Below are 121,183 nucleotides of genomic sequence, written 5' to 3'. Positions count from 1 at the left end.
ATGGTGAAACTTTATTATAATTCCCATGTATTTCTTGCTCTCTGGAGACTAAATTTTTTTATCCTTTCTTTTTCCTAGGCGAGGTTTTATTCTGCTGTGGGGTGTTTGGCTTTGTATCCGTGTACGAAATGCTCCCTCGGCGTTACAACGAGCAAGTACATCCTTACAATTGTATATAACACTCTGTTTGTTAAGATCGTAGTTGATTCTTCTGAGGTAAGGCAAAATGTTTGCATCGATTGTTACTGTCATTTTTTTCATGAAGGTTGAATTGTTGGAATGTTGATTAAACAAAAGAATGATAGCATATAATGCTGGCCAACAACTAAAAACAATAACGACCTTATCTAACAACATTTGAGAAATTAACCTTCCACTCCTCTTCCTTGTAAACAGAACAAGTCTACTCAAAAGCAGAAGGGCATAAAGGCTCTCTGCCTTTGAGTAGACTTGTCTTAAGAAAAGAATGGAAGGTTAGTTATCAAATGTTGTTAGCTAAGGTCGTTATTGTTTGTAGTTGTTGGTTATAGCATTAAAGGTTGAATTGTTTTGACAACATTCTCTTTTATTTAGAATTGTTCTAGATAACTTTCACAATCCTGATGTGGCGTATGTCGTAAACAGTTTGTCAACGCATGTCATTGCCACCGTTATGTTGGTTTTGCTCTTTGCTTTCAAGGTAATGGTTGTACTGTTAACTTAGTATTAATTACTGCCGATGAAGAGGATCTTAAAACCTCTCAAAAGCAGAAATTTGTAATCTAGAGAGCTTCGGGTTTTGTCAATACGTCTATCTACTGGACCTTTTCTTCGTTGAGTTTGGCTTTCCATCAATGAACGAGTAAGCGTTTTACGATTGATTATGAAGTGTGTTATGATGCGATTGGCAATGAGCCCGAAAAGAAAAATAGAACAAAAGCTTTTAATAGAACGGCCAAGCCCAACTTGAAGAGCTCTCGAAGATAAACGTCAGATTATCCTCGATGCCTTATATTTTCTTCATTAAATTTTATTTTTCAAAACTTTAAATTGAATATTGTCGTTGAAACACCATATGGTGAACAAATTAGCGTAAACAAATGGCCAAATATGTCTTGGACGTTCGTTTCAAATATCAAAAGAGATTAATAAGGTTACATTCTCTCATCGAAAGGAATCATGCAGCAGCGAAGATACTTATCTCTTTGTTATGCTTTAGGTCACGCGAAGTCGTTTTTCATTAAATTACGAAATGTTTTAGGATACATTACGACACATATTGACTAATGTGGAAGTATGAATGTTATAAAACTGCACGACGCGTTTTTTCAAAGGACATTTCATACGCTTTTTACATGTTAACTTTTACAAGGTAACTATCTCATAACTCTCTCCTGATGAACGAGAGCCTCCTTATACAATATAACTCTCATATCATGAACATAAGTATCCATGAGCTTCATGGAAAAAATGGATTATCTAATTCTTATAATAGATTTTACAAAGTTAGCATTTAATAAGCCAAGCCATTTGTATCGTTTAAATTATACCCTTATGTCATAAATTCATTGTGAATAATAACTTTCTTTTTTACCTTATTTTCACGGTTCAATCTAGAAAGTAACTTTACATTTCGAGTGATTTTACGGTTAAACAGTTAACTTTTCGGATTCATATGACTTCTTTTGATCGCATAGAGACAGCCATCAATTTATTACGTACATGCATGTGTACTTTGCACTTCATTAAGAAACAACCCTACCAACAAATATCCAAATCCGATTTTAGCAGCATCATTACCCCGAGAAAAGCCTATCGCAGGGGTCTGATGGGCAGAAGCTTGCTATTGACATCCCAAAGTAATAGGGATTTTGCCACCTTTCAATTAATAGGATATCGAAATGGACCGAAAACGGGATTTTTTGTTTTCAAAATTTTCTCTTCTCTTAAAGAGTAAACAAAATTACAAAATTAAAAATTCTTGCAAGCTTCAACGGAAAAGACTCACAGCTTATAAGGCTTTGGGGCAATGCGTGGGCTACAACAGGAGAGGCATTCTTCATTAAAATTAAACTAACATTGAGAAGAGGCTTCCTCCCAAACAAATGCTAGCGACAAATCCACTTTACTGCTGAGGATATTTTGTTTCTTTTTCAATGTGCGCAGAAAAAAATCCAGTTAAGAGCAACTGTTGCATCAAATTTCTCGTTGTTAACCGCGAAAACGAAGAAGTCAGTACGTACGTAATGTAGCATAAAAACACCTACTGTAAAGTCGATACATGAACGTTCCAGCCCCATCCACGCATCTAGCATCAGGAATTGATTCCTCGACTTCGGGAAAGACGGCGAACTCGTTGTTAATCCGTCTTATCTAGGAAAAAAGAGTAGGTTTGGGTTAGTATTCACCATAGATTTGTAACTGTAGCCAACAAAATATAAAATTCTAAATCAAATTATTTAACATTGAATTGGAAAACCCTTTATATACGTTCTAGTAGATTAGTAATACTTGCAACATCGATTAAGTAACCAATTCTTTATTAATATGCCATAATTTGCCAACCCAAATTTTTACTCCTGAAGCCAAACAGACACTTTATGCAACAGGTTTCAGACTTTGTTCAGAAGGTCCCGAAAGTTCAATGCAACAGTGTCCGTTGAGCAGTTCTTAATGGCTACAAATAACTAACTAATACTCACATCAAAGTCCCATCCGATAGATCCACTGTGAAAATATCTCAAATTTTCTTCATTTGGTCGTTTGTAAGCAATTACTTCATTTTCGTAGTCTAAACATCAATATGACAAACATATAAACACGTTTGATCATGCACTCGTTCCAGCCTCTATGACGGTAAAATCTCCATGAGAGATAGCAACACATATTTCCATCAAGACTGTCTGATCTTCGCTACAAATACATACAGCAATGATAAATTCGCAGCAGTGGCTGATTAATAATTACGGAGCATGTAGGCTAAGGCAAAATTACGAGGCCTGGTGATATTTAATCCCTCCACTAAGCTCAGTCTCTTGACAACGTTTGCGTTCTTTACGTTCCTTTGCCTTTGCATTTCCTAGCTTGCGTTTGTAACACATAGTGTGAACGATACAAAAGAAATTAATAGTTCAAAATAAACTTTAAAATTATCAAAACAGTCTGCAGAAATAGGAAATCCTCGTCAGTTCTTAGCCTCGCGCATTTAAACACTAGATGGTACGAAAGTCTTTTTCGTCGATATTCAATCGCACGTACGGTTTTCAACATCATAAATGGTCTAAAACGGCACTTTTAGCAAGTTCAAGCAGCAAAAGTAAAACTAACAATGTCTTGGTTTACTTTTCGTAATGAGTAATCCGCAACTGATTAACTTTAAATATCACATGTATAGTAGGTTATGTTCGACGTTTGTAAATATGTGCCTCGTTAGTTTATCGCCTGCATCGAGATTCCAACGTCATATTGTTTTATATCGGCTTTTCCAGGCGCCAAACCTCTGGCGAAAACCACAGCAAAAGGGATATTTTAGGCAAGTGTACCGTGAACCGTTATTTCTTGTGAATATTCGAGTTTAGCCTCAATACAATGACGTTAGTCAACTCAGTTAAATTTATCATATGACAAAGAATGCAGTTTGCATGAGTTGTTCTTGTGTAGAACAAAACTGATAAACGAAACTAAAGACCTTGCTGTTGGTATATTCAATAGGCCATCATAGAAACGCACAACGCTACACTACTTAAAGAATGGCGGTCAGCTAAAAATGTCCAATTCGATTCTACGTAGATCTGACAATTGCTAAAACGTTACTCATATCGGTAATCAGATTAGTTTACCAAACATTTCACTGGTATTGAAGACATACGTTGTAAACGTTCTCTGGTATTGAAGAAATACGTTGTAAACGTTCTCTGGTATTGAAGACATACGTTGTAAACGTTCTCTGGTATTGAAGAAATACGTTGTAAACGTTCTCTGGTATTGAAGAAATACGTTGTAAACGTTCTCTGGTATTGAAGAAATACGTTGTAAACGTTCTCTGGTATTGAAGAAATACGTTGTAAACGTTCTCTGGTATTGAAGAAATACGTTGTAAACGTTCTCTGGTATTGAAAAATACGTTGTAAACGTTCTCTGGTATTGAAGAAATACGTTGTAAACGTTCTCTGGTATTGAAGACATACGTTGTAAACGTTCTCTGGTATTGAAGAAATACGTTGTAAACGTTCTCTGGTATGAAAGAAATACGTTGTAAACGTTCTCTGGTATTGAAGAAATACGTTGTAAACGTTCTCTGGTATTGAAGAAATACGTTGTAAACGTTCTCTGGTATTGAAGAAATACGTTGTAAACGTTCTCTGGTATTGAAGAAATACGTTGTAAACGTTCTCTGGTATTGAAAAAATACGTTGTAAACGTTCTCTGGTATTGAAGAAATACGTTGTAAACGTTCTCTGGTATTGAAGAAATACGTTGTAAACGTTCTCTGGTATTGAAGAAATACGTTGTAAACGTTCTCTGGTATTGAAGAAATACGTTGTAAACGTTCTCTGGTATTGAAGAAATACGTTGTAAACGTTCTCTGGTATTGAAGAAATACGTTGTAAACGTTCTCTGGTATTGAAGAAATACGTTGTAAACGTTCTCTGGTATTGAAGAAATACGTTGTAAACGTTCTCTGGTATTGAAGAAATACGTTGTAAACGTTCTCTGGTATTGAAGAAATACGTTGTAAACGTTCTCTGGTATTGAAGAAATACGTTGTAAACGTTCTCTGGTATTGAAGAAATACGTTGTAAACGTTCTCTGGTATTGAAAAATACGTTGTAAACGTTCTCTGATATTGAAGAAATACGTTGTAAACGTTCTCTGGTATTGAAGAAATACGTTGTAAACGTTCTCTGGTATTGAAGAAATACGTTGTAAACGTTCTCTGGTATTGAAGAAATACGTTGTAAACGTTCTCTGGTATTGAAAAATACGTTGTAAACGTTCTCTGGTATTGAAGAAATACGTTGTAAACGTTCTCTGGTATTGAAGAAATACGTTGTAAACGTTCTCTGGTATAGAAGAAATACGTTGTAAACGTTCTCTGGTATTGAAGAAATACGTTGTAAACGTTCTCTGGTATTGAAGAAATACGTTGTAAACGTTCTCTGGTATTGAAGACATACTTTGTAAACGTTCTCTGGTATTGAAAAATACGTTGTAAACGTTCTCTGATATTGAAGACATACGTTGTAAACGTTCTCTGGTATTGAAGACATACTTTGTAAACGTTCTCTGGTATAGAAGAAATACGTTGTAAACGTTCTCTGGTATTGAAGACATACTTTGTAAACGTTCTCTGGTATTGAATAAATACGTTGTAAACGTTCTCTGATATTGAAGACATACGTTGTAAACGTTCTCTGGTATTGAAGAAATACGTTGTAAACGTTCTCTGGTATTGAAGAAATACTTTGTAAACGTTCTCTGGTATTGAAGAAATACGTTGTAAACGTTCTCTGGTATTGAAGAAATACTTTGTAAACGTTCTCTGGTATTGAAGAAATACGTTGTAAACGTTCTCTGGTATTAAAGAAATTCGTTGTAAACGCGACAGGCCAATTTGAAACACTGTTCTACACTTTACCTTCACAAATATTGTGTTTGCTGTAACGTTTCACACGCTAAGTAGCTCTAATTGAATACAAAAAACACTACAGCTACCCTCAAGAAAATTCAGTGTTTTCCCTGTGCTTACCTTTTATTTAGAGATGAATGTCGTCTTGCATAGCCAACCCATGATTCACGTAAACTTTGCCTCAAATCAAAGTTGCCGCGCGATGAAAGTATTCCAACGACCAAATCATAATGAGAATAATTCTCTGCTGTCAAGAACATTATTTTAAAACATTAAAGAAAACAAGTGGAAACACAAATACAAAATGGACTATGTAGGATAAAGTTTTAGATAACATGGTTAAATAACACTAGCGAAAGTTTCAATAAAAGATCACTCTTGATGAAAACATAAGACTGGAGTATATAAGGACTCAAGATTCAACATCAGATCACTCCTGATGAAAACATAAGACTGGAGTATATAAGGACTCAAGATTCAACATCAGATCACTCTGATGAAGACACTAGACTGGAGTATATAAGGACTCAAGATTCAACATCAGATCACTCCAGATGAAGACATTAGTCTGGAGTATATAAGGACTCAAGATTCAACATCAGATCACTCCTGATGAAGACACTAGACTGGAGTATATAACGACTCAAGATTCAACATCAGATCACTCCTGATGAAAACATAAGACTGGAGTATATAAGGACTCAAGTTTCAACATCAGATCACTCCTGATGAAGACACTAGACTGGAGTATATAAGGACTCAAGTTTCAACATCAGATCACTCCTGATGAAGACACTAGACTGGAGTATATAAGGACTCAAGATTCAACATCAGATCACTCCTGATGAAAACATAAGACTGGAGTATATAAGGACTCAAGATTCAACATCAGATCACTCCTGATGAAGACACTAGACTGGAGTATATAAGGACTCAAGATTCAACATCAGATCACTCCTGATGAAAACATAAGACTGGAGTATATAAGGACTCAAGTTTCAACATCAGATCACTCCTGATGAAGACACTAGACTGGAGTATATAAGGACTCAAGTTTCAACATCAGATCACTCCTGATGAAGACACTAGACTGGAGTATATAAGGACTCAAGATTCAACATCAGATCACTCCTGATGAAAACATAAGACTGGAGTATATAAGGACTCAAGTTTCAACATCAGATCACTCCTGATGAAGACACTAGACTGGAGTATATAAGGACTCAAGTTTCAACATCAGATCACTCCTGATGAAGACACTAGACTGGAGTATATAAGGACTCAAGATTCAACATCAGATCACTCCTGATGAAAACATAAGACTGGAGTATATAAGGACTCAAGTTTCAACATCAGATCACTCCTGATGAAGACACTAGACTGGAGTATATAAGGACTCAAGATTCAACATCAGATCACTCCTGATGAAAACATAAGACTGGAGTATATAAGGACTCAAGATTCAACATCAGATCACTCCTGATGAAGACACTAGACTGGAGTATATAAGGACTCAAGATTCAACATCAGATCACTCCTGATGAAGACACTAGACTGGAGTATATAAGGACTCAAGTTTCAACATCAGATCACTCCTGATGAAGACACTAGACTGGAGTATATAAGGACTCAAGTTTCAACATCAGATCACTCCTGATGAAAACATAGACTGGAGTATATAAGGACTCAAGATTCAACATCAGATCACTCCTGATGAAGACACTAGACTGGAGTATATAAGGACTCAAGATTCAACATCAGATCACTCCTGATGAAACATAGACTGGAGTATATAAGGACTCAAGTTTCAACATCAGATCACTCCTGATGAAGACACTAGACTGGAGTATATAAGGACTCAAGTTTCAACATCAGATCACTCCTGATGAAGACACTAGACTGGAGTATATAAGGACTCAAGATTCAACATCAGATCACTCCTGATGAAAACATAAGACTGGAGTATATAAGGACTCAAGATTCAACATCAGATCACTCCTGATGAAGACACTAGACTGGAGTATATAAGGACTCAAGTTTCAACATCAGATCACTCCTGATGAAGACACTAGACTGGAGTATATAAAGACTCAAGTTTCAACATCAGATCACTCCTGATGAAGACACTACGCTAGAGTATATGTAAACTCATCTTTCAAAAACATATCGTTTATACTCAAGATATTAGATAGACGTACGACAATCTATAATGTCATATAAATCACGATAAAAAATCTGGTCCCCGGAGTCGACATGCTATCAGGCAGGCAACAAACAAAGATGAGATAGCTGTACAAACCTGTATTATCGCAGCAAAGCTTCAAATCTTTAACAACAAGATGATTATAGATGTATAACACGAAAATAGCGATCAATATTAGTAAAGTTGGCTTAAGGATGTCATTTAATGTAAACATAAGTTGAAATTAAACAGTTCCATTAACTATAGCGTATAAATATCTTTCCCTATGTAAAATAATCTATACATTATCCTCAATAACGAACTATACACATTGTTGCATTTTAATATATACGAACTTTGACCTCGGGTGTGTTGGGAAACGTCATGTAAGGAGTCTTAAAGCATCAATATAAATTAGCAAACTTTGTGATCTATGTTACTTATTGAACTTAAATTGAGCAATACAAAATCTTAATCTTCAACAAAACATATCCAAAATATTACTATGAATGTATAAAAGTATACAATCGCTAAAAGATCACGTTTGCACGCTTTTTCTTCACCAACTGAGCAAAGATTCTCTTTTCTTTGAACTGCTTGTCGACAACCATTGAAAGATTATTCAAAACTCTTCTAAGGTTATCGTTTGCGCCTATTACGTAGGTTTGAGGGACAATATAAGTACATGCATGTACAACAAAGAACACGGGTGAAGGCTTTAATTCGTATTACTTACTTTCGAATACAGCGCATGTGCAAGGAATGGTAGTTTACGAAGAGTTCGACCACTTAGTTGATAACTTTTCTAAACAAGAAAATGAGAGAAAGAATACTTCGTAGGTTTATCACAGTGAGACGCTTGACTGCTCCTTGCAAGTTCAAAGGAGAAGGGCCTCCCAAAGAAACCTAACCAAAAGTCAACCAATATTCGTGATTATTTGAGAGTGGTCCATTACTTGATAACTACTGACTACGATAACAAAGAAAAAACATCTTTACGCCTTAAATGTAGATGTAATACAAAGTTAAATTTTATTTATGTTGCAAGTATTAAGACGGTATATTTTAAACCTCAGTCCTAAATTATTTGAGAACTCATCTGAACATGCACAAACAACTCAACAAACTGTTCGAGTTTACAATCATGGCAATGACAAACAGAACAAGCTTGCATCCTTCTGTGGTTCACTTGGTCACATATTGGGAAATCATAAATTTCAATTATAATGAGGAATTTAGTCATTTAACAAATTTTTCATATTCATAGTGATGGCAACAACAAGCTGGACCTATTTTCATCACTTACTGAGTAATTAATCGCTTGGTCACAAAAATATAAGAAGATCATCTGAGCATGCGCAGTACGCTTGGCATGCGCAGCTCAAGCATGCAAAGTCCACTTGACCAATTGTCCGAGTTGATAGTCATGGAAACGACCAACTACATTTACTAGCATCAATTAGGAGTATATAACTTGCTTATTAACAAACTATTAAAGATCTCAACTGAGCATGCGCAGTTAAATTGATTGGCTGCCAATGTTCATGGTCATGGCAACGACCAATTGCATCTACTAGCCCCGATTTTGAAGTAAATAGCATGTTTAGTAACAATTTAATGGAGAAATCATCTGCGCATGCGCTCGAGCATGCGCAGCCCACTCGACTAATTGTTTATAGTCATGGCAACGACTAACTAGATGTACTTGCACTACATCTGGGGCAATTATCCCACTTAATCGCAAATTATCAAAGAAATTATCTGGGCATGCGCAGTTGTGACTTTAATAATACCACAAATTTCGTAAGCCTCTAAATTTTTGTATATATAAATATAAATCTATAGCTTCATATAGTAGATGTCAACTAGCAGTGGAAGCTGGGTGCGATATAGTATGCAGTGGCTTAGGGTCCACACTTCGGTGGCGACCGCACTCTCCCTGCGTACCCCGAGCAAAGCCTATCGCAGGTGATCTCGGGGTCTGATGGGCGGAAGCTTGCTATTGCATCTCCCAAGTAGGATAGCGTGGAGGGGCCGAAATCTGCTACCGAAACGTTAACATGCCGCGTTTTAGTGCCTTACGCTTAAGAAGGTATCGGGAAGCATGGACCGAAAACGGGTTTTTCCTTTCAAAATTTGTCTTTTTTCTTTACAAGAATTCTTCTCATAAAAGAAACTAGAACATACTGCCAGGGTTCAGACAACTTCTGAAAATCCCCCGGGCGTAGTTTCGTTTTCTTTGTAAAACGAGAAGAATACTAACTTGAAAACATGAAGACTGGGTGACATAATATTTACCATAAACTAAGACAAGAAATGTTTATTTTACTCTGTGACATCACTTTACTTTAAAGTGAAAGGTTTGAACATGGGAGTATCGTTACATGTTTGTAGATGTAGATCGTCCAGGTTAGTAAAGTCCTGAAAAGAACTGTTGTTGTTGATGCTGACTCTAAAGATGACTACCGCTAAGGTTGTTAAGAAGTCAGTCAACATCAACATCAACAGTCCTTCGCAGGACACCACTAACCTCGACGATCTACATCTACAAACATCTACTACTCGGCTATCTTCTTTAATTCAAGACTACAGTGTGTTACATCGTTGTCGACAAAGCTACAATGGAAAATAGGGAAAAAAAGTTGTACATCGGAAAAGAAAACCATGTCATCAACATAGAAGTGAACAAAAAAATTTCTAACAAACACCGTCAATTTTCGTCAAAATAAAATTTCGTGTATTTTTCAGTTGTACCTTAAATCCAAAATTTGAGTGGCTGGTGATATGATACTGGTCTGTGATGAAACGGTGAACATTAATTTTGATTATTAAAAAATTATCTACAATGCAATCGTTTGCAATCAATTTCTATATAGCTGCACACCTCTCTATTTAAGCAAGATGTTTGTATAACTTGCACAAACGACTATATTGTGGTATGGAAATAAAGCAGTAGACGTAAAGGTACAAAGTACTGAGAAGAGGGGATATACTTCACGAGGCAAATTGTTGTTTTATATTGTATATGATGACAGGTTGCGGTAAGCCATTTCGGCGTTCCTTTTGGCCAGAAAACATAATTGACCGGCAGCCATTTCGTTGATCACGTGCACAAGAAGACATAAGTTACATACAAACAAATGGTAAATTTTGTAAATAGCTTTGGCTGATGGCGGACCAATATACTGTTTGATGTCGGCTCTGTGGGCGAACAAATAGCGAAGTTAGATGAGAAAGTGAATTAAAAAACTTTCGAGTCACAAACATATTTTCAACCTGTCCACGAACGCAACGTCTATGGCTCTAGTTATGTTCGATGTTGTCAATATAATTACATTAGGATGTCTGAAATAAGAAGAAAACAACATTGGGGAAGACTAGGTTTAGCAAATAAACGCATAAATGTAGTTCAAATCAAGACTTCTGTAAATACGTAATTGATAGATAATAAGTATTTGACTGAGCAAAGTTGTCATCAAGCAAGTTTGTTCATGTCATATAAATATTTTCGTGCTTTTACTCCCTGTAAAAGCGACAACATTGTAGAGAAAGAAATAATACATAGTTCTAAAGATAGCAAATACCATAGTGAATGGTAAATGTAATATAATAAGTTGATAAAGACTGTTGTCTTGGCATTATAAATATCGGTAGATTGTAAATTTTCATTCAGCAGACGTTGACACCTGAGGAGTAGTCTGCCGAAATGCATCGTGTCGTTTAATTTAGAACTATTGGGTTAGTGCTCTTTACTTACAACAGTTCTTGTAAGAACTATCAACTTATTATATTACTTTTACCATTTACTATGGTATTTGCTATCTTTAGAACTATTTTCTACAAAGTCTCTATTTTATTAAATAATACATAACGCAACAACCCTGCCGGCTGGCCTCGCCGTTCATATAACCGAATACAATCTCTTAGTTCACTAAAAAATCCATGAGAACGCAATGTTCGCCGAAATGCATATTCTGCTTATATTTTGCATTTACAGTTTTATATGGTCAATTTGAGTGAAATGCATTCACAACACGAATGGCATCTGAAGGTTCTTGTCCGTTCAACGCAGATTTTCTTGCCGATGTTAAACTTTCAACCTTCAGAAGTAAAAGATATGGATAGCAAAGGTATTTTCCTTAAACATTACCGACAAGCGTACATGTGCTTCGGGTATTTTGTGAAACAAGAAACACAAATAGTAAATGATTTCTCATCTATCTGACCATGAGCATTAAGAAAGAAATGTTTAAGCAAAGTTTACCTCGTCGATAAGAACGCAAACTAAAGCTTATTTGTCGTCAATAAACTCTTGAATTTTCTGAAACATTTTCATCATTAACTTTCCACTCTGTTTGTAAGGAAAGATAATGTCAATGTACATTTTAAATTACAGATGCTTTTTAATTGGATATGATCATTTTGTGATACGGAACTAGATTTATTAACTTCAACGACATCTCAATCCCAGGTATATAAATGTCAGTTTTCTGAACTGATATTTTGATGTGAGCCGTGCATTTTATATTGACAGGGGGTGACGACAAAGGTTTCACGGAAAATTTATGGCAATGTAATTTTTGGTTCCAGAGGATTTTCGCACTCGGTGATGTTGCTTTGAGCTATTCAAAATGATGCCTACCTCGGAAAATAAACTGTGAATGTTTATTTCAATAAGCTGGCCATAGTTAAATCTAAGGATTCAAAAGTAGAAACACACTTTAATTTATAGTTCATAATCCTTAGGTAGACGACAATTTCATTAAAACAAAGTAAAAGATAATGCCAAAAGAACATCTTGTAAACTTAAATAAAAGTTACAAAGCAAAACAATTGAAAGTGTAATATTTACATTTTTAATCGTCTTGTTTTCTAAATTTGATGTTGAGTTTACAACATTTTTCGGATATAACCTTTTTCGGATTATACTTTGTATTTATAATTCACGACATAACAATAAAATTACGTGGCAATATTAGTTGCATTACACACATGGATAGTAATGGATTGCGATTTACGTAACATCAAAATAAAATGTAGTGTTTTTACCTTTTAGAAAGTCGTATGGATAATTTTTGAGCAAGCGCCTTGCATAAGGATGTTTCACCAGTACCGGTTGGCTCTGTGAAAGTTTTAAAGAAAAGCTCAACTCATTCTTCTGGATATTTGCAGTAGATCACGTGAAGACAAACATGATGTACTATGAGTGGTAAATGCTGGTGTTTGATTGGCTTCGTTGTTTGTTTTCGAGTGACGTCACAGCGGTACACAAACATGGTAGCCTTGACGTCATTTAATAGTTGGCTCGTTAAAACACCATCACGTCTCTCGCGTTTCATTCTATATGATTGTAGCTAACTTATTCTTATCAATACTTTGATATGTGATTTTCAATCTTGAATGTTATGAGTGATAAGAGATTTACTCCGTTAAGATGAGAGTTGTTACAAAGTCAACACACGCAAAATAGAATCTAATTTGATTCGCAAAAGATACACGTGACGGACGATGACGCAAGGACTCACGTCTGGTTACCAAGGAAACTAACTTACCATGCAATAAGGTAACTTTATTTCACGAGATGATGTTGAAATCCACGCCTCTAAAATATGATTCAAACACGTGACTAATATATACTTTGAAAATGTCATTGTTTGGGAGTGATTTTAAAAGATGGAAAAACGAATGATTTTGCAATTTGGCTTCTCTAAAAGTCTTCAGTTCAATAGTTTCATTTCACACGACAAACCTGTCGGAGAAGAGAAGTGTCGTTGCCGCATATTTTAGCAACTAAAAATAAGATAAAAATGAGATACATGAAATATCATAGTCATGGCACGACATATACTTTCGTAAATAAATTAGAACAACAAAATTTTTAACATTTTTTAATCGATATAACTCGCTAGAATTGCTGAGATGTGTATTTTTAATGTTTACTAAGTAAGCTTTGTCACCACTACGGTGCACAATGTCATCGCTTGCGTAAACCTTTTGAAAATATTAGAGATTAATAAGTTAGCAGATCAGTAACTCCGTTGATCAGTAACTCCGAGTACATAATGTACATTGGAAAATAGGAGAAATTAGGAAAATCCTTAAAAAATCTATTTGACGTTTTGACAGCTAACTGTTTAAACGTTAACTTATTTCGGCGCTAAAGACGTCCTTAACAAGCTACAATTTAAACTTCGCTTACGAGAGAAATCATTAAATGTTCATTATGAAGAACAACCTGATTTTTCACATCCGAGTCAAAGAGCAAGCTTTTCCACAAGCCCTGAAAATCCTCTAAAATGATGAATTAATTGTATTAGTTGCTAATACTTATAACTCGTGAAAGCGAAAAGACCTGGGACTGAAGTGAGTTGACCACCTGCAGGCAAAATTTACCCACCTGTAGGCAAAAGCCAGTTGTCTGGAGCAGATATATCATCCTCAAGTTCTTCATATCCATGCCCCCCATCATGAAGTTGATAGACATGATACTTTAGCATAACTTTTTTCAAATCAATTATCTGTTAAAAGAATTATGAAGGTTTGACAGAAATATGTACTTCATGTAAATCTTCATTATCAAACTACCGTAAATGCTCGAATAAGCGCCCAGCTTCCAATAAGCGCCCCGCTTCGAATTAGCGCCCCCCCTAGGACTCAAATTTTGAAATAAGCGCCCCCCCCCTCGAGAAAAGACGGGTTTTGCTAAGCGTCCTCTCAAATAAGCGCCCCCCACCCCCCCACCCTTCCCCCGATAAAAGATGAACTTCGGTACTCAGTTCGATACACAGTATTTTTAATTTTTTACATCGGTAACGGACATTCGTTAGAACTCAAAATCAATGTTCTTCAGAGGTTTGCTTCTCATTTGCTTGATTTCAATATCCATGTGGGCACATAGGAGCTTTACTTTATCAAGTTCCTCGTTAAACTTTGCTCCCAGTCGCCGGCTTCGTGTTACTGCTTTAAAAGTTCCTGGAACAACTAGGCCGTTTTCAAGTTTTCTTTTCCAGTTACTTTTACCTCCACCGCATTATCCTCATGAGCTCGTAAAAATGTAAACACGAGGAAGGAAAGTTCAATGGGCGCATGTCCAACCAGCTTGCCACTGTCTTGAATAAATGTTCCAATCGCATATTCATCGTGCTCTTTAGCCTCCTTTCGATCGTCTTTCCGACACACTAGCCGTTCTCCAAGCTGTGGTGACCATTCAGCTTTATAAACATGGTGTCCTCTTATCACAGACGCAAATTCTATTTCGTAAACCATTTGCCAAGTAAAGGTATAGCTTGAACGCGCCATGTTGTAAACAGCAGATGAATGTCACACACGTGTTTGGTAGCACGTGATACAATGTGATCTTCTCATGGGAGGTCTTTTCCGGCCTTCTCGCATTACAGCATGCTTACCTTTGACATCATGGACGAAAGTATAACTCTAGCATCTACATCGCACGCAGGATTGAAGAACTCTTCTTATTCTAACGAATTTAAACTTAAGGCTGTTCAATTTGCCGAAGAGTGTAACAGTAACCGAAAAGCCGCAGCAAAGTTTGGTGTCGACCGCAAGAGAGTAAGAGAATGGCGACAAAAGAAAAGCAAATTGGAAGATACTAGCAGCAAGAGAAAGCGGCTTGAAGGAGGCGGACGAAAGCCATTCGATGAAGACCTAGAAGAAGCATTATTACAGTGGGTACATGAGCGCCGTTCCAATGGCCTTCGTGTTTCCAGAAAAATGATCGCAAGCAAAGCAAAATTTTTCGATAACGAGAAATGCAAAGAGAAGGAAATGCCACCATCGTTTCTTGCCAGTTCCGGTTGGTTACAGCGGTTCATGTCAAGACATGGTTTGGCAATCAGACGCAAAACCACTGAATCACAAAAGGACCCGAGAAAGTGATAGACAAACTCATAGCGTATGTTTTGCAGATTCGCCGGCAACGTAAAAATCGCTTACCAAGACAGGGATATCATTGCAATGGATGAGACAGCAGTATGGCAAGATATGGTATCCAATACCACGGTCGACAACATTGGCGAAAGCACAATTCGATTGAAAACAACTGGCCATGAAAAACGAAGGTTTCAGTGTGTTTGACTGCAAGGGAGACGGTACCAAACTAAAGCCGTTCATCGTTTTCCAGGTGCCAAGAGAGAGTCGAAAGCACTGAATGAGGAATTCAGAACAAAGTGTGTCGTAGCGTCCTCGATTAATGGATGGATGAATGAAGAACTAACCGTTTCTTGGGTTAAAAGTGTCTTGGGCCAGTTTTCGTTCACCAGACGGATGCTGGCTTGGGATTCTTTAGATGCCACGTCTTAGACAGCGTTAAACAAGAGCTCAATCGCGCAAAGATAGATCCTGTAATTATACCTGGGGTGTACGAAATATATCCAAGCGCCTGATGTATCGTGGAACAAACCATTCAAAGCCAAAGTGACTGAGAGATATGACGAGTGGATGGCAAATGGTCAACACACGTTTACTGCAGCAGGGAACATGCGAGCTCCTCCTAGGCGAGAGATTGTCCAGTGGATCATTGAAGCATGGAATGATCTGGATAAGGACATTATTGTTAACTCCTTCAAGTGCTGTGCGCTGACACTTGCTGTCGACGGTTCTCAAGATGAGCTGATACACTGCTTAAAGCCGAGTCAACCTTGTCATTCTGGCCTGGCACAACTGAAGGCAGTTCAGCAGCAACTTCAGCAAACACTGGAGAATGATCCTTTTCAGGATATCACGCTATCAGATGTTGAAGATGCTGCTCCTGTGTCAACATTGCTTGATGACAGCGATACAGAAATTGAGATTGATTAAGGATCAAATGGTTAGCGAAAGACGCGATATAGCATAAACAATGTCAGTACTATTTTCATTGTGTGTTAAATTGAAGACAACCGCTGAACATTAACGGCAGGCTTTCTTTATATATACAAAACATTTCACGATGTTAAACGCATTGTACAATACACATGCCCTTTTAACGGGCACCAGGAAATCGCTTGGAGAACATTTCAAGTTTCACAAAATGTTAATGTTGCTTTCTAGAATGTTAACGTTTTCAAAATTTTCATACTTATGTTACAGTTAAGGTCACAAGAAATAAAAATACCAGTGTCATTTTCACGTCAAAAAAATGAAATAAGCGCCCCCTTCCAATAAGCGCCCCTTCGAATTAGCGCCCCTCTCGCCTCCAAAATTAAATAAGCCCCGGGCGCTTATTCGAGCATTACGGTAAGTCAATCCTCTAAGAGTTCTTGCATTTTCTTTTCCGTGGGGGTTCAACAAAAAGGGATGTGTGACATACCAGGGGGGTGTGAACAACCTACTCTCACACATGCGAAAGTAAATATTGTCTGATCATAGGGTCAATAACCCTGCCATATGTTGAAAAATTATCTGTGTCATACACAATAGTTATGCTCTTGACATGTTCCATTAAAAAAGGATCAACAAATTCTACGAAACATGAGTCGCCATGAATTGTTTTCATGTTGATAAGAAAGTCTTTGACAAGCTTTATAATTCTATACTCTGGGATAGTGCTAAAATAAAGTGGTAAATACTATTAAGATGTTAATGCTTATTATCAAATTGAATAAATGGTTTTGTTCACGTTTTGACAGCACAGTGGTATTTGAAGAAGTGAGTCTGTTGAAGCACAACATATGACCAGTGACGTCAATCTAGTAACATATTAAAATTATTCAAGTTTCTTTACAAAACAAAAACATGATTTGTTCATTACCTAGTTTCACCTGTAGCATGGTTTCACTAACACAGACTCACTCAACTAGATTATTACATGAAATGCAATTCAATATCCTTCTGCATACAGTCCTTTGTTCATATTATGAACTAACCTTTCTTTGCATTCATTTACTTCGACGTTTAAGAATGGCTGACTTGGTAAAGGCAGTGCTTCAGAAAGTTCTTGAACTTTATCCATTTTAACGATATTGCTTTAGTTAGAGATGTTATACAAAAGATTATTCACAATATTGGCTGTGTAGGAAAAAAAACTTAAATATCTTTGCTATGTAGAAATAAAAAATAAATATCGTTTCAATTTCCCGCTATGAAACTCAAAGTCAGACTCAGGCATAACAATAACATATATATCTATTACCTTGTTTCAGCTTTCAAAAAAAACTTTATATGTTCTTTAAAATATTATTTGTCTTTCACTCTTTTACAACAGATATGTGGAGAGAAATATTCTTGCGGAGAACGAATGCTTGTGAGGTTTAAAATTAAAAATTGTTATGTTGTTTTCTTGGAAGACGATATATAACTTTTACATGAAGTAGTTAACATGATAACGATGGTCAAATGTGGTCTTATTTCTAAGGAAATTTCTCAGAAAAGAATGGCCTATTTGAAGGAAATTTCTGGAAATTTCTCAAAAAATTAATTGTTTGGACAAATTCTTGGGCAATTCTTAAATTTTACAAATTTATATACACGCTTTTAATCGTGCTTGTTTTACAATATTTACAGTTGAGTCATTTTGGAAAACTGTATAAAACAAGATGAAGCATATGAAGTAAGAACAGAAGACTTTGTTACAACGATTCCGTCATTGTAGCAAACATATCCTAGAGCTTAATCTGAGGGGTGATGGCTCACCTGTATCACCATAGGATGCTTCTTGACATACGGTACACTGATAATACGTCAATCATCCCCAAAATAACTGAATAAAACCAACGTAATCCCTTCTCGTATAGAACGTCCTGTTCAAATCCAGCCAATCCAACTGTCTGAACAAAGCAATAATTTTTTTCATGAACTGTTTGAATAGAATATATCTATTTTTGAATGTTGTGTCAAGTGTCAATAAAGTGTTAAAGAAAAACAATAAGCAAAAGTTGGAACATTAACGTCTACGTAATCACAAGCATAAGCAACGAGCGTGCTTATGACTCTCTCGAGGGTTTACAGAAAAAAACATCAAAAATCATATTCTTCTTTTCAATATTTTATACTTCTTTCAGCTTAGGAAACAACATAAAAATAACACCACGCTTTTATGGGCAAATTTATTCCTAAAGCTCCTCCCACCCACTCAAAAGAGCGAAGTTACACCATTACACAGGCTTAAGGAAATGTGTTAGGCATTAGCTGAAAGAAGAACACAAAAAGAACAAGAGAAAAACGAAAGAAGATTTCCATGTCTTTCTGTGTAAACTCTGAAGAGAAAAAGAAATAAAGTTTTATCGTTTATGCTTATTCTATTCGTATGTACCATGCATTCAATTTTGTTTTCTCATGAGACCTAAAAGACCAGGAAAACGGAAATTCTTTTGAATATTGTTTTGTTTATGCTCATGTTGATTCTAATCCTTCATTTATTCTGTCTTGTTTCACAATTAATAATCACTTTTGCTTGTGCTGTAAGACTAGTATGACCAAAGACAGCACCAAAAGCACCTTCTCGTTGTGTAACTTTGCCATTGGAAGTTGAAAAGAAGAAAATCATTTTTCTATGACAGCCACAGGCTAAGTAACTCAATTTTAAAACAAATAATTTAAAAGTGTACACGGTTAAGAATCACTGACGATAATAAGAAAAGATGGCAATGAAGTGAACGCAAGAGCCAGGGTGTCACAATAATTTATGATGCTGAACATACTAAATTATTTGATCAGAGAGCCATGTTAAAGTACTAAGAAGTAACCAAAGTGATTAGTGATTTATTAACGAACATAATAAGTTCATGGTGCGATGATTTCCGATACTGAAAAATCAATTCATTTCTCTCGTATTCTATATTTCTAGACAACAAAGTTGACTTCAAGATGTTGCTAACGGAAGAAACAGATCATCCTTCGACCCAAAAACATCCTTCTTCATTGTCCATATCAATAATTCGACCGACCAACAGAGAGCTAGCTTATGTTTGATTATTGCCTAGTTCTGACACGTGCTTGATTTGGTAATAACTGGGGGATTTGGTAGTAAAGAGATGTGCTGTACTTGTGCAACAACTGACTGGCGCTTCTATATACCATGGAGTAATTTTGTAGATGTTAGCACAAATCAGTTAACATGCTTTAGAGCATGTTAATATAAGAGTGCTTCTTGCGCTCATATCTTGTGTAAAATTAAAACAAAATCTAATTTACATTAAATCAATCATCATGGTTGAAAAGAGAAATTGCAATACGCTGGCAGAGTATTGCAAAAATCTTTAAACTCAACATCTATGCGAAATGATTATCACGAGGCAGTCAGACTAGCCGTCTACTTTGAATATTTAATGGTTTATTTGTGCCTATGATTGCACTGTTATAATATTGAGGGATGTTATAACAGTGTCTACAAAGCAATAAAAAATTTAACTTCCGGTGATGTTCTAATGTTTGGTAAATGATTTAGCCAAAATAGCTATTTTGTATGATTGTATAGAACTATTGCAATCATAAAGATAATTCCTCGGGAGAGGAAACTGTTTCCAAATTTTCGAATCCAACTTGAGGGCTCGTCATGAATGCTCGTCTGTCCATTATGTTCAATGGAGATGATTGACTTCGTTTGAAAAATCTGACAGTAACTTTTGTGCCATAAAAGTAAACCTTTCCTGTAAATGTTTGCAGTTTACAGCTGTTTTCTGGAAATCATCGTAAAGTACCAGTTTTGATAGAAATTTCGACAGATCGTCTGCAAACACTGGTTTTTGAAAATTTATATGCTCCTACAGTTCGTCATGATTGTATTTTAACATTATTCTTACAGTTATTCATGGCACTGAACGATGAAGATTGAGACTGCGGTATGTGTTTGTTTGTCAGTTGTTTGCTTGTTTGCTTCATCATACTGCAACTTTTTCCTCAGTATTTTCAGATGCAGAGGTCGATAAGATCAAGAATAGCAGAACAGAGATGTAAGCATGTATTTGTTTGTATCGTTCATCAAATCTTCTTTGCTTCAATTTCTTTCAGAACCACATTGCCGTAACCTGTCATTGTCAAGCAACGCTTCTTGCAGTAAGTTAAACCAATATTTATTACTTATTTTGGAGAAGATATTAAAATTTAAAGAAGGCATGTTTCGAGAAGACAAAATTTTCGACTTCCATTCTTCGGTGTTTGCAGATGATCATAAACATGCACAAAAACACAAAACATGCACATAAAAGATTTTTACAATATTCTAACTAAACTAGAGAGTTCCCTCGCTCTCTAATTTAGTGAAGAATTTCAAAAGAAATTCAAGTATTCCAAAAGAGACTTCTGCCACCTATTTTGAAATAACTTGCACAAAATTTCAAGCAGCGTACACTTGATATTCTCATAGAAATTTTTTGTAATTAAAATAAGATCATACGTATGTAATATAAAATTTGACTAAATCAAAACAATTTTTCAAATGATAGCCAAGTATTCGAAACTTCGATGTAAACTAATAGAATTTGTATGAATACAATTAATAAGAACTTACTGTTTGTTCATTCTTGGAGGAAGATTGGGTGGTTGGAAATGGCATTAATTTTTTGGGAAACGGATGTTTTATATGGACCGTTTACATTCTATATAATAAGTCGTTCATGTTTTGATTGACGTTGTCAGTCAGTGAATTGTAAGTCAAGATGTATCAACTATGAAATACAACCGGAAATCCTTATATATATGTGTCTCTATGTATTGTGTTCAAGAGTAAAACAATCTTCCTTATTATATTACATTTACCATTCACTATGGTATTTGCTATCTTTAGAACTATGTATTATTTCTTTCTCTACAATGTTGTCGCTTTTACAGGAGTAAAAGCACGAAAATATTTATATGACATGAACAAACTTGCTTGATGACAACTTTGCTCAGTCAAATACTTATTATCTATCAATTACGTATTTACAGAAGTCTTGATTTGAACTACATTTATGCGTTTATTTGCTAAACCTAGTCTTCCCCAATGTTGTTTTCTTCTTATTTCAGACATCCTAATGTAATTATATTGACAACATCGAACATAACTAGAGCCATAGACGTTGCGTTCGTGGACAGGTTGAAAATATGTTTGTGACTCGAAAGTTTTTTAATTCACTTTCTCATCTAACTTCGCTATTTGTTCGCCCACAGAGCCGACATCAAACAGTATATTGGTCCGCCATCAGCCAAAGCTATTTACAAAATTTACCATTTGTTTGTATGTAACTTATGTCTTCTTGTGCACGTGATCAACGAAATGGCTGCCGGTCAATTATGTTTTCTGGCCAAAAGGAACGCCGAAATGGCTTACCGCAACCTGTCATCATATACAATATAAAACAACAATTTGCCTCGTGAAGTCAGTACTTTGTACCTTTACGTCTACTGCTTTATTTCCATACCACAATATAGTCGTTTGTGCAAGTTATACAAACATGCTTAAATAGAGAGGTGTGCAGCTATATAGAAATTGATTGCAAACGATTGCATTGTAGATAATTTTTAATAATCAAAATTAATGTTCACCGTTTCATCACAGACCAGTATCATATCACCAGCCACTCAAATTTTGGATTTAAGGTACAACTGAAAAATACACGAAATTTTATTTTGACGAAAATTGACGGTGTTTGTTAGAAATTTTTGTTCACTTCTATGTTGATGACATGGTTTTCTTTTCCGATGTACAACTTTTTTTCCCTATTTTCCATTGTAGCTTTGTCGACAACGATGTAACACACTGTAGTCTTGAATTAAAGAAGATAGCCGAGTAAGTAGATGTTTGTAGATGTAGATCGTCGAGGTTAGTGGTGTCCTGCGAAGGACTGTTGATGTTGATGTTGACTGACTTCTTAACAACCTTAGCGGTAGTCATCTTTAGAGTCAGCATCAACAACAACAGTTCTTTTCAGGACTTTACTAACCTGGACGATCTACATCTACAAACATGTAACGATACTCCCATGTTCAAACCTTTCACTTTAAAGTAAAGTGATGTCACAGAGTAAAATAAACATTTCTTGTCTTAGTTTATGGTAAATATTATGTCACCCAGTCTTCATGTTTTCAAGTTAGTATTCTTCTCGTTTTACAAAGAAAACGAAACTACGCCCGGGGGATTTTCAGAAGTTGTCTGAACCCTGGCAGTATGTTCTAGTTTCTTTTATGAGAAGAATTCTTGTAAAGAAAAAAGACAAATTTTGAAAGGAAAAAACCCCGTTTTCGGTCCATGCTTCCCGATACCTTCTTAAGCGTAAGGCACTAAAACGCGGCATGTTAACGTTTCGGTAGCAGATTTCGGCCCCTCCACGCTATCCTACTTGGGAGATGCAATAGCAAGCTTCCGCCCATCAGACCCGAGATCACCTGCGATAGGCTTTGCTCGGGGTACGCAGGGAGAGTGCGGTCGCCACCGAAGTGTGGACCCCTAAGCCACTGCATACTATATCGCACCCAGCTTCCACTGCTAGTTGACATCTACTATATGAAGCTATAGATTTATATTTATATATACAAAATTTAGAGGCTTACGAAATTTGTGGTATTATTAAAGTCACAACTGCGCATGCCCAGATAATTTCTTTGATAATTTGCGATTAAGTGGGATAATTGCCCCAGATGTAGTGCAAGTACATCTAGTTAGTCGTTGCCATGACTATAAACAATTAGTCGAGTGGGCTGCGCATGCTCGAGCGCATGCGCAGATGATTTCTCCATTAAATTGTTACTAAACATGCTATTTACTTCAAAATCGGGGCTAGTAGATGCAATTGGTCGTTGCCATGACCATGAACATTGGCAGCCAATCAATTTAACTGCGCATGCTCAGTTGAGATCTTTAATAGTTTGTTAATAAGCAAGTTATATACTCCTAATTGATGCTAGTAAATGTAGTTGGTCGTTTCCATGACTATCAACTCGGACAATTGGTCAAGTGGACTTTGCATGCTTGAGCGTGCTGCGCATGCCCAAGCGTACTGCGCATGCTCAGATGATCTTCTTATATTTTTGTGACCAAGCGATTAATTACTCAGTAAGTGATGAAAATAGGTCCAGCTTGTTGTTGCCATCACTATGAATATGAAAAATTTGTTAAATGACTAAATTCCTCATTATAATTGAAATTTATGATTTCCCAATATGTGACCAAGTGAACCACAGAAGGATGCAAGCTTGTTCTGTTTGTCATTGCCATGATTGTAAACTCGAACAGTTTGTTGAGTTGTTTGTGCATGTTCAGATGAGTTCTCAAATAATTTAGGACTGAGGTTTAAAATATACCGTCTTAATACTTGCAACATAAATAAAATTTAACTTTGTATTACATCTACATTTAAGGCGTAAAGATGTTTTTTCTTTGTTATCGTAGTCAGTAGTTATCAAGTAATGGACCACTCTCAAATAATCACGAATATTGGTTGACTTTTGGTTAGGTTTCTTTGGGAGGCCCTTCTCCTTTTGAACTTGCAAGGAGCAGTCAAGCGTCTCACTGTGATAAACCTACGAAGTATTCTTTCTCTCATTTTCTTGTTTAGAAAAGTTATCAACTAAGTGGTCGAACTCTTCGTAAACTACCATTCCTTGCACATGCGCTGTATTCGAAAGTAAGTAATACGAATTAAAGCCTTCACCCGTGTTCTTTGTTGTACATGCATGTACTTATATTGTCCCTCAAACCTACGTAATAGGCGCAAACGATAACCTTAGAAGAGTTTTGAATAATCTTTCAATGGTTGTCGACAAGCAGTTCAAAGAAAAGAGAATCTTTGCTCAGTTGGTGAAGAAAAAGCGTGCAAACGTGATCTTTTAGCGATTGTATACTTTTATACATTCATAGTAATATTTTGGATATGTTTTGTTGAAGATTAAGATTTTGTATTGCTCAATTTAAGTTCAATAAGTAACATAGATCACAAAGTTTGCTAATTTATATTGATGCTTTAAGACTCCTTACATGACGTTTCCGCACACCCGAGGTCAAAGTTCGTATATATTAAAATGCAACAATGTGTATAGTTCGTTATTGAGGATAATGTATAGATTATTTTACATAGGGAAAGATATTTATACGCTATAGTTAATTGTAACTGTTTAATTTCAACTTATGTTTACATTAAATGACATCCTTAAGCCAACTTTACTAATATTGATCGCTATTTTCGTGTTATACATCTATAATCATCTTGTTGTTAAAGATTTGAAGCTTTGCTGCGATAATACAGGTTTGTACAGCTATCTCATCTTTGTTTGTTGCCTGCCTGATAGCATGTCGACTCCGGGGACCAGATTTTTTATCGTGATTTATATGACATTATAGATTGTCGTACGTCTATCTAATATCTTGAGTATAAACGATATGTTTTGAAAGATGAGTTTACATATACTCTAGCGTAGTGTCTTCATCAGGAGTGATCTGATGTTGAAACTTGAGTCCTTATATACTCCAGTCTAGTGTCTTCATCAGGAGTGATCTGATGTTGAAACTTGAGTCCTTATATACTCCAGTCTATGTTTTCATCAGGAGTGATCTGATGTTGAATCTTGAGTCCTTATATACTCCAGTCTTATGTTTTCATCAGGAGTGATCTGATGTTGAATCTTGAGTCCTTATATACTCCAGTCTAGTGTCTTCATCAGGAGTGATCTGATGTTGAAACTTGAGTCCTTATATACTCCAGTCTAGTGTCTTCATCAGGAGTGATCTGATGTTGAAACTTGAGTCCTTATATACTCCAGTCTAGTGTTTTCATCAGGAGTGATCTGATGTTGAATCTTGAGTCCTTATATACTCCAGTCTAGTGTCTTCATCAGGAGTGATCTGATGTTGAAACTTGAGTCCTTATATACTCCAGTCTAGTGTCTTCATCAGGAGTGATCTGATGTTGAAACTTGAGTCCTTATATACTCCAGTCTTATGTTTTCATCAGGAGTGATCTGATGTTGAATCTTGAGTCCTTATATACTCCAGTCTAGTGTCTTCATCAGGAGTGATCTGATGTTGAAACTTGAGTCCTTATATACTCCAGTCTAGTGTCTTCATCAGGAGTGATCTGATGTTGAAACTTGAGTCCTTATATACTCCAGTCTTATGTTTTCATCAGGAGTGATCTGATGTTGAATCTTGAGTCCTTATATACTCCAGTCTAGTGTCTTCATCAGGAGTGATCTGATGTTGAAACTTGAGTCCTTATATACTCCAGTCTAGTGTCTTCATCAGGAGTGATCTGATGTTGAAACTTGAGTCCTTATATACTCCAGTCTATGTTTTCATCAGGAGTGATCTGATGTTGAATCTTGAGTCCTTATATACTCCAGTCTAGTGTCTTCATCAGGAGTGATCTGATGTTGAATCTTGAGTCCTTATATACTCCAGTCTTATGTTTTCATCAGGAGTGATCTGATGTTGAATCTTGAGTCCTTATATACTCCAGTCTAGTGTCTTCATCAGGAGTGATCTGATGTTGAAACTTGAGTCCTTATATACTCCAGTCTAGTGTCTTCATCAGGAGTGATCTGATGTTGAAACTTGAGTCCTTATATACTCCAGTCTTATGTTTTCATCAGGAGTGATCTGATGTTGAATCTTGAGTCGTTATATACTCCAGTCTAGTGTCTTCATCAGGAGTGATCTGATGTTGAATCTTGAGTCCTTATATACTCCAGACTAATGTCTTCATCTGGAGTGATCTGATGTTGAATCTTGAGTCCTTATATACTCCAGTCTAGTGTCTTCATCAGGAGTGATCTGATGTTGAATCTTGAGTCCTTATATACTCCAGTCTTATGTTTTCATCAGGAGTGATCTGATGTTGAATCTTGAGTCTTATATACTCCAGTCTTATGTTTTCATCAAGAGTGATCTTTTATTGAAACTTTCGCTAGTGTTATTTAACCATGTTATCTAAAACTTTATCCTACATAGTCCATTTTGTATTTGTGTTTCCACTTGTTTTCTTTAATGTTTTAAAATAATGTTCTTGACAGCAGAGAATTATTCTCATTATGATTTGGTCGTTGGAATACTTTCATCGCGCGGCAACTTTGATTTGAGGCAAAGTTTACGTGAATCATGGGTTGGCTATGCAAGACGACATTCATCTCTAAATAAAAGGTAAGCACAGGGAAAACACTGAATTTTCTTGAGGGTAGCTGTAGTGTTTTTTGTATTCAATTAGAGCTACTTAGCGTGTGAAACGTTACAGCAAACACAATATTTGTGAAGGTAAAGTGTAGAACAGTGTTTCAAATTGGCCTGTCGCGTTTACAACGAATTTCTTTAATACCAGAGAACGTTTACAACGTATTTCTTCAATACCAGAGAACGTTTACAAAGTATTTCTTCAATACCAGAGAACGTTTACAACGTATTTCTTCAATACCAGAGAACGTTTACAACGTATTTCTTCAATACCAGAGAACGTTTACAACGTATTTCTTCAATACCAGAGAACGTTTACAACGTATTTCTTCAATACCAGAGAACGTTTACAACGTATTTCTTCAATACCAGAGAACGTTTACAACGTATTTCTTCAATACCAGAGAACGTTTACAACGTATTTCTTCAATACCAGAGAACGTTTACAACGTATTTCTTCAATACCAGAGAACGTTTACAACGTATTTCTTCAATACCAGAGAACGTTTACAACGTATTTCTTCAATACCAGAGAACGTTTACAACGTATTTCTTCAATACCAGAGAACGTTTACAACGTATTTCTTCAATACCAGAGAACGTTTACAACGTATTTCTTCAATACCAGAGAACGTTTACAACGTATTTCTTCAATACCAGAGAACGTTTACAACGTATTTCTTCAATACCAGAGAACGTTTACAACGTATTTCTTCAATACCAGAGAACGTTTACAACGTATTTCTTCAATACCAGAGAACGTTTACAACGTATTTCTTCAATACCAGAGAACGTTTACAACGTATTTCTTCAATACCAGAGAACGTTTACAACGTATTTCTTCAATACCAGAGAACGTTTACAACGTATTTCTTCAATACCAGAGAACGTTTACAACGTATTTCTTCAATACCAGAGAACGTTTACAACGTATTTCTTCAATACCAGAGAACGTTTACAACGTATTTCTTCAATACCAGAGAACGTTTACAACGTATTTCTTCAATACCAGAGAACGTTTACAACGTATTTCTTCAATACCAGAGAACGTTTACAACGTATTTCTTCAATACCAGAGAACGTTTACAACGTATTTCTTCAATACCAGAGAACGTTTACAACGTATTTCTTCAATACCAGAGAACGTTTACAACGTATTTCTTCAATACCAGAGAACGTTTACAACGTATTTCTTCAATACCAGAGAACGTTTACAACGTATTTCTTCAATACCAGAGAACGTTTACAACGTATTTCTTCAATACCAGAGAACGTTTACAACGTATTTCTTCAATACCAGAGAACGTTTACAACGTATTTCTTCAATACCAGAGAACGTTTACAACGTATTTCTTCAATACCAGAGAACGTTTACAACGTATTTCTTCAATACCAGAGAACGTTTACAACGTATTTCTTCAATACCAGAGAACGTTTACAACGTATTTCTTCAATACCAGAGAACGTTTACAACGTATTTCTTCAATACCAGAGAACGTTTACAACGTATTTCTTCAATACCAGAGAACGTTTACAACGTATGTCTTCAATACCAGAGAACGTTTACAACGTATTTCTTCAATACCAGAGAACGTTTACAAAGTATTTCTTCAATACCAGAGAACGTTTACAACGTATTTCTTCAATACCAGAGAACGTTTACAACGTATGTCTTCAATACCAGTGAAATGTTTGGTAAACTAATCTGATTACCGATATGAGTAACGTTTTAGCAATTGTCAGATCTACGTAGAATCGAATTGGACATTTTAGCTGACCGCCATTCTTTAAGTAGTGTAGCGTTGTGCGTTTCTATGATGGCCTATTGAATATACCAACAGCAAGGTCTTTAGTTTCGTTTATCAGTTTTGTTCTACACAAGAACAACTCATGCAAACTGCATTCTTTGTCATATGATAAATTTAACTGTGTTGACTAACGTCATTGTATTGAGGCTAAACTCGAATATTCACAAGAAATAACGGTTCACGGTACACTTGCCTAAAATATCCCTTTCTTTGCTGTGGTTTTCTTGGCCAGAGTTCCCAACAACCGTTTCTGTCGCAAAAAATTGTACCAGTGATATAACTAAGTAGAATGACTAAATCTGAAAAATAAAGTGTTGGTTACTATTCCATTGTTGTTTTAGAGTGTTGGTGAAGTTCATCGTTTCAAATAATGCATGTTACGTTCCTCCAGAGTTCAGGATTGATCCTTACAAATGCGAAAGAAAGAAAATCGAATCTCCAAGTTTGAAAATTTACTTTTGATTTGATAGTTGTGAGGTTTGGCGCCTGGAAAAGCCGATATAAAACAATATGACGTTGGAATCTCGATGCAGGCGATAAACTAACGAGGCACATATTTACAAACGTCGAACATAACCTACTATACATGTGATATTTAAAGTTAATCAGTTGCGGATTACTCATTACGAAAAGTAAACCAAGACATTGTTAGTTTTACTTTTGCTGCTTGGAACTTGCTAAAAGTGCCGTTTTAGACCATTTATGATGTTGAAAACCGTACGTGCGATTGAATATCGACGAAAAGACTTTCGTACCATCTAGTGTTTAAATGCGCGAGGCTAAGAACTGACGAGGATTTCCCTATTTCTGCAGACTGTTTTGATAATTTTAAAGTTTATTTTGAACTATTAATTTCTTTTGTATCGTTCACACTATGTGTTACAAACGCAAGCTAGGAAATGCAAAGGCAAAGGAACGTAAAGAACGCAAACGTTGTCAAGAGACTGAGCTTAGTGGAGGGATTAAATATCACCAGGCCTCGTAATTTTGCCTTAGCCTACATGCTCCGTAATTATTAATCAGCCACTGCTGCGAATTTATCATTGCTGTATGTATTTGTAGCGAAGATCAGACAGTCTTGATGGAAATATGTGTTGCTATCTCTCATGGAGATTTTACCGTCATAGAGGCTGGAACGAGTGCATGATCAAACGTGTTTATATGTTTGTCATATTGATGTTTAGACTACGAAAATGAAGTAATTGCTTACAAACGACCAAATGAAGAAAATTTGAGATATTTTCACAGTGGATCTATCGGATGGGACTTTGATGTGAGTATTAGTTAGTTATTTGTAGCCATTAAGAACTGCTCAACGGACACTGTTGCATTGAACTTTGGGACCTTCTGAACAAAGTCTGAAACCTGTTGCATAAAGTGTCTGTTTGGCTTCAGGAGTAAAATTTGGGTTGGCAATACAATACAATTATTTTTATACAGATCATCCGTCCCATTATTTTGACTCGTCTTGGCATCTCTTTATCATCGTTGAATTCAAAAAGAAACTCTTCTGTTCGACTCTACGACAGAACAACTAAGGTTAAACCATGCAGTTTATAAATACCGTTTACAAGTTATTTGATCTAAATTGTTTTATCTCGTTTCAGAGCGAAATTATATCTGTTTATTTCTCTTTCCAAGACCCTGGTACAACAGAAAACGGTTCGTCGTTTAAAGCAATTGAAAACTTTATTTTGCCAAAGGTGAGTAACAAGTCGATAATTTATCAAAATATTCAAGTGAATTGTTTGAGCTCGGGAGTATCGTTATCATGTTTGTACAGGTTAGTAGAGTGCTGAGAAGGGCTGTTGGTGTTGATGTTGACTGATGTTTCGACAACCTTAGTGGTTGTCATCTTCAAAGTCGAGTGAGGAGTAAACGTCTGCAAGCAGATAACAAATATGGCAAACCTGACGTTTACTCCTCACTTGACTCTGAAGATAACTACCACTAAAGTTGTCGAAACGTCAGTCAACATCAACACCAACAGTCCTTCTCAGGACTCTACTGACCTGGACGATCTACATGCACAAACATGTAAGATATTGAAGCTTAGTCACAAAGTTAATTATGACTTTGAACTTTTCTATAGAGTTTGAACATTTGGTACGTTTCAAATGCCATTATAGGACTTCAAGGGCAGCGTCGTGTCTGAAAACGTAAAATGTTCAAGTTCTCGATGCAGAAAATGCGAGTATTTTGCCAACATTGAAAACGGAGAGGATTATTTCAATGTACACAAGGTATAAAACCATAAAGAAGTTTTATGTCATAGCCAATTGGAGGTGAATTGTTATGATTTAGAGCAAGTGAAGCGATTTTCTCCGAAAGAATTATTATCCAGTAATAAATGTTTTTCTTCGGTGCCCTCTTATCGATATTTGGACTAAATTATTGACATTTTACGATATTGCTAAATACAAGTTTTTCAATGGATATTTATTGTTTATTTTACAACAGATTCTTGAGCACGAGGCTTTATTTCGCTTTTGATGTAGCAAATTCATGTGTATTAATAAACAATTGGTTATTTAATCGATGTTGCAAGCATTACTAATCTACTAGAACGTATATAAAGGGTTTTCCAATTCAATGTTAAATAATTTTATATTTTGTTGGCTACAGTTACAAATCTATGGTGAATACTAACCCAAACCTACTCTTTTTTCCTAGATAAGACGGATTAACAACGAGTTCGCCGTCTTTCCCGAAGTCGAGGAATCAATTCCTGATGCTAGATGCGTGGATGGGGCTGGAACGTTCATGTATCGACTTTACAGTAGGTGTTTTTATGCTACATTACGTACGTACTGACTTCTTCGTTTTCGCGGTTAACAACGAGAAATTTGATGCAACAGTTGCTCTTAACTGGATTTTTTTCTGCGCACATTGAAAAAGAAACAAAATATCCTCAGCAGTAAAGTGGATTTGTTGCTAGCATTTGTTTGGGAGTAAGCCTCTTCTCAATTTTAGTTTAATTTTAATGAAGAATGCCTCTCCTGTTGTAGCCCACGCATTGCCCCAAAGCCTTATAAGCTGTGAGTCTTTTCCGTTGGAAGCTTGCGAGAATTTTAATTTTGTTTACTCTTTAAGAGAAAATTTTGAAAACAAAAATCCGTTTTCGGTCCATTTCGATATCCTATTAATTGAAAGGTGGCAAATATCCCTATTACTTTGGGATGTCAATAGCTTCTGCCCATCAGACCCTGCGATAGGCTTTTCTCGGGTACGATGCTGCTAAAATCGGATTTGGATATTTGTTGGTAGGGTGGTTTCTTGCAATGAAGTGCAAAGTACACATGCATGTACGTAATAAATTGGATGGCTGTCTCTATGCGATCAAAAGAAGTCATATGAATCCGAAAAGTTAACTGTTTAACCGTAAAATCACTCGAAATGTAAAGTTACTTTCTAGATTGAACCGTGAAAATAAGGTAAAAGAAAGTTATTATTCACAATGAATTTATGACATAAGGGTATAATTTAAACGATACAAATGGCTTGGCTTATTAAATGCTAACTTTGTAAAATCTATTATAAGAATTAGATAATCCATTTTTCCATGAAGCTCATGGATACTTTTGTTCATGATATGAGAGTTATATTGTATAGGAGGCTCTCGTTCATCACGAGAGTTATGAGATAGTTACCTTGTAAAAGTTAACATGTAAAAGCGTATAAACATATTTACAGTTGGTTTAAATTATAAGTCATTAAGGCGGAATTTTTTAACTTTTGCAATATCCTTGAATGTTCTAGTTTCTTTATACAAAAAAAGATTAAATTCAAAAGCAAAAAACCCCGTTTTCGGTCCATGCTTCCCGATACCTGCTTAAGCCGAGGCACTAGAACGCCGCATGTTAACGTTTCGGTAGGAGATTTCGGCCCCTCCACGCTATCCTACTTGGGAGATGCAATAGCAAGCTTCCGCCCATCAGACCCGAGATCACCTGCGATAGGCTTTGCTCGGGGTACGCAGGAGAGTGCGGTCGCGACCCGAAACGTCTGGACCCTAAGCCACTGCATACATATCGCACCCAGCTTCCACTGCTAGTTGACATCTACTATACCTAATATTGGCTTTATATATATATACAAAATTCAGAGGCTTACGAAAGTTGCGGTATTATTAAAGTCACTACTGCGCATGCCCAGATGATTTCTTTGATAATTTGCGACTAAGTGAGCTAATTGCCACAAATATAGTGCAAGTACATATAGTTAGTCGTTGCCATGACTATAAACAATTGGTCGAATGTACTGCGCATGCTGCTGCGCATGCGCAGATGATTTATCCATTTAATTGTTACTAAGCATGCTATTTACTTCAAATTCGGTGCTTGTAGATGCAGCTGGTCGTTGCCATAACTATGAAGTCAAAAACTGTCAAGTGAACTGCGCATGCTCAGTTGATATCTTTAATAATTTGTTAGTAAGCAAGTTATCTACTCCTAATTGATTCTAATAAATGCAGTTGGTCATTTCCATGATCGTTTACTCAGACAATTGGTCAAATAGACTTTGCTTGTACTGCGCATTTCCAAGCGTACTGCGCATGCTCAGATGATTTTGCGTACATTTATGTGACCAAACGATTTAATCACTCAGAAAGCGATGAAAATAGATCCAGCTTGTCGTTACCATGACTATGAAATTGAAAAATTTGTCAAATGGACTGTGCAGACTCATATGAAGTTTAAAGCCTAGTGCCAAACACTAATATATGGGGCGCCATCTGTGGTTTTATTATTTAACCGCATAACACTGTGATTTTCCCTGATTTATTAAATAACCAATTTCTTATTTTGGTTATTTAATAAATAACCACTATGAAAACATCGAAAATTGGTTATTTATTAAATAACCAGTTTCTACACGCCGAAAATTGGTTATTTATTAAATAACCATTTTCTACACGCCGAAAATTTGTTATTTATTAAATAACCAGTTTCTGCGCACGCGAAAAAATGGTTATTTATAAATAACCAAAATAATTTCGAGACAATGGCGTGCCAAATGACGTCAGCAAGCAATAAAATAATTTTCTCAGTCCCCCCCTGGATAAGCACTCATTTCCGCACTGTCGCGTTATTGAAATTAGATCGCTTGTCGCGAAAAATTTCATTTTGTCTGTAAGTTTCCCGCTCGGCGTGTTTTCTATTTGTCTTTTTTGTCAAATAAATATGTCTCAAACGCACAATCTCCAAAGAGCAATTACCGAGGCCGTAGGAAGAGCAGTACACGAGGCACTGCGAGATCAACATGAAGAGGTAAGATACAAAGCAAATATTCTCCTTTCATACTTGTAAATATTCAATGTGTGATATGCGTCGAATCACGAGGTCGTCGATTTTACGTGATAAAATTCTTACAATTTTAGTCCTCTGATGCAGCTACTGCCCACGAAAATAATAATGAACCACAGGTAACATTCTAGTGTATATGGGTGCATCCAAGTGAAAAACATCGTTAAATTTTGATAAATTTATAACTTTGCCAGAATTCCAACTCAAATGATGAAAATGAGGGGTAAGAACACTTAGCAAATATTATGTCGTATTTCTATAGTACTACATTTGTATTGAACTCATTTCATTTTAATCAGTAACAATTCAGGAAGAGTTGGTCGACCAAAGAAAATAATTCCAAGGGATGTATTGGAAAATTTGCTTCAGTTACGACTTACGATTGTGGAAATTGCCAGACAGTTGAAAGTCGACAGGTCAGTGGTCTACAAAGCAATGTCGGAGTATGGGTTGTATCGAGAAAACTTTTCACAATTGTCACAAGACGAAATAGAGAAAGAGGTGGACGCCATTAAACAAAATCATCCTAAGGCTGGCGAGGTCATGGTTCAAGGGTACCTTGAATCTAGGGGTCTTTACATTCAGCGACAAAAAGTGAGAAAAGCCATTCATATGGTTGATCCATTAGGTGTCGAAGAGAAAAAGTAAACCAATAAAGCGTCGCATTTATACTAATCCTTTTCCCAACTATATTTGGCATATTGATGGGAACCATAAACTTGTTAGATGGAGACTTGTCATACACCATGGTATCGATGGTTTTAGTCGATTAGTGGTATTTGCACATTGTTCTTCAAACAATCGAGCAACTACTGTTCTATATCACTTCTTATGTGCTGTCTCGAAGTATGGGCGTCCTTATAGAATTCGTACCGATCTTGGTGGCGAAAATGTTGACATCTGGCGCAACATGATTTTAACACGAGGCAATGAAACTAAGCCGGTTGTTGTAGGGAATTCATTGCACAATCAGAGAATCGAAAGACATAACAGAGCACTAAATGAACAAGTTCTAACAAGTTTTAGATCTGAATTTTATGCACTTGAAAGTGAAGGTGTATTGAATGTCAATAATGACACTGATATATTTTGCCTCAATTCAGTGTATCTGCCACGAATCAACAAAATCCTTGACGAGTTTGTTGCTGCTCACAACAGCCATAAAATATCTACAGAAGGAAACAAAACACCTGAACAATTGTTTTGGGTTAACATTAGAAATGCATACCATGAAGATGATATGCTACCAAACACAAGCAATCTTGACATTGAAGAACTAGCGTCAAGTGATTTACCTCACGTCAATGTACCAGATATATCATGCCCTTTGCAAGGTGACTTACAGTTGCAAAATTTTAGTACATTCATTCAATCTCTTTCGGCAGTGAGCGGAAAAGCAGCATACCTTGAGGCTGTTCGTTTCTTGGGACAGTCAATGCTTGATGAGCAGAACCCTGAAGATTTGCATGCACAATAGATGACTTGCCTTGTTTACTTTTGCTAGCAGGCAGATTTGGTCTAGGGCTTTTGGAGAACATTAGCAACAATGGTCAACCTCTCTTGGGATTGATCTGCAAGCCAGCAAAACGTAAACAAGACAAGTCATATATGAGTAGTAAAAAAATATAGTCTTCACTAACTATTTTATACAGTAATGACATGCTAGGAGGAATATAGATACGTCAGTTAGAAATACGTTGTTTTACATCATTACCAAATCGTAAATTAAATCAACACAACTATTGCTTAGACTCTAACTTCAGCAGCTTTCTTATACATGCATGTCTATGGAGCACCAAATGTAGGTGAGTTCAGAATCCCATCGTTCATCATTTCTTGAAATTCTTCATAACTAAGATCATCTTTATCATTATGAAGTGGCAAATACAAAATGTGAGCGCAGGTGTTGCTTTGGGACGAACATCTTCCCAGAAACAAATAGTTGGTTTGTCATGAAATCCTAAGGAGGCTCTTCCTCCAACCCAGTTGCAAAAATCATAATCATCGGCAAAGATACAAGAGGCTCTGAAACATTGGCAAAGCAGTTTGCTAGAGAAAAATAAATAAAAGTTGTACTTTTGAAATGGATTGTTCGTCAAAAAGCAATTATTTGATAACACGTTTGATAACAAGCAATTGAATAACGTTTATTATGCAATTAATGCCTGGGGCATTAAATAGACCCTAGAGGTTATAGATACGAGGCGTTTATTTCATTTCTATCACTTCGATCTTTTAAGGTGATGGAAAAGCTTTTAAAGTACCTTCGCACTCTTGTAGATAGTCACGCCAATGCATTATAACGAGCTCCTCCTTTCACGTCTTCGACAACCATCTTCTGAAAATCTGGTGTAAATATTCTGTCAACTTCTATCGCGGTCAGCGGCTTGCTACGATGGCAGAAGTATGGGCGGAAGAGAAGTGGATTTCCTTTTAATAAGCTAAGAACACCCAGTGTTTTTAACCCGTCCTTGAACTGCTCAATTGCACTTCTCGCTTTATCAATTACAAAAAATTGACAAAGCTCTTCCACAAGCTGTTTTCTTGTTTCAAACTTTGGAATGCCGTGAAAGCCAGCTTGTGCAAAACATCAATGGCATCATCAGATCCTACTATAGTTGCAAACGTTGTTTCTTCTGTAGTAGCACTGATCTACAGACGGAAGTATGATTTGTGAAAATGCCAGCTCAATATCGAGATACAACGTCAGACTTTTCACTATTGATAAAAAAGCAAATATTTACCCGTTCTATGATACTTTTTACTTCACAATCTTGTACATCGTCGATACATGGGTGGCAATTTTCTTCACCAAATACAATGAAGTCATACATAGAGGGGGATAGACAATGTCCTGCAGTTCCACCATTACACAAGGAAACGGAAAGAAGTTTTCCACATTGAAAATACAAGTTTTTCCTCTTTGCTGGATGTAAAGGAAACACAATTATGCTGTTCGATACGTGCTTTTGTAGCTATGTAGCTAAATTGATAACGTACATTAATCCCTTCGGCTAAATTTAACAAAATTTATATCTACGTAATTCAGTTTTATCATGAAGACAATCAACGCACGACTACCTTCTTGGTTCATAACCAGCACCTTTTTCGAGGGCAATCCCAGGAACGCGTTCGAAGAAAAGGCTCCTGAAACTGCAAGGCGGAGAAATTCTCGTGTCGGCCCTCCTAGATCCACAGCACCCTCGCTAGACCCGATTTCGTCGGCAAACATGACAGACAACGGACGTGAAGGATCAATTTTTTCTTCCTAGCTTGGCAATACCGTCTTCAAATACATGCTTGCGGCGAACGTTAATAATGTTTTTAGATATGGCTACGTCACAGGATTTTCCAACCATCACTTTATCTATGTGGTCATTCAAAACAGTACTAACCATTTGTTGCGCGCTTGAATCGCTAAAGACAAATAACCAAGTGAAAAAAATTAGCATGGCATCTTGTCTTCCGTTAACGCTTTTTTTAGCTGATTACCATACTTTGCTAAGCCCATGCTATTTTGAATAGCTGTCTGCACCTCATCGTTGTCATCATCGCTAATTTCAATGGGGTCTGGATCAAGCAATCCTAAGAATGACCTAAAAGAATTTAACACAGAAGAAATTTGTTACAGGACACTCTTTCATAACAGCATATACATTGCTAAAGATAAGCTGTATATAATTACTCGTTTTTTATTCTACTATGTCATTGTAATTATCATGCATATTAATAAACTGGAAATAACATAGTCGTTCGTACGTTATCATCCAATATTGTTTTAAAGTCATAGCAATAAATTTGTCATTCCAAAATAGCTGGTGAATATATAAACCAACAATCACAAACAGAAACAGTAAATCCAGACGTTGCACAATAATTTTTAAAACAAAAATCAGTAACATAGTGTGTATCCCAACCTACTAGTGTAAAATGGTATCTGACAGCAATACATACTGACCTATAGTGATTGCTCTCAATGGTGGAAGTTATATGATGGCTAGTTGATCCCTCTGAAAAACTTTGTGCAGCACCTAGTATAGTCATCGATCCCTCTGAATGACTTTGTGCAGCGCCAGGTATAGTCATTGATCCCCCTGACACACTTTGCGCAGCCCGAGGCGTAGACATTGATATATTTAAAAGTTCGTTATCAAAATCATCCTGTTCGGAGTCATCCTGAAATTTTCATTCAAGGCAATGGCAATATACATTGAAATAGAAAAGAAACCAACACTACGATGAAGAACAATTACTGCTACAACAGACATAGCGAAAGTATCACCCTCTATGACTCACTTCAACAATTAAAGCTCCATCAACATCCTCATTTTTCCCATTTGGAAATGATGTATAAACATCCTTGAGAACACAGTGATATGACCTCTGGAGCATTCCATTGGAAGGAAGTTGATGTCTTAGAAATAGAAAGCTTTTTTGTACCTTTGGTTATTCTATAAAGATAAAACAAATTAGCTACTTTATAATTGGACACTTTCTTCTTCAATAAATATCATGGGCGGGAAATAAAAAAATATCATCATTACATCATATCATCAAAAGTATCGTCAATAATGTCTAGCAATGACTCAATCACAAATTTTGTGCATATTGATATTGGTGACAGAATTCAATATAAGTGTAGTAAAACATAAAATACTTGCCCTAAGTAGTCAAATGGCAGCAGTTCACCAGGTAGCAAGTCAAAACTGAGGCAAATATGCTTGTTATTTCACGGGTAACATCCTTTGCTACCCATGCGAGTTTAATGAGATTTTTCCAATTAAACCCATATTAGCTAAGCAACCTCGGCTATTTCCACGAGGAATTGGAATATCTTTGCCATTTTCTGATGGTAAAAGGCAAACAACATCTTTGTGTAAAGCTTTGCAGACTTTGATTGGGATGTTGATGACCTTTTCCGTTTCTACCACCAACATTTGAATATTGAATACAACTGCTTTCAAAAATCGATGGAAGAGGTCTGGTCTGTAAGACATAATTCATTTGATTGATTGCCTGTAGTAAATTGCCATTGAAAAGCCACATTGAATCATAGTTATATAACAATGAGGTGCATTTATAGCAATTTTTTTAAGCAGACAAAACAAGGTGTTAAAAAAATTTTGATAGTGCAGTCATGCATGATAATAATCAGACAAACATTGGCCAACTTACAGCGCTAGAGCTACTTGTTCTACTTTGTGACAACTGTGTGAGCGTTGTCTGACGCTGTGGCTGTCGCTGGGGCTACGGTTGGATTTTGGAAAAAACTTTAATGTTAGATAATAATTTAAACGTTTTCAACGGCACATATTTTACAAGAAACGTGCACCCATATACACTAGAATGTTACCTGTGGTTCATTATTATTTTCGTGGGCAGTAGCTGCATCAGAGGACTAAAATTGTAAGAATTTTGTCACGTAAAATCGACGACCTCGTGATTCGACGCATATCACACATTGAATATTTACAAGTATGAAAGGAGAATATTTTGCTTTGTATCTTACCTCTTCATGTTGATCTCGCAGTGCCTCGTGTACTGCTCTTCCTACGGCCTCGGTAATTGCTCTTTGGAGATTGTGCATTTGAGACATATTTATTTGACAAAAAAGACAAATAGAAAACACGCCGAGCGGGAAACTTACAGACAAAATGAAATTTTTCGCGACAAGCGATCTAATTTCAATAACGCGACAGTGCGGAAATGAGTGCTTATCCAGGGGGGACTGAGAAAATTATTTTATTGCTTGCTGACGTCATTTGGCACGCCAAGTGTCTCGAAATTATTTTGGTTATTTATAAATAACCATTTTTTCGCGTGCGCAGAAACTGGTTATTTAATAAATAACCAATTTTCGGCGTGTGTAGAAAATGGTTATTTAATAAATAACCAATTTTCGGCGTGTGTAGAAACTGGTTATTTAATAAATAACCAATTTTCGATGTTTTCATAAAGTGGTTATTTATTAAATAACCAAAATAAGAAATTGGTTATTTAATAAATCAGGGAAAATCACAGTGTTATGCGGTTAAATAATAAAACCACAGATGGCCCCATATATTAGTGTTTGGCACTAGGCTTTAAACTTCATGAGTCTGCACAGTCCATTTGACAAATTTTTCAGTTTCATAGTCATGGTAACGACAAGCTGGATCTATTTTCATCGCTTTCTGAGTGATTAAATCGTTTGGTCACATAAATGTACGCAAAATCATCTGAGCATGCGCAGTACGCTTGGAAATGCGCAGTACAAGCAAAGTCTATTTGACCAATTGTCTGAGTAAACGATCATGGAAATGACCAACTGCATTTATTAGAATCAATTAGGGAGTAGATAACTTGCTTACTAACAAATTATTAAAGATATCAACTGAGCATGCGCAATTCACTTGACAGTTTTTGACTTCGTAGTTATGGCAACGACCAGCTGCATCTACAAGCACCGAATTTGAAGTAAATAGCATGCTTAGTAACAATTAAATGGATAAATCATTTGCTCATGCGCAGCAGCATGCGCAGTACATTCGACCAATTGTTTATAGTCATGGCAACGACTAACTATATGTACTTGCACTATATTTGTGGCAATTAGCTCACTTAGTCGCAAATTATCAAAGAAATCATCTGGGCATGCGCAGTAGTGACTTTAATAATACCGCAACTTTCGTAAGCCTCTGAATTTTTGTATATATATATAAAGCCAATATTAGGTATAGTAGATGTCAACTAGCAGTGGAAGCTGGGTGCGATATGTATGCAGTGGCTTAGGGTCCAGACGTTTCGGGTCGCGACCGCACTCTCCTGCGTACCCCGAGCAAAGCCTATCGCAGGTGATCTCGGGGTCTGATGGGCGGAAGCTTGCTATTGCATCTCCCAAGTAGGATAGCGTGGAGGGGCCGAAATCTCCTACCGAAACGTTAACATGCGGCGTTCTAGTGCCTCGGCTTAAGCAGGTATCGGGAAGCATGGACCGAAAACGGGGTTTTTTGCTTTTGAATTTAATCTTTTTTTTGTATAAAAAGAAACTAGAACATTCAAGGATATTGCAAAGTTAAAAAATTCCGCCTTAATGACTTATAATTTAAACCAACTGTAAATATGTTTATACGCTTTTACATGTTAACTTTTACAAGGTAACTATCTCATAACTCTCTCGTGATGAACGAGAGCCTCCTTATACAATATAACTCTCATATCATGAACAAAAGTATCCATGAGCTTCATGGAAAAATGGATTATCTAATTCTTATAATAGATTTTACAAAGTTAGCATTTAATAAGCCAAGCCATTTGTATCGTTTAAATTATACCCTTATGTCATAAATTCATTGTGAATAATAACTTTCTTTTTACCTTATTTTCACGGTTCAATCTAGAAAGTAACTTTACATTTCGAGTGATTTTACGGTTAAACAGTTAACTTTTCGGATTCATATGACTTCTTTTGATCGCATAGAGACAGCCATCCAATTTATTACGTACATGCATGTGTACTTTGCACTTCATTGCAAGAAACCACCCTACCAACAAATATCCAAATCCGATTTTAGCAGCATCGTACCCTGAGAAAAGCCTATCGCTGGGGTCTGATGGGCAGAAGCTTGCTATTGACATCCCAAAGTAATAGGGATATTTGCCACCTTTCAATTAATAGGATATCGAAATGGACCAAAAACAGGATTTTATGTTTTCAAAATTTTCTCTTCTCTTAAAGAGTAAACAAAATTAAAAATTCTCGCAAGCTTCCAACGGAAAAGACTCACAGCTTATAAGGCTTTGGGGCAATGCGTGGACTACAACAGGAGAGGCATTCTTCATTAAAATTAATCTAACATTGAGAAGAGGCTTACCCCCACAAATGCTAGCAACAAATCCACTTTACTGCTGAGGATATTATGTTTCTTTTTCAATGTGCGCAGAAAAAAATCCAGTTAAGAGCAACTGTTGCATCAAATTTCTCGTTGTTAACCGCGAAAACGAAGAAGTCAGTACGTACGTAATGTAGCATAAAAACACCTACTGTAAAGTCGATACATGAACGTTCCAGCCCCATCCACGCATCTAGCATCAGGAATTGATTCCTCGACTTCGGGAAAGACGGCGAACTCGTTGTTAATCCGTCTTATCTAGAAAAAAGAGGTTTGGGTTAGTATTCACCATAGATTTGTAACTGTAGCCAACAAAATATAAAATTATTTAACATTGAATTGGAAAACCCTTTATATACGTTCTAGTAGATTAGTAATGCTTGCAACATCGATTAAGTAACCAATTGTTTATTAATACACATGAATTTGCTACATCAAAAGCGAAATAAAGCCTCGTGCTCAAGAATCTGTTGTAAAATAAACAATAAATATCCATTGAAAACTTGTATTTAGCAATATCGTAAAATGTCAATAATTTAGTCCAAATATCGATAAGAGGGCACCGAAGAAAAACATTTATTACTGGATAGTAATTCTTTCGGAGAAAATCGCTTCACTTGCTCTAAATCATAACAATTCACCTCCGATTGGCTATGACATAAAACTTCTTTATGGTTTTATACCTTGTGTACATTGAAATAATCCTCTCCGTTTTCAATGTTGGCAAAATACTCGCATTTTCTGCATCGAGAACTTGAACATTTTACGTTTTCAGACACGACGCTGCCCTTGAAGTCCTATAATGGCATTTGAAACGTACCAAATGTTCAAACTCTATAGAAAAGTTCAAAGTCATAATTAACTTTGTGACTAAGCTTCAATATCTTACATGTTTGTGCATGTAGATCGTCCAGGTCAGTAGAGTCCTGAGAAGGACTGTTGGTGTTGATGTTGACTGACGTTTCGACAACTTTAGTGGTAGTTATCTTCAGAGTCAAGTGAGGAGTAAACGTCAGGTTTGCCATATTTGTTATCTGCTTGCAGACGTTTACTCCTCACTCGACTTTGAAGATGACAACCACTAAGGTTGTCGAAACATCAGTCAACATCAACACCAACTGAGAACGTTTACAACGTATTTCTTCAATACCAGGACGTTTACAACGTATTTCTTCAATACCAGAACGTTTACAACGTATGTCTTCAATACCAGAGAACGTTTACAACGTATTTTTCAATACCAGAGAACGTTTACAAAGTATGTCTTCAATACCAGAGAACGTTTACAACGTATTTCTTCTATACCAGGGAACGTTTACAAAGTATGTCTTCAATAGAGAACGTTTACAACGTATGTCTTCAATACCAGAGAACGTTTACAACGTATTTTTCAATACCAGAGAACGTTTACAAAGTATGTCTTCAATACCAGAGAACGTTTACAACGTATTTCTTCAATACCAGAGAACGTTTACAACGTATTTCTTCAATACCAGAGAACGTTTACAACGTATTTCTTCTATACCAGAGAACGTTTACAACGTTTCAATACCAGAGAACGTTTACAACGTATTTCTTCAATACCAGAGAACGTTTACAACGTATTTCTTTATACCAGAGAACGTTTACAACGTATTTCTTCTATACCAGAGAACGTTTACAACGTATTTCTTCAATACCAGAGAACGTTTACAACGTATTTCTTCAATACCAGAGAACGTTTACAACGTATTTCTTCTATACCAGAGAACGTTTACAACGTATTTCTTCAATACCGAGAACGTTTACAAGTATTTCTTTATACCAGAGAACGTTTACAACGTATTTCTTCAATACCAGAGAACGTTTACAACGTATTTCTTCAATACCAGAGAACGTTTACAACGTATTTCTTCAATACCAGAGAACGTTTACAAAGTATTTCTTCAATACCAGAGAACGTTTACAACGTATTTCTTCAATACCAGAGAACGTTTACAACGTATTTCTTCAATACCAGAGAACGTTTACAACGTATTTCTTCAATACCAGAGAACGTTTACAACGTATTTCTTCAATACCAGAGAACGTTTACAACGTATTTCTTCAATACCAGAGAACGTTTACAACGTATTTCTTCAATACCAGAGAACGTTTACAACGTATTTCTTCAATACCAGAGAACGTTTACAACGTATTTCTTCAATACCAGAGAACGTTTACAACGTATTTCTTCAATACCAGAGAACGTTTACAACGTATTTCTTCAATACCAGAGAACGTTTACAACGTATTTCTTCAATACCAGAGAACGTTTACAACGTATTTCTTCAATACCAGAGAACGTTTACAACGTATTTCTTCAATACCAGAGAACGTTTACAACGTATTCTTCAATACCAGAGAACGTTTACAACGTTTCTTCAATACCAGAGAACGTTTACAACGTATTTCTTCAATACCAGAGAACGTTTACAACGTATTTCTTCAATACCAGAGAACGTTTACAACGTATTTCTTCAATACCAGAGAACGTTTACAACGTATTTCTTCAATACCAGAGAACGTTTACAACGTATTTCTTCAATACCAGAGAACGTTTACAACGTATTTCTTCAATACCAGAGAACGTTTACAACGTATTTCTTCAATACCAGAGAACGTTTACAACGTATTTCTTCAATACCAGAGAACGTTTACAACGTATTTCTTCAATACCAGAGAACGTTTACAACGTATTTCTTCAATACCAGAGAACGTTTACAACGTATTTCTTCAATACCAGAGAACGTTTACAACGTATTTCTTCAATACCAGAGAACGTTTACAACGTATTTCTTCAATACCAGAGAACGTTTACAAATTTCTTCAATACCAGAGAACGTTTACAACGTATTTCTTCAATACCAGAGAACGTTTACAACGTATTTCTTCAATACCAGAGAACGTTTACAACGTATTTCTTCAATACCAGAGAACGTTTACAACGTATTTCTTCAATACCAGAGAACGTTTACAACGTATTTCTTCAATACCAGAGAACGTTTACAACGTATTTCTTCAATACCAGAGAACGTTTACAACGTATTTCTTCAATACCAGAGAACGTTTACAACGTATTTCTTCAATACCAGAGAACGTTTACAACGTATTTCTTCAATACCAGAGAACGTTTACAACGTATTTCTTCAATACCAGAGAACGTTTACAACGTATTTCTTCAATACCAGAGAACGTTTACAACGTATGTCTTCAATACCAGAGAACGTTTACAACGTATTTTTTCAATACCAGAGAACGTTTACAAAGTATTTCTTCAATACCAGAGAACGTTTACAACGTATTTCTTCAATACCAGAGAACGTTTACAACGTATGTCTTCAATACCAGTGAAATGTTTGGTAAACTAATCTGATTACCGATATGAGTAACGTTTTAGCAATTGTCAGATCTACGTAGAATCGAATTGGACATTTTAGCTGACCGCCATTCTTTAAGTAGTGTAGCGTTGTGCGTTTCTATGATGGCCTATTGAATATACCAACAGCAAGGTCTTTAGTTTCGTTTATCAGTTTTGTTCTACACAAGAACAACTCATGCAAACTGCATTCTTTGTCATATGATAAATTTAACTGTGTTGACTAACGTCATTGTATTGAGGCTAAACTCGAATATTCACAAGAAATAACGGTTCACGGTACACTTGCCTAAAATATCCCTTTCTTTGCTGTGGTTTTCTTGGCCAGAGTTCCCAACAACCGTTTCTGTCGAAAAAAAATTGTACCAGTGATATAACTAAGTAGAATGACTAAATCTGAAAAATAAAGTGTTGGTTACTATTCCATTGTTGTTTTAGAGTGTTGGTGAAGTTCATCGTTTCAAATAATGCATGTTACGTTCCTCCAGAGTTCAGGATTGATCCTTACAAATGCGAAAGAAAGAAAATCGAATCTCCAAGTTTGAAAATTTACTTTTGATTTGATAGTTGTGAGGTTTGGCGCCTGGAAAAAGCCGATATAAAACAATATGACGTTGGAATCTCGATGCAGGCGATAAACTAACGAGGCACATATTTACAAACGTCGAACATAACCTACTATACATGTGATATTTAAAGTTAATCAGTTGCGGATTACTCATTACGAAAAGTAAACCAAGACATTGTTAGTTTTACTTTTGCTGCTTGGAACTTGCTAAAAGTGCCGTTTTAGACCATTTATGATGTTGAAAACCGTACGTGCGATTGAATATCGACGAAAAGACTTTCGTACCATCTAGTGTTTAAATGCGCGAGGCTAAGAACTGACGAGGATTTCCCTATTTCTGCAGACTGTTTTGATAATTTTAAAGTTTATTTTGAACTATTAATTTCTTTTGTATCGTTCACACTATGTGTTACAAACGCAAGCTAGGAAATGCAAAGGCAAAGGAACGTAAAGAACGCAAACGTTGTCAAGAGACTGAGCTTAGTGGAGGGATTAAATATCACCAGGCCTCGTAATTTTGCCTTAGCCTACATGCTCCGTAATTATTAATCAGCCACTGCTGCGAATTTATCATTGCTGTATGTATTTGTAGCGAAGATCAGACAGTCTTGATGGAAATATGTGTTGCTATCTCTCATGGAGATTTTACCGTCATAGAGGCTGGAACGAGTGCATGATCAAACGTGTTTATATGTTTGTCATATTGATGTTTAGACTACGAAAATGAAGTAATTGCTTACAAACGACCAAATGAAGAAAATTTGAGATATTTTCACAGTGGATCTATCGGATGGGACTTTGATGTGAGTATTAGTTAGTTATTTGTAGCCATTAAGAACTGCTCAACGGACACTGTTGCATTGAACTTTTGGGACCTTCTGAACAAAGTCTGAAACCTGTTGCATAAAGTGTCTGTTTGGCTTCAGGAGTAAAAATTTGGGTTGGCAATACAATACAATTATTTTTATACAGATCATCCGTCCCATTATTTTGACTCGTCTTGGCATCTCTTTATCATCGTTGAATTCAAAAAGAAACTCTTCTGTTCGACTCTACGACAGAACAACTAAGGTTAAACCATGCAGTTTATAAATACCGTTTACAAGTTATTTGATCTAAATTGTTTTATCTCGTTTCAGAGCGAAATTATATCTGTTTATTTCTCTTTCCAAGACCCTGGTACAACAGAAAACGGTTCGTCGTTTAAAGCAATTGAAAACTTTATTTTGCCAAAGGTGAGTAACAAGTCGATAATTTATCAAAATATTCAAGTGAATTGTTTGAGCTCGGGAGTATCGTTATCATGTTTGTACAGGTTAGTAGAGTGCTGAGAAGGGCTGTTGGTGTTGATGTTGACTGATGTTTCGACAACCTTAGTGGTTTCATCTTCAAAGTCGAGTGAGGAGTAAACGTCTGCAAGCAGATAACAAATATGGCAAACCTGACGTTTACTCCTCACTTGACTCTGAAGATAACTACCACTAAAGTTGTCGAAACGTCAGTCAACATCAACACCAACAGTCCTTCTCAGGACTCTACTGACCTGGACGATCTACATGCACAAACATGTAAGATATTGAAGCTTAGTCACAAAGTTAATTATGACTTTGAACTTTTCTATAGAGTTTGAACATTTGGTACGTTTCAAATGCCATTATAGGACTTCAAGGGCAGCGTCGTGTCTGAAAACGTAAAATGTTCAAGTTCTCGATGCAGAAAATGCGAGTATTTTGCCAACATTGAAAACGGAGAGGATTATTTCAATGTACACAAGGTATAAAACCATAAAGAAGTTTTATGTCATAGCCAATTGGAGGTGAATTGTTATGATTTAGAGCAAGTGAAGCGATTTTCTCCGAAAGAATTACTATCCAGTAATAAATGTTTTCTTCGGTGCCCTCTTATCGATATTTGGACTAAATTATTGACATTTTACGATATTGCTAAATACAAGTTTTCAATGGATATTTATTGTTTATTTTACAACAGATTCTTGAGCACGAGGCTTTATTTCGCTTTTGATGTAGCAAATTCATGTGTATTAATAAACAATTGGTTACTTAATCGATGTTGCAAGCATTACTAATCTACTAGAACGTATATAAAGGGTTTTCCAATTCAATGTTAAATAATTTTATATTTTGTTGGCTACAGTTACAAATCTATGGTGAATACTAACCCAAACCTACTCTTTTTCCTAGATAAGACGGATTAACAACGAGTTCGCCGTCTTTCCCGAAGTCGAGGAATCAATTCCTGATGCTAGATGCGTGGATGGGGCTGGAACGTTCATGTATCGACTTTACAGTAGGTGTTTTTATGCTACATTACGTACGTACTGACTTCTTCGTTTTCGCGGTTAACAACGAGAAATTTGATGCAACAGTTGCTCTTAACTGGATTTTTCTGCGCACATTGAAAAGAAACAAAATATCCTCAGCAGTAAAGTGGATTTGTTGCTAGCATTTGTTTGGGAGGAAGCCTCTTCTCAATGTTAGTTTAATTTTAATGAAGAATGCCTCTCCTGTTGTAGCCCACGCATTGCCCCAAAGCCTTATAAGCTGTGAGTCTTTTCCGTTGGAAGCTTGCGAGAATTTTTAATTTTGTTTACTCTTTAAGAGAGAGAAAATTTTGAAAACAAAAAATCCCGTTTTCGGTCCATTTCGATATCCTATTAATTGAAAGGTGGCAAATATCCCTATTACTTTGGGATGTCAATAGCAAGCTTCTGCCCATCAGACCCCTGCGATAGGCTTTTCTCGGGGTACGATGCTGCTAAAATCGGATTTGGATATTTGTTGGTAGGGTGGTTTCTTGCAATGAAGTGCAAAGTACACATGCATGTACGTAATAAATTGGATGGCTGTCTCTATGCGATCAAAAGAAGTCATATGAATCCGAAAAGTTAACTGTTTAACCGTAAAATCACTCGAAATGTAAAGTTACTTTCTAGATTGAACCGTGAAAATAAGGTAAAAAGAAAGTTATTATTCACAATGAATTTATGACATAAGGGTATAATTTAAACGATACAAATGGCTTGGCTTATTAAATGCTAACTTTGTAAAATCTATTATAAGAATTAGATAATCCATTTTTCCATGAAGCTCATGGATACTTTTGTTCATGATATGAGAGTTATATTGTATAAGGAGGCTCTCGTTCATCACGAGAGAGTTATGAGATAGTTACCTTGTAAAAGTTAACATGTAAAAGCGTATAAACATATTTACAGTTGGTTTAAATTATAAGTCATTAAGGCGGAATTTTTTAACTTTGCAATATCCTTGAATGTTCTAGTTTCTTTTATACAAAAAAGATTAAATTCAAAAGCAAAAAACCCCGTTTTCGGTCCATGCTTCCCGATACCTGCTTAAGCCGAGGCACTAGAACGCCGCATGTTAACGTTTCGGTAGGAGATTTCGGCCCTCCACGCTATCCTACTTGGGAGATGCAATAGCAAGCTTCCGCCCATCAGACCCGAGATCACCTGCGATAGGCTTTGCTCGGGGTACGCAGGGAGAGTGCGGTCGCGACCCGAAACGTCTGGACCCTAAGCCACTGCATACATATCGCACCCAGCTTCCACTGCTAGTTGACATCTACTATACCTAATATTGGCTTTATATATATATACAAAATTCAGAGGCTTACGAAAGTTGCGGTATTATTAAAGTCACTACTGCGCATGCCCAGATGATTTCTTTGATAATTTGCGACTAAGTGAGCTAATTGCCACAAATATAGTGCAAGTACATATAGTTAGTCGTTGCCATGACTATAAACAATTGGTCGAATGTACTGCGCATGCTCCTGCGCATGCGCAGATGATTTATCCATTTAATTGTTACTAAGCATGCTATTTACTTCAAATTCGGTGCTTGTAGATGCAGCTGGTCGTTGCCATAACTATGAAGTCAAAAACTGTCAAGTGAACTGCGCATGCTCAGTTGATATCTTTAATAATTTGCTAGTAAGCAAGTTATCTACTCCTAATTGATTCTAATAAATGCAGTTGGTCATTTCCATGATCGTTTACTCAGACAATTGGTCAAATAGACTTTGCTTGTACTGCGCATTTCCAAGCGTACTGCGCATGCTCAGATGATTTTGCGTACATTTATGTGACCAAACGATTTAATCACTCAGAAAGCGATGAAAATAGATCCAGCTTGTCGTTACCATGACTATGAAATTGAAAAATTTGTCAAATGGACTGTGCAGACTCATATGAAGTTTAAAGCCTAGTGCCAAACACTAATATTCCCTCACCAAATATTAAAAGAAAAGATGGTACAATGCTTTATGAATAAATTTCTTTAAAGTCTGTAGCAACTTGCAATCCTCCGTAGATTCTCCGGGGAAGAGAGTCGTGACAAAGAGGAAGAAGAAACTCGAATGTCGGAGTGGCAGCGATTGAAAGACGATGAGAATGAACGTTTACTTAAAGAAAGCAGAACTATTTCTGATATTCTTTTGTTTCAAATGTCGATGTTTACAGAAATCTTCCATCCCAGTTGCTTCAGTTTTCTCGTGGTAAGAGAGTGTCTGAGACTTTTATATTTTTCATGCCACTGTGAAATTTCTGGCGATAAGTGGACAGTCTCAAATCAACTTTAAACATTATTTTTGCCCAAATAACTTGCATTAGTGTATAATTCATCTCGCCAGTATCTCCTTACCTACGACATCAGTCGTCATATGTCATATTGATCTTGCTTCATGTCGGCTTTTCTTTTTAAATAGGCTCTCGGCGACTTTAAGTTTTTCCTTTGTAATGAAAACTGACGATGATTGTTTTGTTAACCTGGAGACCATCTTACAGGTTTGTGAAAGCTCTTCAATAAATAATAGAAAATACGTGTTGGTATCTTGGGAGTTGGGAGTACGTAGAGGTAACTTGGGAGTTGGGAGTACGTAGAGGTAACTTGGGAGTTGGGAGTACGTAGAGGTAACTTGGGAGTTGGGAGTACGTAGAGGTAACTTGGGAGTTGGGAGTACGTAGAGGTAACTTGGGAGTTGGGAGTACGTAGAGGTAACTTGGGAGTTGGGAGTACGTAGAGGTAACTTGGGAGTTGGGAGTATGTAGAGGTATCTTGGGATTTTGGAGTACGTAGATGTATCTTGGGATTTTGGAGTATATCAATCTGGTGGCTTAAGCGTGGTTTTTAAAATGGTTTAGATGTGGTTTTAGAGGGCTTAAGGGTAGTTTAAGGGTGGTTTAACCGTAGTCTAGGGTGAAGCGTAACTTAAAGCCTTGGACCACCTTTAAACCACGCTGAAGCTACCCTTAAAACTCCCTTAAAACATTTTACGCTACCCTTAAAACATCCTTACTCTACCCTTAAACCACCCTTAAAACACCCTTACGCCACTCTTAAACCATGCTGTGGAGATGATTTTACACCATCCCAGACCTCTCATTGAGAGCTTTGGAATGAGCCTCGTCCCGAGTCTCTACAATAAAAGCACGAGGAAATAGAAATTGCGCATGCTCAGTATAGAGTCGATTTCAACATTAATTACCTCCGGAAGTATACAAGCTGCACAGATGATTTTTGACTCAATCTAAAGATTTTACTCAATCAAGCGATTTGTAAGGGTGTCTTTAATTAAGCTTTATATCTTTAATAGTGTACCGAAGAACTTCACGACTGAAGAAATATTTGATATTTTTAGGAAATGGAAAGTCATAATTTAAAAACACGTCTAAATTGTGGTGGGAAGGTGAGTTTAGCTCAACTCCGTCAGTACACAATATTCTGTGTACGTGTTTGTAGATGTAGATCGTCCAGGTTAGTAGAGTCCTGAGAAGGACTGTTGGTGTTGATGTTGACTGAAGTTTCGACAACCTTAGCGGTAGTCATCTTCAGAGTCAAAATACTACTGCTAAGATTGTCGAAATGTTAGTCAACACCAACAGCAACAACACTTCTCAGGACTCTACTAACTGGACGATGTACATCTACAAACATGTAACGATACTCCGGTTCAAACCATCTACTTTATACTGAGTCCATTCTAAAGATTTTATTGACATAGTGAAAATCCTTTTGAGATATCATGTTTTGGGCATTAGGAATTGCCAAATTTATAATATTTTTCAAGTAAAACAGAAACGAGATTGCAAACATACGAATTAGCGTTTTCCATGCGACTAAACTATAAATAAGGTATGAGAATATGAGTTGTAGTTATTGCTTCTAAATGCAATTGCTTCTTCATATTTACAGCTTTCGTACTGATTGGTTGATCGAGAGACAGGGAAAATGGGCCGAGCCTGATTATCCGGGAGTGGCTTATCCGACATTTGCCTGCGGTGCGGGCAGCATTATATCTTCGGATATTGTTCACTGGCTGGCAAAAAACGAGAAATCTCTAAAACGTTATCAGGTATATGATAGAAAAACCACGACGAGATTACAATGTTGAAAGTGACCTCTTGATGTGTAAAGATGTAGTTCTCAGAGTACTAGATATTGACACATGTTTTTCTTTCTTGTGTAAAGGGGGAGGATGTCTCTATGGGTATTTGGTTATCAGCTATTGCTCCTGAAATTTATAAGGTAAGATCTCCTTTTCTTCTCTGCAAGTTTGTGACGGTTGTTCAACAAGATCCTTTATGGTGATCTTACTCTTACGAGCCCAGGTTCTTATGAACCAGCGGCCGAACATGTGACAGTGTTTCCTTTCTATTTCAAATACTTCAGGATGAGCGATGGTCGTGTTTCGGGGATTGTCAGATGGAAATGTTTACCTTGCCCGAGCAGGATGCCGATTCTCTTCTCTATTTATGGGAAAACTTTATGTCCTGCGGTAATCCTTGCAAATGTTGAGGTACGTTAGTTATGTCGGGGAGAGGGAGATAAGAAAAATTCCAAATCCACACAAAAAGATAGAAAAGTACAGCTTCAATTAAACTTTTTATCTTTTTTTTTCATAATTAAATCTATTTTCTCTATATTACAAATTTAATGTTTTGGCTTTTACGAACGACATTAATTTAAATTAAATAAAATCTATAGCGCTGTGTAATATCGACATTATTCCTGCTATGCAAATATTTTTGTGTTCATTAACTGCAAAACAATCGAAATAATTCCGAATAATTTTGCTAAAAATTTGCCATGCAGGTGTAAAGATTTCGATTAGCCTCGCTTATGTCCCTGCGTACTTCATGTAAAATATTTATTGCAATGCTCATTGTGTAAAGTGTATAAGTACAGACTTGACTGCGATCAAATTACGTCATAGCGTCAAATTACGTCATTAGCGACGAAAACGTCATAAAATCAGAGATAAGCATAAAATGTTTCACATTTTCTTAACGAAATGCATGTCGTTTTTTGCGTTTGAATATTTATTGTGGGAAAGGTTTAGTAAGTCGATTCGATCGTTTATAATTAACTTTCTTCTCGTAGGAGTTAATCTTTATGTGGAAACATCTTCGTGGTAGTCAAGTTGTACCACAGTTCATTGTCAAATCTCATCTTTCCTGAAACAGGATCCATAAATATTCTCTTCAGTAGAACACACGGCCATATTCCTCCAAGAATCTTTTCAATATCACGAGGATTCAACAGAAACGTTTGACATGACCGTTAAAGTTTCTTCATCGGAAACGCTACTACCGTTTGGTAGGGCGATAAAACGATCAGCGTTTTAATATCTTCTATTAAACTTCCACCTCTTTCCTCGCGGGTGAACACGCTACCGTTGCTTGTCAAGCTGTCGGCAACGTTCGACACCTTTGACCAATTTTATCGGGAGATTCCGACTCTCGACCCTGAGCGCTCTCCGTCTCGCTGTTGAATCTGGGTGACGAGTCTCGCTACTCGTGGAAATGTAGCTGTTTTCTTGTGGACTTCCTTGTTGTCGTCTCTGCTCTCGTTGTTGTTTGTATTCACATGCTGCAAGTTTCGCAGTCAAATCACGTATTTCCTCCTGTGAAAAGTGTAAGGATAATGATTTTAATATAGGAATGTCATTAATTGAACATCAAATCGGCTTATTTCATAAGTGTTAACGGATTCTTTGCTACAATTTCAATGGTTTTAATTGAGGATAATTACTCTATATTGAAGATGATAATCTCTGTAAATTGGGGATAATAATCAACTACAAGTGATAATGATCACTTTCGCGTGTTGCGTGAGTTGAGATTTTGGCAGTTGTTTAACAAAGCATATTTCACACGTTGTTTGACGTGCGCCTATAAATGGCTTAATGCATAATGTGCTGTCACAAGGAGCACACATTCAATTTTCAAGTTTTGAGAAACTGAAAGACCGTAATTGGACGTGAATACCATCACAGGGACCAAAGTTCAACTCATTTCCCCCATACCTTCCCGTCAGACCCTGGCGCATCTCACGATCGACTCGTTCTTTAGCAACTCTGCGATGATCTGACAAATCTCCCCTAACCCTCAAACCTAGGTCACCCACTTTGCAAATGGAGAGTCGTTCTTTGTATTTAAGACAATAACCATTGACATTGTTTCTTTGAACATTCTTCGAAAAATCCTCGTTTTAATCTGTACTCAAACAGTATTCCCAAAACATCTTACCCTCAGTTGTATATTCTCAGTTTCCAGACCCTCGCGGCTTTTCTCTTCATCGTTTTCGCACACCAAAGTACCGTCCTCCAAACGGTTGAGATGAAATGGTGATTTACGAAGATCCGTCATCGTTGTGGCTATAGACGAACTACCCCGAGAACGCCTTCTTTGATTTACATTGTATTTTTCAAAGTATACCTTTAAAACAGACAGGAAAAATTTAATATCGAGGAGGGCAGGTGGTATAGGTCAGCAAGTACACAGACTGACTTAAGCATTAAATGTTTGTAAATGATGATCGTCCAGGTTAATAAAGTCCTGAGAAGGACTGTTTTTGTTGTTGTTGACTGACGTTTCGACAACCTTAGCGGTAGTCACCTTCAGAGTCAGTGTCAAAATGACTCTGAAGATGACTACCGCTAAGGTTGTCAACGTCATCAACAACAAAACATCCTTCTCACTTAACCTGGACGATCATCATTAAACAACTCTCCGGGTTCAAACCATTTACTTTATTAAGCATTAAATGTTATGTACTGGAATACTTGAGTATGCTTCGAAACAGAGAAATGTCCTTTGAAAAACGCGTCGTGCAGTTTTATAACATTCATACTTCCACATTAGTCAATATGTGTCGTAATGTATCCTAAAACATTTCGTAATTTAATGAAAACGACTTCGCGTGACCTAAAGCATAACAAAGAGATAAGTATCTTCGCTGCTGCATGATTCCTTTCGATGAGAGAATGTAACCCTTGGCTAATCTCTTTTGATATTTGAAACGAACGTCCAAGACATATTTGGCCATTTGTTTACGCTAATTTGTTCACCATATGGTGTTTCAACGACAATATTCAATTTAAAGTTTTGAAAAATAAAATTTAATGAAGAAAATATAAGGCATCGAGGATAATCTGACGTGTTTATCTTCGAGAGCTCTTCAAGTTGGGCTTGGCCGTTCTATTAAAAAGCTTTTGTTCTATTTTCTTTTCGGGCTCATTGCCAATCGCATCATAACACACTTCATAATCAATCGTAAAACGCTTACTCGTTCATTGATGGAAAGCCAAAACTCAACGAAGAAAAGGTCCAGTAGATAGACGTATTGACAAAAACCCGAAGCTCTCTAGATTACAAATTTCTGCTTTTTGAGAGGTTTTAAGATCCTCTTTCATCGGCAGTAATTAATACTAAGTTAACAGTACAACCATTACCTTGAAAGCAAAGAGCAAAACCAACATAACGGTGGCAATGACATGCGTTGACAAACTGTTTACGACATACGCCACATCAGGATTGTGAAAGTTATCTAGAACAATTCTAAATAAAAGAGAATGTTGTCAAAACAATTCAACCTTTAATGCTATAACCAACAACTACAAACAATAACGACCTTATCTAACAACATTTGAGAAACTAACCTTCCTCCTCTTCCTTGTAAACGAGACAGTCTACTCAAGGCAGATTTTTTTCTCTTTTGACTTGTTTGAAAATGTGTAAGTAAAGTCAAAATTTTAAAGGTTGATGTTATTTCATGAAAGAGTAACACTAACATTCTTTTTTCAATAACATTCTTAATTCAAACTTTCTATATACACCGCCAACATTTTGCCTTACCTCAGAGATAAGAACACGGATATTATATCTACAAGTACAAAATTTGTTTCAAGTTTTAACAATTTCAGAGTAACATACATTATCAAATACCTTTCAGGATAAATTGTAATTAAGGTAGGGATGAAAAATTTTTTGTTCACATGAGAATAATATACATAGATCAAGGAATAACTGGGGATACATGTAAAATACAAATGATTATCTGAAGAAAAATACATGCAGATTATAGTCCAAAAAAACTTTTGAGTAAACTTTAGAACTTACAACAAAATCAGGAAATTAGGAAATAAAATTTGAATCACCATTTGTTCTTTGTTTGTAGTAAAAATGCTTAAAGTGCTAAAACATACATAAAGGAAATATATATCAAATAAAAGGATGTTCACCATTGCAGATTATTTGATACTTGTTTTCATATAAAAACCTTTCTTTCTAAGTGTAGCCAATTAAAATAGTCTCAATTGGTGTAATTCCAAAAAAACTTGTTCAATAGAATCATTTCAATCCTCATCAACGATTTCATGGTTTTAAGGATTATCAAGAAATATGAAAATAGATGAAATTTTAACTCGCTAGAGATTTTTAATACAAAAGTACAAACCCCATGACTACCAAAGATTTTAAGCAATCCCTGAAAATAATCACAAACTAACAATTCCAAAAATATGTAAAATCAATATTTTAAGATTAATTATGTGTATGTGTAACTCGATTACGTGGTGTAAATTGTGTGAACTATTTGTACAATATGTGTGTATGTGTTGTCAACAATTTGTGGTTATGCAGACAATAATTATTTAATTATGACTTCACAAAACCTTAGAAAGTGCTTCATATATACAGGCACTAAAGCAACATGGTTAAATGACTTTAGATTCTTGTCATACATTTAGTTTATACTACAATGTATGACTGTGGTATGTACAAATGTGGATGAGATGAAGTGTATACCTCAATAGTTATAAATAAATCAATATGCTCATTGGTTATCACAAGAATAGTTTATAGAAGCCCTACTTAGGCACAGGATGTATGGTAAACAAATTTGGGGTAATTAGAAGGTTGAGAAACAATACGTGTATTTGTACAAAAAGTTATTTTTCATGTAACAAAATATACTTCTTCAGGTTAAAATTTGGTAGAATGATCACAAACAGACTGCACATGGATTGGATTCTGCATCATAAAAGAAATTCCATGATAAATATATTGTGTAAATAATCATTACAAGTTTTAACAATATTTTGCTTGTAATTGAAGGGTTAACATCCACATGTAATAAAACAATGTAACAAGGGCTTGTAAAACATGAAGGATGACTTCACAAGGGTTTGAAATGTACAATAAACTGATATTTAAGGATGAAGACATTTTCTCCCATACCACATGAAGAACTTTACATTGAAAAATAAGCAAATACAAATTTGACATTCACTACATGCAATGTCAGATTAATATGTAACAAGTTCTCACATCTTTGACAAGGGTCTTGAAACAAATAGTATGTTGTAAGTCAAAATTTGGTGAAGTTGTTCAGACACCTTATATCCTGAAAGAGTAACACACAAACTTACTTTTTCAATAAAATCTTTGGCTTCAATACCAAACTTTCTATCATACACAACCAGATATTTTTCCATTGCTAATATGTGTTGCAACTCGGATATGGTATATCTGACAAGTACAAAATGTTGTTGGCCTGTTTTAATCATTTCTGCAGTAACATCTATTTTACATACCTTTTGAGGATCTAATTATATTATTAGGTAGGGCATCAACAAATTGCTTTCATTTGCATCACATGAGTAGCACAAGTCCAAATATATCAAGCAATAGGTGGGGATATCGATGTACAAATACAAATGAATTATGCTGAAGAAAAAAATACATGCAGATTATAGCACCAAAAAAAGCGTATTGAGTAATATCATTTAGTTGGGTATATACCTAACATTGAAATTATGGAAATAAAATTTGACATCACCATAATTGTTCTTTTGTTTGCATTATAATCATGAACAACAAAGGATTGCTGACATGATACATTTGATGCAAAGTCAAACTGTAACAATAGCCCAGTATAGTGGCCAGTGGGTGACAAATGACTTGAAAGAGCAAGTACACAGTAATTATTAATGTTCACTGTTTCAAAATATCTATTGTAATATATTTTTATGTTTGTTGAGCACATTTCTACCAGATGTTAATAAAGTTTTGCTAGACAGTGTTTCATGCATAAGCAATCAACAAGCATATTGTCAATTTATAACATTAAAACATGACTAGTGGTAAACAGTATAAAGTATAACTGTATATGTGAGAACTACTTGACTATGTTGACATGGTTGTTTGGGTTCCTCTGTAATAATAGAGATAGATTGCTTGGTAAAGATATCTTCAGAGTCCTACAAATAAAGACCATTATTTAATTTAAAATGTGTACAGACTTTTAATAAGTGTTTAAATAATGCATGCCTTCTTTAAATTACTTCAAAATTTTTAGTTATTTCTAGTGAAAGCAGTCCTACATATAACCACTTCCAATGACTTTTCATGAGAAAACAATATCAATATGTACATTAAAACTTGTGTTTTGTGGTTAACTCTTGGTGCTTGTCATAATTTTCAGCAATATCTTCACTTTGTTCATTCTACATATAAATTAAAAACCCATAAACATAGCGTATTTTTATATCTACATAGTTTTACAATATATGTAAACTTACCAAACTCCCAAATTCATTTTCTTGTTCAAAATTTGAGATTCATATGACACACTGCTATTCTATTAACATATATGACATTGTGATTAAAGGATGTAGAGAATCCAGACTTGAAATTGGAAAATGTGTCTGAATAAGTGTTTTTCCTTACACCACATTGTGGGCATAAATAAATTTGTACACATACTTTGTTAATATAACTGTGGTAATAAAAATAAATTAATATGAAATTGTGCAACCAAAAACAATAAAAAGAACACTTTAAAAATTCCTACCGCATCATCTTTTTGTGTGTTTCCTTTCCTCTCCGCGTTATTGTAATTTGACGGGAAATGGTTTTTATTCACTCTTACATCTTCTGCCTTTATAATTAGTCGATCTGTATTTCTAAACTAATATTTACAAATGCCCCAAGAGAATCTTTTATTTTATTGGCTTCTACAAATACAATACCATGTCCGACTATTTGATTGCACGAATTTTGTAATTTGATCACGTTTTATTGACACGTGTGTTTACGATGGGAAAGATGGATTGCTTAAATGTACCTAGTTGTTTAGACTACTTGAATCCATAGTTATCCTGTAATGTATACTCTTGTGAAACACCAATGAGCATACGTAGGTGTCTTCTATAACCTCTATTCTTGTTCTCCACTTCATCATCTATCCATATTTGTTCTTTTTTAGTTCTCAGCTCAACACAACCCTTGTCTGAAGTTCCTAAAACCTTCATCTACCCAAGAAAGATCTCTCGTGGTAACATGTTAGGTATGGCTAGTGGTTGGTCATCGTCATTGAGCCTTGTGACACCAGTTCAGTATACGTTAATTGTCGTGAAGACGTTGAGGAGGTTGCTAGTAAAGCGTCACCTAAACCAGAAGTTAGTTTTCATGGTATGCTAACGGATTACGCAAACGTTGTTTGAAAGAAGTTCACATCAAATGGTTATGGTCTCGTTCAATCGTCTTCTGAGAAGGTTTCATGTTCATCCTGTATCTTTCACCAAAGTTACAAATATTGAGTTTTTTATGCTTTTGAAATTGTCGTTTTATGACTATTATTTTAGAGCATAGATATTGAAGAATCTTGTGGTAGTACAGGTATTTTCAACATTTTTGTTGAAAATTCTCTAGTTTCAATTCTTCGAAATTTCTCATCTTAATTTTCATCTTTACTTTAGAATCCTTTCGATACGAGAAATCGTCGGAATTTGATACTTTATACGATATATTGAATTTAAGTTTTATAGCGTTAATAACTCTCATCTGTCCATCGTAACTTTGCTATGATTCTATGGATAAATTATGTTTTTGTATATAACAGATTATTGATGATCCTACTTCACCTGAAGGTGTTCAGCAAGAACGACGTATGAAGTTACTGTCGTTAATTAACAATATAGCCCTTGATAAAGGGTTGGATGGTCAAAATTATAAATGTCATGGTTGTTCCAGACCAATTGGAATGAGTATGATCAATGAATTCTCGACTTGTTATTTGCTAATAACTCAAATATATTTTATTTTCAAATTTCTTAGCTTAATAAATGTTATCTTTGTAGAAACTATTATAACAAAGTACATAATCCCTTTTTCCGTGAAGCCCATGGATGCGTTCGTTCATGATGAAAGAGTCATATTGTAATGAGGCTCTCGTTCATCACGAGAGAGTTATGAGTGTTACGTTGTAAAGGTAATAAATAAAAACGTATAAACATGCTTAGAATTTTTGTTATAGTTCAAAAGGCAGAAGTTGTTTGAACCTTTGAAATATCCTTGACGTTCTAGTTTTTATGAGAAGAATTCTTGTAAAGAAAAGATAAATTTTGAAAACCAAAGAATCCCGTTTTCGATCCATGCCTCCCGATACCCCGAGATAGTTGAGCACTAGAGCGTCGCATGTTAACTAAGGGAACCACATAATCCTTGTTTGTTTTCCATGAAACATATGTATGGTTTGCTCGTAATACATGAGAAACAGTAAATGGAAGAGTTAAATCAGAAAGATATAAACCGATAAAATTGGTATAAAACATGTTTAAGGTTGTCTTTATTTATAAGTGTCAGAAAAAGACAGGGTCATAAGAAGTTAATTGAAACATTGCTTGGTTTGTTTTATGAGAAGAAAACAAAAGATAAAATCGAAAGCAAAACCCCCTTCGGTCCATGCTTCCCGATACCTTCTTAAGCGCAAGGCACTAGAACGCCGCATGTTAACGTTTCGGTAGGATATTTCGGCCCCTCCATGCTATCCTACTTGGGAGATGCCAATAGCAAGCTTCCGCCCATCAGACCCTGAGATCACCTGCGATAGGCTTTGCTCAGGGTACGCAGGGAGAGTGCGGTCGCCACCGAAGTGTGGGCCCCTAAGGCACTGCATACTATATCGCACCCAGCTTCCACTGCTAGTTGATATCTACTATATGAAGTTTTAGCTTTATATATATATACCAAAATTTAAAGGCGTACGAAAGTTGTGGGATGATTGTTATCGTTACTGCGCATGCCCAGATGATTTCTTTGATAATTTGCGACTAAGTGAGTTAATTGACAAATGTAGTGCAAGTACATATAGTTGGTCGTTGTCATGACTATGAACAATTACTGAGTGGACTGCATGCTCGAGCGCATGCGCAGACGATTTCTCTATTAAATATTTACTAAGCATGCTATTTACATCAAAATTGGTGCTAGTAGATGCAATTTGTCGTTGCCATGACTATGAACTTGGGTAGCTGGTCAAGTTGACTGCGCATGCTCAATGAGACTGCGCATGCGCAGATGATTTGTCTTAAAACGTGTGACTGAGCAAGCTAATTACTCCAAATCGGTACTAGTACCTCCAGTTGGTCGTTACTATCAGCTTGGAGAGATTGTGGAGTTGACAACGCATGCTCAGACTCTCAATTAATTTGTGACAGAGCGAGCTCTGAAATTGGTGCTTGTAGATGCGCTGAGCAAGTTTTCCATCATATATTTTTGGCATGCATGTGAAACTCGTCAACACTTTGTTACGGCACTCGAAATATCCGTGACAACCTTAAAAATGTTTTTTATTTTTCTCTACAACTTTATACTTGCATATTGCATGTCATATCCAAGCTTTCCTTTGATTTGACGGGAAATGGTTTTTATTCACTCTTACATCTTCTGCCTTTATAATTAGTCGATCTGTATTTCTAAACTAATATTTACAAATGCCCCAAGAGAATCTTTTTATTTTATTGGCTCTTCTACAAATACAATGCCATGTCCGACTATTTGATTGCACGAATTTTGTAATTTGATCACGTTTTTTTGACACTTGTGTTTACGATGGGAAAGATGGATTGCTTAAATGTACCTAGTTGTTTATACTACTTGGATCCATAGTTATCCTGTAATGTATACTCTTGTGAAACACCAATGAGCATACGTAGTGTGTCTTCTATAACCTCTATTCTTGTTCTCCACTTCATCATCTATCCATATTTGTTCTTTTTTAGTTCTCAGCTCAACACAACCCTTGTCTGAAGTTCCTAAAACCTTCATCTACCCAAGAAAGATCTCTCGTGGTAACATGTTAGGTATGGCTAGTGGTTGGTCATCGTCATTGAGCCTTGTGACACCAGTTCAGTATACGTTAATTGTCCTGAAGACGTTGAGGAGGTTGCTAGTAAAGCGTCGCCTAAACCAGAAGTTAGTTTTCATGGTATGCTAACGGATTACGCAAACGTTGTTTGAAAGAAGTTCACATCAAATGGTTATGGTCTTGTTCCATCGTCTTCTGAGAAGGTTTCATGTTCATCCTGTATCTTTCGCCAAAGTTACAAATATTGAGTTTTTTATGCTTTTTGAAATTGTCGTTTTTATGACTATTATTTTAGAGCATAGACATTGAAGAATCTTGTGGTAGTACAGGTATTTTCAACATTTTTGTTGAAAAATCTCTAGTTTCAGTTCTTCGAAATTTCATCTTAATTTTCATCTTTACTTTAGAATCCTTTCGATACGAGAAATCGTCGGGATTTGAGGTACTTTATACGATATATTGAATTTAAGTTTTATAGCGTTAATAACTCTCATCTGTCCATCGTAACTTTGCTATGATTCTATGGATAAATTATGTTTTGTATATAACAGATTATTGATGATCCTACTTCACCTGATGATCCTCACGCTCTTATTTCGCTATCTGGACTTTAACACAAGATCACGAATATGAGACGATAAAGACAAATTCCGGTTACAAATACAGGCGCTGCGTCAAACCGTGGTTCACTAATGCCTTTGAAATCGGTAAAGTCCTTTTATTATTTTGCTTGTAAGCTTTTTTTACAACTGTAAGTTTTTACTCTCCTAAGACTATAGGCACGACCACAACTGATAATCGCCAGGTTGGTATAGTTTGAGAAGGACTGTTTTTGTTGAGTTGATTGATTTGGTGTAGTCATCTTCAGAGAGTTTTGACTCTGAAGATGACTACCGCTAAGGTTGTCGAAACGTCAGTAACAACAAAACAGTCCTTCTCAGGACTATACTAACCTGGACGATCTACATTTACAAACATGTAACGATACCTCGGGTTCAAACCATTTACTTTGATAATCCCCAGTTTATCTATGGTGAAACTTGTTATAATTCCCATGTATTTTCTTACTCTCTGAGACTAAATTTTGTATCCCTTTCTTCTTTCCTAGGCGAGGTTTTATTTCTGCTGTGGGTGTTTGGCTTTGTATCCGTGTACGAAATGCCCTCGGCGTACAACGAGAGCAAGTACATCGCCTGGTGTATATATAACACTCTGTTTGTTAAGATCGTAGTTGGTCTTCTGAGGTAAGGCAAAATGTTTGCATCGGTGTTACTGTCATTTTTCATGAAAGGTTGAATTGTTGGAATGTTATTAAACAAAAAGAATGATAGATATAATGTTATAACCAAACATTAACGACTTATCTAACAACATTTGAGACTTTCTCTCTTAAGAGACAAGTCTACTCAAAAGCAGAAGGGCATAAAGGCTCTCTGCCTTTGAGTAGACTTGTCTCGTTTACAAGGAAGAGGAGTGGAAGGTTAGTTTCTCAAATGTTGTTAGATAAGGTCGTTATTGTTTGTAGTTGTTGGTTATAGCATTAAAGGTTGAATTGTTTTGACAACATTCTCTTTTATTTAGAATTTTTTTCTAGATAACTTTCACAATCCTGATGTGGCGTATGTCGTAAACAGTTTGTCAACGCATGTCATTGCCACCGTTATGTTGGTTTTGCTCTTTGCTTTCAAGGTAATGGTTGTACTGTTAACTTAGTATTAATTACTGCCGATGAAAGAGGATCTTAAAACCTCTCAAAAAGCAGAAATTTGTAATCTAGAGAGCTTCGGGTTTTTTGTCAATACGTCTATCTACTGGACCTTTTCTTCGTTGAGTTTTGGCTTTCCATCAATGAACGAGTAAGCGTTTTACGATTGATTATGAAGTGTGTTATGATGCGATTGGCAATGAGCCCGAAAAGAAAATAGAACAAAAGCTTTTTAATAGAACGGCCAAGCCCAACTTGAAGAGCTCTCGAAGATAAACACGTCAGATTATCCTCGATGCCTTATATTTTCTTCATTAAATTTTATTTTTCAAAACTTTAAATTGAATATTGTCGTTGAAACACCATATGGTGAACAAATTAGCGTAAACAAATGGCCAAATATGTCTTGGACGTTCGTTTCAAATATCAAAAGAGATTAGCCAAGGGTTACATTCTCTCATCGAAAGGAATCATGCAGCAGCGAAGATACTTATCTCTTTGTTATGCTTTAGGTCACGCGAAGTCGTTTTCATTAAATTACGAAATGTTTTAGGATACATTACGACACATATTGACTAATGTGGAAGTATGAATGTTATAAAACTGCACGACGCGTTTTTCAAAGGACATTTCTCTGTTTCGAAGCATACTCAAGTATTCCAGTACATAACATTTAATGCTTAATAAAGTAAATGGTTTGAACCCGGGAGTATTAGTTTCGATGATCGTCCAGGTTAATAAATCTGAGAAGGACTGTTGTTGTTGACTGACGTTTCGACAACCTTAGCGGTAGTCATCTTCAGAGTCATTTTGACACTGACTCTGAAGGTGACTACCGCTAAGGTTGTCGAAACGTCAGTCAACAACAACAAAAACAGTCCTTCTCAGGACTTTATTAACCTGGACGATCATCATTTACAAACATTTAATGCTTAAGTCAGTCTGTGTACTTGCTGACCTATACCACCTGCCCTCCTCGATATTAAATTTTTCCTGTCTGTTTTAAAGGTATACTTCTTGAAAAAATACAATGTAAATCAAAGAAGGCGTTCTCGGGGTAGTTCGTCTATAGCCACAACGATGACGGATCTTCGTAAATCACCATTTCATCTCAACCGTTTGGAGGACGGTACTTTGGTGTGCGAAAACGATGAAGAGAAAAGCCGCGAGGGTCTGGAAACTGAGAATATACAACTGAGGGTAAGATGTTTTGGGAATACTGTTTGAGTACAGATTAAAACGAGGATTTTTCGAAGAATGTTCAAAGAAACAATGTCAATGGTTATTGTCTTAAATACAAAGAACGACTCTCCATTTGCAAAGTGGGTGACCTAGGTTTGAGGGTTAGGGGAGATTTGTCAGATCATCGCAGAGTTGCTAAAGAACGAGTCGATCGTGAGATGCGCCAGGGTCTGACAGGAAGGTATGGGGGAAATGAGTTGAACTTTGGTCCCTGTGATGGTATTCACGTCCAATTACGGTCTTTCAGTTTCTCAAAACTTGAAAATTGAATGTGTGCTCCTTGTGACAGCACATTATGCATTAAGCCATTTATAGGCGCACGTCAAACAACGTGTGAAATATGCTTTGTTAAACAACTGCCAAAATCTCAACTCACGCAACACGCGAAAGTGATCATTATCACTTGTAGTTGATTATTATCCCCAATTTACAGAGATTATCATCTTCAATATAGAGTAATTATCCTCAATTAAAACCATTGAAATTGTAGCAAAGAATCCGTTAACACTTATGAAATAAGCCGATTTGATGTTCAATTAATGACATTCCTATATTAAAATCATTATCCTTACACTTTTCACAGGAGGAAATACGTGATTTGACTGCGAAACTTGCAGCATGTGAATACAAACAACAACGAGAGCAGAGACGACAACAAGGAAGTCCACAAGAAAACAGCTACATTTCCACGAGTAGCGAGACTCGTCACTCCAGATTCAACAGCGAGACGGAGAGCGCTCAGGGTCGAGAGTCGGAATCTCCCGATAAAATTGGTCAAAAGGTGTCGAACGTTGCCGACAGCTTGACAAGCAACGGTAGCGTGTTCACCCGCGAGGAAAGAGGTGGAAGTTTAATAGAAGATATTAAAAACGCTGATCGTTTTATCGCCCTACCAAACGGTAGTAGCGTTTCCGATGAAGAAACTTTAACGGTCATGTCAAACGTTTCTGTTGAATCCTCGTGATATTGAAAAGATTCTTGGAGGAATATGGCCGTGTGTTCTACTGAAGAGAATATTTATGGATCCTGTTTCAGGAAAGATGAGATTTGACAATGAACTGTGGTACAACTTGACTACCACGAAGATGTTTCCACATAAAGATTAACTCCTACGAGAAGAAAGTTAATTATAAACGATCGAATCGACTTACTAAACCTTTCCCACAATAAATATTCAAACGCAAAAAACGACATGCATTTCGTTAAGAAAATGTGAAACATTTTATGCTTATCTCTGATTTTATGACGTTTTTCGTCGCTAATGACGTAATTTGACGCTATGACGTAATTTGATCGCAGTCAAGTCTGTACTTATACACTTTACACAATGAGCATTGCAATAAATATTTTACATGAAGTACGCAGGGACATAAGCGAGGCTAATCGAAATCTTTACACCTGCATGGCAAATTTTTTAGCAAAATTATTCGGAATTATTTCGATTGTTTTTGCAGTTAATGAACACAAAAATATTTGCATAGCAGGAATAATGTCGATATTACACAGCGCTATAGATTTTATTTAATTTAAATTAATGTCGTTCGTAAAAAGCCAAAACATTAAATTTGTAATATAGAGAAAATAGATTTAATTAAGTGAAAAAAAAAGATAAAAAGTTTAATTGAAGCTGTACTTTTCTATCTTTTTGTGTGGATTTGGAATTTTTCTTATCTCCCTCTTCCCCCCCCCCCGACATAACTAACGTACCTCAACATTTGCAAGGATTACCGCAGGACATAAAGTTTTCCCATAAATAGAGAAGAGAATCGGCATCCTGCTCGGGCAAGGTAAACATTTCCATCTGACAATCCCCGAAACACGACCATCGCTCATCCTGAAGTATTTGAAATAGAAAGGAAACACTGTCACATGTTCGGCCGCTGGTTCATAAGAACCTGGGCTCGTAAGAGTAAGATCACCATAAAGGATCTTGTTGAACAACCGTCACAAACTTGCAGAGAAGAAAAGGAGATCTTACCTTATAAATTTCAGGAGCAATAGCTGATAACCAAATACCCATAGAGACATCCTCCCCCTTTACACAAGAAAGAAAAAACATGTGTCAATATCTAGTACTCTGAGAACTACATCTTTACACATCAAGAGGTCACTTTCAACATTGTAATCTCGTCGTGGTTTTTCTATCATATACCTGATAACGTTTTAGAGATTTCTCGTTTTTTGCCAGCCAGTGAACAATATCCGAAGATATAATGCTGCCCGCACCGCAGGCAAATGTCGGATAAGCCACTCCCGGATAATCAGGCTCGGCCCATTTTCCCTGTCTCGATCAACCAATCAGTACGAAAGCTGTAAATATGAAGAAGCAATTGCATTTAGAAGCAATAACTACAACTCATATTCTCATACCTTATTTATAGTTTAGTCGCATGGAAAACGCTAATTCGTATGTTTGCAATCTCGTTTCTGTTTTACTTGAAAAATATTATAAATTTGGCAATTCCTAATGCCCAAAACATGATATCTCAAAAGGATTTTCACTATGTCAATAAAATCTTTAGAATGGACTCAGTATAAAGTAGATGGTTTGAACCCGGGAGTATCGTTACATGTTTGTAGATGTACATCGTCCAAGTTAGTAGAGTCCTGAGAAGTGTTGTTGCTGTTGGTGTTGACTAACATTTCGACAATCTTAGCAGTAGTATTTTTGACTCTGAAGATGACTACCGCTAAGGTTGTCGAAACTTCAGTCAACATCAACACCAACAGTCCTTCTCAGAACTCTACTAACCTGGACGATCTACATCTACAAACACGTACACAGAATATTGTGTACTGACGGAGTTGAGCTAAACTAACCTTCCCCACCACAATTTAGACGTGTTTTTTAAATTATGACTTTCCATTTCCTAAAAATATCAAATATTTCTTCAGTCGTGAAGTTCTTCGGTACACTATTAAAGATATAAAGCTTAATTAAAGACACCCTTACAAATCGCTTGATTGAGTAAAATCTTTAGATTGAGTCAAAAATCATCTGTGCAGCTTGTATACTTCCGGAGGTAATTAATGTTGAAATCGACTCTATACTGAGCATGCGCAATTTCTATTTCCTCGTGCTTTTATTGTAGAGACTCGGGACGAGGCTCATTCCAAAGCTCTCAATGAGAGGTCTGGGATGGTGTGTAAAATCATCTCCACAGCATGGTTTAAGAGTGGCGTAAGGGTGTTTTAAGGGTGGTTTAAGGGTAGAGTAAGGATGTTTTAAGGGTAGCGTAAAATGTTTTAAGGAGTTTTAAGGTAGCTTCAGCGTGGTTTAAAGGTGGTCCAAGCTTTAAGTTACGCTTCTACCCTAGACTACGGTTAAACCACCCTTAAACTACCCTTAAACCCTCTAAAACCACATCTAAACCATTTTAAAAACCACGCTTAAGCCACCAGATTGATATACTCCAAAATCCCAAGATACATCTACGTACTCCAAAATCCCAAGATACCTCTACATACTCCCAACTCCCAAGTTACCTCTACGTACTCCCAACTCCCAAGTTACCTCTACGTACTCCCAACTCCCAAGTTCTCTACGTACTCCCAACTCCCAAGTTACCTCTACGTACTCCCAACTCCCAAGTTACCTCTACGTACTCCCAACTCCCAAGTTACCTCTACGTACTCCCAACTCCCAAGTTACCTCTACGTACTCCCAACTCCCAAGTTACCTCTACGTACTCCCAACTCCCAAGATACCAACACGTATTTTCTATTATTTATTGAAGAGCTTTCAAACCTGTAAGATGGTCTCCAGGTTAACAAAACAATCATCGTCAGTTTTCATTACAAAGGAAAAACTTAAAGTCGCCGAGAGCCTATTTAAAAAGAAAAGCCGACATGAAGCAAGATCAATATGACATATGACGACTGATGTCGTAGGTAAGGAGATACTGGCGAGATGAATTATACACTAATGCAAGTTATTTGGGCAAAAATAATGTTTAAAGTTGATTTGAGACTGTCCACTTATCGCCAGAAATTTCACAGTGGCATGAAAAAATATAAAAAGTCTCAGACACTCTCTTACCACGAGAAAAACTGAAGCAACTGGGATGGAAGATTTCTGTAAACATCGACATTTGAAACAAAAAGAATATCAGAAATAGTTCTGCTTTCTTTAAGTAAACGTTCATTCTCATCGTCTTTCAATCGCTGCCACTCCGACATTCGAGTTTCTTCTTCCTCTTTTGTCACGACTCTCTTCCCCGGAGAATCTACGGAGGATTGCAAGTTGCTACAGACTTTAAAGAAATTTATTCATAAAGCATTGTACCATCTTTTCTTTTAATATTTGGTGAGGGAATATTAGTGTTTGGCACTAGGCTTTAAACTTCATATGAGTCTGCACAGTCCATTTGACAAATTTTTCAATTTCATAGTCATGGTAACGACAAGCTGGATCTATTTTCATCGCTTTCTGAGTGATTAAATCGTTTGGTCACATAAATGTACGCAAAATCATCTGAGCATGCGCAGTACGCTTGGAAATGCGCAGTACAAGCAAAGTCTATTTGACCAATTGTCTGAGTAAACGATCATGGAAATGACCAACTGCATTTATTAGAATCAATTAGGAGTAGATAACTTGCTTACTAGCAAATTATTAAAGATATCAACTGAGCATGCGCAGTTCACTTGACAGTTTTTGACTTCATAGTTATGGCAACGACCAGCTGCATCTACAAGCACCGAATTTGAAGTAAATAGCATGCTTAGTAACAATTAAATGGATAAATCATCTGCGCATGCGCAGGAGCATGCGCAGTACATTCGACCAATTGTTTATAGTCATGGCAACGACTAACTATATGTACTTGCACTATATTTGTGGCAATTAGCTCACTTAGTCGCAAATTATCAAAGAAATCATCTGGGCATGCGCAGTAGTGACTTTAATAATACCGCAACTTTCGTAAGCCTCTGAATTTTGTATATATATATAAAGCCAATATTAGGTATAGTAGATGTCAACTAGCAGTGGAAGCTGGGTGCGATATGTATGCAGTGGCTTAGGGTCCAGACGTTTCGGTCGCGACCGCACTCTCCCTGCGTACCCCGAGCAAAGCCTATCGCAGGTGATCTCGGTCTGATGGGCGGAAGCTTGCTATTGCATCTCCCAAGTAGGATAGCGTGGAGGGCCGAAATCTCCTACCGAAACGTTAACATGCGGCGTTCTAGTGCCTCGGCTTAAGCAGGTATCGGGAAGCATGGACCGAAAACGGGGTTTTTTGCTTTTGAATTTAATCTTTTTTTTTGTATAAAAAGAAACTAGAACATTCAAGGATATTGCAAAAGTTAAAAAAAATTACTTTGGGGCAATGCGTGGGCTACAACAGGAGAGGCATTCTTCATTAAAATTAAACTAAAATTGAGAAGAGGCTTACTCCCAAACAAATGCTAGCAACAAATCCACTTTACTGCTGAGGATATTTTGTTTCTTTTTCAATGTGCGCAGAAAAAAATCCAGTTAAGAGCAACTGTTGCATCAAATTTCTCGTTGTTAACCGCGAAAACGAAGAAGTCAGTACGTACGTAATGTAGCATAAAAACACCTACTGTAAAGTCGATACATGAACGTTCCAGCCCCATCCACGCATCTAGCATCAGGAATTGATTCCTCGACTTCGGGAAAGACGGCGAACTCGTTGTTAATCCGTCTTATCTAGGAAAAAAGAGTAGGTTTGGGTTAGTATTCACCATAGATTTGTAACTGTAGCCAACAAAATATAAAATTATTTAACATTGAATTGGAAAACCCTTTATATACGTTCTAGTAGATTAGTAATGCTTGCAACATCGATTAAGTAACCAATTGTTTATTAATACACATGAATTTGCTACATCAAAAGCGAAATAAAGCCTCGTGCTCAAGAATCTGTTGTAAAATAAACAATAAATATCCATTGAAAAACTTGTATTTAGCAATATCGTAAAATGTCAATAATTTAGTCCAAATATCGATAAGAGGGCACCGAAGAAAAACATTTATTACTGGATAGTAATTCTTTCGGAGAAAATCGCTTCACTTGCTCTAAATCATAACATTCACCTCCGATTGGCTATGACATAAAACTTCTTTATGGTTTTATACCTTGTGTACATTGAAATAATCCTTCCGTTTTCAATGTTGGCAAAATACTCGCATTTTCTGCATCGAGAACTTGAACATTTTACGTTTTCAGACACGACGCTGCCCTTGAAGTCCTATAATGGCATTTGAAACGTACCAAATGTTCAAACTCTATAGAAAAGTTCAAAGTCATAATTAACTTTGTGACTAAGCTTCAATATCTTACATGTTTGTGCATGTAGATCGTCCAGGTCAGTAGAGTCCTGAGAAGGACTGTTGGTGTTGATGTTGACTGACGTTTCGACAACTTTAGTGGTAGTTATCTTCAGAGTCAAGTGAGGAGTAAACGTCAGGTTTGCCATATTTGTTATCTGCTTGCAGACGTTTACTCCTCACTCGACTTTGAAGATGACAACCACTAAGGTTGTCGAAACATCAGTCAACATCAACACCAACAGCCCTTCTCAGCACTCTACTAACCTGTACAAACATGATAACGATACCCGAGCTCAAACAATTCACTTGAATATTTTGATAAATTATCGACTTGTTACTCACCTTTGGCAAAATAAAGTTTTCAATTGCTTTAAACGACGAACCGTTTTCTGTTGTACCAGGGTCTTGGAAAGAGAAATAAACAGATATAATTTCGCTCTGAAACGAGATAAAACAATTTAGATCAAATAACTTGTAAACGGTATTTATAAACTGCATGGTTTAACCTTAGTTGTTCTGTCGTAGAGTCGAACAGAAGAGTTTCTTTTTGAATTCAACGATGATAAAGAGATGCCAAGACGAGTCAAAATAATGGGACGGATGATCTGTATAAAAATAATTGTATTGTATTGCCAACCCAAATTTTACTCCTGAAGCCAAACAGACACTTTATGCAACAGGTTTCAGACTTTGTTCAGAAGGTCCCAAAGTTCAATGCAACAGTGTCCGTTGAGCAGTTCTTAATGGCTACAAATAACTAACTAATACTCACATCAAAGTCCCATCCGATAGATCCACTGTGAAAATATCTCAAATTTTCTTCATTTGGTCGTTTGTAAGCAATTACTTCATTTTCGTAGTCTAAACATCAATATGACAAACATATAAACACGTTTGATCATGCACTCGTTCCAGCCTCTATGACGGTAAAATCTCCATGAGAGATAGCAACACATATTTCCATCAAGACTGTCTGATCTTCGCTACAAATACATACAGCAATGATAAATTCGCAGCAGTGGCTGATTAATAATTACGGAGCATGTAGGCTAAGGCAAAATTACGAGGCCTGGTGATATTTAATCCCTCCACTAAGCTCAGTCTCTTGACAACGTTTGCGTTCTTTACGTTCCTTTGCCTTTGCATTTCCTAGCTTGCGTTTGTAACACATAGTGTGAACGATACAAAAGAAATTAATAGTTCAAAATAAACTTTAAAAATTATCAAAACAGTCTGCAGAAATAGGGAAATCCTCGTCAGTTCTTAGCCTCGCGCATTTAAACACTAGATGGTACGAAAGTCTTTTTCGTCGATATTCAATCGCACGTACGGTTTTCAACATCATAAATGGTCTAAAAACGGCACTTTTAGCAAGTTCCAAGCAGCAAAAAGTAAAAACTAACAATGTCTTGGTTTACTTTTCGTAATGAGTAATCCGCAACTGATTAACTTTAAATATCACATGTATAGTAGGTTATGTTCGACGTTTGTAAATATGTGCCTCGTTAGTTTATCGCCTGCATCGAGATTCCAACGTCATATTGTTTTATATCGGCTTTTCCAGGCGCCAAACCTCACAACTATCAAATCAAAAGTAAATTTTCAAACTTGAGATTCGATTTTCTTTCTTTCGCATTTGTAAGGATCAATCCTGAACTCTGGAGGAACGTAACATGCATTATTTGAAACGATGAACTTCACCAACACTCTAAAACAACAATGGAATAGTAACCAACACTTTATTTTTCAGATTTAGTCATTGTACTTAGTTATATCACTGGTACAATTTTTTGCGACAGAAACGGTTGTTGGGAACTCTGGCCAAAAACCACAGCAAAGAAAGGGATATTTTAGGCAAGTGTACCGTGAACCGTTATTTCTTGTGAATATTCGAGTTTAGCCTCAATACAATGACGTTAGTCAACACAGTTAAATTTATCATATGACAAAGAATGCAGTTTGCATGAGTTGTTCTTGTGTAGAACAAAACTGATAAACGAAACTAAAGACCTTGCTGTTGGTATATTCAATAGGCCATCATAGAAACGCAAAACGCTACACTACTTAAAGAATGGCGGTCAGCTAAAAATGTCCAATTCGATTCTACGTAGATCTGACAATTGCTAAAACGTTACTCATATCGGTAATCAGATTAGTTTACCAAACATTTCACTGGTATTGAAGACATACGTTGTAAACGTTCTCTGGTATTGAAGAAATACGTTGTAAACGTTCTCTGGTATTGAAGAAATACGTTGTAAACGTTCTCTGGTATTGAAGAAATACGTTGTAAACGTTCTCTGGTATTGAAGAAATACGTTGTAAACGTTCTCTGGTATTGAAGAAATACGTTGTAAACGTTCTCTGGTATTGAAGAAATACGTTGTAAACGTTCTCTGGTATTGAAGAAATACGTTGTAAACGTTCTCTGGTATTGAAGAAATACGTTGTAAACGTTCTCTGGTATTGAAGAAATACGTTGTAAACGTTCTCTGGTATTGAAGAAATACGTTGTAAACGTTCTCTGGTATTGAAGAAATACGTTGTAAACGTTCTCTGGTATTGAAGAAATACGTTGTAAACGTTCTCTGGTATTGAAGAAATACGTTGTAAACGTTCTCTGGTATTGAAGAAATACGTTGTAAACGTTCTCTGGTATTGAAGAAATACGTTGTAAACGTTCTCTGGTATTGAAGAAATACGTTGTAAACGTTCTCTGGTATTGAAGAAATACGTTGTAAACGTTCTCTGGTATTGAAGAAATACGTTGTAAACGTTCTCTGGTATTGAAGAAATACGTTGTAAACGTTCTCTGGTATTGAAGAAATACGTTGTAAACGTTCTCTGGTATTGAAGAAATACGTTGTAAACGTTCTCTGGTATTGAAGAAATACGTTGTAAACGTTCTCTGGTATTGAAGAAATACGTTGTAAACGTTCTCTGGTATTGAAGAAATACGTTGTAAACGTTCTCTGGTATTGAAGAAATACGTTGTAAACGTTCTCTGGTATTGAAGACATACGTTGTAAACGTTCTCTGGTATTGAAGAAATACGTTGTAAACGTTCTCTGGTATTGAAGAAATACGTTGTAAACGTTCTCTGGTATTGAAGACATACTTTGTAAACGTTCTCTGGTATTGAATAAATACGTTGTAAACGTTCTCTGATATTGAAGACATACGTTGTAAACGTTCTCTGGTATTGAAGAAATACGTTGTAAACGTTCTCTGGTATTGAAGAAATACTTGTAAACGTTCTCTGGTATTGAAGAAATACGTTGTAAACGTTCTCTGGTATTGAAGAAATACTTTGTAAACGTTCTCTGTATTGAAGAAATACTTGTAAACGTTCTCTGGTATTGAAGAAATACGTTGTAAACGTTCTCTGGTATTGAAGAAATACGTTGTAAACGTTCTCTGGTATTAAAGAAATTCGTTGTAAACGCGACAGGCCAATTTGAAACACTGTTCTACACTTTACCTTCACAAATATTGTGTTTGCTGTAACGTTTCACACGCTAAGTAGCTCTAATTGAATACAAAAACACTACAGCTACCCTCAAGAAATTCAGTGTTTTCCTGTGTTTACCTTTTATTTAGAGATGAATGTCGTCTTGCATAGCCAACCCATGATTCACGTAAACTTTGCCTCAAATCAAAGTTGCCGCGCGATGAAAGTATTCCAACGACCAAATCATAATGAGAATAATTCTCTGCTGTCAAGAACATTATTTTAAAACATTAAAGAAAACAAGTGGAAACACAAATACAAAATGGACTATGTAGGATAAAGTTTTTAGATAACATGGTTAAATAACACTAGCGAAAGTTTCAATAAAAGATCACTCTTGATGAAAACATAAGACTGGAGTATATAAGGACTCAAGATTCAACATCAGATCACTCCTGATGAAGACACTAGACTGGAGTATATAAGGACTCAAGATTCAACATCAGATCACCCAGATGAAGACATTAGTCTGGAGTATATAAGGACTCAAGATTCAACATCAGATCACCCTGATGAAAACACTAGACTGGAGTATATAATGACTCAAGATTCAACATCAGATCACTCCTGATGAAAACATAAGACTGGAGTATATAAGGACTCAAGTTTCAACATCAGATCACTCCTGATGAAGACACTAGACTGGAGTATATAAGGACTCAAGTTTCAACATCAGATCACTCCTGATGAAGACACTAGACTGGAGTATATAAGGACTCAAGATTCAACATCAGATCACTCCTGATGAAAACATAAGACTGGAGTATATAAGGACTCAAGATTCAACATCAGATCACTCCTGATGAAGACACTAGACTGGAGTATATAAAGACTCAAGTTTCAACATCAGATCACTCCTGATGAAGACACTAGGCTAGAGTATATGTAAACTCATCTTTCAAAAACATATCGTTTATACTCAAGATATTAGATAGACGTACGACAATCTATAATGTCATATAAATCACGATAAAAAATCTGGTCCACGGAGTCGACATGCTATCAGTCAGGCAACAAACAAAGATGAGATAGCTGTACAAACCTGTATTATCGCAGCAAAGCTTCAAATCTTTAACAACAAGATGATTATGGATGTATAACACGAAAATAGCGATCAATATTAGTAAAGTTGGCTTAAGGATGTCATTTAATGTAAACATAAGTTGAAATTAAACAGTTACAATTAACTATAGCGTATAAATATCTTTCCCTATGTAAAATAATCTATACATTATCCTCAATAACGAACTATACACATTGTTGCATTTTAATATATACGAACTTTGACCTCGGGTGTGTTGCGGAAACGTCATGTAAGGAGTCTTAAAGCATCAATATAAATTAGCAAACTTTGTGATCTATGTTACTTATTGAACTTAAATTGAGCAATACAAAAATCTTAATCTTCAACAAAACATATCCAAAATATTACTATGAATGTATAAAAGTATACAATCGCTAAAAGATCACGTTTGCACGCTTTTTCTTCACCAACTGAGCAAAGATTCTCTTTTCTTTGAACTGCTTGTCGACAACCATTGAAAGATTATTCAAAAACTCTTCTAAGGTTATCGTTTGCGCCTATTACGTAGGTTTGAGGGACAATATAAGTACATGCATGTACAACAAAGAACACGGGTGAAGGCTTTAATTCGTATTACTTACTTTCGAATACAGCGCATGTGCAAGGAATGGTAGTTTACGAAGAGTTCGACCACTTAGTTGATAACTTTTCTAAACAAGAAAATGAGAGAAAGAATACTTCGTAGGTTTATCACAGTGAGACGCTTGACTGCTCCTTGCAAGTTCAAAGGAGAAGGGCCTCCCAAAGAAACCTAACCAAAAGTCAACCAATATTCGTGATTATTTGAGAGTGGTCCATTACTTGATAACTACTGACTACGATAACAAAGAAAAAACATCTTTACGCCTTAAATGTAGATGTAATACAAAGTTAAATTTTATTTATGTTGCAAGTATTAAGACGGTATATTTTAAACCTCAGTCCTAAATTATTTGAGAACTCATCTGAACATGCACAAACAACTCAACAAACTGTTCGAGTTTACAATCATGGCAATGACAAACAGAACAAGCTTGCATCCTTCTGTGGTTCACTTGGTCACATATTGGGAAATCATAAATTTCAATTATAATGAGGAATTTAGTCATTTAACAAATTTTTCATATTCATAGTGATGGCAACAACAAGCTGGACCTATTTTCATCACTTACTGAGTAATTAATCGCTTGGTCACAAAAATATAAGAAGATCATCTGAGCATGCGCAGTACGCTTGGCATGCGCAGCACGCTCAAGCATGCAAAGTCCACTTGACCAATTGTCCGAGTTGATAGTCATGGAAACGACCAACTACATTTACTAGCATCAATTAGGAGTATATAACTTGCTTATTAACAAACTATTAAAGATCTCAACTGAGCATGCGCAGTTAAATTGATTGGCTGCCAATGTTCATGGTCATGGCAACGACCAATTGCATCTACTAGCCCCGATTTTGAAGTAAATAGCATGTTTAGTAACAATTTAATGGAGAAATCATCTGCGCATGCGCTCGAGCATGCGCAGCCCACTCGACTAATTGTTTATAGTCATGGCAACGACTAACTAGATGTACTTGCACTACATCTGGGGCAATTATCCCACTTAATCGCAAATTATCAAAGAAATTATCTGGGCATGCGCAGTTGTGACTTTAATAATACCACAAATTTCGTAAGCCTCTAAATTTTGTATATATAAATATAAATCTATAGCTTCATATAGTAGATGTCAACTAGCAGTGGAAGCTGGGTGCGATATAGTATGCAGTGGCTTAGGGTCCACACTTCGGTGGCGACCGCACTCTCCTGCGTACCCCGAGCAAAGCCTATCGCAGGTGATCTCGGGGTCTGATGGGCGGAAGCTTGCTATTGCATCTCCCAAGTAGGATAGCGTGGAGGGCCGAAATCTGCTACCGAAACGTTAACATGCCGCGTTTTAGTGCCTTACGCTTAAGAAGGTATCGGGAAGCATGGACCGAAAACGGGTTTTTCCTTTCAAAATTTGTCTTTTTTCTTTACAAGAATTCTTCTCATAAAAGAAACTAGAACATACTGCCAGGGTTCAGACAACTTCTGAAAATCCCCCGGGCGTAGTTTCGTTTTCTTTGTAAAACGAGAAGAATACTAACTTGAAAACATGAAGACTGGGTGACATAATATTTACCATAAACTAAGACAAGAAATGTTTATTTTACTCTGTGACATCACTTTACTTTAAAGTGAAAGGTTTGAACATGGGAGTATCGTTACATGTTTAGATGTAGATCGTCCAGGTTAGTAAAGTCCTGAAAAGAACTGTTGTTGTTGATGCTGACTCTAAAGATGACTACCGCTAAGGTTGTTAAGAAGTCAGTCAACATCAACATCAACAGTCCTTCGCAGGACACCACTAACCTCGACGATCTACATCTACAAACATCTACTTACTCGGCTATCTTCTTTAATTCAAGACTACAGTGTGTTACATCGTTGTCGACAAAGCTACAATGGAAAATAGGGAAAAAGTTGTACATCGAAAAGAAAACCATGTCATCAACATAGAAGTGAACAAAAATTTCTAACAAACACCGTCAATTTTCGTCAAAATAAAATTTCGTGTATTTTTCAGTTGTACCTTAAATCCAAAATTTGAGTGGCTGGTGATATGATACTGGTCTGTGATGAAACGGTGAACATTAATTTTGATTATTAAAAAATTATCTACAATGCAATCGTTTGCAATCAATTTCTATATAGCTGCACACCTCTCTATTTAAGCAAGATGTTTGTATAACTTGCACAAACGACTATATTGTGGTATGGAAATAAAGCAGTAGACGTAAAGGTACAAAGTACTGAGAAGAGGGGATATACTTCACGAGGCAAATTGTTGTTTTATATTGTATATGATGACAGGTTGCGGTAAGCCATTTCGGCGTTCCTTTGGCCAGAAAACATAATTGACCGGCAGCCATTTCGTTGATCACGTGCACAAGAAGACATAAGTTACATACAAACAAATGGTAAATTTTGTAAATAGCTTTGGCTGATGGCGGACCAATATACTGTTTGATGTCGGCTCTGTGGGCGAACAAATAGCGAAGTTAGATGAGAAAGTGAATTAAAAAACTTTCGAGTCACAAACATATTTTTCAACCTGTCCACGAACGCAACGTCTATGGCTCTAGTTATGTTCGATGTTGTCAATATAATTACATTAGGATGTCTGAAATAAGAAGAAAACAACATTGGGGAAGACTAGGTTTAGCAAATAAACGCATAAATGTAGTTCAAATCAAGACTTCTGTAAATACGTAATTGATAGATAATAAGTATTTGACTGAGCAAAGTTGTCATCAAGCAAGTTTGTTCATGTCATATAAATATTTTCGTGCTTTTACTCCCTGTAAAAGCGACAACATTGTAGAGAAAGAAATAATACATAGTTCTAAAGATAGCAAATACCATAGTGAATGGTAAATGTAATATAATAAGGAAGATTGTTTTACTCTTGAACACAATACATAGAGACACATATATATAAGGATTTCCGGTTGTATTTCATAGTTGATACATCTTGACTTACAATTCACTGACTGACAACGTCAATCAAAACATGAACGACTTATTATATAGAATGTAAACGGTCCATATAAAACATCCGTTTCCCAAAAAATTAATGCCATTTCCAACCACCCAATCTTCCTCCAAGAATGAACAAACAGTAAGTTCTTATTAATTGTATTCATACAAATTCTATTAGTTTACATCGAAGTTTCGAATACTTGGCTATCATTTGAAAAATTGTTTTGATTTAGTCAAATTTTATATTACATACGTATGATCTTATTTTAATTACAAAAAATTTCTATGAGAATATCAAGTGTACGCTGCTTGAAATTTTGTGCAAGTTATTTCAAAATAGGTGGCAGAAGTCTCTTTGGAATACTTGAATTTCTTTTTGAAATTCTTCACTAAATTAGAGAGCGAGGGAACTCTCTAGTTTAGTTAGAATATTGTAAAAATCTTTTATGTGCATGTTTTGTGTTTTTGTGCATGTTTATGATCATCTGCAAACACCGAAGAATGGAAGTCGAAAATTTTGTCTTCTCGAAACATGCCTTCTTTAAATTTTAATATCTTCCAAAAATAAGTAATAAATATTGGTTTAACTTACTGCAAGAAGCGTTGCTTGACAATGACAGGTTACGGCAATGTGGTTCTGAAAGAAATTGAAGCAAAGAAGATTTGATGAACGATACAAACAAATACATGCTTACATCTCTGTTCTGCTATTCTTGATCTTATCGACCTCTGCATCTGAAAAATACTGAGGAAAAAGTTGCAGTATGATGAAGCAAACAAGCAAACAACTGACAAACAAACACATACCGCAGTCTCAATCTTCATCGTTCAGTGCCATGAATAACTGTAAGAATAATGTTAAAATACAATCATGACGAACTGTAGGAGCATATAAATTTTCAAAAACCAGTGTTTGCAGACGATCTGTCGAAATTTCTATCAAAACTGGTACTTTACGATGATTTCCAGAAAACAGCTGTAAACTGCAAACATTTACAGGAAAGGTTTACTTTTATGGCACAAAAGTTACTGTCAGATTTTTCAAACGAAGTCAATCATCTCCATTGAACATAATGGACAGACGAGCATTCATGACGAGCCCTCAAGTTGGATTCGAAAATTTGAAACAGTTTCCTCTCCCGAGGAATTATCTTTATGATTGCAATAGTTCTATACAATCATACAAAATAGCTATTTTGGCTAAATCATTTACCAAACATTAGAACATCACCGGAAGTTAAATTTTTATTGTTTTGTAGACACTGTTATAACATCCCTCAATATTATAACAGTGCAATCATAGGCACAAATAAACCATTAAATATTCAAAGTAGACGGCTAGTCTGACTGCCTCGTGATAATCATTTCGCATAGATGTTGAGTTTAAAGATTTTGCAATACTCTGCCAGCGTATTGCAATTTCTCTTTCAACCATGATGATTGATTTAATGTAAATTAGATTTTGTTTTAATTTTACACAAGATATGAGCGCAAGAAGCACTCTTATATTAACATGCTCTAAAGCATGTTAACTGATTTGTGCTAACATCTACAAAATTACTCCATGGTATATAGAAGCGCCAGTCAGTTGTTGCACAAGTACAGCACATCTCTTTACTACCAAATCCCCCAGTTATTACCAAATCAAGCACGTGTCAGAACTAGGCAATAATCAAACATAAGCTAGCTCTCTGTTGGTCGGTCGAATTATTGATATGGACAATGAAGAAGGATGTTTTTGGGTCGAAGGATGATCTGTTTCTTCCGTTAGCAACATCTTGAAGTCAACTTTGTTGTCTAGAAATATAGAATACGAGAGAAATGAATTGATTTTTTCAGTATCGGAAATCATCGCACCATGAACTTATTATGTTCGTTAATAAATCACTAATCACTTTGGTTACTTCTTAGTACTTTAACATGGTTTCTGATCAAATAATTTAGTATGTTCAGCATCATAAATTATTGTGACACCCTGGCTCTTGCGTTCACTTCATTGCCATCTTTTCTTATTATCGTCAGTGATTCTTAACCGTGTACACTTTTAAATTATTTGTTTTAAAATTGAGTTACTTAGCCTGTGGCTGTCATAGAAAAATGATTTTCTTCTTTTCAACTTCCAATGGCAAAGTTACACAACGAGAAGGTGCTTTTGGTGCTGTCTTTGGTCATACTAGTCTTACAGCACAAGCAAAAGTGATTATTAATTGTGAAACAAGACAGAATAAATGAAGGATTAGAATCAACATGAGCATAAACAAAACAATATTCAAAAGAATTTCCGTTTTCCTGGTCTTTTAGGTCTCATGAGAAAACAAAATTGAATGCATGGTACATACGAATAGAATAAGCATAAACGATAAAACTTTATTTCTTTTCTCTTCAGAGTTTACACAGAAAGACATGGAAATCTTCTTTCGTTTTTCTCTTGTTCTTTTGTGTTCTTCTTTCAGCTAATGCCTAACACATTTCCTTAAGCCTGTGTAATGGTGTAACTTCGCTCTTTTGAGTGGGTGGGAGGAGCTTTAGGAATAAATTTGCCCATAAAAAGCGTGGTGTTATTTTTTATGTTGTTTCCTAAGCTGAAAGAAGTATAAAATATTGAAAAGAAGAATATGATTTTTGATGTTTTTTTCTGTAAACCCTCGAGAGAGTCATAAGCACGCTCGTTGCTTATGCTTGTGATTACGTAGACGTTAATGTTCCAACTTTTGCTTATTGTTTTTCTTTAACACTTTATTGACACTTGACACAACATTCAAAAATAGATATATTCTATTCAAACAGTTCATGAAAAAAATTATTGCTTTGTTCAGACAGTTGGATTGGCTGGATTTGAACAGGACGTTCTATACGAGAAGGGATTACGTTGGTTTTATTCAGTTATTTTGGGGATGATTGACGTATTATCAGTGTACCGTATGTCAAGAAGCATCCTATGGTGATACAGGTGAGCCATCACCCCTCAGATTAAGCTCTAGGATATGTTTGCTACAATGACGGAATCGTTGTAACAAAGTCTTCTGTTCTTACTTCATATGCTTCATCTTGTTTTATACAGTTTTCCAAAATGACTCAACTGTAAATATTGTAAAACAAGCACGATTAAAAGCGTGTATATAAATTTGTAAAATTTAAGAATTGCCCAAGAATTTGTCCAAACAATTAATTTTTTGAGAAATTTCCAGAAATTTCCTTCAAATAGGCCATTCTTTTCTGAGAAATTTCCTTAGAAATAAGACCACATTTGACCATCGTTATCATGTTAACTACTTCATGTAAAAGTTATATATCGTCTTCCAAGAAAACAACATAACAATTTTTAATTTTAAACCTCACAAGCATTCGTTCTCCGCAAGAATATTTCTCTCCACATATCTGTTGTAAAAGAGTGAAAGACAAATAATATTTTAAAGAACATATAAAGTTTTTTTTGAAAGCTGAAACAAGGTAATAGATATATATGTTATTGTTATGCCTGAGTCTGACTTTGAGTTTCATAGCGGGAAATTGAAACGATATTTATTTTTATTTCTACATAGCAAAGATATTTAAGTTTTTTCCTACACAGCCAATATTGTGAATAATCTTTGTATAACATCTCTAACTAAAGCAATATCGTTAAAATGGATAAAGTTCAAGAACTTTCTGAAGCACTGCCTTTACCAAGTCAGCCATTCTTAAACGTCGAAGTAAATGAATGCAAAGAAAGGTTAGTTCATAATATGAACAAAGGACTGTATGCAGAAGGATATTGAATTGCATTTCATGTAATAATCTAGTTGAGTGAGTCTGTGTTAGTGAAACCATGCTACAGGTGAAACTAGGTAATGAACAAATCATGTTTTTGTTTTGTAAAGAAACTTGAATAATTTTAATATGTTACTAGATTGACGTCACTGGTCATATGTTGTGCTTCAACAGACTCACTTCTTCAAATACCACTGTGCTGTCAAAACGTGAACAAAACCATTTATTCAATTTGATAATAAGCATTAACATCTTAATAGTATTTACCACTTTATTTTAGCACTATCCCAGAGTATAGAATTATAAAGCTTGTCAAAGACTTTCTTATCAACATGAAAACAATTCATGGCGACTCATGTTTCGTAGAATTTGTTGATCCTTTTTTAATGGAACATGTCAAGAGCATAACTATTGTGTATGACACAGATAATTTTTCAACATATGGCAGGGTTATTGACCCTATGATCAGACAATATTTACTTTCGCATGTGTGAGAGTAGGTTGTTCACACCCCCCTGGTATGTCACACATCCCTTTTTGTTGAACCCCCACGGAAAAGAAAATGCAAGAACTCTTAGAGGATTGACTTACCGTAATGTTTGAATAAGCGCCCGGGCGCTTATTTAATTTTTGGAGGCGAGAGGGGGGCGCTAATTCGAAGGGGGGCGCTTATTGGAAGGGGGCGCTTATTTCATTTTCGGACTTTTGACGTGAAAATGACACTGGTATTTTTATTTCTTGTGACCTTAACTGTAACATAAGTATGAAAATTTTGAAAACGTTAACATTCTAGAAAGCAACATTAACATTTTGTGAAACTTGAAATGTTCTCCAAGCGATTTCCTGGTGCCCGTTAAAGGGCATGTGTATTGTACAATGCGTTTAACATCGTGAAATGTTTTGTATATATAAAGAAAGCCTGCCGTTAATGTTCAGCGGTTGTCTTCAATTTAACACACAATGAAAATAGTACTGACATTGTTTATGCTATATCGCGTCTTTCGCTAACCATTTGATCCTTAATCAATCTCAATTTCTGTATCGCTGTCATCAAGCAATGTTGACACAGGAGCAGCATCTTCAACATCTGATAGCGTGATATCCTGAAAAGGATCATTCTCCAGTGTTTGCTGAAGTTGCTGCTGAACTGCCTTCAGTTGTGCCAGGCCAGAATGACAAGGTTGACTCGGCTTTAAGCAGTGTATCAGCTCATCTTGAGAACCGTCGACAGCAAGTGTCAGCGCACAGCACTTGAAGGAGTTAACAATAATGTCCTTATCCAGATCATTCCATGCTTCAATGATCCACTGGACAATCTCTCGCCTAGGAGGAGCTCGCATGTTCCCTGCTGCAGTAAACGTGTGTTGACCATTTGCCATCCACTCGTCATATCTCTCAGTCACTTTGGCTTTGAATGGTTTGTTCCACGATACATCAGGCGCTTGGATATATTTCGTACACCCCCCAGGTATAATTACAGGATCTATCTTTGCGCGATTGAGCTCTTGTTTAACGCTGTCTAAGACGTGGCATCTAAAGAATCCCAAGCCAGCATCCGTCTGGTGAACGAAAACTGGCCCAAGACACTTTTAACCCAAGAAACGGTTAGTTCTTCATTCATCCATCCATTAATCGAGGACGCTACGACACACTTTGTTCTGAATTCCTCATTCAGTGCTTTCGACTCTCTTGGCACCTGGAAAACGATGAACGGCTTTAGTTTGGTACCGTCTCCTTTGCAGTCAAACACACTGAAACCTTCGTTTTTCATGGCCAGTTGTTTTCAATCGAATTGTGCTTTCGCCAATGTTGTCGACCGTGGTATTGATACCATATCTTGCCATACTGCTGTCTCATCCATTGCAATGATATCCCTGTCTTGGTAAGCGATTTTTACGTTGCCGGCGAATCTGCAAAACATACGCTATGAGTTTGTCTATCACTTTCTCGGGTCCTTTTGTGATTCAGTGGTTTTGCGTCTGATTGCCAAACCATGTCTTGACATGAACCGCTGTAACCAACCGGAACTGGCAAGAAACGATGGTGGCATTTCCTTCTCTTTGCATTTCTCGTTATCGAAAAATTTTGCTTTGTTTGCGATCATTTTTCTGGAAACACGAAGGCCATTGGAACGGCGCTCATGTACCCACTGTAATAATGCTTCTTCTAGGTCTTCATCGAATGGCTTTCGTCCGCCTCCTTCAAGCCGCTTTCTCTTGCTGCTAGTATCTTCCAATTTGCTTTTCTTTGTCGCCATTCTCTTACTCTCTTGCGGTCGACACCAAACTTTGCTGCGGCTTTTCGGTTACTGTTACACTCTTCGGCAAATTGAACAGCCTTAAGTTTAAATTCGTTAGAATAAGAAGAGTTCTTCAATCCTGCGTGCGATGTAGATGCTAGAGTTATACTTTCGTCCATGATGTCAAAGGTAAGCATGCTGTAATGCGAGAAGGCCGGAAAAGACCTCCCATGAGAAGATCACATTGTATCACGTGCTACCAAACACGTGTGTGACATTCATCTGCTGTTTACAACATGGCGCGTTCAAGCTATACCTTTACTTGGCAAATGGTTTACGAAATAGAATTTGCGTCTGTGATAAGAGGACACCATGTTTATAAAGCTGAATGGTCACCACAGCTTGGAGAACGGCTAGTGTGTCGGAAAGACGATCGAAAGGAGGCTAAAGAGCACGATGAATATGCGATTGGAACATTTATTCAAGACAGTGGCAAGCTGGTTGGACATGCGCCCATTGAACTTTCCTTCCTCGTGTTTACATTTTTACGAGCTCATGAGGATAATGCGGTGGAGGTAAAAGTAACTGGAAAAAGAAAACTTGAAAACGGCCTAGTTGTTCCAGGAACTTTTAAAGCAGTAACACGAAGCCGGCGACTGGGAGCAAAGTTTAACGAGGAACTTGATAAAGTAAAGCTCCTATGTGCCCACATGGATATTGAAATCAAGCAAATGAGAAGCAAACCTCTGAAGAACATTGATTTTGAGTTCTAACGAATGTCCGTTACCGATGTAAAAATTAAAATACTGTGTATCGAACTGAGTACCGAAGTTCATCTTTTATCGGGGAAGGGTGGGGGTGGGGGCGCTTATTTGAGAGGACGCTTAGCAAAACCCGTCTTTTCTCGAGGGGGCGCTTATTTCAAAATTTGAGTCCTAGGGGGCGCTAATTCGAAGCGGGGCGCTTATTGGAAGCTGGGCGCTTATTCGAGCATTTACGGTAGTTTGATAATGAAGATTTACATGAAGTACATATTTCTGTCAAACCTTCATAATTCTTTTAACAGATAATTGATTTGAAAAGTTATGCTAAAGTATCATGTCTATCAACTTCATGATGGGGGGCATGGATATGAAGAACTTGAGGATGATATATCTGCTCCAGACAACTGGCTTTTGCCTACAGGTGGGTAAATTTTGCCTGCAGGTGGTCAACTCACTTCAGTCCCAGGTCTTTTCGCTTTCACGAGTTATAAGTATTAGCAACTAATACAATTAATTCATCATTTTAGAGGATTTTCAGGGCTTGTGGAAAAGCTTGCTCTTTGACTCGGATGAAAAATCAGGTTGTTCTTCATAATGAACATTTAATGATTTCTCTCGTAAGCGAAGTTTAAATTGTAGCTTGTTAAGGACGTCTTTAGCGCCGAAATAAGTTAACGTTTAAACAGTTAGCTGTCAAAACGTCAAATAGATTTTTTAAGGATTTTCCTAATTTCTCCTATTTTCCAATGTACATTATGTACTCGGAGTTACTGATCAACGGAGTTACTGATCTGCTAACTTATTAATCTCTAATATTTTCAAAAGGTTTACGCAAGCGATGACATTGTGCACCGTAGTGGTGACAAAGCTTACTTAGTAAACATTAAAAATACACATCTCAGCAATTCTAGCGAGTTATATCGATTAAAAAATGTTAAAAATTTTGTTGTTCTAATTTATTTACGAAAGTATATGTCGTGCCATGACTATGATATTTCATGTATCTCATTTTTATCTTATTTTTTTAGTTGCTAAAATATGCGGCAACGACATTCTCTTCTCCGACAGGTTTGTCGTGTGAAATGAAACTATTGAACTGAAGACTTTTAGAGAAGCCAAATTGCAAAATCATTCGTTTTTCCATCTTTTTAAAATCACTCCCAAACAATGACATTTTCAAAGTATATATTAGTCACGTGTTTGAATCATATTTTAGAGGCGTGGATTTCAACATCATCTCGTGAAATAAAGTTACCTTATTGCATGGTAAGTTAGTTTCCTTGGTAACCAGACGTGAGTCCTTGCGTCATCGTCCGTCACGTGTATCTTTTGCGAATCAAATTAGATTCTATTTTGCGTGTGTTGACTTTGTAACAACTCTCATCTTAACGGAGTAAATCTCTTATCACTCATAACATTCAAGATTGAAAATCACATATCAAAGTATTGATAAGAATAAGTTAGCTACAATCATATAGAATGAAACGCGAGAGACGTGATGGTGTTTTAACGAGCCAACTATTAAATGACGTCAAGGCTACCATGTTTGTGTACCGCTGTGACGTCACTCGAAAACAAACAACGAAGCCAATCAAACAACAGCCACTCATAGTACATGATGTTTGTCTTCACGTGATCTACTGCAAATATCCAGAAGAATGAGTTGAGCTTTTCTTTAAAACTTTCACAGAGCCAACCGGTACTGGTGAAACATCCTTATGCAAGGCGCTTGCTCAAAAATTATCCATACGACTTTCTAAAAGGTAAAAACACTACATTTTATTTTGATGTTACGTAAATCGCAATCCATTACTATCCATGTGTGTAATGCAACTAATATTTCCACGTAATTTTATTGTTATGTCGTGAATTATAAATACAAAGTATAATCCGAAAAAGGTTATATCCGAAAAATGTTGTAAACTCAACATCAAATTTAGAAAACAAGACGATTAAAAATGTAAATATTACACTTTCAATTGTTTTGCTTTGTAACTTTTATTTAAGTTTACAAGATGTTCTTTTTTGGCATTATCTTTTACTTTGTTTTTAATGAAATTGTCGTCTACCTAAGGATTATGAACTATAAATTAAAGTGTGTTTCTACTTTTGAATCCTTAGATTTAACTATGGCCAGCTTATTGAAATAAACATTCACAGTTTATTTTCCGAGGTAGGCATCATTTTGAATAGCTCAAAGCAACATCACCGAGTGCGAAAATCCTCTGGAACCAAAAATTACATTGCCATAAATTTTCCGTGAAACCTTTGTCGTCACCCCCCTGTCAATATAAAATGCACGGCTCACATCAAAATATCAGTTCAGAAAACTGACATTTATATACCTGGGATTGAGATGTCGTTGAAGTTAATAAATCTAGTTCCGTATCACAAAATGATCATATCCAATTAAAAAGCATCTGTAATTTAAAATGTACATTGACATTATCTTTCCTTACAAACAGAGTGGAAAGTTAATGATGAAAATGTTTCAGAAAATTCAAGAGTTTATTGACGACAAATAAGCTTTAGTTTGCGTTCTTATCGACGAGGTAAACTTTGCTTAAACATTTCTTTCTTAATGCTCATGGTCAGATAGATGAGAAATCATTTACTATTTGTGTTTCTTGTTTCACAAAATACCCGAAGCACATGTACGCTTGTCGGTAATGTTTAAGGAAAATACCTTTGCTATCCATATCTTTTACTTCTGAAGGTTGAAAGTTTAACATCGGCAAGAAAATCTGCGTTGAACGGACAAGAACCTTCAGATGCCATTCGTGTTGTGAATGCATTTCACTCAAATTGACCATATAAAACTGTAAATGCAAAATATAAGCAGAATATGCATTTCGGCGAACATTGCGTTCTCATGGATTTTTTAGTGAACTAAGAGATTGTATTCGGTTATATGAACGGCGAGGCCAGCCGGCAGGGTTGTTGCGTTATGTATTATTTAATAAAATAGAGACTTTGTAGAAAATAGTTCTAAAGATAGCAAATACCATAGTAAATGGTAAAAGTAATATAATAAGTTGATAGTTCTTACAAGAACTGTTGTAAGTAAAGAGCACTAACCCAATAGTTCTAAATTAAACGACACGATGCATTTCGGCAGACTACTCCTCAGGTGTCAACGTCTGCTGAATGAAAATTTACAATCTACCGATATTTATAATGCCAAGACAACAGTCTTTATCAACTTATTATATTACATTTACCATTCACTATGGTATTTGCTATCTTTAGAACTATGTATTATTTCTTTTCTACAATGTTGTCGCTTTTACAGGAGTAAAAGCACGAAAATATTTATATGACATGAACAAACTTGCTTGATGACAACTTTGCTCAGTCAAATACTTATTATCTATCAATTACGTATTTACAGAAGTCTTGATTTGAACTACATTTATGCGTTTATTTGCTAAACCTAGTCTTCCCAATGTTGTTTTCTTCTTATTTCAGACATCCTAATGTAATTATATTGACAACATCGAACATAACTAGAGCCATAGACGTTGCGTTCGTGGACAGGTTGAAAAATATGTTTGTGACTCGAAAGTTTTTTAATTCACTTTCTCATCTAACTTCGCTATTTGTTCGCCCACAGAGCCGACATCAAACAGTATATTGGTCCGCCATCAGCCAAAGCTATTTACAAAATTTACCATTTGTTTGTATGTAACTTATGTCTTCTTGTGCACGTGATCAACGAAATGGCTGCCGGTCAATTATGTTTTCTGGCCAAAAGGAACGCCGAAATGGCTTACCGCAACCTGTCATCATATACAATATAAAACAACAATTTGCCTCGTGAAGTATATCCCCTCTTCTCAGTACTTTGTACCTTTACGTCTACTGCTTTATTTCCATACCACAATATAGTCGTTTGTGCAAGTTATACAAACATCTTGCTTAAATAGAGAGGTGTGCAGCTATATAGAAATTGATTGCAAACGATTGCATTGTAGATAATTTTTTAATAATCAAAATTAATGTTCACCGTTTCATCACAGACCAGTATCATATCACCAGCCACTCAAATTTTGGATTTAAGGTACAACTGAAAAAATACACGAAATTTTATTTTGACGAAAATTGACGGTGTTTGTTAGAAATTTTTTTGTTCACTTCTATGTTGATGACATGGTTTTCTTTTCCGATGTACAACTTTTTTTCCCTATTTTCCATTGTAGCTTTGTCGACAACGATGTAACACACTGTAGTCTTGAATTAAAGAAGATAGCCGAGTAAGTGAAGTAGATGTTTGTAGATGTAGATCGTCGAGGTTAGTGGTGTCCTGCGAAGGACTGTTGATGTTGATGTTGACTGACTTCTTAACAACCTTAGCGGTAGTCATCTTTAGAGTCAGCATCAACAACAACAGTTCTTTTCAGGACTTTACTAACCTGGACGATCTACATCTACAAACATGTAACGATACTCCCATGTTCAAACCTTTCAAACCTTTCAAAGTAAAGTGATGTCACAGAGTAAAATAAACATTTCTTGTCTTAGTTTATGGTAAATATTATGTCACCCAGTCTTCATGTTTTCAAGTTAGTATTCTTCTCGTTTTACAAAGAAAACGAAACTACGCCCGGGGGATTTTCAGAAGTTGTCTGAACCCTGGCAGTATGTTCTAGTTTCTTTTATGAGAAGAATTCTTGTAAAGAAAAAAGACAAATTTTGAAAGGAAAAAACCCCGTTTTCGGTCCATGCTTCCCGATACCTTCTTAAGCGTAAGGCACTAAAACGCGGCATGTTAACGTTTCGGTAGCAGATTTCGGCCCCTCCACGCTATCCTACTTGGGAGATGCAATAGCAAGCTTCCGCCCATCAGACCCCGAGATCACCTGCGATAGGCTTTGCTCGGGGTACGCAGGGAGAGTGCGGTCGCCACCGAAGTGTGGACCCCTAAGCCACTGCATACTATATCGCACCCAGCTTCCACTGCTAGTTGACATCTACTATATGAAGCTATAGATATATTTATATATACAAAAATTTAGAGGCTTACGAAAGTTGTGGTATTATTAAAGTCACAACTGCGCATGCCCAGATAATTTCTTTGATAATTTGCGATTAAGTGGGATAATTGCCCCAGATGTAGTGCAAGTACATCTAGTTAGTCGTTGCCATGACTATAAACAATTAGTCGAGTGGGCTGCGCATGCTCGAGCGCATGCGCAGATGATTTCTCCATTAAATTGTTACTAAACATGCTATTTACTTCAAAATCGGGGCTAGTAGATGCAATTGGTCGTTGCCATGACCATGAACATTGGCAGCCAATCAATTTAACTGCGCATGCTCAGTTGAGATCTTTAATAGTTTGTTAATAAGCAAGTTATATACTCCCTAATTGATGCTAGTAAATGTAGTTGGTCGTTTCCATGACTATCAACTCGGACAATTGGTCAAGTGGACTTTGCATGCTTGAGCAAAGCTGCATGCCCAAGCGTACGCATGCTCAGATGATCTTCTTATATTTTGTGACCAAGCGATTAATTACTCAGTAAGTGATGAAAATAGGTCCAGCTTGTTGTTGCCATCACTATGAATATGAAAAATTTGTTAAATGACTAAATTCTCATTATAATTGAAATTTATGATTTCCCAATATGTGACCAAGTGAACCACAGAAGGATGCAAGCTTGTTCTGTTTGTCATTGCCATGATTGTAAACTCGAACAGTTTGTTGAGTTGTTTGTGCATGTTCAGATGAGTTCTCAAATAATTTAGGACTGAGGTTTAAAATATACCGTCTTAATACTTGCAACATAAATAAAATTTAACTTTGTATTACATCTACATTTAAGGCTTAAAGATGTTTTTTCTTTGTTATCGTAGTCAGTAGTTATCAAGTAATGGACCACTCTCAAATAATCACGAATATTGGTTGACTTTGGTTAGGTTTCTTTGGGAGGCCTTCTCCTTTGAACTTGCAAGGAGCAGTCAAGCGTCTCACTGTGATAAACCTACGAAGTATTCTTTCTCTCATTTTCCTGTTTAGAAAAAGTTATCAACTAAGTGGTCGAACTCTTCGTAAACTACCATTCCTTGCACATGCGCTGTATTCGAAAGTAAGTAATACGAATTAAAGCCTTCACCCGTGTTCTTTGTTGTACATGCATGTACTTATATTGTCCCTCAAACCTACGTAATAGGCACAAACGATAACCTCAGAAGAGTTTTGAATAATCTTTCAATGATTGTTGACAAGCAGTTCAAAGAAAAAGAGAATCTTTGCTCAGTTGGTGAAGAAAAAAGCGTGCAAGCGTGATCTTTTTAACGATTGTATACTTTTATACATTCATAGAAATCTTTTGATATGCTTTGTTGAAGATTAAGATTTTTTATTGCTCAATTTAAGTCAATTTGGTAAGATAGATCACAAAGTTTGCTAATTTATATTGGTACTTTGAGACTCCTTACATGACGTTTCCCAACACACCCGAGGTCAAATGCAGCAATGTGTATAGTTCGTTATTGAGGAAAATGTAGATTATTTTAAATAGGGAAGGATATTTATACGATATAGTTAATTGCAACTGTTTAATTTCAACGTATGTTTACATTAAATTACATCCTTAAGCCAACTTTACTAATATTGATCGCTATTTTCATGTTATACATCTATAATCATCTTGTTAAAGATTTGAATCTTCCGATACAGGTTTGTACTGCTATCTCATCTTTGTTTGTTTCCTATCTGATAGCATGTCAACTCCGGGGACCAGATTTTTTTATCGAGATTTATATGACATTAGAGATTGTCGTACGTCAGTCTAATATCTTGAGCATGAACGATATGTTGTTGAAAGATAAGTTTACATATACTCTAGCGTAGTGTCTTCATCAGGAGTGATCGAATGTTGAAACTTGAGTCACAATATGCTCCAGTCTTATGATTTGTCAGGAGTGATCTTTTATTGAAAGTTTCGCTAATGTTATTTAACCATGTTATCTAAAAACTTTATCCTCCATATGCATGTGAAACATGTTTTTACAAATGCATGTGAAACTCGTCAACACTTTGTTACGGCATTCGTAATATCCGTGACAACGTTAAAAATTTTTTTTATTTTTCTCTACAACTTTATACCTGCATATTGCATGTCATATACAAGCTTTCCTTTGATTTGACGGGAAATGGTTTTTATTCACTCTTACATCTTCTGCCTTTATAATTAGTCGATCTGTATTTCTAAACTAATATTTACAAATGCCCCAAGAGAATCTTTTTATTTTATTGGCTCTCTTCTACAAATACAATACCATGTCCGACTATTTGATTGCACGAATTTTTTAATTTGATCACGTTTTTTTGACACGTGTGTTTACCATGGGAAAGATGGATTGCTTAAATGTACCTAGTTGTTTAGACTACTTGGATCCATAGTTATCCTGTAATATATACTCTTGTGAAACACCAATGAGCATACGTAGTGTGTCTTCTATAACCTCTATTCTTGTTCTCCACTTCATCATCTATCCATATTTGTTCTTTTTTAGTTCTCAGCTCAACACAACCCTAGTCTGAAGTTCCTAAAACCTTGATCTACCCAAGAAAGATCTATGGTGGTAACATGTTAGGTATGGCTAGTGGTTGGTCATCGTCATTGAGCCTTGTGACTCCAGTTCAGTATACGTTAATTGTCCTGAAGACGTTGAGGAGGTTGCTAGTAAAGCGTCGCCTAAACCAGAAGTTAGTTTTCATGGTATGCTAACGGATTACGCAAACGTTGTTAGGAATAAGTTCACATAAAATGGTTATGGTCTCGTTCCATCGTATTCTGAGAAGGTTTCATGTTCATCCTGTATCTTCACCAATGTTACAAATACTTAGTTTTTATGCTTTTGAAATTGTCGTTTTATGACTATTATTTTAGAGCATAGATATTGAAAATCTTGTGGTAGTACAGGTATTTTCAACATTTTTGTTGAAAAATTCTCTAGTTTCAATTCTTCGAAATTTCTCATCTTAATTTTCACCTTTTCTTTAGAATCCTTTCGATACGAAATCGTCGGGATTTGAGGTACTTAATACGATATATTGAATTTAAGTTTTATAGCGTTAATAACTCTCATCTGTCCATCGTAACTTTGCTATAATTCTATGGATAAATTATGTTTATATATAACAGATTATTGATGATCCTACTTCACCTGAAGTTGTTCAGCAAGAACGACGTATGAAGTTTCTGTCGTCAATTAATAATATAGCCCTTGAAGGGTTGGATGGTCGAAATTATTAATGTCATGGTTGTTTCAGACCAATTGGAATGAGTATGATCAATGAATTCTCGACTTGTTATTTGCTAATAACTCAAATATATTTATTTTCAAATTTCTTAGCATAATAAATGTTATCTTTGTAGAAACTATTATAACAAAGTACATAATCCCTTTTCCGTGAAGCCCATGGATGCGTTCGTTCATGATGAAAGAGTCATATTGTATAGGAGGCTCTCGTTCATCACGTGAGAGTTATGAGAAAAATACGTTGTAAAAGTACTAAGTAAAAACATATAAACATGCTTAGTTTGTTTAAGTTATAGTTCAAAAGGCAGAAGTTGTTTGAAGCTTTGAAGTATCCTTGGACGCTCTAGTTTTTTTTATGTGAAGAGTTCTTGTAAAGAAAGACAAATTTTGAAAACCAAAGAATCCCGTTTTCGGTCCATGCCTCCCTGATACCCGAGATAGTTGATCACTAGAGCGTCGCATGTTAACTAAGGGAACCACATAATCCTTGTTTGTTTTCCATGAAACATATGAATTTGTTGCTCGTGATACATGAGAAACAGTAAATGGGAGAGTTAAATCAGAAAGATATAAACCGATAAAATTCTTGTAAAACATGTTTAAGGTTGTCTTTAATTATAAGTGTCAGAAAAAGACAGGGTCATAAGAAGTTAATTGAAACATTGCTTGGTTTGTTTTATGAGAAGAAAACAAAAAGATAAAATTCGAAAGCAAAAAACCCCGTTTTCGGTCCATGCTTCCCGATACCTTCTTAAGCGCAAGGCACTAGAACGCCGCATGTTAACGTTTCGGTAGGAGATTTCGGCCCCTCCGCGCTATCCTACTTGGGAAATGCCAATAGCAAGCTTCCGCAAATCAGACCCTGAGATCACCTGCGATAGGCTTTGCTCAGGGTACGCAGGGAGAGTGCGGTCGCCACCGAAGTGAGGGCGCCTAAGCCACTGCATACTATATCGCACTAAGCTTCCACTGCTAGTTGACATCTACCATATGAAGTTTTAGCTTTATATATATATACCAAAATTTAAAGGCGTACGAAAGTGTTGGGATGATTGTCATCGTTGCTGCGCATGCCCAGATGATTTCTTTGATTGCAAACCATTCATATGTTTCATGGAAAACAAACAAGGATTATGTGGTTCCCTTAGTTAACATGCGACGCTCTAGTGATCAACTATCTCGGGGTATCGGGAGGCATGGACCGAAAACGGATTCTTTGGTTTTCAAAATTTATCTTTCTTTACAAGAACTCTTCACATAAAAACTAGAGCGTCCAAGGATACTTCAAAGGTTCAAACAACTTCTGTCTTTTGAACTATAACTTAAACAAACACTAAGCATGTTTATATGTTTTTTACTTAGTACTTTTTACAACGTATTTTTCTCATAACTCTCACGTGATGAACGAGAGCCTCCTTATACAATATGACTCTTTCATCATGAACGAACGCATCCATGGGCTTCACGGAAAAAAGGGATTATGTACTTTGTTATAATAGTTTCTACAAAGATAACATTTATTAAGCTAAGAAATTTGAAAATAAATATATTTGAGTTATTAGCAAATAACAAGTCGAGAATTCATTGATCATACTCATTCCAATTGGTCTGAAACAACCATGACATTAATAATATAGACCATCCAACCCTTTATCAATGGCTATATTATTAATTAACGACAGTAACTTCATACGTCGTTCTTGCTGAACACCTTCAGGTGAAGTAGGATCATCAATAATCTGTTATATATAAAAACATAATTTATCCATAGAATTATAGCAAAGTTACGAAGAACAGATGGGAGTTATTAACGCTACAAAACTTAAATTATATATATCGTATAAAGTACCTCAAATCCCGACGATTTCTCGTATCGAAAGGATTCTAAAGTAAAGGTGAAAATTAAGATGAGAAATTTCGAAGAATTGAAACTAGAGAATTTTTCAACAAAAAAATGTTGAAAATATCTGTACTACCACAAGATTTTTCAATGTCTATGCTCTAAAATAATAGTCATAAAAACGATAATTTCAAAAGCATAAAAACTAAGTATTTGTAACATTGGTGAAAGATACAGGATGAACATGAAACCTTCTCAGAATACGATGGAACGAGACCATAACCATTTTATGTGAACTTATTCCTAACAACGTTTGCGTAATCCGTTAGCATACCATGAAAACTAACTTCTGGTTTAGGCGACGCTTTACTAGCAACCTCCTCAACGTCTTCAGGACAATTAACGTATACTGAACTGGTGTCACAAGGCTCAATGACGATGACCAACCACTAGCCATACCTAACATGTTACCACCAGAGATCTTTCTTGGGTAGATGAAGGTTTTAGGAACTTCAGACTAGGGTTGTGTTGAGCTGAGAACTAAAAAAGAACAAATATGGATAGATGATGAAGTGGAGAACAAGAATAGAGGTTATAGAAGACACACTACGTATGCTCATTGGTGTTTCACAAGAGTATACATTACAGGATAACTATGGATCCAAGTAGTCTAAACAACTAGGTACATTTAAGCAATCCATCTTTCCCATGGTAAACACACGTGTCAAAAACGTGATCAAATTAAAAATTCGTGCAATCAAATAGTCGGACATGGTATTGTATTTGTAGAAGAGAGCCAATAAAATAAAAGATTCTCTTGGGGCATTTGTAAATATTAGTTTAGAAATACAGATCGACTAATTATAAAGGCAGAAGATGTAAGAGTGAATAAAACCATTTCCCGTCAAATCAAAGGAAAGCTTGTATATGACATGCAATATGCAGGTATAAAGTTGTAGAGAAAATAAAAAATTTTTAACGTTGTCACGGATATTACGAATGCCGTAACAAAGTGTTGACGAGTTTCACATGCATTTGTAAAACATGTTTCACATGCATATGGAGGATAAAGTTTTAGATAACATGGTTAAATAACATTAGCGAAACTTTCAATAAAAGATCACTCCTGACAAATCATAAGACTGGAGCATATTGTGACTCAAGTTTCAACATTCGATCACTCCTGATGAAGACACTACGCTAGAGTATATGTAAACTTATCTTTCAACAACATATCGTTCATGCTCAAGATATTAGACTCGTACGACAATCTCTAATGTCATATAAATCTCGATAAAAAGGTCCCCTGACATGCTATCAGAAACCAAAGATGAGATACATGTCCATTATCCATAGATATCACAAATAGCGATCAATATTAGTAAAGGATGTAATTTAATGTAAACATACGTTGAAATTAAACAGTTGCAATTAACTATATCGTATAAATATCCTTCCTATTTAAAATAATCTACACATTTTCCTCAATAACGAACTATACACATTGCTGCATTTGACCTCGTGTGTTGGGGAAACGTCATGTAAGGAGTCTCAAAGTACCAATATAAATTAGCAAACTTTGTGATCTATCTTACCAAATTGACTTAAATTGAGCAATAAAAAAATCTTAATCTTCAACAAAGCATATCCAAAAGATTTCTATGAATGTATAAAAAGTATCCCATGTTCAAACCTTAACATAACCCTAACCCTAACCCTAACCCTAACCCTAACCCTAACCTTAACACCTAACCCTAACCCCGAACAAAGCCTATCGCAGGTGATCTCGGGGTCTGATGGGCGGAAGCTTGCTATTGCATCTCCCAAGTAGGATAGCGTGGAGGGGCCGAAATCTGCTACCGAAACGTTAACATGCCGCGTTTTAGTGCCTTACGCTTAAGAAGGTATCGGGAAGCATGGACCGAAAACGGGGTTTTCCTTTCAAAATTTGTCTTTTTCTTACAAGAATTCTTCTCATAAAAGAAACTAGAACATACTGCCAGGGTTCAGACAACTTCTGAAAATCCCCTGGCGTAGTTTCGTTTTCTTTGTAAAACGAGAAGAATACTAACTTGAAAACATGAAGACTGGGTGACATAATATTTACCATAAACTAAGACAAGAAATGTTTATTTTACTCTGTGACATCACTTTACTTTGAAAGGTTTGAAAGGTTTGAACATGGGAGTATCGTTACATGTTTGTAGATGTAGATCGTCCAGGTTAGTAAAGTCCTGAAAAGAACTGTTGTTGTTGATGCTGACTCTAAAGATGACTACCGCTAAGGTTGTTAAGAAGTCAGTCAACATCAACATCAACAGTCCTTCGCAGGACACCACTAACCTCGACGATCTACATCTACAAACATCTACTTACTCGGCTATCTTCTTTAATTCAAGACTACAGTGTGTTACATCGTTGTCGACAAAGCTACAATGGAAAATAGGGAAAAAAAGTTGTACATCGGAAAAGAAAACCATGTCATCAACATAGAAGTGAACAAAAAAATTTCTAACAAACACCGTCAATTTTCGTCAAAATAAAATTTCGTGTATTTTTTCAGTTGTACCTTAAATCCAAAATTTGAGTGGCTGGTGATATGATACTGGTCTGTGATGAAACGGTGAACATTAATTTTGATTATTAAAAAAATTATCTACAATGCAATCGTTTGCAATCAATTTCTATATAGCTGCACACCTCTCTATTTAAGCAAGATGTTTGTATAACTTGCACAAACGACTATATTGTGGTATGGAAATAAAGCAGTAGACGTAAAGGTACAAAGTACTGAGAAGAGGGGATATACTTCACGAGGCAAATTGTTGTTTTATATTGTATATGATGACAGGTTGCGGTAAGCCATTTCGGCGTTCCTTTGGCCAGAAAACATAATTGACCGGCAGCCATTTCGTTGATCACGTGCACAAGAAGACATAAGTTACATACAAACAAATGGTAAATTTTGTAAATAGCTTTGGCTGATGGCGGACCAATATACTGTTTGATGTCGGCTCTGTGGGCGAACAAATAGCGAAGTTAGATGAGAAAGTGAATTAAAAAACTTTCGAGTCACAAACATATTTTTCAACCTGTCCACGAACGCAACGTCTATGGCTCTAGTTATGTTCGATGTTGTCAATATAATTACATTAGGATGTCTGAAATAAGAAGAAAACAACATTGGGGAAGACTAGGTTTAGCAAATAAACGCATAAATGTAGTTCAAATCAAGACTTCTGTAAATACGTAATTGATAGATAATAAGTATTTGACTGAGCAAAGTTGTCATCAAGCAAGTTTGTTCATGTCATACGAATATTTTCGTGCTTTTACTCCCTGTAAAAGCTACAACATTGTAGAGAAAGAAATAATACATAGTTCTAAAGATAGCAAATACCATAGTGAATGGTAAATGTAATATAATAAGTTGATAAAGACTGTTGTCTTGGCATTATAAATATCGGTAGATTGTAAATTTTCATTCAGCAGACGTTGACACCTGAGGAGTAGTCTGCCGAAATGCATCGTGTCGTTTAATTTAGAACTATTGGGTTAGTGCTCTTTACTTACAACAGTTCTTGTAAGAACTATCAACTTATTATATTACTTTTACCATTTACTATGGTATTTGCTATCTTTAGAACTATTTTCTACAAAGTCTCTATTTTATTAAATAATACATAACGCAACAACCCTGCCGGCTGGCCTCGCCGTTCATATAACCGAATACAATCTCTTAGTTCACTAAAAAATCCATGAGAACGCAATGTTCGCCGAAATGCATATTCTGCTTATATTTTGCATTTACAGTTTTATATGGTCAATTTGAGGAGAAATGCATTCACAACACGAATGGCATCTGAAGGTTCTTGTCCGTTCAACGCAGATTTTCTTGCCGATGTTAAACTTTCAACCTTCAGAAGTAAAAGATATGGATAGCAAAGGTATTTTCCTTAAACATTACCGACAAGCGTACATGTGCTTCGGGTATTTTGTGAAACAAGAAACACAAATAGTAAATGATTTCTCATCTATCTGACCATGAGCATTAAGAAAGAAATGTTTAAGCAAAGTTTACCTCGTCGATAAGAACGCAAACTAAAGCTTATTTGTCGTCAATAAACTCTTGAATTTTCTGAAACATTTTCATCATTAACTTTCCACTCTGTTTGTAAGGAAAGATAATGTCAATGTACATTTTAAATTACAGATGCTTTTTAATTGGATATGATCATTTTGTGATACGGAACTAGATTTATTAACTTCAACGACATCTCAATCCCAGGTATATAAATGTCAGTTTTCTGAACTGATATTTTGATGTGAGCCGTGCATTTTATATTGACAGGGGGTGACGACAAAGGTTTCACGGAAAATTTATGGCAATGTAATTTTGGTTCCAGAGGATTTTCGCACTCGGTGATGTTGCTTTGAGCTATTCAAAATGATGCTCACCTCGGAAAATAAACTGTGAATGTTTATTTCAATAAGCTGGCCATAGTTAAATCTAAGGATTCAAAAGTAGAAACACACTTTAATTTATAGTTCATAATCCTTAGGTAGACGACAATTTCATTAAAACAAAGTAAAAGATAATGCCAAAGAACATCTTGTAAACTTAAATAAAGTTACAAAGCAAAACAATTGAAAGTGTAATATTTACATTTTAATCGTCTTGTTTTCTAAATTTGATGTTGAGTTTACAACATTTTTCGGATATAACCTTTTTCGGATTATACTTTGTATTTATAATTCACGACATAACAATAAAATTACGTGGCAATATTAGTTGCATTACACACATGGATAGTAATGGATTGCGATTTACGTAACATCAAAATAAAATGTAGTGTTTTTACCTTTTAGAAAGTCGTATGGATAATTTTTGAGCAAGCGCCTTGCATAAGGATGTTTCACCAGTACCGGTTGGCTCTGTGAAAGTTTTAAAGAAAAGCTCAACTCATTCTTCTGGATATTTGCAGTAGATCACGTGAAGACAAACATGATGTACTATGAGTGGCTGTTGTTTGATTGGCTTCGTTGTTTGTTTTCGAGTGACGTCACAGCGGTACACAAACATGGTAGCCTTGACGTCATTTAATAGTTGGCTCGTTAAAACACCATCACGTCTCGCGTTTCATTCTATATGATTGTAGCTAACTTATTCTTATCAATACTTTGATATGTGATTTTTCAATCTTGAATGTTATGAGTGATAAGAGATTTACTCCGTTAAGATGAGAGTTGTTACAAAGTCAACACACGCAAAAATAGAATCTAATTTGATTCGCAAAAAGATACACGTGACGGACGATGACGCAAGGACTCACGTCTGGTTACCAAGGAAACTAACTTACCATGCAATAAGGTAACTTTATTTCACGAGATGATGTTGAAATCCACGCCTCTAAAATATGATTCAAACACGTGACTAATATATACTTTGAAAATGTCATTGTTTGGGAGTGATTTTAAAAGATGGAAAACGAATGATTTTGCAATTTGGCTTTCTAAAAGTCTTCAGTTCAATAGTTTCATTTCACACGACAAACCTGTCGGAGAAGAGAAGTGTCGTTGCCGCATATTTTAGCAACTAAAAAATAAGATAAAATGAGATACATGAAATATCATAGTCATGGCACGACATATACTTTCGTAAATAAATTAGAACAACAAAATTTTAACATTTTTAATCGATATAACTCGCTAGAATTGCTGAGATGTGTATTTTAATGTTTACTAAGTAAGCTTTGTCACCACTACGGTGCACAATGTCATCGCTTGCGTAAACCTTTTGAAAATATTAGAGATTAATAAGTTAGCAGATCAGTAACTCCGTTGATCAGTAACCCGAGTACATAATGTACATTGGAAAATAGGAGAAATTAGGAAAATCCTTAAAAATCTATTTGACGTTTTGACAGCTAACTGTTTAAACGTTAACTTATTTCGGCGCTAAAGACGTCCTTAACAAGCTACAATTTAAACTTCGCTTACGAGAGAAATCATTAAATGTTCATTATGAAGAACAACCTGATTTTTCACATCCGAGTCAAAGAGCAAGCTTTCCCACAAGCCCTGAAAATCCTCTAAAATGATGAATTAATTGTATTAGTTGCTAATACTTATAACTCGTGAAAGCGAAAAGACCTGGGACTGAAGTGAGTTGACCACCTGCAGGCAAAATTTACCCACCTGTAGGCAAAAGCCAGTTGTCTGGAGCAGATATATCATCCTCAAGTTCTTCATATCCATGCCCCCCATCATGAAGTTGATAGACATGATACTTTAGCATAACTTTTTCAAATCAATTATCTGTTAAAAGAATTATGAAGGTTTGACAGAAATATGTACTTCATGTAAATCTTCATTATCAAACTAAGTCAATCCTCTAAGAGTTCTTGCATTTTCTTTTCCGTGGGGTTCAACAAAAAGGGATGTGTGACATACCAGGGGGGTGTGAACAACCTACTCTCACACATGCGAAAGTAAATATTGTCTGATCATAGGGTCAATAACCTTGCCATATGTTGAAAAATTATCTGTGTCATACACAATAGTTATGCTCTTGACATGTTCCATTAAAAAGGATCAACAAATTCTACGAAACATGAGTCGCCATGAATTGTTTTCATGTTGATAAGAAAGTCTTTGACAAGCTTTATAATTCTATACTCTGGGATAGTGCTAAAATAAAGTGGTAAATACTATTAAGATGTTAATGCTTATTATCAAATTGAATAAATGGTTTTGTTCACGTTTTGACAGCACAGTGGTATTTGAAGAAGTGAGTCTGTTGAAGCACAACATATGACCAGTGACGTCAATCTAGTAACATATTAAAATTATTCAAGTTTCTTTACAAAACAAAACATGATTTGTTCATTACCTAGTTTCACCTGTAGCATGGTTTCACTAACACAGACTCACTCAACTAGATTATTACATGAAATGCAATTCAATATCCTTCTGCATACAGTCCTTTGTTCATATTATGAACTAACCTTTCTTTGCATTCATTTACTTCGACGTTTAAGAATGGCTGACTTGGTAAAGGCAGTGCTTCAGAAAGTTCTTGAACTTTATCCATTTTAACGATATTGCTTTAGTTAGAGATGTTATACAAAAGATTATTCACAATATTGGCTGTGTAGGAAAAAACTTAAATATCTTTGCTATGTAGAAATAAAAAATAAATATCGTTTCAATTTCCCGCTATGAAACTCAAAGTCAGACTCAGGCATAACAATAACATATATATCTATTACCTTGTTTCAGCTTTCAAAAAAAACTTTATATGTTCTTTAAAATATTATTTGTCTTTCACTCTTTTACAACAGATATGTGGAGAGAAATATTCTTGCGGAGAACGAATGCTTGTGAGGTTTAAAAATTAAAAATTGTTATGTTGTTTTCTTGGAAGACGATATATAACTTTTACATGAAGTAGTTAACATGATAACGATGGTCAAATGTGGTCTTATTTCTAAGGAAATTTCAGAAAAGAATGGCCTATTTGAAGGAAATTTCTGGAAATTTCAAAAATTAATTGTTTGGACAAATTCTTGGCAATTCTTAAATTTTACAAATTTATATACACGCTTTTAATCGTGCTTGTTTTACAATATTTACAGTTGAGTCATTTTGGAAAACTGTATAAAACAAGATGAAGCATATGAAGTAAGAACAGAAGACTTTGTTACAACGATTCCGTCATTGTAGCAAACATATCCTAGAGCTTAATCTGAGGGGTGATGGCTCACCTGTATCACCATAGGATGCTTCTTGACATACGGTACACTGATAATACGTCAATCATCCCCAAAATAACTGAATAAAACCAACGTAATCCCTTCTCGTATAGAACGTCCTGTTCAAATCCAGCCAATCCAACTGTCTGAACAAAGCAATAATTTTTTTCATGAACTGTTTGAATAGAATATATCTATTTTTGAATGTTGTGTCAAGTGTCAATAAAGTGTTAAAGAAAACAATAAGCAAAAGTTGGAACATTAACGTCTACGTAATCACAAGCATAAGCAACGAGCGTGCTTATGACTCTCTCGAGGGTTTACAGAAAAACATCAAAAATCATATTCTTCTTTTCAATATTTTATACTTCTTTCAGCTTAGGAAACAACATAAAAATAACACCACGCTTTTATGGGCAAATTTATTCCTAAAGCTCCTCCCACCCACTCAAGAGCGAAGTTACACCATTACACAGGCTTAAGGAAATGTGTTAGGCATTAGCTGAAAGAAGAACAAAAAGAACAAGAGAAAACGAAAGAAGATTTCCATGTCTTTCTGTGTAAACTCTGAAGAGAAAAAGAAATAAAGTTTTATCGTTTATGCTTATTCTATTCGTATGTACCATGCATTCAATTTTGTTTTCTCATGAGACCTAAAAGACCAGGAAAACGGAAATTCTTTTGAATATTGTTTTGTTTATGCTCATGTTGATTCTAATCCTTCATTTATTCTGTCTTGTTTCACAATTAATAATCACTTTTGCTTGTGCTGTAAGACTAGTATGACCAAAGACAGCACCAAAAGCACCTTCTCGTTGTGTAACTTTGCCATTGGAAGTTGAAAAGAAGAAAATCATTTTTCTATGACAGCCACAGGCTAAGAAACTCAATTTTAAAACAAATAATTTAAAAGTGTACACGGTTAAGAATCACTGACGATAATAAGAAAAGATGGCAATGAAGTGAACGCAAGAGCTAGGTGTCACAATAATTTATGATGCTGAACATACTAAATTATTTGATCAGAGAGCCATGTTAAAGTACTAAGAAGTAACCAAAGTGATTAGTGATTTATTAACGAACATAATAAGTTCATGGTGCGATGATTTCCGATACTGAAAAAATCAATTCATTTCTCTCGTATTCTATATTTCTAGACAACAAAGTTGACTTCAAGATGTTGCTAACGGAAGAAACAGATCATCCTTCGACCCAAAAACATCCTTCTTCATTGTCCATATCAATAATTCGACCGACCAACAGAGAGCTAGCTTATGTTTGATTATTGCCTAGTTCTGACACGTGCTTGATTTGGTAATAACTGGGGGATTTGGTAGTAAAGAGATGTGTTGTACTTGTGCAACAACTGACTGGCGCTTCTATATACCATGGAGTAATTTTGTAGATGTTAGCACAATCAGTTAACATGCTTTAGAGCATGTTAATATAAGAGTGCTTCTTGCGCTCATATCTTGTGTAAAATTAAAACAAAATCTAATTTACATTAAATCAATCATCATGGTTGAAGAGAAATTGCAATACGCTGGCAGAGTATTGCAAAATCTTTAAACTCAACATCTATGCGAAATGATTATCACGAGCCAGTCAGACTAGCCGTCTACTTTGAATATTTAATGGTTTATTTGTGCCTATGATTGCACTGTTATAATATTGAGGGATGTTATAACAGTGTCTACAAAGCAATAAAAAATTTAACTTCCGGTGATGTTCTAATGTTTGGTAAATGATTTAGCCAAAATAGCTATTTTGTATGATTGTATAGAACTATTGCAATCATAAAGATAATTCCTCGGGAGAGGAAACTGTTTCCAAATTTTCGAATCCAACTTGAGGGCTCGTCATGAATGCTCGTCTGTCCATTATGTTCAATGGAGATGATTGACTTCGTTTGAAAATCTGACAGTAACTTTTGTGCCAAAAGTAAACCTTTCCTGTAAATGTTTGCAGTTTACAGCTGTTTTCTGAAATCATCGTAAAGTACCAGTTTTGATAGAAATTTCGACAGATCGTCTGCAAACACTGGTTTTTGAAAATTTATATGCTCCTACAGTTCGTCATGATTGTATTTTAACATTATTCTTACAGTTATTCATGGCACTGAACGATGAAGATTGAGACTGCGGTATGTGTTTGTTTGTCAGTTGTTTGCTTGTTTGCTTCATCATACTGCAACTTTTTCCTCAGTATTTTCAGATGCAGAGGTCGATAAGATCAAGAATAGCAGAACAGAGATGTAAGCATGTATTTGTTTGTATCGTTCATCAAATCTTCTTTGCTTCAATTTCTTTCAGAACCACATTGCCGTAACCTGTCATTGTCAAGCAACGCTTCTTGCAGTAAGTTAAACCAATATTTATTACTTATTTTTGAGAAGATATTAAAATTTAAAGAAGGCATGTTTCGAGAAGACAAAATTTTCGACTTCCATTCTTCGGTGTTTGCAGATGATCATAAACATGCACAAAACACAAAACATGCACATAAAAGATTTTTACAATATTCTAACTAAACTAGAGAGTTCCCTCGCTCTCTAATTTAGTGAAGAATTTCAAAAGAAATTCAAGTATTCCAAAAGAGACTTCTGCCACCTATTTTGAAATAACTTGCACAAAATTTCAAGCAGCGTACACTTGATATTCTCATAGAAATTTTTTGTAATTAAAATAAGATCATACGTATGTAATATAAAATTTGACTAAATCAAAACAATTTTTCAAATGATAGCCAAGTATTCGAAACTTCGATGTAAACTAATAGAATTTGTATGAATACAATTAATAAGAACTTACTGTTTGTTCATTCTGGAGGAAGATTGGGTGGTTGGAAATGGCATTAATTTTTGGGAAACGGATGTTTTATATGGACCGTTTACATTCTATATAATAAGTCGTTCATGTTTTGATTGACGTTGTCAGTCAGTGAATTGTAAGTCAAGATGTATCAACTATGAAATACAACCGGAAATCCTTATATATATGTGTCTCTATGTATTGTGTTCAAGAGTAAAACAATCTTCCTTATTATATTACATTTACCATTCACTATGGTATTTGCTATCTTTAGAACTATGTATTATTTCTTTCTCTACATGTTGTCGCTTTTACAGGAGTAAAGCACGAAAATATTTATATGACATGAACAAACTTGCTTGATGACAACTTTGCTCAGTCAAATACTTATTATCTATCAATTACGTATTTACAGAAGTCTTGATTTGAACTACATTTATGCGTTTATTTGCTAAACCTAGTCTTCCCCAATGTTGTTTTCTTCTTATTTCAGACATCCTAATGTAATTATATTGACAACATCGAACATAACTAGAGCCATAGACGTTGCGTTCGTGGACAGGTTGAAAATATGTTTGTGACTCGAAAGTTTTTTAATTCACTTTCTCATCTAACTTCGCTATTTGTTCGCCCACAGAGCCGACATCAAACAGTATATTGGTCCGCCATCAGCCAAAGCTATTTACAAAATTTACCATTTGTTTGTATGTAACTTATGTCTTCTTGTGCACGTGATCAACGAAATGGCTGCCGGTCAATTATGTTTTCTGGCCAAAAGGAACGCCGAAATGGCTTACCGCAACCTGTCATCATATACAATATAAAACAACAATTTGCCTCGTGAAGTATATCCCCTTCTCAGTACTTTGTACCTTTACGTCTACTGCTTTATTTCCATACCACAATATAGTCGTTTGTGCAAGTTATACAAACATCTTGCTTAAATAGAGAGGTGTGCAGCTATATAGAAATTGATTGCAAACGATTGCATTGTAGATAATTTTTTAATAATCAAAATTAATGTTCACCGTTTCATCACAGACCAGTATCATATCACCAGCCACTCAAATTTTGGATTTAAGGTACAACTGAAAAATACACGAAATTTTATTTTGACGAAAATTGACGGTGTTTGTTAGAAATTTTTGTTCACTTCTATGTTGATGACATGGTTTTCTTTTCCGATGTACAACTTTTTTTCCCTATTTTCCATTGTAGCTTTGTCGACAACGATGTAACACACTGTAGTCTTGAATTAAAGAAGATAGCCGAGAGTAGATGTTTGTAGATGTAGATCGTCGAGGTTAGTGGTGTCCTGCGAAGGACTGTTGATGTTGATGTTGACTGACTTCTTAACAACCTTAGCGGTAGTCATCTTTAGAGTCAGCATCAACAACAACAGTTCTTTTCAGGACTTTACTAACCTGGACGATCTACATCTACAAACATGTAACGATACTCCCATGTTCAAACCTTTCACTTTAAAGTAAAGTGATGTCACAGAGTAAAATAAACATTTCTTGTCTTAGTTTATGGTAAATATTATGTCACCCAGTCTTCATGTTTTCAGTTAGTATTCTTCGTTTTACAAAGAAAACGAAACTACGCCCGGGGATTTTCAGAAGTTGTCTGAACCCTGGCAGTATGTTCTAGTTTCTTTTATGAGAAGAATTCTTGTAAAGAAAAAGACAAATTTTGAAAGGAAAACCCCGTTTTCGGTCCATGCTTCCCGATACCTTCTTAAGCGTAAGGCACTAAAACGCGGCATGTTAACGTTTCGGTAGCAGATTTCGGCCCCTCCACGCTATCCTACTTGGGAGATGCAATAGCAAGCTTCCGCCCATCAGACCCCGAGATCACCTGCGATAGGCTTTGCTCGGGGTACGCAGGAGAGTGCGGTCGCCACCGAAGTGTGGACCCTAAGCCACTGCATACTATATCGCACCCAGCTTCCACTGCTAGTTGACATCTACTATATGAAGCTATAGATTTATATTTATATATACAAAAATTTAGAGGCTTACGAAATTTGTGGTATTATTAAAGTCACAACTGCGCATGCCCAGATAATTTCTTTGATAATTTGCGATTAAGGGATAATTGCCCCAGATGTAGTGCAAGTACATCTAGTTAGTCGTTGCCATGACTATAAACAATTAGTCGAGGGCTGCGCATGCTCGAGCGCATGCGCAGATGATTTCTCCATTAAATTGTTACTAAACATGCTATTTACTTCAAAATCGGGGCTAGTAGATGCAATTGGTCGTTGCCATGACCATGAACATTGGCAGCCAATCAATTTAACTGCGCATGCTCAGTTGAGATCTTTAATAGTTTGTTAATAAGCAAGTTATATACTCCCTAATTGATGCTAGTAAATGTAGTTGGTCGTTTCCATGACTATCAACTCGGACAATTGGTCAAGTGGACTTTGCATGCTTGAGCTGCGCATGCCCGCTGTACTGCGCATGCTCAGATGATCTTCTTATATTTTTGTGACCAAGCGATTAATTACTCAGTAAGTGATGAAAATAGGTCCAGCTTGTTGTTGCCATCACTATGAATATGAAAATTTGTTAAATGACTAAATTCTCATTATAATTGAAATTTATGATTTCCCAATATGTGACCAAGTGAACCACAGAAGGATGCAAGCTTGTTCTGTTTGTCATTGCCATGATTGTAAACTCGAACAGTTTGTTGAGTTGTTTGTGCATGTTCAGATGAGTTCTCAAATAATTTAGGACTGAGGTTTAAAATATACCGTCTTAATACTTGCAACATAAATAAAATTTAACTTTGTATTACATCTACATTTAAGGCGTAAAGATGTTTTTTCTTTGTTATCGTAGTCAGTAGTTATCAAGTAATGGACCACTCTCAAATAATCACGAATATTGGTTGACTTTTGGTTAGGTTTCTTTGGGAGGCCCTTCTCCTTTGAACTTGCAAGGAGCAGTCAAGCGTCTCACTGTGATAAACCTACGAAGTATTCTTTCTCTCATTTTCTTGTTTAGAAAAAGTTATCAACTAAGTGGTCGAACTCTTCGTAAACTACCATTCCTTGCACATGCGCTGTATTCGAAAGTAAGTAATACGAATTAAAGCCTTCACCCGTGTTCTTTGTTGTACATGCATGTACTTATATTGTCCCTCAAACCTACGTAATAGGCGCAAACGATAACCTAAGAAGAGTTTTTGAATAATCTTTCAATGGTTGTCGACAAGCAGTTCAAAGAAAAGAGAATCTTTGCTCAGTTGGTGAAGAAAAAGTGCAAACGTGATCTTTTAGCGATTGTATACTTTTATACATTCATAGTAATATTTTGATATGTTTTGTTGAAGATTAAGATTTTTGTATTGCTCAATTTAAGTTCAATAAGTAACATAGATCACAAAGTTTGCTAATTTATATTGATGCTTTAAGACTCCTTACATGACGTTTCCGCAACACACCTGAGGTCAAAGTTCGTATATATTAAAATGCAACAATGTGTATAGTTCGTTATTGAGGATAATGTATAGATTATTTTACATAGGGAAAGATATTTATACGCTATAGTTAATTGTAACTGTTTAATTTCAACTTATGTTTACATTAAATGACATCCTTAAGCCAACTTTACTAATATTGATCGCTATTTTCGTGTTATACATCCATAATCATCTTGTTGTTAAAGATTTGAAGCTTTGCTGCGATAATACAGGTTTGTACAGCTATCTCATCTTTGTTTGTTGCCTGACTGATAGCATGTCGACTCCGTGGACCAGATTTTTTATCGTGATTTATATGACATTATAGATTGTCGTACGTCTATCTAATATCTTGAGTATAAACGATATGTTTTTGAAAGATGAGTTTACATATACTCTAGCCTAGTGTCTTCATCAGGAGGATCTGATGTTGAAACTTGAGTCTTTATATACTCCAGTCTAGTGTCTCTCAGGAGTGATCTGATGTTGAATCTTGAGTCCTTATATACTCCAGTCTTATGAGTTTCATCAGGAGTGATCTGATGTTGAATCTTGAGTCCTTATATACTCCAGTCTAGTGTCTTCATCAGGAGTGATCTGATGTTGAAACTTGAGTTCTTATATATCCCTTGAGTGTCATCACTCAGAGTGATCTGATGTTGAAACTTGAGTCCTTATATACTCCAGTCTTATGTTTTCATCAGGAGTGATCTGATGTTGAATCTTGAGTCCCTATATTCCCAGTCCAGTGTGTTTCATCAGGAGTGATCTGATGTTGAATCTTGAGTCCTTATATACTCCAGACTAATGTCTTCATCTGGAGTGATCTGATGTTGAATCTTGAGTCCTTATATACTCCAGTCTAGTGTCTTCATCAGGAGTGATCTGATGTTGAATCTTGAGTCCTTATATACTCCAGTATAGTGTCTTCATCAAGAGTGATCTTTATTGAGAACTACTTTCGATTTAGTGTTATTTAACCATGTTATCTAAAAACTTTATCCTACATAGTCCATTTTGTATTTGTGTTTCCACTTGTTTTCTTTAATGTTTTAAAATAATGTTCTTGACAGCAGAGAATTATTCTCATTATGATTTGGTCGTTGGAATACTTTCATCGCGCGGCAACTTTGATTTGAGGCAAAGTTTACGTGAATCATGGGTTGGCTATGCAAGACGACATTCATCTCTAAATAAAAGGTAAACACAGGGAAAACACTGAATTTTCTTGAGGGTAGCTGTAGTGTTTTTTGTATTCAATTAGAGCTACTTAGCGTGTGAAACGTTACAGCAAACACAATATTTGTGAAGGTAAAGTGTAGAACAGTGTTTCAAATTGGCCTGTCGCGTTTACAACGAATTTCTTTAATACCAGAGAACGTTTACAACGTATTTCTTCAATACCAGAGAACGTTTACAACGTATTTCTTCAATACCAGAGAACGTTTACAAAGTATTTCTTCAATACCAGAGAACGTTTACAAAGTATTTCTTCAATACCAGAGAACGTTTACAACGTATTTCTTCAATACCAGAGAACGTTTACAAAGTATTTCTTCAATACCAGAGAACGTTTACAACGTATTTCTTCAATACCAGAGAACGTTTACAACGTATGTCTTCAATATCAGAGAACGTTTACAACGTATTTTTCAATACCAGAGAACGTTTACAAAGTATGTCTTCAATACCAGAGAACGTTTACAACGTATTTCTTCAATACCAGAGAACGTTTACAACGTATTTCTTCAATACCAGAGAACGTTTACAACGTATTTCTTCAATACCAGAGAACGTTTACAACGTATTTCTTCAATACCAGAGAACGTTTACAACGTATTTCTTCAATACCAGAGAACGTTTACAACGTATTTCTTCAATACCAGAGAACGTTTACAACGTATTTCTTCAATACCAGAGAACGTTTACAACGTATTTCTTCAATACCAGAGAACGTTTACAACGTATTTCTTCAATACCAGAGAACGTTTACAACGTATTTCTTCAATACCAGAGAACGTTTACAACGTATTTCTTCAATACCAGAGAACGTTTACAACGTATTTCTTCAATACCAGAGAACGTTTACAACGTATTTCTTCAATACCAGAGAACGTTTACAACGTATTTCAATACCAGAGAACGTTTACAACGTATTTCTTCAATACCAGAGAACGTTTACAACGTATTTCTTCAATACCAGAGAACGTTTACGTATTTCTTCAATACCAGAGAACGTTTACAACGTATTTCTTCAATACCAGAGAACGTTTACAACGTATTTCTTCAATACCAGAGAACGTTTACAACGTATTTCTTCAATACCAGAGAACGTTTACAACGTATTTCTTCAATACCAGAGAACGTTTACAACGTATTTCTTCAATACCAGAGAACGTTTACAACGTATTTCTTCAATACCAGAGAACGTTTACAACGTATTTCTTCAATACCAGAGAACGTTTACAACGTATTTCTTCAATACCAGAGAACGTTTACAACGTATTTCTTCAATACCAGAGAACGTTTACAACGTATTTCTTCAATACCAGAGAACGTTTACAACGTATTTCTTCAATACCAGAGAACGTTTACAACGTATTTCTTCAATACCAGAGAACGTTTACAACGTATGTCTTCAATACCAGTGAAATGTTTGGTAAACTAATCTGATTACCGATATGAGTAACGTTTTAGCAATTGTCAGATCTACGTAGAATCGAATTGGACATTTTTAGCTGACCGCCATTCTTTAAGTAGTGTAGCGTTTTGCGTTTCTATGATGGCCTATTGAATATACCAACAGCAAGGTCTTTAGTTTCGTTTATCAGTTTTGTTCTACACAAGAACAACTCATGCAAACTGCATTCTTTGTCATATGATAAATTTAACTGTGTTGACTAACGTCATTGTATTGAGGCTAAACTCGAATATTCACAAGAAATAACGGTTCACGGTACACTTGCCTAAAATATCCCTTTCTTTGCTGTGGTTTTCTTGGCCAGAGTTCCCAACAACCGTTTCTGTCGCAAAAAAAATTGTACCAGTGATATAACTAAGTACAATGACTAAATCTGAAAAATAAAGTGTTGGTTACTATTCCATTGTTGTTTTAGAGTGTTGGTGAAGTTCATCGTTTCAAATAATGCATGTTACGTTCCTCCAGAGTTCAGGATTGATCCTTACAAATGCGAAAGAAAGAAAATCGAATCTCCAAGTTTGAAAATTTACTTTGATTTGATAGTTGTGAGGTTTGGCGCCTGGAAAAGCCGATATAAAACAATATGACGTTGGAATCTCGATGCAGGCGATAAACTAACGAGGCACATATTTACAAACGTCGAACATAACCTACTATACATGTGATATTTAAAGTTAATCAGTTGCGGATTACTCATTACGAAAAGTAAACCAAGACATTGTTAGTTTTACTTTTGCTGCTTGAACTTGCTAAAAGTGCCGTTTTTAGACCATTTATGATGTTGAAAACCGTACGTGCGATTGAATATCGACGAAAAAGACTTTCGTACCATCTAGTGTTTAAATGCGCGAGGCTAAGAACTGACGAGGATTTCCTATTTCTGCAGACTGTTTTGATAATTTTTAAAGTTTATTTTGAACTATTAATTTTTTGTATCGTTCACACTATGTGTTACAAACGCAAGCTAGGAAATGCAAAGGCAAAGGAACGTAAAGAACGCAAACGTTGTCAAGAGACTGAGCTTAGTGGAGGGATTAAATATCACCAGGCCTCGTAATTTTGCCTTAGCCTACATGCTCCGTAATTATTAATCAGCCACTGCTGCGAATTTATCATTGCTGTATGTATTTGTAGCGAAGATCAGACAGTCTTGATGGAAATATGTGTTGCTATCTCTCATGGAGATTTTACCGTCATAGAGGCTGGAACGAGTGCATGATCAAACGTGTTTATATGTTTGTCATATTGATGTTTAGACTACGAAAATGAAGTAATTGCTTACAAACGACCAAATGAAGAAAATTTGAGATATTTTCACAGTGGATCTATCGGATGGGACTTTGATGTGAGTATTAGTTAGTTATTTGTAGCCATTAAGAACTGCTCAACGGACACTGTTGCATTGAACTTTGGGACCTTCTGAACAAAGTCTGAAACCTGTTGCATAAAGTGTCTGTTTGGCTTCAGGAGTAAAAATTTGGGTTGGCAATACAATACAATTATTTTTATACAGATCATCCGTCCCATTATTTTGACTCGTCTTGGCATCTCTTTATCATCGTTGAATTCAAAAAGAAACTCTTCTGTTCGACTCTACGACAGAACAACTAAGGTTAAACCATGCAGTTTATAAATACCGTTTACAAGTTATTTGATCTAAATTGTTTTATCTCGTTTCAGAGCGAAATTATATCTGTTTATTTCTCTTTCCAAGACCCTGGTACAACAGAAAACGGTTCGTCGTTTAAAGCAATTGAAAACTTTATTTTGCCAAAGGTGAGTAACAAGTCGATAATTTATCAAAATATTCAAGTGAATTGTTTGAGCTCGGGAGTATCGTTATCATGTTTGTACAGGTTAGTAGAGTGCTGAGAAGGGCTGTTGGTGTTGATGTTGACTGATGTTTCGACAACCTTAGTGGTTGTCATCTTCAAAGTCGAGTGAGGAGTAAACGTCTGCAAGCAGATAACAAATATGGCAAACCTGACGTTTACTCCTCACTTGACTCTGAAGATAACTACCACTAAAGTTGTCGAAACGTCAGTCAACATCAACACCAACAGTCCTTCTCAGGACTCTACTGACCTGGACGATCTACATGCACAAACATGTAAGATATTGAAGCTTAGTCACAAAGTTAATTATGACTTTGAACTTTTCTATAGAGTTTGAACATTTGGTACGTTTCAAATGCCATTATAGGACTTCAAGGGCAGCGTCGTGTCTGAAAACGTAAAATGTTCAAGTTCTCGATGCAGAAAATGCGAGTATTTTGCCAACATTGAAAACGGAGAGGATTATTTCAATGTACACAAGGTATAAAACCATAAAGAAGTTTTATGTCATAGCCAATCGGAGGTGAATTGTTATGATTTAGAGCAAGTGAAGCGATTTTCTCCGAAAGAATTACTATCCAGTAATAAATGTTTTTCTTCGGTGCCCTCTTATCGATATTTGGACTAAATTATTGACATTTTACGATATTGCTAAATACAAGTTTTTCAATGGATATTTATTGTTTATTTTACAACAGATTCTTGAGCACGAGGCTTTATTTCGCTTTTGATGTAGCAAATTCATGTGTATTAATAAACAATTGGTTACTTAATCGATGTTGCAAGCATTACTAATCTACTAGAACGTATATAAAGGGTTTTCCAATTCAATGTTAAATAATTTTATATTTTGTTGGCTACAGTTACAAATCTATGGTGAATACTAACCCAAACCTACTTTTTCCTAGATAAGACGGATTAACAACGAGTTCGCCGTCTTTCCCGAAGTCGAGGAATCAATTCCTGATGCTAGATGCGTGGATGGGGCTGGAACGTTCATGTATCGACTTTACAGTAGGTGTTTTTATGCTACATTACGTACGTACTGACTTCTTCGTTTTCGCGGTTAACAACGAGAAATTTGATGCAACAGTTGCTCTTAACTGGATTTTTTTCTGCGCACATTGAAAAAGAAACAAAATATCCTCAGCAGTAAAGTGGATTTGTTGCTAGCATTTGTTTGGGAGTAAGCCTCTTCTCAATTTTAGTTTAATTTTAATGAAGAATGCCTCTCCTGTTGTAGCCCACGCATTGCCCCAAAGTAATTTTTTTTAACTTTTGCAATATCCTTGAATGTTCTAGTTTCTTTTATACAAAAAAAAGATTAAATTCAAAAGCAAAACCCTGTTTTCGGTCCATGCTTCCGATACCTGCTTGCCGAGGCACTAGAACGCCGCATGTTAACGTTTCGGTAGGAGATTTCGGCCCCTCCACGCTATCCTACTTGGGAGATGCAATAGCAAGCTTCCGCCCATCAGACCCCGAGATCACCTGCGATAGGCTTTGCTCGGGGTACGCAGGGAGAGTGCGGTCGCGACCCGAAACGTCTGGACCCCTAAGCCACTGCATACATATCGCACCCAGCTTCCACTGCTAGTTGACATCTACTATACCTAATATTGGCTTTATATATATATACAAAATTCAGAGGCTTACGAAAGTTGCGGTATTATTAAAGTCACTACTGCGCATGCCCAGATGATTTCTTTGATAATTTGCGACTAAGTGAGCTAATTGCCACAAATATAGTGCAAGTACATATAGTTAGTCGTTGCCATGACTATAAACAATTGGTCGAATGTACTGCGCATGCTCCTGCGCATGCGCAGATGATTTATCCATTTAATTGTTAAGCATGCTATTTACTTCAAATTCGGTGCTTGTAGATGCAGCTGGTCGTTGCCATAACTATGAAGTCAAAACTGTCATGAACTGCGCATGCTCAGTTGATATCTTTAATAATTTGTTAGTAAGCAAGTTATCTACTCCCTAATTGATTCTAATAAATGCAGTTGGTCATTTCCATGATCGTTTACTCAGACAATTGGTCAAATAGACTTTGCTTGTACTGCGCATTTCCAAGCGTATGCGCATGCTCAGATGATTTTGCGTACATTTATGTGACCAAACGATTTAATCACTCAGAAAGCGATGAAAATAGATCCAGCTTGTCGTTACCATGACTATGAAATTGAAAAATTTGTCAAATGGACTGTGCAGACTCATATGAAGTTTAAAGCCTAGTGCCAAACACTAATATTCCCTCACCAAATATTAAAAGAAAAGATGGTACAATGCTTTATGAATAAATTTCTTTAAAGTCTGTAGCAACTTGCAATCCTCCGTAGATTCTCCGGGGAAGAGAGTCGTGACAAAAGAGGAAGAAGAAACTCGAATGTCGGAGTGGCAGCGATTGAAAGACGATGAGAATGAACGTTTACTTAAAGAAAGCAGAACTATTTCTGATATTCTTTTGTTTCAAATGTCGATGTTTACAGAAATCTTCCATCCCAGTTGCTTCAGTTTTTCTCGTGGTAAGAGAGTGTCTGAGACTTTTATATTTTTCATGCCACTGTGAAATTTCTGGCGATAAGTGGACAGTCTCAAATCAACTTTAAACATTATTTTTGCCCAAATAACTTGCATTAGTGTATAATTCATCTCGCCAGTATCTCCTTACCTACGACATCAGTCGTCATATGTCATATTGATCTTGCTTCATGTCGGCTTTTCTTTTAAATAGGCTCTCGACTTTAAGTTTTTCCTTTGTAATGAAAACTGACGATGATTGTTTTGTTAACCTGGAGACCATCTTACAGGTTTGTGAAAGCTCTTCAATAAATAATAGAAAATACGTGTTGGTATCTTGGGAGTTGGGAGTACGTAGAGGTAACTTGGGAGTTGGGAGTACGTAGAGGTAACTTGGGAGTTGGGAGTACGTAGAGGTAACTTGGGAGTTGGGAGTACGTAGAGGTAACTTGGGAGTTGGGAGTACGTAGAGGTAACTTGGGAGTTGGGAGTACGTAGAGGTAACTTGGGAGTTGGGAGTACGTAGAGGTAACTTGGGAGTTGGGAGTACGTAGAGGTAACTTGGGAGTTGGGAGTATGTAGAGGTATCTTGGGATTTTGGAGTACGTAGATGTATCTTGGGATTTGGAGTATATCAATCTGGTGGCTTAAGCGTGGTTTTTAAATGGTTTAGATGTGGTTTTAGAGGGGTTTAAGGGTAGTTTAAGGGTGGTTTAACAGTAGTCTAGGGTAGCGAAGCGTAACTTAAAGCCTTGGACCACCTTTTAAACCACGCTGAAGCTACCCTTAAAACTCCTTAAAACATTTTACGCTACCCTTAAAACATCCTTACTCTACCCTTAAACCACCCTTAAAACACCCTTACGCCACTCTTAAACCATGCTGTGGAGATGATTTTTACACCATCCCAGACTCTCATTGAGAGTTGAATGAGCCTCGTCCCGAGTCTCTACAATAAAAGCACGAGGAAATAGAAATTGCGCATGCTCAGTATAGAGTCGATTTCAACATTAATTACCTCCGGAAGTATACAAGCTGCACAGATGATTTTGACTCAATCTAAAGATTTTACTCAATCAAGCGATTTGTAAGGGTGTCTTTAATTAAGCTTTATATCTTTAATAGTGTACCGAAGAACTTCACGACTGAAGAAATATTTGATATTTTTAGGAAATGGAAAGTCATAATTTAAAAAACACGTCTAAATTGTGGTGGGGAAGGTGAGTTTAGCTCAACTCCGTCAGTACACAATATTCTGTGTACGTGTTTGTAGATGTAGATCGTCCAGGTTAGTAGAGTTCTGAGAAGGACTGTTGTTGATGTTGACTGAAGTTTCGACAACCTTAGCGGTAGTCATCTTCAGAGTCAAAAATACTACTGCTAAGATTGTCGAAATGTTAGTCAACACCAACAGCAACAACACTTCTCAGGACTCTACTAACCTGGACGATGTACATCTACAAACATGTAACGATACTCCCGGGTTCAAACCATCTACTTTATACTGAGTCCATTCTAAAGATTTTATTGACATAGTGAAAATCCTTTTGAGATATCATGTTTTGGGCATTAGGAATTGCCAAATTTATAATATTTTCAAGTAAAACAGAAACGAGATTGCAAACATACGAATTAGCGTTTTCCATGCGACTAAACTATAAATAAGGTATGAGAATATGAGTTGTAGTTATTGCTTCTAAATTGCTTCTTCATATTTACAGCTTTCGTACTGATTGGTTGATCGAGAGACAGGGAAAATGGGCCGAGCCTGATTATCCGGGAGTGGCTTATCCGACATTTGCCTGCGGTGCGGGCAGCATTATATCTTCGGATATTGTTCACTGGCTGGCAAAAAACGAGAAATCTCTAAAACGTTATCAGGTATATGATAGAAAACCACGACGAGATTACAATGTTGAAAGTGACCTCTGATGTGTAAAGATGTAGTTCTCAGAGTACTAGATATTGACACATGTTTTTTTCTTCTTGTGTAAAGGGGAGGATGTCTCTATGGGTATTTGGTTATCAGCTATTGCTCCTGAAATTTATAAGGTAAGATCTCCTTTTCTTCTCTGCAAGTTTGTGACGGTTGTTCAACAAGATCCTTTATGGTGATCTTACTCTACGAGCCCAGGTTCTTATGAACCAGCGGCCGAACATGTGACGGTGTTTCCTTTCTATTTCAAATACTTCAGGATGAGCGATGGTCGTGTTTCGGGATTGTCAGATGGAAATGTTTACCTTGCCCGAGCAGGATGCCGATTCTCTTCTATTTATGGAAAACTTTATGTCCTGCGGTAATCCTTGCAAATGTTGAGGTACGTTAGTTATGTCGGGGGAGAGGGAGATAAGAAAATTCTAAATCCACACAAAAGATAGAAAAGTACAGCTTCAATTAAACTTTTATCTTTTTTTTCACTTAATTAAATCTATTTTCTCTATATTACAAATTTAATGTTTTGGCTTTTACGAACGACATTAATTTAAATTAAATAAAATCTATAGCGCTGTAATATCGACATTATTCCTGCTATGCAAATATTTTTGTGTTCATTAACTGCAAAACAATCGAAATAATTCCGAATAATTTTGCTAAAAATTTGCCATGCAGGTGTAAAGATTTCGATTAGCCTCGCTTATGTCCCTGCGTACTTCATGTAAAATATTTATTGCAATGCTCATTGTGTAAAGTGTATAAGTACAGACTTGACTGCGATCAAATTACGTCATAGCGTCAAATTACGTCATTAGCGACGAAAACGTCATAAAATCAGAGATAAGCATAAAATGTTTCACATTTTCTTAACGAAATGCATGTCGTTTTTTGCGTTTGAATATTTATTGTGGGAAAGGTTTAGTAAGTCGATTCGATCGTTTATAATTAACTTTCTTCTCGTAGGAGTTAATCTTTATGTGGAAACATCTTCGTGGTAGTCAAGTTGTACCACAGTTCATTGTCAATCTCATCTTTCCTGAAACAGGATCCATAAATATCAAATCTTCAGTAGAACACACGGCCATATTCTCCAAGAATCTTTTCAATATCACGAGGATTCAACAGAAACGTTTGACATGACCGTTAAAGTTTCTTCATCGAAACGCTACCGTTTGGTAGGGCGATAAAACGATCAGCGTTTTTAATATCTTCATTAAAGTACCGTTCCAAACGGTTGAGATGAAATTCTTTCCTCGCGGGTGAACACGCTACTGTTGCTTGTCGCTGACTCGGCAACAAGTTCGACACCTAGTTGACCAATTTTGACTCTGGGAGATTCCGACTCTCGACAACCTGACGATCACTTTCGTACTGCTGGTTGAATCTGGCAGGACGTAATGTCTGCCACCGTGGAAATAGCTGTATTTCCTTGTGGACTGATCCTTTTGTTGTCGTCCTGCCTGCAATTTGTTGTTTGTATCACCATGCTGTTTCAAGTATTCGCAGTCACGTATTTCTCTCCTGTGAAAGTGGGATAATGATTTAATATAAGATGTCACGTTTGATAACATCAAATCGAGCTTATTTCATAAGTGTTAACGGATTCTTTGAT

The 121,183-nt window shown here is 36.0% G+C and overlaps 10 protein-coding genes, 8 long non-coding RNA genes and 4 pseudogenes across 26 annotated transcripts; 10 read left to right on the top strand and 12 right to left on the bottom strand.

Annotated features, from left to right (window-relative positions):
• Positions 1-8,414: 8,414 nt before the first annotated feature.
• LOC124445986 (pachytene checkpoint protein 2 homolog) lies at positions 8,415-11,385 on the bottom strand. Of its 3 annotated transcripts, none has more exons than XR_006948317.1 (6): positions 11,067-11,385; positions 10,545-10,991; positions 10,353-10,406; positions 9,996-9,997; positions 8,527-8,595; positions 8,415-8,442 (listed from the first exon to the last, which is right to left on the bottom strand). XR_006948317.1 is itself a non-coding variant. In XM_046996777.1 (6 exons), exons 1-6 carry the CDS (start codon positions 11,156-11,158, stop codon positions 8,561-8,563), a joined length of 291 nt encoding a protein of 96 aa, XP_046852733.1. In that variant the 5' UTR covers positions 11,159-11,385; the 3' UTR covers positions 8,449-8,560. The 3 variants fall into 3 exon arrangements, 1 of the variants encoding a protein (XP_046852733.1); XR_006948318.1 differs by having other exon boundaries at positions 10,925-10,991; XM_046996777.1 differs by lacking the exon at positions 8,415-8,442 and having other exon boundaries at positions 8,449-8,595; positions 10,545-10,585; positions 10,925-10,991.
• Positions 11,386-11,623: 238 nt separating this feature from the next.
• On the bottom strand, positions 11,624-18,662 carry LOC124445923 (annotated as a pseudogene).
• Positions 12,197-13,148, top strand: LOC124446039. Its single transcript, XR_006948327.1, has 3 exons — positions 12,197-12,261; positions 12,325-12,498; positions 12,847-13,148. It is a non-coding gene; the product is annotated as an uncharacterized LOC124446039 (long non-coding RNA).
• Positions 18,663-19,190: 528 nt separating the features above from the next.
• On the top strand, positions 19,191-19,920 carry LOC124446054. The gene is made up of 2 exons (XR_006948334.1): positions 19,191-19,466; positions 19,573-19,920. It is a non-coding gene; the product is annotated as an uncharacterized LOC124446054 (long non-coding RNA).
• A 1,639-nt stretch (positions 19,921-21,559) lies between these two features.
• Positions 21,560-22,498, top strand: LOC124445897 (pachytene checkpoint protein 2 homolog). The gene is made up of 4 exons (XM_046996685.1): positions 21,560-21,800; positions 21,876-21,942; positions 22,264-22,304; positions 22,441-22,498. The coding sequence occupies exons 1-4, from the start codon at positions 21,709-21,711 to the stop codon at positions 22,496-22,498; spliced, it is 258 nt and encodes an 85-aa protein (XP_046852641.1). The 5' UTR covers positions 21,560-21,708.
• Positions 22,499-24,695: 2,197 nt separating this feature from the next.
• LOC124445906 (UDP-GalNAc:beta-1,3-N-acetylgalactosaminyltransferase 2-like) lies at positions 24,696-32,204 on the top strand. Of its 2 annotated transcripts, none has more exons than XM_046996706.1 (9): positions 24,696-24,946; positions 26,712-26,835; positions 29,012-29,112; positions 29,855-29,943; positions 30,111-30,209; positions 30,278-30,373; positions 30,800-30,913; positions 31,344-31,449; positions 31,938-32,204. In XM_046996706.1, exons 1-9 carry the CDS (start codon positions 24,829-24,831, stop codon positions 32,039-32,041), a joined length of 951 nt encoding a protein of 316 aa, XP_046852662.1. In that variant the 5' UTR covers positions 24,696-24,828; the 3' UTR covers positions 32,042-32,204. The 2 variants fall into 2 exon arrangements, with proteins under 2 accessions (XP_046852662.1, XP_046852654.1); XM_046996698.1 differs by having other exon boundaries at positions 26,709-26,835.
• A 3,755-nt stretch (positions 32,205-35,959) lies between these two features.
• LOC124446068 lies at positions 35,960-36,290 on the bottom strand. Its single transcript, XR_006948338.1, has 2 exons — positions 36,241-36,290; positions 35,960-36,025 (listed from the first exon to the last, which is right to left on the bottom strand). It is a non-coding gene; the product is annotated as an uncharacterized LOC124446068 (long non-coding RNA).
• A 191-nt stretch (positions 36,291-36,481) lies between these two features.
• LOC124445888 (G2/M phase-specific E3 ubiquitin-protein ligase-like) lies at positions 36,482-37,228 on the bottom strand. The gene is made up of 3 exons (XM_046996674.1): positions 37,058-37,228; positions 36,721-36,902; positions 36,482-36,628 (listed from the first exon to the last, which is right to left on the bottom strand). The coding sequence occupies exons 1-3, from the start codon at positions 37,206-37,208 to the stop codon at positions 36,482-36,484; spliced, it is 480 nt and encodes a 159-aa protein (XP_046852630.1). The 5' UTR covers positions 37,209-37,228.
• A 2-nt stretch (positions 37,229-37,230) lies between these two features.
• Positions 37,231-39,800, bottom strand: LOC124445874. Its single transcript, XM_046996667.1, has 5 exons — positions 39,486-39,800; positions 38,273-38,427; positions 37,935-38,152; positions 37,474-37,572; positions 37,231-37,393 (listed from the first exon to the last, which is right to left on the bottom strand). Exons 2-5 carry the CDS (start codon positions 38,366-38,368, stop codon positions 37,231-37,233), a joined length of 576 nt encoding a protein of 191 aa, XP_046852623.1. The 5' UTR covers positions 38,369-38,427; positions 39,486-39,800.
• Positions 39,801-39,958: 158 nt separating this feature from the next.
• LOC124446012 lies at positions 39,959-42,700 on the bottom strand. Of its 2 annotated transcripts, none has more exons than XR_006948322.1 (3): positions 42,531-42,700; positions 42,000-42,105; positions 39,959-40,412 (listed from the first exon to the last, which is right to left on the bottom strand). It is a non-coding gene; the product is annotated as an uncharacterized LOC124446012 (long non-coding RNA). The 2 variants fall into 2 exon arrangements; XR_006948321.1 differs by lacking the exon at positions 39,959-40,412 and adding an exon at positions 41,180-41,499 and having other exon boundaries at positions 42,531-42,699.
• A 7,570-nt stretch (positions 42,701-50,270) lies between these two features.
• Positions 50,271-63,416, top strand: LOC124445954 (UDP-GalNAc:beta-1,3-N-acetylgalactosaminyltransferase 2-like). Of its 3 annotated transcripts, none has more exons than XM_046996758.1 (6): positions 50,271-50,348; positions 50,559-50,637; positions 52,046-52,205; positions 52,322-52,378; positions 52,523-52,649; positions 63,393-63,416. In XM_046996758.1, exons 2-5 carry the CDS (start codon positions 50,603-50,605, stop codon positions 52,646-52,648), a joined length of 378 nt encoding a protein of 125 aa, XP_046852714.1. In that variant the 5' UTR covers positions 50,271-50,348; positions 50,559-50,602; the 3' UTR covers position 52,649; positions 63,393-63,416. The 3 variants fall into 3 exon arrangements, with proteins under 3 accessions (XP_046852714.1, XP_046852707.1, XP_046852699.1); XM_046996751.1 differs by lacking the exon at positions 63,393-63,416 and adding an exon at positions 59,402-59,439; XM_046996743.1 differs by lacking the exon at positions 63,393-63,416 and adding an exon at positions 53,234-53,413.
• LOC124445864 lies at positions 53,523-54,554 on the bottom strand. The gene is made up of 2 exons (XM_046996662.1): positions 54,382-54,554; positions 53,523-53,756 (listed from the first exon to the last, which is right to left on the bottom strand). Exons 1-2 carry the CDS (start codon positions 54,499-54,501, stop codon positions 53,523-53,525), a joined length of 354 nt encoding a protein of 117 aa, XP_046852618.1. The 5' UTR covers positions 54,502-54,554.
• A 458-nt stretch (positions 63,417-63,874) lies between the features above and the next one.
• Positions 63,875-66,852, top strand: LOC124445934. The gene is made up of 3 exons (XM_046996721.1): positions 63,875-63,973; positions 64,998-65,189; positions 65,815-66,852. The coding sequence occupies exons 1-3, from the start codon at positions 63,947-63,949 to the stop codon at positions 66,193-66,195; spliced, it is 600 nt and encodes a 199-aa protein (XP_046852677.1). The 5' UTR covers positions 63,875-63,946; the 3' UTR covers positions 66,196-66,852.
• LOC124445859 lies at positions 65,622-76,482 on the bottom strand (annotated as a pseudogene).
• Positions 76,483-76,555: 73 nt separating this feature from the next.
• Positions 76,556-77,310, bottom strand: LOC124446046. Its single transcript, XR_006948330.1, has 2 exons — positions 76,706-77,310; positions 76,556-76,621 (listed from the first exon to the last, which is right to left on the bottom strand). It is a non-coding gene; the product is annotated as an uncharacterized LOC124446046 (long non-coding RNA).
• Positions 77,311-78,527: 1,217 nt separating this feature from the next.
• Positions 78,528-79,559, bottom strand: LOC124445848 (pachytene checkpoint protein 2 homolog). The gene is made up of 4 exons (XM_046996638.1): positions 79,241-79,559; positions 79,098-79,164; positions 78,719-78,759; positions 78,528-78,585 (listed from the first exon to the last, which is right to left on the bottom strand). The coding sequence occupies exons 1-4, from the start codon at positions 79,330-79,332 to the stop codon at positions 78,528-78,530; spliced, it is 258 nt and encodes an 85-aa protein (XP_046852594.1). The 5' UTR covers positions 79,333-79,559.
• A 2,816-nt stretch (positions 79,560-82,375) lies between these two features.
• On the top strand, positions 82,376-83,770 carry LOC124446024. 2 transcript variants are annotated; one of them, XR_006948323.1, is made up of 4 exons: positions 82,376-82,618; positions 83,011-83,118; positions 83,282-83,380; positions 83,558-83,770. It is a non-coding gene; the product is annotated as an uncharacterized LOC124446024 (long non-coding RNA). The 2 variants fall into 2 exon arrangements; XR_006948324.1 differs by having other exon boundaries at positions 83,451-83,770.
• A 3,633-nt stretch (positions 83,771-87,403) lies between these two features.
• Positions 87,404-92,624, top strand: LOC124445842 (annotated as a pseudogene).
• Positions 92,625-98,908: 6,284 nt separating this feature from the next.
• On the bottom strand, positions 98,909-99,864 carry LOC124446032. Of its 2 annotated transcripts, none has more exons than XR_006948325.1 (3): positions 99,625-99,864; positions 99,482-99,548; positions 98,909-98,962 (listed from the first exon to the last, which is right to left on the bottom strand). It is a non-coding gene; the product is annotated as an uncharacterized LOC124446032 (long non-coding RNA). The 2 variants fall into 2 exon arrangements; XR_006948326.1 differs by lacking the exon at positions 98,909-98,962 and adding an exon at positions 99,061-99,142.
• A 507-nt stretch (positions 99,865-100,371) lies between these two features.
• Positions 100,372-104,519, bottom strand: LOC124445944 (annotated as a pseudogene).
• Positions 104,520-105,272: 753 nt separating this feature from the next.
• Positions 105,273-105,790, top strand: LOC124446061. The gene is made up of 2 exons (XR_006948335.1): positions 105,273-105,336; positions 105,444-105,790. It is a non-coding gene; the product is annotated as an uncharacterized LOC124446061 (long non-coding RNA).
• A 1,634-nt stretch (positions 105,791-107,424) lies between these two features.
• LOC124445977 (pachytene checkpoint protein 2 homolog) lies at positions 107,425-110,315 on the top strand. Its single transcript, XM_046996770.1, has 6 exons — positions 107,425-107,658; positions 107,734-107,800; positions 108,138-108,178; positions 108,315-108,368; positions 110,114-110,183; positions 110,268-110,315. Exons 1-6 carry the CDS (start codon positions 107,567-107,569, stop codon positions 110,283-110,285), a joined length of 342 nt encoding a protein of 113 aa, XP_046852726.1. The 5' UTR covers positions 107,425-107,566; the 3' UTR covers positions 110,286-110,315.
• The last annotated feature ends 10,868 nt before the right edge of the window (positions 110,316-121,183 follow it).

The sequence above is a fragment of the Xenia sp. Carnegie-2017 genome, unplaced genomic scaffold (genome assembly GCF_021976095.1).
Source record: "Xenia sp. Carnegie-2017 unplaced genomic scaffold, XeniaSp_v1 HiC_scaffold_11, whole genome shotgun sequence".
In the NCBI taxonomy this organism is placed as follows: Eukaryota; Metazoa; Cnidaria; class Anthozoa; order Malacalcyonacea; family Xeniidae; genus Xenia; species Xenia sp. Carnegie-2017.
This window is presented reverse-complemented; position numbering and strand designations above follow the sequence as displayed.

Bases quoted from the DNA above. Each gene is read 5' to 3' on its own strand.
- LOC124445848 (XM_046996638.1), bottom strand. From the start codon at position 79,332: ATGTTGTTTTCTTCTTATTTCAGACATCCTAATGTAATTATATTGACA. The intron at 78,760-79,097 runs GTATGTAACTTA...GTTTCATCACAG, and splicing joins ACAAAATTTACCATTTGTTT to ACCAGTATCATATCACCAGC. The intron at 78,586-78,718 runs GTACAACTGAAA...TTTCCATTGTAG, and splicing joins ACTCAAATTTTGGATTTAAG to CTTTGTCGACAACGATGTAA.
- LOC124445864 (XM_046996662.1), bottom strand. From the start codon at position 54,501: ATGACGGATCTTCGTAAATCACCATTTCATCTCAACCGTTTGGAGGAC. The intron at 53,757-54,381 runs GTAAGATGTTTT...CACTTTTCACAG, and splicing joins CTGAGAATATACAACTGAGG to GAGGAAATACGTGATTTGAC.
- LOC124445906 (XM_046996698.1), top strand. From the start codon at position 24,829: ATGTTTACATTAAATGACATCCTTAAGCCAACTTTACTAATATTGATC. The intron at 26,836-29,011 runs GTAAGCACAGGG...TTGTTGTTTTAG, and splicing joins CATTCATCTCTAAATAAAAG to AGTGTTGGTGAAGTTCATCG. The intron at 30,374-30,799 runs GTGAGTAACAAG...ATGCCATTATAG, and splicing joins AAAACTTTATTTTGCCAAAG to GACTTCAAGGGCAGCGTCGT.
- LOC124445934 (XM_046996721.1), top strand. From the start codon at position 63,947: ATGTTGGTTTTGCTCTTTGCTTTCAAG. The intron at 63,974-64,997 runs GTAATGGTTGTA...TCTGTTTTAAAG, and splicing joins TTTTGCTCTTTGCTTTCAAG to GTATACTTCTTGAAAAAATA. The intron at 65,190-65,814 runs GTAAGATGTTTT...CACTTTTCACAG, and splicing joins CTGAGAATATACAACTGAGG to GAGGAAATACGTGATTTGAC.
- LOC124445874 (XM_046996667.1), bottom strand. From the start codon at position 38,368: ATGCTCCAGAGGTCATATCACTGTGTTCTCAAGGATGTTTATACATCA. The intron at 38,153-38,272 runs GTGAGTCATAGA...TGAAAATTTCAG, and splicing joins ATGGAGCTTTAATTGTTGAA to GATGACTCCGAACAGGATGA. The intron at 37,573-37,934 runs GTCAGTATGTAT...AAATTCTTTTAG, and splicing joins ATTGAGAGCAATCACTATAG to GTCATTCTTAGGATTGCTTG.
- LOC124445888 (XM_046996674.1), bottom strand. From the start codon at position 37,208: ATGTTTGCCGACGAAATCGGGTCTAGCGAGGGTGCTGTGGATCTAGGA. The intron at 36,903-37,057 runs GTAGTCGTGCGT...CTTTACATCCAG, and splicing joins GCTGGTTATGAACCAAGAAG to CAAAGAGGAAAAACTTGTAT. The intron at 36,629-36,720 runs GTAAATATTTGC...TTCCGTCTGTAG, and splicing joins TAAAAAGTATCATAGAACGG to ATCAGTGCTACTACAGAAGA.
- LOC124445986 (XM_046996777.1), bottom strand. From the start codon at position 11,158: ATGTTGTTTTCTTCTTATTTCAGACATCCTAATGTAATTATATTGACA. The intron at 10,992-11,066 runs GTTGAAAATATG...GTTCGCCCACAG, and splicing joins GACGTTGCGTTCGTGGACAG to AGCCGACATCAAACAGTATA. The intron at 10,586-10,924 runs GTATGTAACTTA...GTTTCATCACAG, and splicing joins ACAAAATTTACCATTTGTTT to ACCAGTATCATATCACCAGC.
- LOC124445954 (XM_046996758.1), top strand. From the start codon at position 50,603: ATGATTGTTTTGTTAACCTGGAGACCATCTTACAG. The intron at 52,206-52,321 runs GTATATGATAGA...TCTTGTGTAAAG, and splicing joins AATCTCTAAAACGTTATCAG to GGGGAGGATGTCTCTATGGG. The intron at 52,379-52,522 runs GTAAGATCTCCT...CAAATACTTCAG, and splicing joins TTGCTCCTGAAATTTATAAG to GATGAGCGATGGTCGTGTTT.
- LOC124445977 (XM_046996770.1), top strand. From the start codon at position 107,567: ATGTTGTTTTCTTCTTATTTCAGACATCCTAATGTAATTATATTGACA. The intron at 107,659-107,733 runs GTTGAAAATATG...GTTCGCCCACAG, and splicing joins GACGTTGCGTTCGTGGACAG to AGCCGACATCAAACAGTATA. The intron at 108,369-110,113 runs GAGTAGATGTTT...TTTCTTGTTTAG, and splicing joins GAATTAAAGAAGATAGCCGA to AAAAAGTTATCAACTAAGTG.
- LOC124445897 (XM_046996685.1), top strand. From the start codon at position 21,709: ATGTTGTTTTCTTCTTATTTCAGACATCCTAATGTAATTATATTGACA. The intron at 21,943-22,263 runs GTATGTAACTTA...GTTTCATCACAG, and splicing joins ACAAAATTTACCATTTGTTT to ACCAGTATCATATCACCAGC. The intron at 22,305-22,440 runs GTACAACTGAAA...TTTCCATTGTAG, and splicing joins ACTCAAATTTTGGATTTAAG to CTTTGTCGACAACGATGTAA.